The sequence below is a fragment of the Polypterus senegalus genome, chromosome 1 (assembly GCF_016835505.1).
Source record: "Polypterus senegalus isolate Bchr_013 chromosome 1, ASM1683550v1, whole genome shotgun sequence".
NCBI lineage: Eukaryota > Metazoa > Chordata > Cladistia > Polypteriformes > Polypteridae > Polypterus > Polypterus senegalus.
Window position 1 is genome coordinate 335,526,972 of NC_053154.1, and position 144,179 is coordinate 335,671,150.

Sequence of the window (144,179 nt, forward strand, 5' to 3'; positions counted from 1 at the left end):
TTGCTGGGAGGTGTGGAGGAGAAAATTATATTCATTGTTATTGGTTTCTTTATGTATGGTGGCTGGGGTGCTTAAAATGCCCTTTGAAGAAAGAAGAATAATTCAAAGATCATCTTATTGCTTTTACCCTGTGTCTGCGTATCTGTCTGGTGGGTTCACGGGGCAACAGCGCCCTCTAGCGTTCTTACAATATCTGTCTGTCTGACTGTCTGCTTTTCACAAGAGAACTACTTCACGGATTTAGATCAAGTTTTTTTCCTATAATTTGCTGAACATTCCGGTTGATTTTGCAACTCCTCTCAGAGTTCGCTTGTGGCAACGATTTATTTGCGCAAATCCGAGAGACACGCAGCGAGCTGAGGGGAGGATGGCCCTCTGCACTCACGCACCAGCCTCAGGGTGTGTACCTTACCTCTCCTTGGCTAGCGAAGACGAGAACTACTTAACGGATTTAGATTTGATTTTTTTCTAGAATTTTTATTGAACATTCCAGTTTATTTTGCAACTCCTCTCAGAGTTCGCTTGCGGCAACGATTTATTTGCGCGAATCCGAGAGACACGCAGCGAGCCGAGGACTCACGTGTACCTTACCTTTTCTTGGCTAGCGAAGACGAGAACTACTTAACGGATTTAGATTTGATTTTTTTCTAGGATTTGCTTGAACATTCCGGTTGATTTTGCGACTTCTGTCATCGCACTGAGTGTCACAGTTCAGTTATAGGAGTGATAAATATTCTCGTTAATCTGAGACAGAGGCTGCGGTGCTTAGCTAGCAATACCTGTTTCTTTATTGATTTTTAAAGTGTGCCATGTTTGACTGCCACGTGGGACGACTAGCACTAAATAAGGGATAAAATCAAGCTGTCTCTTAGCGACTCTTCTGACGTTACCACTTGTGAAAATAAAGTCGATAGCCTACTTGATGTAATGCAGGGAATGAATGGTACGATGACCTGTGTGGAGTTGGGAAACATGGAACTTGAAACTCTTTAGCCAAGGTGGACGGAACATTTTTGACCTCAGCTGTGGATGTGCACACTCGCGGAACCATATTTTCTTAAAATTGAGATAACGTTTTCAAAGCCACCCAATATAACTCAAGATCACAGCAGGCCTGAACCAACCTCAATGGGACACCAAATCTATTATAGTATCTGCACTTCTGTTCACTCATCCCGGACCAATCAAGCCAAGCTGTGCATATTTGGGACGTCCGAAAACTCCAATGGAAAAAGATCCGAACCCAAGTGGCGACTCCAGTTATTTTAAAACTCTTCTTTCGGCTGCTCCTATTGAGGGGACACCAAATTGATTCATCCGTCTCCATCTGCCTCCTCTCTCTGGTCCCTCTCATTTCTGCTATAATTCACTTTTCTCTCACTACAGGTACTGTTCCTTCATCTATTAAAACTGCTGCAATAACCCCAATTCTGAAAAACCTTGTGCCGATCCAACTAACTTCAGTAATTTTCGCCCTATTTCTAATTTGCCGTTTATCTCTAAAATTCTTGAAAAAATAGTAGCTATCCAACTTCACTCCCACTTATCTCATAATAATCTATATGAAAAGTTCCAGTCTGGTTTTTGCCCCCTTCGCAGTATAGAAACGGCACTTGTTAAAATTACCAACGACCTTCTTATGGCTGCTGACTCCGGTTTAATTACTATTCTCGTCCACCTTGCTCGGAGTGCTGCCTTTGATACTATTTCTCATACCACTCTTCTTAATAGGTTATCTTTGATTGGAATTACCCACACTCCACTTGATTGGTTCAGATCCTACCTCTCAGGCCGCACTCAGTTCATTCAGCTTAAACCTTTCACATCCCAACCCACCGCTGTTACTTCAGGTGGGGCCTCTTCTTTTTATTATTTACCTTCTTCCCCTTGGTAATATCTTTCGTAAATATAACATTAATTTTCACTGTTATGCTGATGACACCCAGATCTAACTTGCTAGTAAACCCACCTCTTCTTTTCCACCATCTTCGCTTATTGACTACATTGCTGAAATTAAATCCTGGTTTTCTTCAAATTTCCTTAAATTAAACAATGACCAAACTGAGGTTCACCTCATTGGCTCTAAATCATCCTTATCCAAAGCCGATAATCTTTCACTTGCTATTGATAACTCCTTTGTTTCCCCGTCACCTCAGAAGAGTCTGGGTATCCTCCTTGACAGTACTCTTTCTTTCCTATCTCATATTAATAACATTACCCGGTCTGTTTACTTCCACCTACGTAATATTAATCGCATCCGCCCCTCCCTCACTCCCCATACCACTGCCATCCTTGTTCATAGTTTTGTTACTTCTCGTCTCTGGACTATTGCAGTTCACTTCTCTTTGGTCTCACTAATAAATCTCTCCATAAGCTTCAGCTAATCCAGAATTCTGCTGCTCGCATCAATACTTGAACCTCATCTATTCACCATACTACTCCGGTCTTGCAGCAGCTTCATTGGCTCCTGATTAAGTTTCGAATTGATTTTGAAATCCTGCTGTTAACATTTAAAAGGCCATTCATAACCTCACCCCTCCATATCTGTCCAACCTTCATGTTGCCATTTCCTCTCGTATCCTTCGATCCTCTTCCTCCATCCATCTGACCATCCACCATGGGGAGCAGAGTATTCATCCGTTCTGTTCCCAAGCTCTGGAACTCATTAGATAGATAGATAGATAGATAGATAGATAGATAGATAGATAGATAGATAGATAGATAGATAGATAGATAGATAGATAGATGAAAGGCACTATATAATAGATAGATAGATAGATGGATGAAAGGCACTATATAATAGATAGATAGATAGATAGATAGATAGATAGATAGATAGATAGATAGATAGATAGATAGATAGATGAAAGGCACTATATGATAGATAGATAGATAGATAGATAGATAGATAGATAGATAGATAGATAGATGGATAGATAGATAGATAGATAGATGAAAGGCACTATATGATAGATAGATAGATAGATAGATAGATAGATAGATAGATAGATAGATAGATAGATAGATAGATATGAAAGGCACTGTATGATAGATAGATAGATAGATAGATAGATAGATAGATAGATAGATAGATAGATAGATAGATAAAGGCACTATATGATAGATAGATAGATAGATAGATAGATAGATAGATAGACAGATAGATAGATAGATAGATAGATGAAAGGCACTATATAATAGATAGATAGATAGATAGATAGATAGATAGATGAAAGTCACTATATGATAGATAGATAGATAGATAGATAGATAGATAGATAGATAGATAGATAGATAGATAGATATGAAAGGCACTATATGATAGATAGATAGATAGACAGATAGATGAAAGTCACTATATGATAGATAGATAGATAGATAGATAGATACTTTATTAATCCCAAGGGGTCCAGCAGCAGTAATAAAAATGCATGTAAAAACATTAGTCAAAATTATCTACTGAACCTAGAAATATCAAATCATTTTCAACCTTTAAATGTAAACTTAAATCACTTACAGTGGCTTTATTTGGTTTTAATTTTTATATCCTCTGTTTTTTTTCTGATGTTTTAAGTTGTTTATAATGTGTCTTTTTATTTATTTATTTATTGTTTGTTCGGTGTCCTTGAGTTCTCAGAAAGGCGCCTTGTATAAATAAAATGCATTATTATTATTATTATTATTATTATTATTATTATTATTATTATTATTTATCCCAGTCGTTATCATCATTTTCTTCCTTCATGTCCACCCTCAAAACATCATCCATAAACCTCCTCTCTGGCCTTCCTCTTTTCCTATCACCATTCCATCCTCAGCATTCTTTTTCTGATGTTCTCCTCATCTCTCCTTTCCACGTGCCCAGACCTCTCTAACGTGGTCACCAAACCGCCATACTTGTTCATTATTCATTCCTAATCCTGTCTAACCTTAGTATCTTAGTTCTTGCCAGTGCCATTGTCTCCAGTCCACACCACATAGCTGGTCTCATGACTGTTTCATAGACCTTCCCTTTCACTCTCACAAGTACTCTTCTCCACATTACCTGCAGTCTCTCCTTCACCTCTTTGCCACACTCACTGTTGCTTTGGACTGCTGAACCCAAGTCCTTGTCCTCCTTCACCACTTCTGCTCCTTGCAGTCGTACCTTCCACCATCTTCCCTCTCATTCATGCACGTGGAACTCCATCTCACTCCTACCGAATCTCATTTCCCCATCTCTCCAGTGTGTACCTCCTCCTCTCCAGGTTCACCTCAACCTGTCGTCTACTCTCCATACAGATCACAATATCATCCTCCACAATAACAGTCCATGGAGACTCCTGTCTGATCTGCTATGTCAACCCTTCCATCACCATTGCAAACAGGAAAGGGTTTCAGAGCCGATCCTTGATATAATCCCACTCTCACCTTGAACCAGGCGGTCATTCCTACCACACTCGTCACCACAGTTCTGCTGTCCATTGTGGAACATGACCCGGACACAGACAGGCAGACACGTTGTAATCACCCCACACACATTTATTGAGGGTTTCCATATTTCACAACTCAGCTCGCAGACCCCAATACCCCACAGTCCAGGCCAACACCACAATGCCTTCTCTCTCTCTCTCTTCAGGCCGCCTCCTTCTCTCCTCCAGAGACCTCGTCCTTCTTCCACCCGACTCAAGTCATCCTCTGCAGGGAGGCGGCCCCTTTAAATAAGCACCCAGATGTGCTCCAGGTGTGTTCCCGACAATCTCCCACCGACATGCCCCAGTGTGGCGGAAGTGCCAGCTGTATCCCTGGAAGAAATCCGGGTGTACCCCTCTCTTCTTCCCCCAAGCACTTCCGGGTGTGGCAGAAGTGCTGAGGTCCAGGGTCCTCCAGGTATTGGGGTGCCCCCTGGCGGTAACCACACGCCCCTACAGGGTCGACCTTCCCAGCTCTGTACCCGTGGCCCCCAGGGCAGTCGCCCCCTCGAGGTCTGGAGGCGGCACAAGCCCTCCTCCAGTCATCTTGGGCATCCCAGCTGGGTACCACACCACATATGCAATATGTGCCACCCTCGCATACTCTCCTGCTATTCCCGACTTCCTCACACAGTGCCACAAATCCTCTCTGGTCACCCTGTCATACACTTTCTCTACCTTGAATGGTGCAGTGGCATGAAAAGACTGATGGGCAGTGCCCCCTGAATGACTGTGATGCTCTTTACCATGAAAGTCACAATAGAAATCAGTGAATGTGAGGCTGGGTACAAATAATCCAGTATTTTGTGCTCTGCATAATTAAAGTCCGCCTGATTGTTGTGTAAACAGATCATGGGCTCATTATGCCCGTGTGCCGCCTGCACATTTCTTTCCACCACCTACACAAATCGATTTGCGAATCAGCAAGCAATAAGCAGAGTGTGCAGCAACACATGAGTGGAATGGGAAGCTTCAGATAGCACTTGACAGTCTGCCAGATTTGACGGGGTGGATCTGCTGGCACACGTCCCAGTGACTCACAGTCACCTGCGCAACAACGCCCTAGGACAGGGAGCTCATTTTGAAATGAGTTGGCAAACAAACACAACAGCACAACAACTGTTTATTCTGCCGAGGCTTGTCATCTGCCCGTCTTTATGTCACACTCGGATTACAAACCTATTAAACTGTCCAGTGGACACCATAATGCCAAAGAAGGAATTATGGCATATTTTAGTTTGGTTCACATCTAGGTGCTTTTTCAAACATGTGGGTGAAGGCCTTGAGAGGTGTGTGCCCCTTATTTGCCTGCCCGTTGTTTGACATGACTTTCTGAATATTTCCAGATAAACGATATTTTGGGAGGCACGACTCCCCGCGCTTGCATTTCTATTGATTGACATGCGAATTTAAACTGTGACAGAGGAGCAATGCCCCGAAGAGGGGCAGGACCCTCATTTGGATTAAGAAAACAAGCAGGCTCAGTTATGGGACACCCTGTGGACTTTCACGTTATCTATCTATCTATCATATAGTGCCTTTTGCTTCTATTATATAGTGAACATCTATCTACCTATTTATTATATAGTGCCTTTCACTTCTATCTATCTATCTATCTATCTACCTATCTATTATATAGTGCCTTTCATTGATCTATCTATTATATAGTGCCTTTCACTATCTATCTATCTATTATATAGTGCCTTTCATATCTATCTATGTATCTATCTATGTATCTATTTATCTATCTATCTATTATATAGCGCCTTTCATATCTATCTATCTATTATATAGTTGGTTTCATATCTATCTATCTAGCTATCTATTATATAGTGCCTTTCACATCTATCTATCTATTATTTAGTTCCTTTCATATTTATCTATCCATCTATTATATAGTGCCTTTTATCTATCTATCTATCTATCTATCATATAGTGCCTTTAACTTCTATTATATAGTGAACATCTATCTATCTATTTATTATATAGTGCCTTTCACGTTATCTATCTATCTATCTATCTATCTATCTATCTATCTATCTATCTATCTATCATATAGTGCTTTTCATATCTATCTATCTGTCTATCTATCATATAGTGCCTTTCACGTTATCTATCTATTATATAGTGCCTTTTGACTCCGTCGTACCGGCAGCAGTACACCATTTAGGACCTCACTGTGACTGCTCTCTCATCTTTAGCCAGATCAGAAGTTGTTTTTTATGCTTTTGTGTTTAATTAAGCAGATACAAATAGCAGGTTCTCATATTAATGCATAGCCAGGATGGTCTCGTGAGGGTCTCCCTCATTACCTTTGACACTGATTGATGTATTTTGCTGTTATATAAAGGTGGGACCCCGGGTTTGGGATGCAGCTCTTTCATACATTGAGACCGATTGACGTGTTTCCATTTTTCTTTTCAGACGATTACAGGAAGCCTGAGCCAAACCTTTGTTATGTGCGCTGCCTAAACAGGAACAAAACACAGGCGTGTCTCGGTGTTACCGAAAACAGTGTGCACATGTTACACTTGTGGCTTTAGGCTTCACTCTCTACACGCAAGGCCACCAAGCTGCACGTCACAGTGCGGGACATGACTAGAAACTGTCACACTGTTAAAGAATTCCTAATTTTTAGGGACCATTGTGTGGATTAAGGGAAGGTGGAATGGATTGTGTCAGAGGAAAATGTCCTGGTGTGTTCGCTACACTCACCGGCCACTTTATTAGGTACGCCTGTTCAACTGCTTGTTAACACAAATCTCTAATCAGCCAATCACAGGGCAGCAGCTCAATCCATTTGTGAAGACCACCTGCTGAAGTTCAAACTGAGCATCAGAATGAAGAAGAAAGGGGGATTGAAGTGACTTTGAACGTGGCATGGTGGTTGGCACCCGACGGGTTGGTCTGAGTATTTCAGAAACTGCTGATCTGCTGGATTATCATGCACAGCCATCGCTAGGATTTACAGAGAATATCAACGAGCGGCAGTCCTGGGCATACAGAGTATCTGGAAAGTATTTCCAGCTCATCACTTTTTCCATATTTTGTTATGTTACAGCCTTATTCCAAAATGGATTCAATTCATTTTTTTACACACAACACCCCATAATGACAACGTGAAAAAAGTTTACTTGAGGTTTTTGCAAATTTATTAAAAATAAAGAAATTGAGAACTCCCATGTCCTTAAGTATTCCCAGCCTTTGCTCAATACTTTGTCGATGCACCTTTGGCAGCAATTCCAGCCTCAAGTCTTTTTGAATATGATGCCACAAGCTTGGCACACCTATCCTTGGCCAGTTTCGCCCATTCCTCTTTAAAGCACCTCTCAAGCTCCATCAGGCTGGATGAGAAGCGTCGGTGCACAGCCATTTTAAGATCTCTCCAGAGATGTTCAATCGGATTCAAGCCTGGGCCACTCAAGGACATTCCCAGAGTTGTCCTGAAGCCACTCCTTTGATATCTTGGCTGTGTCCTTAGGGTCGTTGTCCTGCTGAAAGATGAACCGTCGCCCCAGTCTGAGGTCAAGAGCGCTCTGGAGCAGGTTTTCATCCAGGATGTCTCCAGTCATCTTTCCCTTTATCCGGACTAGTCTCCCAGTTCCATCCCCACAGCATGATGCTGCCACCACCATGCTTCACTGTAGGGATGGTACTGGCCTGGTGATGAGCGGTGCCTGGTTTCCTCCAAACGTGATGCCTGGCATTCACACCAAAGAGTTCAATCTTTGTCTCATCAGACCAGAGAATTTTGTTTCTCATGGTCTGAGAGTCCTTCAGGTGCCTTTTGTCAAACTCCAGGCGGGCTGCCATGTGCCTTTTACTAAGGAGTGGCTTCTGTCTGGCCACTGTACCATACAGGCCTGATTGGTGGATTGCTGCAGAGATGGTTGTCCTTCTGGAGGGTTCTCCTCTCTCCACAGAGGACCTCTGGAGCTCTGACAGAGTGACCATCAGGTTCTTGGTCACCTCCTGACTAGGGCCCTTCTCCCCCGATCGCTCAGTTTAGATGGCCGGCCAGCTCTAGGAAGAGTCCTGGTGGTTTTGAACTTCTTCCACTTACGGATAATGGAGGCCACTGTGCTCATTGGGACCTTCAAAGCAGCAGAAATGTTTCTGTGACCTTCTCCAGATTTGTGCCTTGAGACAATCCTGTCTCGGAGGTCTACAGACAATTCCTTTGACTTCATGCTTGGTTTGTGCTCTGACATGAACTGTCAACTGTGGGACCTTCTATAGACAGGTGTGTGTCTTTTCAAATCATGTCCAGTCAACTGAATTGACCACAGGTGGACTCCAATGAAGCTGCAGAAACATCTCAAGGATGATCAGGGGAAACAGGATGTACCTGAGCTCAATTTGGAGCTTCATGTCAAAGGCTGGGAATACTTATGTACATGGGATTTCTCAATTTTTTTATTTTTAATAAATTTGCAAAAACCTGTAAAAAAAAAAAAAAGTAAACTTTTATCACGTCATTATGGGGTGTTGTTTGTGTAGAATTCTGAGGAAAAAAATGAATTTAATCCATTTTGGAATAAGGCTGAAGCATAACAAAATGTGGAAAAAGTGCTGAAGCGCTGTGAATACTTTCAGGATGCACTGTATGCCGCTCCTGTATTTTTTATAAATACCTCTGACCACTCATGACTGGACACTCCTGTCTATGAAGTTCAAGGCTTGACGAGCTCATCCAGCCAAGTAATCAGCATTGAGCAGTGACAGGCATTCAAATCAGCAAAATGACAAGGGGACCCACATTTGTGCACAGCCAGTTTTTCACATTTGATTTAATTTCATACAACTAAATACTGCGTCACTAAAAATCTTTGTTCAAAAAACACTGCAGTGCTCAAATGTTCCTAGGAAATGAAAGACACACCACTGTTATCTTTACTGTTGAAAGGAGAGTCGATTATTATGAAGACTGAGAGGGGGTCCCAAACTTTTTCATATGACTGTATATTTCACATGATAATTCGTATTCCCTTGTCCTGCTTAGATACACAAATCTATCTATTTGTCTATCTATCTATCTATTATATAGTGCCTTTCACATCTATCTATCTATCTATCTATCTATCTATCTATCTATCTATCTATTTTTCTATCTATTTATCTACAAAGTGTAATAACACATTTAAGGTCAATCAGTCAGCCATTTTTAACCCACTAAGTCCCAAACAGGGTCATGGGGGTCTGCTTTGGCCTATCCCAGCTAGCGTAAGGCGCAAGGCAACAACCAGTTCTAGCAAGGTGTACCTAATAAAGTGGCCGGTGAGTGTATAGTGCCTTAACGTTGTAGAGTAAGTGGGGTGGAAAACATCATCAGAAAGCTGACCAAGAGCAAAGGGACAAGACTAAAAAATGGGAAAAAAAACAAATGACACTAAGGAAGACAATCAAAGCCCCTCTTCAAAGGGGCACAAAGCTGCCTTGTCTGACTGGTGGAAAACACAGAAGCGAACATGTGAGTCGGGCTGGTGGCTCCAGTGGCCAATTGTGTGCGTTTTTTTCAAACGTTTCTTTCTTCGAGTGAAAAATGACATGTGAGCTCAAGCAGCCCGAAAACGAGACTTTCATGGCCGGATTGTGCTGTAACACGTCCCGGGGACTGGAATGTTATAATGATGCCAAATAATTTCACTTTGTAATCCTGGCAGGCTGCGGGGAATGAAATCTGCTAAGTGACTTGACTGCGAGTTACCCTTTCATTGATAAAAGTAGGCCAGAAATGAACATGAAGTCATTACGCAGCTAAATGATCACTTGAATAAGCTTTCTGTTCTCGACACGTTTCAGTCGAGTTTTTAGAACAAATCACAGAACGGAAACTGCGCTCGTTAAAGAAGTCAATGACTTGCAGGTGAATGCGAATGGATACCAGGGGCCAAACAGGCCATAAATCAGATATTTTTGTACAAAAGTATTGGTTTACGTGTGATCAATACTGCTTTTAATTCATATGAACTATATTGGTTTGGTTACCCAACCCACTACATCCTAACTACAGGGTCACAGGGGTCTGCTGGAGCCAATCCAGTCAACACAGGGCGCAAGGCAGGAAACAAACCCTGGGCAGGACGCCAGCCCACCGCAGGGCACACACATACACACCAAGCACACAGTAGGGACAATTTAGGACCACCAATGCACCTAACCTGCATGTCTTTGGACATTGATAGATAGATAGATAGATAGATGTAAAAGGCACTATATAATTGATAGATAGATAGATGGATGTGAAAGGCACTATATAATAGACAGATAGATAGATAGATAGATATGAAAGGCACTATATAATAGATAGATAGATAGATAGATAGATAGATAGATAGATATGAAAGGCACTATATAATAGATAGATAGATAGATAGATAGATAGATAGATAGATAGATAGATAGATAGATAGATATGAAAGGCACTATATAATAGATAGATAGATTGATAGATAGATAGATAGATAGATAGATAGATAGATGTAAAAGGCACTATATAATTCATAGATAGATAGATGGATGTGAAAGGCACTATATAATAGATAGATAGATAGATAGATGGATGTGAAAGGCACTATATAATGATAGATATTTATTTTTAAAATGACCTTTATTATGAACAATAACAAAATATACACAGTCATAAGACAAACAATCCCAATATTCAAGATAAACAAAAGGTATGTATCAGACAACCACCACTGCCCCCCCCCTTTACACTCCTCCTACTCCGCACATTAATAAGAACATATTGTTGATGCCCACCAATACTTTTCATTCCCAGTTGATCACCAGTTCGCCCCCCTCCACAGCACACAGTACCTGTCGTGTCCCCCACATGTCGCCGAACGTTTCTAAATTGTTTGTTAGTTTCTGTTACATGAATTCGAGTTTCAGTCGACTTTTAATTAACACTTTGAAGAGCAGCAGAGCGTCAGTCCCCATGATGTTTCTCTCTTTATTCCTCCTTGTTTTTAGGATTGCCAACTTGGCCTGTCCTAAGAGGAAATTCCCAATAACAGATTTATTCCGATTATATGATTATAATTAATACCAAATACAAAACAAATTTTTGAAAGCTTAAACCCAAAACCACTAAGAATACAATCTAGGAACATGAATAAAGGCCTCAGCCGTTCACAGTGTATGAACCGATGAAAGATGGTCTCCCTCGTGTCACAGAACAGGCACTGGTCAGTCTCTGAAGCTGTAATCGTATAAAGAAATGAGTTTGTGGCTAAGGCCGAGTGTGTTATCTTCCACTGCAGATCCCCAAGTCTTTTCTGCAATGGGAGTTTATAAAAAGCTCTCCATGAAGGTGTGATGTTCTCTCAGACCTGCAGCTCTTTCCTCCACTGTGTATCTGGTGACTCTTTCAGTTGGTTATAAAATGTCACTTTGACACACAGTTTATAAAGTTCTTTTTTGTTAAAGAGTTCAAAGTCTTTCTCGACCAGAGTCCCAAATCTGAGAAGGTGTCCAGGTCTGTCAGTGTGGTCAGTGACGTGTGGTCTTACAATGATGGTGGGTGATGTCATCTCTGCCTCAGGTGTCCCCTCACCTGTGAAGTACTCGTCACACAGTGAACTCGCTCCTGACCTCCGCAGTGCTGTTTTTACCTGACTGTGAAAAATGTCAACCAGGCGTACTGATCTGATCCCCAGGACTGTCGCTAGGTGGGCAGGGGTGTGCCAGCACCTCATGTTGGTATCAATTTAATGTCTTATTTTCAAAATTCTTTTGTTTAACAGAATTGATACGAATGAGTCAGAAAATAATAACGGACAGTCTAAAACAGGATTCCAGACTAAAAGATCTTCCAAGAACCAAAAAATACTTTCCAGATTTAGCCTGGTCCTCCTGAACTTTCCGTGTCAAACCTGAAGTGCAGATTTATAAAATTCCGGCAGGTCAGACCCAACAACGTTGGCAGAGTGTAATAAAAAATAATGTTCAGCAAAATTTAAGTTCCTTACCCCACGAAATAAGGTAAAGGCCAGCTGTCTCCATGGCGGGTGCTCAGGGCCGTATAAGAGCCGATGTAACGCCTGCAACCTAAAGGCCTCCATCTTGCTCACCAAGTCAATGAGTCCCTGACCGCCCTCCTCTACAGGCAGATACAGGACACTGCGCTTCACCCAATGTAGGCCATCCCAAAAGAAATCTAAAAGTATTGCCTGGATGGTCTTGATGACAGATATTGGGGGGTCTATACACTGTAACTTATGCCAGAACATGGAGGCTATCAAGTTGTTAATAATGAGGACCCTGCCTTGACAGGAGATCTCCTTTTGAAGGTATTTCCACTTCTTCAGTCTGGCTTGAACTTTTTCCGCCCAGTCTGCCCAGTTTTCCTCAGCTACTCCTCCTTGTCCTAAAAACACCCCCAGGTATCTGAAGACTCTCCTGTTCCACTTAAGACCACCAGGTAGGCCCGGTGGGTCTCCATCCCTCCCAGTTGCCAATTAAAAATGCGGTACTTTTGTCCCAGTTAATTTTTGCCGATGACAGTTTTTCAAATTCACCCAGGCAATGCTTCAGCTCCGTGATGTCTCCATGATGACAGATGAACACGGTCAAATCATCCGCATACGCGACCACCTTGAGCTGTAAATTCGGGCACTGAGGGATGTTCAGACCTTGAAGGCGGATGTGAAGTTGTTGTAGTAGCGGCTCGATGGAGAGCGAGAAGAGCATCCTGGACAGAGAGCAGCCCTGACGTATCCCTCTGGTAACCTTGAAGGGGGCTGTTAGTGTGCCATTAAGTTTCACGTGAACTGACTGTGAACGCAGTACGCAGAGAAGAAGCGAGAGCTCCAAAGAGCGCTGAACAAAAAACGCTTTACACAATTGAGACGGCAGCAACAGAATATGAAGCGAGTGACGCATACACGCATATTCATAAGTGCAGCTACCGCGGAAACAAAGCACACGGTGGAAAAAGTCAAAGTCCAGCTAAAGGAAGACCGTGTAAGAAATGTGGTAAATTGCACCACTTCGCTAAAGTTTGCAGGACTGGGAAAGGTAAACCTGTGCATGAAGTGTGTGACGTCTCAGATAAAGAGGAAGACGAGCTGCTTATTGACGCAGTAAGAAAGGAACAACCCTCTGACGCTGAACAAGCCTTTGTAGACATATCAATAGAAAAGCAAGGTGTAAAGCTTAAGTTTAAATTACGTTCATAGACACGCTGCCGCTAAATATTCGCAAGCAAATCCACAACTTAATACTGGGAATGCCTGTTAAACATCTTAGATTTACGAGTAGCGATTCGGGTAGTGAACACTTCGATGAATGAAACCTGCTATCTTTACAACGGTAGATAAACATGGAATGTAACTTCAACACAACACGTCCTCCAAATATGAACCTGATTGAAAGAAATAATGAGAATCAAACCCTTGATGACAGCAACACTCAGTAACACTCACAAAACAATGACATTGACAATCACGTTACGTTATTTTTAAAATGTTTCCTTTTCTTTTTCATAACTTCTTTAACACACGACTTCTTCGCTGCGAAGTGCGGGTACTCTGCTAGTTACAATAATAAGTACAATAACCACAGTTCTCAGTTCTCTCCTTCACACCTTCCATCAAGCTCTGTCATCAACCTCCCAACTCCGGCTTGCTTGCTGGGTTCTCGACAGTCCTTTATAGAGTCCTTGACCCGGAAGTGCTCCTGTTCTTCTTCCAACGTGACTTCCCAGCACTTCCGGGTCAAATGGAGGGCTTGAGTTTTCTTCAGCCCGGAAGTACTTCGTGGCTTCCGTCCCCGTGACTTGGAATTACTTCTGGGCTATGCGGAAAGTAAAAATTCCCTGGTCTTCCTGCAGCGTCTCCTGGCGGCACCCATGGTACCCAGCAGGGCTGTGAAGCCGAACTCCAGACCCAGTGGTGCCTTGCAGGAATCCGGGTCGCCGCTTATGCTGCAGGGAAATCGCCATCTGGCATCCTGGGGGAGGCCGTGTCCTAAAGTTGCTGCCTTCTCTCATCCTTCCATTCTTTGGACGTCCCGGCCGACCATCACAAATGACAAGGGGTATAAACCAGATTGCGATGCATTGTGACCGTGGCCTGGCACAAAAGATGCCATGGCAGCCAGCCTGCTGTGCATTCCTGGTGATCTGACAGCCACAGCTTGCAATAGCAGACATTTTATGTTCATTTTTCTGGGTGAAGCCATTGCTTTTTGTGCTTTTCAGGAAATTGTGTTGCTTGGAAAAAATATTCAGCCCTCAAAGAGTTAAATGGGTTTGCGTCTTACTTATCAGGTCAAAAATTCTTTGTTGGTTGTGGTAATTATATATCAAAGACACACGATATTCTATATGGTGGTCCACAAGGGTCTATCCAGGGTCCACTGCTCTTTTCGATTTCCATGCTTCCATCAGGTCAGATTATCTCGGGGCGTCACGTGAGCTACCACAGCTATGCTGACGACACACAACTGTATTTATCGATAGCGCCTGATGACCCCGACTCTCTTGGCTCACTGACTCCCAAAGTCTTACTTGTGTTTCTTAGTGGATGAGTAGTCATTTTTTCAAACTAAATAAGGAGAAAACAGAAATTAGTGATTGGCAAAAATGGGTATAATGAGGGTATTAGAAATAAACATTAGGCTTAAACGTCAAGACAGAGGTAAAGAATTTAGGGTAACTATTGACTCTGACCTGAATTTTAAATCACACCGTGTGGAATATGGTCGGCAGCTCCTCCTGGCCAATACCCCCAAGCCGCCAGACGGAGCCCTCCCCGCGACACAGAGGTGACCCAAATTCCAGCAGGGCATCATGGACATTGGAGTCTTTCTTCACAGCCCTGCTGGATAACGTGGGGTCCACCAGGGGATGCTGCAGGGAGGCCCAGGGACTTATAGCCCGGAAGTACTTGCCAGTCGAGAGGACAGAGGAAATGACGTACTTCTGGGCTGAAGAAAAGGAGTTTTTCCCGACCCGGAAGCGTTATATAGTCACATGGACTGGGAGGATCAGAAGCACTTGCGGGTCAGGGAATATAAAAGGACTGTGGGAGATCCCAGCAGTGGGCCGAGTTGGGAGGAAGGGTGACTGAGCTGCTGGGAGGTGTGGAGGACTCGAGTATTGTATTGATTATTACTGTGTTTATTGAGAATAGTGGAGGTCGAGGTGCTTTGTGCACTTTATTGTATAAATAAAATAATTTCTTGGACTTCTGGTGTCTGGCGTCTGGTCCGAGGGTTCGAGGGGACGACAGCGCCCCCTATCTGTCACAACAGATTGCTAGAACAGCATTTTTTTCACTTAAGAAACACAGCAAAAGTTAAACCCCTTATAACATTCAACCCCTTCAACGCCATCCAACCTCTGCTAATTAGGGACAAGCTGACAGAGATGGGAGTAGATTCATACCTGGTGGCATGGATCATGGACTATCTTAGAGACAGACCTCAGTATGTGCGTCTCAGGAACTGCAGGTCTGACATTGTGGTCAGCAGCACAGGAGCACCGCAGGGGACTGTACTTTCTCTGGTCCTGTTCAGCCAACATACATCAGACTTCCAATACAACTCGGAGTCCTGCCACGTGTAAAAGTTCACTGACGACACTGCTATGGTGGGCTGCATCAGGAGTGGGCAGGAGGAGGAGTACAGGAACCTAATCAAGGACTTTGTTAAATGGTGAGACTCAGACAACTTATACCTGAACACCAGCAAAACCAAGGAGCTGGTGGTGGATTTTAGGAGGACCAGGCCCCTCATGGACCCCGTGATCATCAGAGGTGACTGTGCAGAGGGTACAGACCTATAAATACCTGGGAGTGCAGCTGGATGACAAATTGAACTGGACTGCCAATACTGATGCTCTGTGTAAGAGAGGACAGAGCCGACTATACTTACTTAGAAGGCTGGCATCCTTCAACATCTCCAATAAGATGCTCCAGATGTTCTACCAGACGGTTGTGGTGAGCGCCCTCTTCTACGCGGTGGTGTGCTGGGGAGGCAGCATAAAGAAGAGGGACACCTCACACCTGGACAAACTGGTGAGGAAGGCAGGCTCTATTGTAGGCACAGAGCTGGACAGTTTGACATCCATGGCAGAGCGATGGGCGCTGAGCAGACTCCTGTCAGTCATGGAGAATCCACTGCATCCACTGAACAGGATCATCTCCAGACAGAGGAGCAGCTTCAGAGACAGACTGCTGTCACCATCCTGCTCCACTGACAGACTGAGGAGACCCCACACTATACGACTAGGGGGGTAAACGTTAACATTACACAAAGTTATTGTCTGTTATACCTGCATTGTTATCACTCTTTAATTTAATATTGTTATTATCAGTATGCTGCTGCTGGAGTGTGGGAATTTCCCCTTGGGATTAATAAAGTATCTATCTATCTATTATATAGTGCCTTTACATCTATCTATCTATCTATCTATCTATCTATCTATCATTGCAAGATGCTGAGAAATTAATTCATGCTTTTGTTTTTAGTCGACTAGATTACTGTAACGCACTCCTCTCAGGACCACCCAAAAATAAGACATCAATTGATTACGAAAGCAGAGGCCAAAATCTAAACTGGGAAAAGAAAATCTGAGCACATCACCCCAGTCCTAGCTTCATGACACTGGTTACCTGTGCCATTTAGATTTGACTTTAAAATGCTGCTTATGGTTTACAAAGCCTTCAATAATATAATCTGCTCCATCTTATATCTCAGAGTGTCTGACACCTTACACTCCAAATCGTAACCTTAGATCTTCAAATGAAGGTAAGCAAAAGAAGATTCGTAGAAGACCTGATTGAAGTGTTTGAAATGATGAAGGGAATTAGTCCAGTGGATCGAGATGGTGACTTTAAAATGAGTTCATCAAGAACACGGGGACACAGCTGGAAACTTGTGAAGGGTAAATTTGGTACAAACATCAGGAAGTTTTTCTTTACACAAAGAACGATAGACACTTGGAATAAGCGACCAGGTAGTGTGGTAGACAGTAAGACGTTAGGGACTTTCAAAACTCGACTTGATGTTTTCTTGGAGGAAATAAGTGGACAGGACTGACGAGCTTTGTTGGGCTGAACGGCCTGTTCTCGTCCAGAGTGTCCTAATGTTCTAATGGTCATGGGTCTGCTTAGAATTCCAAGAGCTAAACGTAAATGAAGTGGTGAGGCAGGCGGCCTTCTGCTGTTATGCACCTCAAATCTGGAATAGATAGATAGATAGATAGATAGATAGATAGATAGATAGATAGATAGATAGATAGATAGATAGATAGATAGATACTTTATTAATCCCAAGGGGAAATTCTCATAATCCAGCAGCAGTATACTGATACAAAGAAACAATATTAAATTAAATAGTAATAAAAATGAAAAGAATTAAAATAAAATTAATGTTCGCATTTACTCCCCCGGGTGGAATTGAAGAGTCGCATAGTGTGGGGGAGGAACGATCTCCTCAGTCTGTCAGTGAGCAGGACGGTGACAAAAGTCTGTCACTGAAGCTACTCCTCTGTCTGGAGATGATCCTGTTCAGTGGATGCAGTGGATTCTTCATGATTGACAGGAGTTTGCTTAGTGCCCGTCGCTCTGCCACAGATGTCAAACTGTCCAACTTTAATCCTACAATAGAGCCTGCCTTCTTAACAAGTTTGTCCAGGCGTCATCTTTATGCTGCCTCCCCAGCACATCACCGTGTAGAAGAGGGCGCTCGTCACAACCGTCTGGTAGAACATCTGCAGCATCTTATTACAGATGTTGAAGGATGCCAACCTTCTAATGAAGTACAGTCAGCTCTGACCTTTCTTACACAGAGCATCAGTATTGGCAGTCCAGTCCAGTTTATCATCCAGCTGCACTCCCAGGTATTTATAGGTCTGCACCCTCTGCACAGTCACCACTGATGATCACGGGGTCCATGAGGGGTCTGAGACTCCTAAAATCCAACACCAGCTCCTTGGTTTTGCTGGTGTTCAGTTGTAAGTGGTTTGAGTCGCACCATTTAACAAAGTCCTTGATTAGGTTCCTATACTCCTCCTCCTGCCCACTCCTGATGCAGCCCACCATAGCAGTGTCATCAGCGAACTTTTGCACGCGGCAGGACTCCGAGTCATAGCTGACCGACAGAAATTCGCCTGGCTAATATGGCGGAGCATTTTATAAAAACTGCTAAAATCTCATAATTGTAACACGTCTCTCTCATAGCTTCATTTTAGTTTCACCCTAATATTCTGTATATGCATTGAATTATTATTTTTTATCATATCTCCACAATCCATACTAACCCCTGCCTTCTCTACTCTTCTTTTTCTGGTTTTCTGTGGTGATGATCTGCACCACCACCACCACCATCTGATCAGGGCACCATGCAGTCCCTACATTGATGGATTGAAGGCCAGAGGTCCACATGACCATCCATCCATCCATCCATTATCCAACCCGCTAGGATAATAGGTCTGCTGGAGCCAATCCCAGCCAGCACAGGGTGCAAGACAGGAAACAAACCCCGGGCAGGGCGCCAACTCACCTAAGGGCACACACACACCAAACACACACTAGGGACAATTTCACGAGAAAATAAATGAAAGGTGTATGAAAATGGCATAACGTTCAGGCTATTCACTTTCGGCAGACTTACCGTCTTGTCGATTTCAGTTGAAAAGGGCAAATTTGCCATTTGTGCTCCTCAATCTACACCTGTAATGGCAACGTGAACACATGTTAATGGAAGAAAAGAAGGAAGGAAGGAAGGAAGGAGCCTGCCTTCCGGATCCATCCATTATCCAACCCCTATCTACAGGGTCATGGGGGTCTGCTGGAGCCAATCCCAGCCAACATGGGGCACAAGACAGGAAACAAACCTCGGGCAGGGTGCCAGCCCACCGCAGGATCGCCAATGTACCTAACCTGCATGTCTTTGGACTGTGGGAGGAAACCCATGCAGACACTGGGAGGACATGCAAACTCCACGCAGGGAGGACCTGGGAAGTGAACCTAACTGCGAGGCAGCAGCACTGACCACTGCGCCACCATGCCACCTTATAGCACAGTACGAAGTTCTATTGTATTCACAGTCTAACGGAAGCCTTGATGAGTCATATTGTATTTATTGTAAAATTTTAGGTAGATAGATAGATAGATAGATAGATGTGAAAGGCACTATATAATAGATAGATAGATAGATAGATAGATAGATAGATAGATAGATAGATAGATAGATAGATAGATAGATAGATAGATAGATAGATAGATAGATACTTTATTAATCCCAAGGGGAAATTCACATAATCCAGCAGCAGTATACTGATAATAACAATATTAAATTAAATAGTAATAAAAATGAAAAAAATTAAAATAAAATTAATGCTAGCATTTACTCCCCCGGGTGGAATTGAAGAGTCGCATAGTGTGGGGTCTCCTCAGTCTGTCGCTGAAGCTGCTCCTCTGTCTGGAGATGATCCTGTTCAGTGGATTCTCCATGATTGACAGGAGTCTGCTCAGTGCCCGTCACTCTGCCACGGATGTCAAACTGTCCAACTTTAATCCTACAATAGAGTTTATTTGTATGGCACTACAAAGGCATGAGCACTTGTGTTACAAAATTAATAAGCCATTCATCCATCCATTCTGCTATATCCCAACTACAGGGTCATGGGGGTCTGCTGGAGCCAATCCCAGCCCACATGGGGCACAAGACAGGAAACAAACCCCTGGCAGAGTGCCAGCCCACCGCAGGATCACCAATGTACCTAACCTGCATGTCTTTGGACTGTGGGAGGAAACCCACGCAGACACGGGAAGAACCCGGGAAGCGAACACTCAGGTCTCCTAACTGCGAGGCAGCAGCGCTAACCACTGCGCCACCTGACCGTCATCATCTATTTCTTCCAATGTGAAGCTTGAAAACCATGAGGACTGATTGAGATCATTTCTGTTAGATTGAAAGCCCAGTGGTGGCTCACCAGGTGGTCTTGTGGCCTCAGAACCCCTGCAGATTTTGTTTTTTTCCCTCTGGAATTTATTTTGTTTTTTTTGTTTTTTTTCTGTCCTCCTGGCCATCGGACTTTACTTTATTCTTTGTTACTTAGTATCACCTAATCTTATTTTTATATTTTTTCTTTCTTCATCTTGTAAAGCACTTTGAGTTCCATCACTTGTATGAAGATGTGCTCAAGAAATCAATGTTGCTGTTATTGTTGAAAATTAACCCCGAGGTTAAACAGAAAGGAGCGGCTCAGAGGGCAGATGAAAGTGAAATGTCCGGCTTTACTTTTTCTGAAGGTCACATTGAAGGTCACATTTTTCTTGCCAATTAGAGGCCTTGTGAAGCCGAGAGCTCTGAGGAAAGTCAGCTAATTAAACAGACACCTCGAGGCCAGCTTTTTGGGATTACCAACCGAACTACAACAGCCGCGGGTCTGGCCATCATGGGAGTGTGCGAAAGAGCATTCACGAGAAAATAAATGAAAGGTGTGTGAAAATGGCGCGACGTTCAGGCTATTCAGACCCCTTCACTTTCAGCAGACTTGCCGTCTTGTCGATTTCAGTTGAAAAGGGCAAATTTGCCATTTGTGCTCCTCAATCTACACCTGTAATGGCAACGTGAACACATGTTAATGGAAGAAAAGAAGGAAGGAGCCTGCCTCCCGGAGCCTTGTGCTCCTTCAGTTCCAACAGGTGGGTCTCCCATATACACTCCCCCATTGCTTCATGGGAATTGGAGTTCCAATAGGCATCCCTGCTGAGACTCGTGGGAGCCACCAGAGGGAGGTGTGGGGAGGAGGTTTCCTCCTTTTAGGGAGGTTCAGCCTGACCTGGAAGGGCTTCGTGGATGGAAGTGGTGGCACCGGAAATACTCCCAGGGCCGGTGTGAAGGAATCCACTCCTCCTCCTCCTCCTCCTCATCCACATTTCAGGTGGATGAAGATGAAGTTTACTGAGGAGGAGTGGAAGACAGTGAGAGAAGGAAGAAGAGTTTCTGTAACTGTAATTGTGCAACATTCAGAGAAGCCGATGAGAGAGGTACCTGAACACAACAAATCATTTGGTTGTACCCGAGATTTGTGTACTGCACAATAGGACAAAAATTAAACCTTGAAATCCAAGGGACTCTCTTGTAGACATCCATGATCAGATTGTGGGGAGGTAGAGATTGGGATAAGGTGATGAAGCCACTTCTAAAGCTTTGAGTGTTTCTGGGAGAATTGTGAAATGGAAGACGTTTGGAACCACCAGGACTCTCTCTTCCTAGGCTTAGTCTTCTGGCCAAACTGAGTAACTTGGCGCAAAGGGTCTTGGCTATGGAGGATAACAAGAACCTAGTGGTCGCCCTAACAGAGCTTCAGAAGCTTGGCTTGCGTGTTCGCCTCGTTTTTTGACTTTCTTGCAATGCCCATTATCTACGATGTTTGGTTGCACACACTGAGCTTGTTTTTCTTGATTCTTGACCTTCCAGTTTTGATCTGGTTTAGTTTACACATTTGTTTCCCACCATCTGATTCCAATCTTTGCTCAAAGTGCCACTGGCAACTGCAATCATTAATGGCACTGTGCCAATAAAGTGACGGGTGTCAGAGACGTTTCTGAGATATTATGATCTACAGATAATGAAGCCCTGTGCTTATTTTTAGTGCAATGGAATTCCTAAATGCAGGCTTGTTCACTGCAGGCATAACGTGTCACTACGCCATGGGGAAGGAGATCAGTGCCTTCTTCATGTATTTTTACATAAGTTGTGTTGCAAGCATGTTTTACATGTATGGTCTCGACCACCACATCACTTACCCAGTCAGATTTCGAGGTACAGGACAAGTGAGTGGCTGTGATGGAAGTTCACTCTACAGGTAGGCATTGCACACAACTGTCAAGAGCATCAGTCGATTGAGTAAAACACAAAAGTATCCAAGTAAAGCAACTTTCCTCCAGGGTAATTGACAACAGAACACTAATCTGTAACTGAATATGCAAAGTATCTCTGTTTTCCGACAGACGAGATTGAAAATGTCACTTACCTACTGCGATTTCAAGGGGCAGGAGAAGTGAGTGGCTAATGATGGAGGTTCACTCGGAGAAGTGAGTCGATGATAATGGAGGTTCACTCAGAGACTTGAGTGGCTGAACATGGGGGTTCATTAGGGAAGTGAATGGTTGATAATGGAGATTCACTGAGAGAAGTGGCTGATAATGGAGGTTCACTTAGAGAAGTGACCGATAATGGAGTTTCACTCAGTGGTTATTTTTAGTGCAATGAAATTCCTAAATGCAGGCTTGTTCACTGCAGGCATAACGTGTCACTACGCCATGGGGAAGGAGATCAGTGCCTTTTTCATGTATTTTTACATAAGTTGTGTTGCAAGCATGTTTTACATGTATGGTCTCGACCACCACATCACTTACCCAGTCAGATTTCGAGGTACAGGACAAGTGAGTGGCTGTGATGGAAGTTCACTCTACAGGTAGGCATTGCACACAACTCTGTTGGCGTTTCACTGTTCAGCTGTCAAGAGCATCAGTCGATTGAGTAAAACACAAAAGTATCCAAGTAAAGCAACTTTCCTCCAGGGTAATTGACAACAGAACACTAATCTGTAACTGAATATGCAAAGTATCTCTGTTTTCAGACAGACGAGATTGAAAATGTCACTTACCTACTGTGATTTCAAGGGGCAGGAGAAGTGAGTGGCTAATGATGGAGGTTCACTCAGAGAAGTGAGTCGATGATAATGGAGGTTCACTCAGAGAAGTGGCTGATAATGGAGGTTCATTAGAGAAGTGAATGGTTGATAAGGGAGGTTTACTAAGAGACGTGAGTTGCTGTGATGGAGGTTCACTCAGAGAAGTGAGTCGATGATAATGGAGGTTCACTCAGAGACTTGAGTGGCTGAACATGGGGGTTCATTAGGGAAGTGAATGGTTGATAATGGAGATTCACTGGGAGAAGTGAGTTGCTGTGATGGAGGTTCACTCAGAGACTTGAGTGGCTAATGATGGAGGTTCACTCAGAAGTGAATGGTTGATAATGGAGTTTCACTCAGAGACTTGAGTGGCTGTGATGGAGGTTCACTCAGAGAAGTGAGTGGCTAATGCTGGAGGGTCATCGGAGAAAGGAATGGTTGATAATGGAGTGGATCCTCCTGCTCATTACAATGGCTTGTTCCATGAAAAACAAATAAAAAAATAAAAATATTTTCCAACAAAGTGGGCATAAAAGAGTTGTTTTCTATGGCGCTTGTTGTGCTGCTAACCTGTACGTCTCTATGTTTCGTTTTGTGTCCACCAGACGCTGTTCACTGGAAAACCTGAGTGGGCGAGGAGGATCAGAGAACATCACTGGTGTCTCCATAAACTCAGGTGCTGACCCACTAAATGCTCTGTAAGCAAACATCTGGGATTTGAACTTCGTGTGTGTTCTGCTACAGGGAGCCTGAACAACAGCAACATCGTCATCATTTATTTGTAGAGCACATTTTCATACAAATTCTTCTTCTTCTTTCTGGCTGCCCCCGTTAAGGGTTGCCGCAGCGGATCATCTTCTTTCATATCTTCCTGTCCTCGTCATCTTGTTCTGCCACACTCATCACCTGCATGTCCTCTCTCACCCCATCCATAAACCTTCTCTTAGGCCTTCCTCTTCTCCTCTTACCTGGCAGCTCTATCCTTAGCATCCTTCTCCCAATATACCCAGCATCTCTCCAAACCAACGCCATCTCGCCTCTCTGACTTTGTCTCCCAACCTTCCCACCTGAGCTGACCCTCTAATGTCCTCATTTCTAATCCTCTCCATTCTCGACACACCCAATGCAAATCTTAGCATCTTTAACTCTGCCACCTCCAGCTCTGTCTCCTGTGCCACCGTCTCCAGCCCATATAACATAGCTGGTCTCACTACCGTCCTGTAGACCTTCCCTTTCACTCTTGCTGATACCCGTCTCTCACAAATCACTCCTGACACTCTTCTCCACCAACTCCACCCTGCCGGCACTCTCTTCTTCACTTCTCTTCCACAATCCCCATTACTCTGTACTGTTGAGTATTTCAACTCATCCACCTTCACCAACTCTACTCCCCTCATCCTCACCATTCCACTGACCTTCCTGTCATTCACACACATGTATTCTGTCTTGGTGGTCCTACAGACCTTCATTCCTCTCCTTTCCAGAGCAGATCTCCACCTCTCCACGGCCTCCTCAACCTGCAGATCACAATGTCATCAGCAGACATCACAGTCCACGGGGACTCCTGTCTAATCTCGTCTGTCAGCCTGTCCATCACCACAGCCAATAAGAAAGGGCTCAGAGTCGATCCCGGATGTAATCCCACCTCCATGTTGAATCATTTTCATACAAATGGTGGAGCTCAAAGTGCTTTACAGGATGAAGAAAGAAAAAGTATAATAATAAAATTAGGCAATAAGTAATCAAGTAAGGTCCAATGGCCAGGGTGGAGGGAAAAAACAAAAAAATAATAAAACTTCAGAAAAATCTGCAGGGGTTCCAAGGCCACGAGACCACCCAGCCTCCCTAACATTAATGATCTCAATCAGTCGTCATGGTCTTCAGGCTTCACGTGAAAGAATTAGATGATGATGATGATGACAGTTCTGTGGACCTCAATCCATTAATGTAGGGACATCACAGTGCTTTGATCAGGTGGTGGGGGCACAGAGCGTCCACCACAGAAAACCAGAAAAAGAACAGCAGAGAAAGTAGTGGTTGTTACGGAGTGCAGAGAAATGATGAAAATAATAATTCAATGAATATACAGAATATCAGGGTGACACTAAAATGAGAACGCCATGTTACAGTAGCGGGTTTTTAGCAATTTTCTAAAGTGCTCCACCGTATCAGCCTGGTGAATTTCTATCGGTCAGCTATTCCAGATTTTAGGTGCCTAACAGCAGAAGGCCGCCAGCCTCACCACTTCTTTTAAGTTTAGCTCTTGGAATTCTAAGCAGACCCTCATTTGAAGTTCTAAGGTTACGATTTGGAGTGTAAGGTGACGAGAACAGGCCATTCAGCCCAACAAAGCTCGCCAGTCCTATCCACTTGTTTCCTCCAAGAAAACATCAAGTCGAGTTTTGAAAGTCCCTGAAGTCTTACTATCACATTACTTGGTCTCTTATTCCAAGTGTCTATCGTTCTTTGTGTAAAGAAAAACTTCCTAATGTTTGTGCGAAATTTACCCTTCACAAGTTTCCAACTGTGTCCCCGTGTTCTTGATGAACTCATTTTAAAGTCACCGTCTCGATCCACTTGACTAATCCCCTTCAGAATTTCAAACACTTCAATCAGGTCACCTACGAATCTTCTTTTGCTTACACTCATTTGAAGATCTAAGGTTACGATTTGGAGTGTAAGGTGACAGGCGTTCCACAATATACGATGGAGCAGATTATTGAAGGCTTTGTAAACCATCAACAGGATTTTAAAGTCAATTCTAAATGGCACAGGTAACCAGTGTAGTGACGCTCAGACTGGGGTGATGTGCTCAGATTTTCTTTTCCTAGTTCAGATACTGGCCTCTGCATTCTGTACTTGTTGCAGCCGATTGATGTCCTTCTTGCCACCCAAGACAAGCCCCTCATTTGCCAAAATGGTAGAACTGGCAACATCTACAGCCACTGCACCCCTCTGGGACATCGTTGCTCTGTCGTGTCTCTCAGGCACTGCGTCACAACCCAAAAAGTGGTCTTCCACCAGTGTGTTAGGAGTTGCTATTGTGCTCGATCCAACCCCAACCTCGCGACAGGGGGTCCCCAAAGATCATGAAGACTCAAAGAAAAGAAAAAGTGGGTCACGACCCCAAAACTTCAGATCTGCTGAGGAGACCCCATGGGCACCATGGGATAAGTTTTGATATTTTTCAAGTCAGTTATTTCTTCACCATCACGGCATACTGTACGCGTTCTAAAGTGAAGCTTATTTTTTTGTATTTTTATATATATATATTTTTTTAAATGCCCTCCCTGTCTGCTCTTGCAGCTAACAACGTGGCAAAACGATACCAGGGGTCCAAACATGAATAAGAGCCGTAAACCTACCAAATACGTCCATTTTTGAAAGCAAGAATGTTCTCCGATATTGATCCGCATCTTGAGATGGCACAGATTTTGTAAAAACAGCGCATCCTTGTCGGTTTGGCGTTAAGTTAACCCCTTCGAAAATCAACTCAAAATGTGACAAACGCCCAACAGAGACATTTAGAGATCAAAACATCAGTGTGGTCTCGGAAAGGGAGGCACGTCGAGTGTCCCCTGCTGCACCGATGCAGATTTCGTACACGGCCTTCGTGTGTCAAGTCTTTTGAAACGGTCACCAATGGCCACTGGCAATGCTCCAGCAGACGTTGAGGGGTTTTATTTGCATGATTTCTTCTGCTTTTTGGGCACAAGAGGGTAGAATATCAGCGCCTGACCCTCACGATTGACATGCCACTTGTGTTATTGTAGGCCCCCTGAACATTAACAGTTACTGCATTGTCAGCAGAGCTCAGGGGGCGGACGTCTTTCCTGTCCTCCAGTTGACCACATTCACTTTGCCTTTTTGCAACATGCGCTGCTTCTTGATGTGTTCACACATACCAGGCGTATCACGGCGGTTCGGCCATTCGTTGCTATAATCGTCAGTTGTTCTTTGAAGTAAAATCTCAAGCGGTTCTGCTGAGGTACAGAACCCACCCATCGTTATAATCAAAGGGTCCGCTAGTGACAGCATAGGTGATGCAGTGACTGTACCTGCCATCCCACTCGGTTCCTCTACTAGTGTGGAGAATTGAGTTCCAGATGTCCTCAGAGTTTGTGCGTCGCACAGCATGTAGAACTGAACTGTACACCCAGTTGGATGTGATGTGCTGCCCTTCCCTTGTAACCCTTCAGCCTTTCATCGATACTCACGTCACAATCGAGAACATCCACCTTCTGCACATTTCTAATGATCGCCTGATACACATCCCACAGTTTCGGAGCGTGATGATTGGCTTCATCGTCATCGTTATTTGCGAAACGCAGGAATTTGAGAACGAGTAGACGACGACACACACTCATGATTTCACCGAAAATGGGCGTCTGCAACGAGTAATTTGTGGACCAGCATCGTCACTGCGCTGGTGTACCCACAATGCCCTGCAGTATCAGGAAATTGAGAAACACCCACATTGTCATCCGCCAGCAACTCTGACAAGCCAACGGTTTGCTGCTGCGACTTTCCCTACACAGCTCAGAGTAACGGATCGTTGCAACAAATAACACTCTGAGGGGTACTTGCATTTTTTTTTTCCTTTTTTACCCAAAACTGAATATTTTTGCCGAAAAATATTTATTTATGACAAATGTCACTGTGTTTTATGTAGTAGTATGTAAATTACATATATACGTATTCCAGAGCAAAGTCTTGTATGGTAACACTTGAGGCAGCCAAATACGGGTTTTGTCAGATTTGTACCCAGGCAACCGTTGTCATCCACTCATCAGCTACACGAACATCTTCATCACTATGATCAGCCGGGACCTGATCAGCTCGTGCACTTTTCACGTTTTCGATTTCAACCTCACTTGTATCAAAATCAGAGTCTGATAAGTCAAGAGTCCAATTCAGCAATAATATGCAAAACGCCATCAGCAGAGTATTTTGCTAGCCGTATTTGCTTTGCTCTCTCGCCACATGCTGATCCCATTTTAGATGTCATTTACTCTACGCAACTCACTCGAAGACGAACCAACAAAGCTAACCACCCACAAGCAAAAAAAGGTCGATCTATAACGTAGCATCAGATTTCATTGACGCGCACAAATGATGGGTGCCCTGTACCGGTAACTCAACATCCGCCTTCACCTGGGGATTTCGACAAAAGTCGACTCCCGTAACAAACCCTATACAGTCCTGATGATTGTGATCAACAACAGACATCTTTAGATTGGGGTTACCTGTAAATGGGCAATGATGAGGTGCAGAATTGTCAGCAGTAGTATGAAGTCGACACTAAACACGATCATCACTGCAACTTGGCAGGTTGGAATCTACCGAACAGATCTCCGTTTTACTGTCCGCATCAACGTCGGATAACCGGTTATCACGATCGCTCAAATTCAAGCAATGGTTCAGTTTCAGTTTGTTCTAAATAAGTCTTTATGTCTTTACATCTGCCATTTCGGTTTTGGTTGAAGGCTCCACTCCATTCATGAATATTGATGAGTTACCATAAAGTGTCGGTACACGTAGAAATAGTCTTTTTTTTTTTTTTTGCAGGATCCTGCGGTTTCATCCACTAGATAGCATCAGAATACTGTCCTGAAACTTAGTCAGGCTGTAAAGCGGATCATTACACGTCATCTCGAGTCCGACTCAGGCTTCACCGTATTTACATAGAATTCCGAGACCGAGTCAGACTTAGGGCTAACAACCAGAAAGTTAAAAAATTAAGTAAAGTATTATTGAGATTCAGACATTTTAGGAGAAAATCTGGTCTGCACATCATCTTGGCAAATTTCTCTCGTTCTGCGATGACCTTACACCCCCAGCAGCATTAGGTCTTTTGGCTCATTTTATAAATGCCAGACACTCCTTTTTTTTTTTTTTTGAGAACCTACCAATTTTAAATACTGTATTTCCTCACGCTTAAATTCTCCCGCAGATAAGTTGGGGCTTAATTTTGCCATATAATTTCTCGTTTTTAACAATGCCAGTCGTATAAGTCGAATGTGGAAAACTCAAGCTATTGGTCCAAGAGATTACGATACACTAACTCCCACCTGAGAGAGGAACCACGGAGCACACTGCCTTTTTTATTCTATGTATTGTGCCTACATGACCACACGGTAATACCCGAGCTATTCCGAAGTGACGTTTGCACTGTTTTGTGTTTTTCGGATCTCACACACCTTTATCGTAAGAGTATCCCTTATCTACGATGGAGCGTTCGATCAGAAGAAAATATGAAGCTGGTTTTAAATTAAAAGTCGTTCAAGTGGCGATAGAAATTGGTAAATGCGCTGCTGCAGCAAAATTCAATGTGTCTGAGAAACTGGGGCGAGACTGGAGGAGGCAAGAAGATGTAAAAAATAACTAAAAATAACTGGCGTATTTTTGAACGGGCGCATAAGTCGTCTGATTTTACGAGGCGGAATGGTGGCTCCGAGGCTAGGGATCTGCACTGGCAATCGGAAGGTTGCCAGTTCGAATCCCGTAAATGCCAATAGGGACTCTGTGCTGTTGGACCCTTAACCTGCAATTGCTGAGCATTTTGAGTTGTGAGAAAAGCGCAATATAAATGCAAAGAATTATTATTTATTATTACGATCGATTTTTCTGGTTTCAAGACCTGACGTATACGCGAGTATATACGGTATTTATTTCAAGAGTTTCTATAAAGTTAAAATTTCCCTCAGGGGACAAGTAAACAGAGAACAGACAACATATTTTAAGAATTTATAAATAAAATGTCAATTCATATACAGTGTGATTGTGAAGAAATAACTTCAACTTGGAAAATAAACTTAACCTCTAACTGCCAAGGCCAAATCCAATACATGGCAATGCACATGTGGAGATTCTGCAATAAGATTATTATTAAAATTAGATTAACTGTCTTCTGAGTTTTCATTCCCAAGTCTTATGCCAGGACGAGGAACAGCTGATGCCATCTTTGCACTGACCAGCTCATAAAGAATCATTGAGAAGAAGAGGTCTGCATGAGGCATGCATGGATTTGGAGAAGGAGTATGATGGAGGTCTGGAAGTGCAAGAGAGTGAAAGGAGGAGAAGAGACATAGGAGAGGATTGTCCAGGATATGAATGTAGGACCTGAGGTTGGGGTAACAGACAAGACCGTCCAGTCAGAAGAGGTCTGCACCAGGGGTCTTCTTCAAGTCTGTACCTCTTTGGTCTGGTTGTACATGAGTTGACTTGTGGGATTAAAGGCCAATGTCCTTGCTGCAGGCTTTGTAAGGAACGACATTCTGTTGTGTAGCACCAGAAAAGAGGAAGGGGAAAGGAAGCTGGAATAATGGAAAAGGGTTTTGGAAGACTGAGGATTGAAGATAAAAAGGGAAAAGACGACAGAAAATATGAGGTGTAATGATGACCAGGATTCAGAAGTTAACTTGCAGGGGGGAGCTTTCGAAGAGAGTGGATACATTTCAAGATCTAGGATCAGTGTTAGCCAGACATGGAGAATTAGATGCAAAGAGTGCAGTGTGGATAAAACAAAGGGAAGAAGGTATCAGGAGTGTCTTGTGATTTAAGAATTAAGGTGAAGATTAAAGGTGAGGTTTTCAAGACGGTTGTATGATCAGCAAAGATGTATGGAGCCGAGACCATGGCTTCGTAAAGGGAGCGCAGGAGACAAAGTTGGATGTGTCAGAAATGAGAATGTTGAGATGAATGTGTGGAGTTACCAAAAAAAGGGCAGAATAAGAAACGAGACAATCAGAGGTACAACAGAAGTGGGAGAGATCACTAAAAAAAAGTCAGGAAAGTTGACTTAAGTGGTATGTGCATGTGGTGAGGAGAGAATGTGGGGGCAAAAGAGTGATGGGAATGGAAGTCAGGGGAAGAGAAGACGAGAAATGCCAACAAAGAGATAGATGGATAAAGTAGATGATGTGAAGGACCAAGCTAAATGGAGAAGGCTGGGGTCAGGCACATTGACCACACACACAAATGGGAAAAGATGAAGAGGAAGAAGACTGCAACACATATAACACACACACGGAATAATAAGTAGACAGTGGGATTTTAGGGATTTGCAAAAATCAACCTGATGTTATTTTAGAAGAATCAAGTGAAGAAGACTGGTGGGCTTCATTGGGCTGAATGGCCTGTTCTCGTCCAGGGTGTTCTAATGTTATGAGATCTGGCAAACCTGCTTTAGGTTTGTGAGGCATACTGAAGGTGATGACTTGAATGAGGGGTGGCACTGAATCGCAAGCTTCAAATTCTGGCCCAGTCACAGATTGTGTGATGTCTGCTAGGCATTCTTTCCACAAAATGTTTCACATTGTACAATTTGGGCTTTATGATAGCAGCAGTTAATGACAGCACTAACATTAATGGAGGGGTAGTGTAGATGGAAGATGGGACAGCCAGCAATGACAAAAAGGTCAACATTTATATATATATATAAAAAAAAAAAACACGTATTTTCTTACATTAAACCAATTATAAAAATATACCCAGGCAATGGAGGCTACTTCAGATAATACAAATTATAAATGTATTTTTCTTTTTGTTGAGGTCTTAAAAAGCATCAATTTAATTTTTAAAAATTGCACAGCAACCCTAATTATACTGTTAGGTTCTTACAAACGTATTCCGACGGGATGCACATCGAGGAGTGCAAGCAAATAAGAATTTCTGCATACGCGTGTCGACGTAACAGCGAGGACGCTCTAAACCCATAAAAAACATCGTAGAAACTAAATTAGGGGTGTGGGAGGTAAAAAAAAAATAAAAAAGAGAGAGAGAGAGACATGGTGTTCTTGCAAAGAAAGTTTTTATCTCCTTCAAGTATTCAAAACTGTTAAATAAGTACAAGGTGTTCACATGATTTACAAGGTGGGCAACACTGGCATTGCCTGTACTTTTTTTTTTTTTTTGTCTTTATTCTGTATACGGCTACCCTTTCACACATAATGCTCTAAAAATGTCAGCAAACTATTCACAAATATATATATATTTATATATATATTTTTTTAAATAATTCAATTGGAATCCCAACCAATAGCTGGCTACTAACAAAGACCACAAACAGTACATTTGAGACAGCATACAGTGTCAAGTGGACAGACTCAAGGGGCAAAACATTTAGCCAAGTAGCTGAAAGCGGAGCTGCAGTCTGTTGCTGGTGATATGAGCACGTGTTAAAAAATAAAAAAATTAAATAAAACAAAAGAATAAGTAAACTGCACTTGCCGCTGTAACAAGAAACTGAGGCCTTGTGGTCAGTTCTCATGTTCTGGGGTCACAACATCCTTGGGTCTCCACTGTTTTAACTAGAAATGGATTACTGGATATTTCTGTTTTAGCCTTTATTCTACAACAGAGCCAGGGCTCCCGAAAGAATTGAGAATTGCACATAATAAGGCTATTAAAAAGTACAATAAAAATCTGCACAGATCAGACATAGGAAGAGTTAATATACTGTACACTTTCTACAATATTTATGTTGATAATGAATAAACAAGTGCCATCACTAAAATTTACAGGAAAGTCTTTTTGTTGATTTTCTTTTCAATTCTTATCAACAAACAGCTGATTGGAGAATTCTCTTTTATGTACACAAATTATAAAGAGCGTTAGGTCTTAAGCATTTAGTCTCAAAGACTGATCTTCTCTCCGTCGAGAGGAAATGTCAATATCTATAGAATCTTTCCCAACAATGAGTCTCAGACGTTTTGCTGGAGGAAGGGGAATGAAGTCATCGTCAAATTCCTCATCTTCGTCCTCGTCCTCTGCTGAGGAAAAATTGTCCCCTGCATTTGCCTCTCCATGGCCTGCATGGTCAAACTTTTCCCCTCGCTTGTCCAAGGACACGCCGATTTCGGCAACCTCCTCAGCATGGAGCTGAGAGCCTCGTCTCTCGTCCTCCTCTCGTTTTAAATGGATTTTAAATTTGGTCGGGTTGCTGCTGGCTCCAGTGTTAAAACCATTGTTAATTTTTGCTACATATGAACTGCTTTTGTCTTTTTCATGATCCTTACTAAATTTGATGCTAATTTTTGAAGATTTGACCACGTCGGCTTCTGGGTCGTTGGTTTTGCTGCTGCTACTATCGCGGCGCCTTCGTAAAGTCAGCTTAGGAATACCAGAGCTGTTTTCAAGAATTAACTGTGCATCGTAGCGTGTGATTCTTCGTTTCTTCTTCCCTTTGCCAATTGTCCGGTATCCCTCCTTATTTTTGTCAACAGTGATTATTGTTCCACCATTGGGGGCCCCATTACAATCCTGATGCCTACTGGGCAGATTCAACAGCATTTTCCCACAGCTGTTGATGTCACTTGCACATGGTGGGCTAATTAAGTCAGGCACTGTCTCCGGAATACACTTCTCGGGACAAGTACCCTTATCCTGTTGAACAGATCTTTCAGTTTTTATCCGTTGCAGTCTCCTCCTCCGTAAACAGACTCCATTTCCCTGGCAGTTCTCCAGCTGAGGCAAAGAGTTATGCAGGTTCATTTCTTGCACCCTGCACATGTGCTCTTCAAAGTTCAAAGGTTCCTCATTCTTGACTATCAAATCATGGTCATTAAGACGGTCTAAGTTATTTGGCTCAAGCTTTGTGTGGGAGGTCCTGGGAGTAACTCTAGTTCTTGAAGACCTCCTAGTACTGTAAGTGCAAGATAAAGTTCCATCATACACAGTAGCACCTTTCACAGAGTTGGGTTTATTTTCTTTTGCAGCATGCCTCGTCAAGCACCCGCTTGAACTTTCCATCCTGCCTGGTCCCGATCCCTCTCTGTCTTTTTTGACTTTGAAAAGAACAACTTTAGGCTCCTTAAGAACCAAACTCTCCACATCAAGTTTTCTGGAAGATGTTTTCGGCTCTGGTCTGCGACTTTGACTTCTTAACCGAAGTTTTGACAGCAAAGGCTTTGTAGGCTTGGATTTTAATCTCTTTGGTACCCTGGAATTATTTATATGACTTTGTTTAGAAGATGAGGTAGAACTGGAGGTCCTTGATATAGACTGCCTCGTTCTGCTTTTGCTGAACTTCTTCATGCTCACTAAAGACTTCTTTTTTGCAGCTGGAAAAATAAGGAAAAAAAAAAAAACACAACTTTTACTTATTTATACCAATTGTAACATTAATCTCAGAACAGCAATACATATGACTGGCTACAGAGTAGCTTTATGATCTGTGAATACAAAATGTCAGTGTATTTGGTTGTGCAAATCCTAATTTACACTATTAAGGTAAAAGGCTGAGTTTGTTTTTTTTTTGGGCTATACTGTTGGTTCTTCTAAGGCAGTGTATGTTAATAATATGAAGGCGCCGTTTGTCAGTGATATTCTGTGCTGGCTTTACTGCTTTCTGCAGTGTCCTGCAACTCTGGGCTGAGCAGGAGCTGCACCAGGATGCTATGGAGTCAGTAGATGGTGTTCATCAGTAAAAGCTGATGAGTATAGGTGGAGATATCCAGACTTTACCCCAATGAGGGACAAAGAAAAACTTTAAATGAGACTTCTTGATGATATCCAAGATGTTGTATGCCGACTTAATACCAACTCTTGGATGCTTTGAGAATTCAGAATAGAGTACTTTGGATTCAAGACCATAACTAGCTAGCATCTAACAAATACATGAAACTAATGCTGATTATCTCCACCAAGCACACACTCTCAGGAAACAAACAACTTTGGTCATTTATAGTACTTGAGACTGCCACAGGCTAATGACTAGTGCCTTGTAAACAATCCTTGGTTTGGTTGTGGCTGGTTGGCAATTTAGCCTCTGACTGCCCAGAAATATTTGCAATATGCCCTCAGACTGACAAAAATTGTAATCAGCCTACAAACAGAGATGTGACACAATCTTTTGACCAAGAACTAGGATAGGCAACCAAAAGACACAGATTTTAGGGGGAAGCCAATAGCACCTGGAGGAATAACATACACATTTAGAAAGTCCCAATTCCCTAAGATCAAGACTTCAATCGATACATAAAAGCTAACAGATCTTTAATGAATTTCACTTAAGTTGAATCACAAACTTTAATGGCACCACTATAATCAAGCTCCTCGGGTTAAACAGCAGGCTGAATGATGGATGCTAAATGTCAAATTGCAATCTACAAGTAGGAGATATAGCAGCTGGCAAACGTAAAAAAGTGGTATTGGCAGTGTGCAGCAACTGAGCTCTCTGGAAATTAGCAAACCGGAATGGCACACTAACTCAGTTTTTCTTTTTATAACATATAAACTTTATTGATACTAACAATATCACTGCTTTTCTTTTAAGTTGTCAAAAATGGTTGTGCCACAAAGATATCACTGTTGTAACTGGGTTTGTGCTGTTCAGCACTTTACTCATCCTGTGTGTGCATTAAGGCTGTAAAGCTCACTTTGAGAAAGGCACAGACAGAAGCAGAGTCCAGCCACTTCCAATTGTCCCAACTGTACAAGACAGCCAGATGCCATTTATTTGAAGCTTTGCTTTTCTCCTACAAAGTCACTCAACCAACAGTGTTACTTGGTCATTTTGCACAGTGGTTTGTGTTGCTTCTGTTTTTTATTAGCATTTGCTCTCATGCAATTTTCTAAAGTTTAGTTTGCTCTGTAGAATCTAGATTATTGAAGATATCTGCTTGCATCTTTCCATATGGGAAACAAAGAAAACCATCATTAAGATTCAGTCACTTTATATATATTTTTTAATACATTTCAGTGTATTTTCTGAACCTTTCTATGTTTGGAGGTTAAGGGAATTATCTTCCCAATGCTTCAATTGTAGTGTACTTCCTCAATGCCGTTTTGATTGGCCATTGCCACGATGTGAGGTTGGAAATGCTAATGAGTGTCCAAGGAAAGTCGCATTATTTTATGCCATGCACCACAACTGTATGTAAACCCATGTTGCGCTCTATTTAAATATAGGCAGAAACTCGGGATACTTAAAACACCAGTGCTTGCATTTATTATGTTTTCTTTGACATTGTGAATCTGTCACTCCCTCTGAATTTTAATTTTTGTTATTTCCCCAAACTGGCATTTGATGGTGTTGATTTTCTGGTTCCAAGCCTTTGCTTTGGCTTATTACTTACAATTAATTTCTCAGTCCTACTCTTCTTTTTTGTCTTTACCTCTTGAATTGTGTCAGAAAAACGATAGGAAATTTCTCTGTAAAAGTGTTGTTTTTTCTTTAGGCTAATTATAAGGCCTTAAAAGTACTGTTGCATCACACACAGTTTCCATTTCATTTATACAATTGTAAGACAAAATATCAGAAATTTCTGCATTTCACCTACCTACAAATGAATTAGTCACAGGGAAGCAGAGATAGGTATACATGTTTTGTTAAGCTAAGCCATACTAAAAAGATAAACATCTTCACACAAAGGAATGCGCAAAATGGGGGAAAATGGGGATAACTTGACGGGTTTCTTTTTTTTTTTTTTTACACTTTTATTAAACAATGAGTCTGACCGATACCATAGATTCTGCTACATCATTCCAGGAGAGATGTTTGTTCTTTTTATGTTGTTACGATTATATTACCCTTTAAACCCTTAAACTGCCACATACTTGGGGGTTAATGCACCCCTGGACACCAAATGCTTTTTTGCTGCACTTTTTAAGTAAACGTCACAATTCACAAAGAAAATGTGACATTTGAATGTGTAAAGAGCATCACAATTACTGCATCACTGATCATTTTACACATTGCCAATAAAAAACTATTAAAAAAAAAAAAAACACTACTGCTACAATCTATTATTATATGTACAAGGTGCAACTGACGGCATTTATGAAATTCAGTAAATCACTGAGCCAACTGCGCTTGAACTGGCCGCACGCAAGCACACAGAGGTAAGTGCTGATGCTTGCAGGCCAGTCTAGCACAGCAGATGAATCCCAAGGACAGTGATGCTGCAGTTCTGCCGGGGCCGGCAGCGGTCATGAGCTGGCGGCTCAATGAATATATGGCACTGACTGATCAGCTCCAGCGTGCTGGTAAATTGTTTTGGAAAACGACTATAGCCGGTTGTGGAGGTCAATAAATGTCCGTTGCTGAATATACTCGGCCCCTGCGTGCTGGCAAATTGAACTGAGACACGACTATAGCCGGTTGCAGCATTCAATGAATTTACGTCGCCGAATATACTCGGCTCCGGCATGCTTCCGAATTGCACTGGAAACTGACTTTAGCCAGTTCCCGCGGTTTAAGGGTTAAAACTGTTGTACTAGAACTAGAAATACACTGCTGGCATAAAACAACTTTTTACTTACTGTTTTAAAACAACAATGTCAGGTACATGAAACTAATTTGGTAAAGACGACACAAAAAACAGTAATCCAAAGACTGGATATAACATTTACATTCATCAAATTGGCACAGGACTCTTAAGGGCTAGACGTTAAGTTCGTGACTCTCACATCTTGTGGTCAAGTATTGTTACGAAACCTGGCAGTACTGCTGCGGATTGAACTAAATGAATGGTGTACAAAATGGCAAAAGGGTGAACAGATAATTACATAGGCACGGTGGGAAGGCAACAACAAATCATTTTAGAAGCAGTGCAAATTACTGTCTTCAGCTGCTTCCCTTCAGAGATGTTAACGGAGATGTCCTCCTTATTATCATATTTTGAAGGAGGAGGTCAAAATACTTTCAACAGTGAATCAATAGAAACTGGCTGTCCCCTATGACACTCTGAACTCCACCTCTCTTGTGAGTTCACTTGACCATAACAGATGTGTAAACCTCCCATGTTGGACGAGAGTTTCAATAATGGTGTCACCCAGGAAGTTAAAACTTTTTCTATATGTACAGTCCCTGACAAAAGTCTTGTCGCGTCTCTATTTTGTAGAAACTCCTGCTATTAACCTGACTTTTAATTAATCAACTGGTGTTAGAAATAGCTCAAATGAAAAGCTAAAGCCCTCCCAAATGATGTTAAATGCACTGAAATAAATTAGTTTCTCTGAAAAAAGATTTCTTTTTTTAATCAATTAATCAAGACAGAAAGGTCAAATTTGGGCAAGACAAAAGTTTTGGTCGCCTATACAGAAAATGAACAACTTTACTTCAAATCCAAAAATATGTCAGCAAATTAAGTAGTGGTGCTGTGAGATCCAAATTTAATATCTTGTATGACTTCCATGAGCTTGAAGGACAGCATCCATGCGATTTGGCAAGGATTCATACAATTTATTGATGAAGTCATCAGGAATAGCAAAGAAAACAGTATTGCATGCCTCCCAGAGTTCATCAATATTCTTTGGTTTAGTCTTCCATGCTTCCTCTTTCATCCTACCCTACATATGCTCAATGATGTTCATGTCTGGTGACTGGGCTGGCCAATCCTGGAGCATCTTGATCTTCTTGTTTTAAGGAACTTTGATGTGGAGATGGAAGTATGCGATCGAGCACCATCCTGCTGCAGAATTTGGCCTTTTTTATGGTTGGGAATATAAGAGGTAGCTAAGATTTCTTGGTATTTTAGACTATTGATGTTGCCTTCCACCCTGCAGATCCCTCGCATACCCCCATACTGGATGTAACCCCAGACTTTGCCTCCACCAAACTTCACTGTTTTCTGGGTAAATCTTGGCTCCATGCGGGTTCCAGTAGGTCTCCTGCAATATTTGCGGTGACTGTGGTGTAATTCAACAAAGGATTCATCTGAAAAATCCACCTTCTGCCACTTTCCCAGCGGTCCATCCTTTTAGCAGGCTGTGGGCCTTGGCAAATGCCACACGGTTTTTCAATTGTCTTTTGTTTAGTGCTGGCTTATGGGCACTGATTCGACCATGGAGGCCATTTCGAGACAGAATCCGACAAACTATTCTGGTTGACACAGGGACTTCAGGTGACCGGGTCTCATGGAGCTCTGCTACAGTGGAAAATGGGATGGCCTTGGATTTTCGAGCCAACAAACGGTCCTCTCGGGCAGTTGTCTTGCGGGGGTCTTCCTGACCTGGGCTTGTCAAAAACGTCACCAGTCTCTTCAAATCTTTTTTTTATCCTCTAAACTTGACGCTGAGACACATTGAAGGTGTTTGCTACATCAGCAGTGGATTTGGTCTTCAGCCTCTTGATAATCAACACTTTAGTCTCAGGGTGAATCTTAGGCATGTTTGCAGAGGTCTAGCTGCAGTTGATGTGAAGGTCTAGTGTACTGGGCTTCTTTTTATACACACCTGAGACCTAATTGATCCATTATTAGTCACAGGTGAAGCTTATGACAAGGCGACAACACTTACGTCTTGCCAAAAATTGACTCAATGGGCTTTACCAAGCTGTGAATATTAGAATACTTTTTGTCAGTTTCGTTTTTGCACTGAAACATTATTACAAAAGCTGATGGGATTAAAATGACCCATTTCTTGTAACAAAATTTTGATTAGAAATATATTTTAGCGGCACTTCAGGTCAATTTGTACACAAGCGACAAGACTTTTGTCAGGGACTGTAAATCTGGTCTACAAACATACTGTATAAATAATAATTCATTTTAACATATAAAGGTAAGAATGATCCCTTGCTCTCACTATAATTGAACAACCAATTCTTTTACTTTCTTCATATTTAATAACAGATTATTTGAGCTCTGCCATCTGGACAGTTCTACAACTTCATTCCTGTACTCGCCCTCATCATCACCATTATCAGCCAATTTGACTATTCTTACAGAACATTTTATGTAAAAGCAGTCATTTGAATACAAAGAGCAAAAGAAAAAGACACTATACAGAGGGAGAGCGATTCAGAGGTGGTGTCCTTCAGCTTCACTGCCTATTTCATCTCAGAAATAAGACCTGATAGCACAAGAACAGTTCGATATCCATGACTATCATCTTGAGAAAAAGCTGGAGAGGAACGACTGTGTTATAGGCCAACAAATGTGCCACTCATTGATTTATTTATCCATTAGCAAACGGAGTGCTAGTTCGACAAGAAGTCAGCTACGATTCTAACTTTATGACAGAAAGCTATGCAGGAGACCATGTAAGCAGAATAAAGTGGATGTCTTTGCACTGTATGACAAGGTTATATGAAACACCATATATCCATATTTCCTGTTTTCTGGGAAGTAAAAAGATTTATGCTGCCAATACATATTCATTTCTCTTTTCTGTATTAATAAATAATACATTATACTTATAAAGCATGTTTTCCATGCTCAAGGCGCTTCTTAAAGTTTCATCTTTCTAGCAGGGCTATAATGCGTGATACATAATTCAAATATATGATAAATCATAGGGGCAAATACCCCTAAAAAAATCAATAAAATAAGAAATTAATTGAATGCACCAACAGTAGACTGACAGAATTAGTTTCCAGAAAGCACTGTAGATTCAGCTCGAGTATGTTAGTTACAGAAAAGAAAATCTGCTAATTAACTTGGATGTCATGCCAAATAAGTTGACTGATACTTTTGTGCCACTTCTATTTCTTTTTGGACAAGCCCTGGCACACCTATTTAAATACTTACATGAATGTGCATTGGATTTTTCCTGAGTGTTATCTGCATCAGTGTGGGATGTGACTGACTGGTTGTCCGAGTTCTTACTGCTTTCTCCCAGCTTCTTAAGTCTGTTCAAGCGTTTGTCTGTTTCTCTCAGACCGTATTTGCTATTTATTAAGGGAGCAGGTACTGGGAGTCCAGCTTTAGATTTAAAAGCACCTGTGCCACGTCTGGTGGGTTGGGGAAAGAAAAAAAAAAAAGTTGAAATGAATATGACAGAAAAATAAGCTCATTACACAATGCATGTTTAATATCAATATTCAAAAACATTCCATATATCTCTAAGTGCAACTTTTCTGGAGCCAATGAAGAAAAAAAAAACAAAAACTTGTTGTTTTTGCACCGAACATTTGTAACACACATTTCTTTCCTACTATTACGCAAAACAAACTGACAAATGTTTTTAAGAAATGTATTATAAATTACACATGCCCTGTATGATGTACAAAGTCTACCAAAAAACAAACAATAACCACACACATCCTCTTGCAAAGGCAGTAAAGGGCTGGTTGATGCCCCAGAAATGTGTCATTTTTGACATTCACTGTGCACTGATGCAGTTAATTTACCGATCACCGATTGAGTGGTTTTTTTTTTTTTTGTGAAAAATCAGCCAATTTAGATCAGCAGCTGATCCATCAAAGCCTCCCTAGTATGGGGGTTACCTTACTGCACTGAATTGCTTTTAATTACAGCACATCCACCAAATATTCAGACTCCTTTTTTCACATTTTGTTATTTTGCAGCATTGCGCTAAAATTGTTTATTCGTTTTTTCCTCTCAGCAAGTAATACTTAAAACCCTAGAATGTCAAAGTAAAATCAAGATTTTAGAAAGTTATGCAAAGCTAGCAAAAAAAAAAAAAGACATACGACATTGACACAAGCATTTAGACCCTTTGTTCAGCCTCAGGTGCATCCCATTCTATTTATGTTCATTGATTTATCTGGGGTCAACCTGTGATCAATTCAATTGATTGGCCACGATTAGGATAGGCACACACCTATCAATAGAAGGTCCCGCAGGTGAACAAAATGTGTATTTATGTGTACGCTAGTCGAGGTATGTGTAGGCTAATCGAGGATTGTTTAAAATGGGGAATGGGGGGGCAGGGAGTTTAGGACAGGCCAGATTTAGATCTATACATGGAACAAACAATGGTGTAGAAATAAAAATGCATAGTAATGTAAATTCTAAGCAAACACGTAAATGTAGAAGGAGTAACACATTAAAAATAGCTTGCCTTAATGCTAGAATTATCAAAAATAAGGTAAGTGAGTTGGAGTTGTATGTAGCAGAGCATAATTATGATATTATAGCAATAACATAAAGCTGGCTAAATAACAAAGATGGGGATGAGTGTAACATAGAGGGATACACATTTTTTAGGAATGATAGACAGAACAGAAAAGGAGGTGGGGTTGCTGTTTATGCCAAACAGGATTTAAATGTAAGTCATCTTCAGATGGATGATAAGCCCCATCTTAGTGAGGACGTGTGGCTTCACCTGGAAAATATTCGGAAAAGAGGTCTTATTTTAGGAGTGTGTTATAGACCACCCAATTCAGACAGTAATTTCAACACACATCTTTTTAGTAATATCAAAAAGGCAAGTTTACAGGGGGATATTATAGTCATGGGGGACTTTAATTATCCAAATATTAACTGGGATAACCTTGGAGATAGAGAAACACAAGAGCAGGAGTTTTTAGAAGTAGTCGGTGACTGTTTTTTAACACAGCATGTTAAAGCACCAACACGGGGTGAAGCCTGACTGGATTTAGTATTCTGTAATAATCAGCATAGAATTGAGGGTGTTGAGGTGATTGGACCACTAGGGTCACGCGACCAAAATGTAATACAATTCTCAGTATTTTGTAAGAGTACAGATGCAAAGACTAAAATTGTTAAGCTGAACTTTGGTAGGGCTAATTTTGAGCAGATGCGACAAAGTCTAAGGAGGATATACTGGGATAAGCTTTTAAATGTGGAGACAGTCAAGGAGCAGTGTAATAGGTTTAAAAATGTTTTACATGTAATGCAGGACAGATACAGACCTACATTTGGAATTAATAGGAAACTAAAAAAAACTCCACGGTGGATTAATAAAGATTTAAAAAAGAAGTTGCAAAGGAAAAAATTGCTGTATAAGGCATACTGTATAAGACTAATGACTGCAAAGTGAATCGCAGAGCGTATCAGAACATGACACCATTAAGAAGGATATCAGAGAGGCTAAAAGACAGTTGGGAGAGGAATAGAGCAGATAAGGCGAAAGAAGACCCTAAGAGATTCTTTCAGTATTTTAGTAGTAAAAGAACAGTTAAGGAGGAGGTCAAGTTCATCAGGAATAGTAAAGGGGAATTAAAAGATACAGACAACGAAACAGTGGATGCCCTAAACTTACATTTTTCTGAGGTGTTTACAAGTTAGCAAGTGGATAACCTCCCAGAGGTAAACGCGACTACTAAGAAGGTACTGAGGGATTTGGAAATTGTAGAGTGAGAAGTGCTGCTCAGATTAAATAAGATGAAATCAAACAAAATCACCAGGACCAGGTAATATTTATCCTCGTGTTCTTAACGCTAGAATTACCAGAGCCTACGAAAAAACCTCATAAATCCGTCCCACCTTAAATCGCTTATTAAATCCCTTCACACCCCTCAGCCAGCGTCTTTTGTCCTCTAAATGTGCTGATAAACTCAGGCTGCAAGCAGCCGGCTATTCCATCCCCCCACCGACTTAGAACGTGCACAAACTTCTTCCCAGCTCATGCCTTGATTGATTTTCTGGGAGTGAAGTGGCGTTTTAGAGTGGAAATAATAGCTCGTTGTTTGGAACACTCGCATTTCATGTCTGTTTCCGTTTCTACAGTAATCTGTGTAAACACATTGTTAAAACAAACGTTTTTTATATTCTAGTAGTAGATGACAAAATGTAGGCATAAACTATATAATGTATGAAGCCTGAAGTCCAAATATCAAAGAAATACTTTCACAAAAGGTACAAATATAACACAACAATTGCACTTTTATTCAAAAATATAACTGCAGAAACAAAAAGCGGCCTTAACATGCGACATTGACACCCGTTTATTACGACTGCCTCTGTGGCGCAATAGAATCAGCTACCGACTGGGAATCAAAAGGTCGTGAGTTCGATCCTGCACCACTCCGATTTAAGAAGTAAAATGCTCTTTGTTTTTATTCTAAAATAGTAAGACTAACATTTCATTTGAGTCTGTAACAGCCGGTGTAATTTATGATACTTGTAAAGGTTAGCTTTGTGTTTTTTTTTTTTTTGTCAGTTTTATTATCTGAGCCGCGTTCAGCGTATGTATGTGAAATCATATAGTATGCAGGCTCATACAACATGCAAGACAGTAACATTTGTCAAAAGTAAATATTTTTTGCTGATTTGATATGTTAAACAATTGCTTTGTGTTCTTTTTTTTTTTTAAAAAAGTTCGTTTTTGGAAAAATATTCAGCCCTGGGGAGAAAAGAAACAAAAAAAAAATTAGCCCTAAAACAGTTAAACCTAAATCTAATTGCAGCACCCAAGGGTGTTTGTTTTCATAAAAACAAAACAAAAAATAAAGTATATCCATGTCCACTAATACACAAAGGTAGAACTTATTGCAGTATCAGACATTGATTGCTGAACACAAAAATACCATCAGGACACATCAGGCCAGTGCTTGAACCCAATCGAAGATCTCTAGGGAGACCTGAAAATTGTTGTTCACCATTGTTTTCCATTCAACCTGACTGAGCTTGAGAGGATCAACAAGGAAAAATGGAAGAAGACCCTCAGATTCAGGTGTGCAAATCCTGTTGCATCAGCCCAAAGACGACACCAGGCTGGAATTACTGCCAAAAGGTGCTTCAACTAAGTACTAAGTAAGTTGCCAGAATACCTGCATTAATGTGAAATTTCAGTTTTTTATTCTTAATAAATTTGCAGAAAATTTCTAAAATCCTGTTTGTCTGCTGTATCGAGCATTGCTTGATGTGGTGAAATTTTCTCACAAGGCTGCAACATGAATGGTTCTGAATACTTACTAAATGCACTGTAACAATACTTGGAGTACTGAATTAACCTCTTTTCTCTCATTTATAATGAAATTCAGAGTTTAAAAAAAAACGTCTGCAACCCCTTTCAACCGTGGTTTGTGAAAAGGTGAGTTGTGTGATGGATGGCCGGGGCCCATGCCCAGCTGGGAAGCCCCTTCTGTGTATGTGCCAGGGGAGCAAGCATGGGCTGCACAGTACCTGCCCTGGGCCACTTGGTGACAGCCCCCCTGGGTGACTGTGGTGCCTCAGATACCCACAGGGCTCCAAGGGAGATGGTGTTCTCCACAGCCCTGTTGGGATCCGGGGTGGCCACCAGGAAGCGCTGCAGGGGTTCCTGGGCCCATCTGGGCTGTAGATCAGCCACACCCAAAGGTGCAATCGGAGGCAGGTGGTCAATCACCTGAAGCACTTCCGGGTGAACTATAAAAGGGGCCAGCAGCCTGAGTCGGGAGGAGGAGGACAACGCTTGCCGGGAGGAGTGGTGGTACGAAGAGTAGTGTGTGTTTTGATTTTGGTTGGTGCTTTTGGGACTGTGTACTGCCTGTGGGGCACGGAGAAGAAAACATACTTTTATACGTGCCTCCAGTGTCAGTCTGTGTCGGGTCGGCACATATATAGCGCCTTTGTTACACTTGTTTAACCTAGACAGTAATCATGCCAGAGAAGATTAAAACATGTGCACCAAACAGCACTTCACAATTTATTCATTTAGATAATTGTTTTTTATCCAAAGCTACTTCAAATCACAAAGTTATACTGATTAACTGACAAGTTAAGTGAATTGCTCTGGGTTGCTGTAGTCACTGGTGAGAAATGGACAAGATTCTTGCACATTATGACTGAATGCTTACAGGGATATCAGTTAAACAAACCGTCAAACATGTCTTACCTTTCACAAGTGTAGCACTCACAGAATTCATTGTTCTCCCCAAAGAAGCCATCCCCATAGTAACATGAAATTTCTTCCCCAGGTTCAATATCCCTTAGAACCTTCACACAGGCGGTGTCTCGACCAGTGGAAACAAACTAATAAAAAAAAAAAGAAAAGAAAAAGTAGGCTGCAGTCTATTAGGCAACATATAGCATACCGACAAAAGATAAGAAATATAAATTTACCTTACAGTTTGGCCTGCAGTCTGAAAAAAGAGACAAAAAAAAAAGTCTTAGCCAAAAACCTTTTGTAGAAATATTTACATTACATAAATAAGAACACAATTCAGATTGTTTTTTGTAGGTCAAGTCATTTGCATAATTACATACACCACATTTGCACACAACTGGTTTTCAACACCTGGAGAGAAACGGAAATGCTGGGCCAGCATGAAGAAGTGAATGACATCATGCTGACATCAATAGTATGGCTGCGATATTTTGGAAGCAAGAGAGGGCATTTTTTGCCTGCAAAAGAAACTTTTACTACTGAATCATGCATCTAAGCATTGTGGGCACAAAACGATCCAATGTCAAATTGAAGTTCAGCAGGATATATCATCAGTATCTTAACATTCATTGTTTGCATTAAGCTTAAGCATAATTTAATGATGCTCTTCAAAGTCTCTCACATGTAAAATCAATCCAAAAACTCCCATGTCCAAGCCCATGTCACATTCTTTTACTCTTGTTTGAGTTGCCTTTTTTGTGGAGAAAAATGAAATCTGTTCTGTACCTTAAAAAAATAAAATTGTGGTAACTGAAACTTGTAGTATTAACATTAGAATAATCTTGATGGAAATGGGTTATTCAGCCCAACGTTGTCAGTCATTCAACAACATTAAGCTGAAATTTGAAGATCCCTAAAAGTTCAACTCTCTATTATGCTACTTAGTCATTTATTTCATGTCTCTATTTTCTTTGCACCTTTTATATACCCTTTACTACTGCAAGTTCTCAATTCTACTCTCAGCACTGGACTTCATTTTAACATTAATAATTGGTCAAATGGATTCAAAAGGATAAATGACCCCTTACTTCCAATTCTAGAACCACAAAATACGGTTCTTTGCCTTCTAGTTTCTTGCACTTTGTGGATCCCTGACAAGGTGGAGTGAGACTTGGAGTTTGAAGCTGGGAATTTTCACCTGGTACCTGTTTGGGGATGTTAGAACTGATTACTTGTTAGGATTTGTGTCATTTTTGTTTTTCTCAATGCTAATTTTTTTGGCTTTTTTTGGTCTTTCAAGTGTTGTTTTTTTTTCTTCGAGTCCTAAATCTATTTCTCATATTAGTTTTAATGAACTCAGCCATTTTAGAGGCCTAAAAAATATTTTGCCTCTTCAGTGATGCCATTTAGCTTTTCCACAGGACTTTTATAGTGTGCGAGTTTGTTGTATAAAGATATAACAGACACTTGTGGATGATTCAATAATGTCACAAGTTTGTGGATAATTCCTAAAAAGAAATTAAATGTATCAGCAAGTGTGGCTGTGTGTACTAAACATTTCCCACCATGTTTCTGCATTTGTCACTTGCTTATTTTGTGTTAACATTTTTGACTACTAGCTATGTATGCAATTCCTCTTCTATTCTGGTTCCTTTCATCAAGCTCCTCCGGCATGCTGTTTTCATTCTGAGCACAAGACCCCCTTATATTCTTCTCTTGCTCTCAACTTCCTTTCTTCTTTCTCTTAAATCAGGTTTCATTGCATGGTCTCCTCGTACTACTCATACATAACACACTTTTCTGTTGTAAATATTTTGTTATTTTTACTACACTTGCATAAAATTTCTTAGCCATTTTAAATGACTTTGTGAAGTGCTAAATAAAATAAATAATGATTGCTCTTTAATTTTCATTTTTCATTTTTTTAAACTGTCAAGTATCTTTTACTTGATATAATGCAAGTACTTCAAACAGATGAAGGATTTGTTTAAGAATTTCTAAACTTGGTGTATATCCACAATAGTTCATTAAGCAGACATGTTTAATAATATGACCAGCATACACTGTGTGCACAATTAGGCAAGTTGTATTTTTGGGATTAATTTTAATATGAAACAAATACAGTGCCATCGGTCAATCCAAAATATTAAATAAACCTGAAACCTGAATGTTATGCAAAGGAAATGTGAGTGTGAACATTATCAGGGGAATACACGTGTGTGCACAATTATTAGGCAACTATTAGTGTGCAGAATTATTATGCAACTAAATCAAAAACTTACATTTTCCCCGAACTCCCTCGTTTATTTTCATCTGTTAAAGTGAGAATAATAAACAAACAACACATAACTTCCAAATCAACATTTCTGACATGGGAGAAAAAAAATAAATAAATAAAAATCAGTGTCCAATATAGCCACCCTTCTTTTGAACAACAGCAATAAACCTTCCATTCATGGAGTCTGTCAGTTTCTTGATCTGTTGACAACTTTTTTGTGTACCTTCAACCACAGCCTCCCAGACACTATTCACAGAGGTGTACGGTTTTCCTTCCCTGTAAATCTCCCGTTTAAGAAGGGCCCACAAGTTCTAAATAGGGTTTAGGTCAGATGAGGAAGGGGGCCATGTCATTATTCTGTCATCTTTAAGGCCATTACTGGCTAGCCACACAGTGGAGTACTTTGATGCATGTGATGGAGCACTGTCCTGCATAAAAATCATGGTCCTCTTGAAAGATGCTGACTTTTTCCCTCTACCATTGCTTGAAGTGTCTAAAAACTGGCAGTAAGTTTGGGAGTTGAACTTGAGTCCATCCTTAACCCGAAAAGGTCCAACTAGCTCATCTTTAATAATACCAGCCCATACCAGTACCCCACCTCCACCTTGCTGCCGTCTGAGTCGAAGTGGAGCTCTGTGCCTGTTACTGATCCAGCCACAGGCCCATCCATCTGGTCCATCAAGTGTCACTCTCATCTCATCAGTCCATAAAACCTTTGAAAAATAGGTCTTCAAATACTCCTTGGCCCAGTCTTGACATTTCAGTTTATGTATCTTGTTCAGTGGTGGTCGGGTTTCAGCTTTCCTCACCTTGGCCATGTCTCTAAGCACTGAACACCTTGTACTTCTAGGCACTACAGGTAGGTTGCAGTTCTGGAATATGGCAGCACTAGAGGATAACAGGTTCCTGGTTGCTTCACGTTTGATTCTTCTCAAATCTGTGGCAGTTAATTTGCGTTTCTTGTGACCCTGTTGACTATTTGCAACAAAACGCTTGATGGTTCTATGATCACGCCACAATATCTTAGCAGTTAGGAGAGTGCTACATCCCTCTGAAAGACTTTTTACAATTTTTGACTTTTCAGAGTCAGTTAAATCTCTTTTTTGGCCCATTTTGCCTAGAGAAAAGAAACTAATAATTATGCACACCTTGATATAGGGTGTTGGTCTCCTTAGGCCGCACCCTCCCTCATTACACAAATACACATCACCTGATATGCTTAAATCAAATAAGCATTCAAGTTTATACAGCTTGGAGATGGAATATATGCATGAAAATTATGATATGGTCAAAATACTCACCTAATAATTGTGCACACAGTGTATGTCTTAATGGGTTATTGAGGTGAAACTGAATAAAATTATCCAAATTTTAAACAGAATTACTGTAAATTAGTTGTATTTTATCCAGCGCTATACAAAGTAAACATATATAAAACAAACTGCTATAAAAATAATTAAACTAACAACTCATTATGCAGCATCCCAATCTTGGGAAATGTTAAAGGATCTGCCAGCCATGTACAATTTCTGATTAACTATACCTCACATAATGTGCTAAATTACAATCTACCCTGACTTCATTTCCTCTCCTTTTATGTCGTGAAGACTGTCTGGGTTATGAGAACACAAATATTTCAAGTTCCTCTTTTAAGCTATTAAATAACATTTCAGCTTTGAATGTATACCATTCAGCCTTTCATTTCAGATATCATTTCCATGAGACAGCTACTTCATAGAAAAACTCAACAAATATTTAAGTGACTTTAAGAACCCAATATACCCGCACTTTCTATAAAATCATACGCTGAAGTCCGAAGTTTACTTACACTTCAAGAGAATTCTTTCAAAACACACTTTATAACCCCTCCACAGATTTGATACCAACATACTATAAACTAGCATATTGTTTAAGACGTCTACTTTGTGCAACGCAAAAGTAATTTTTTCCAACTATGTTCACAGACCTCAAGAGTATTTCACTTTTTACTGACTATATCAATATTCCAGTGGATCACAAGTTTACATACACTTTTTAAATATTTGGCAGCACTGCCTTTAAATTGTTTAACTTGAGCCAAACATTTTGGATAGCCTTCCACGAACATCTTAAAAAACAAGTTGCTGGAATTTTGGTTTGTACGTCTCATTGCTCAAGCATGTTGTTTTAGTTATGCCCACCAATTTGCAATCGGATTGAGGTCAGGGCTTTGTGTTGGCCACTCCGGTACCTTAACCTTGTTGTCCTTAAGCCACTTTGTGACAGCTTTGAAGGGATGTTTGGGGGTCATTGTCCATTTAGAACACCCATATGCGACTGAGATTCAGCTTTCTTGCTGAACTCTTGAGATCTTGCTGCAGTAGGTCTAAATAATTTTCCTTCCTCATGATGCTCTTTTGTGAAGTGCACCAGTCCCTCCTACAGTAAAGTAACCACCAACCCAAAAACCACATGACGCTCCCACCCTCATGCTGGACTACTGAGATGGTGTTCTTTGGCTTACAAGCCTCTCCCTTTTTCCTCCAAACAGAACGATGTCCATAATGGTCAAACAGTTCGATCTTGGATTCATCAGACCAGAGGACATTTCATTTTTGTCCTCCCATGTTCCACTGCAAACTGCAGTCTGGCTTTTTGATGGTGGCTTTGGAGCAGTGGCTTCTTCCTTGCTGAGCAGCTTTCAGGTTATGTCAATGTCAGACTCTTTTGACTAAGGATATCGATACTTGCCTACCTGTGTCCTCCAGCATCTTCACAAGGTCCCTTGCTGTTGTTCTGGGATTGATTTGCATTTTTCGTGCCAAACTACTTTCTTCTCTAGGAGACACAATGCATCTCCTTCCTGAGCAGTATGATGGCTAGGCAGTCCCACGGTGTTTATACTTGCTTATTACTGTTTGTACAGAACCTTCAGGCGTTTAGAAATAGTTACCAAGTTTAAACCAGATTTGTGGTCCACAAATTTTTTTCAGAGGTTTTGGCTGATTTCTTTAGATTTTCCGATTATGTCAAGCATAGAGGCGGCAAGTTTGATGGTAGGCCTTGACATTCATCCACATGTTGACTCCAATTAATCAAACTGGCAATAAGAAGCAAATTGTCTAATTGCCTAAAGGCTTGACATCATTTACTGGAATTTCACAAGCGGTTTAAAGGTAAAGTTAAAAAAGTGTATGTAAATGTGAGACCCACTGGAATTGTGATATAGCCGGTAAAAAGTGAAATCATTTGTCTGTGAACATTGTTGGAAAAACTTACTTTTGCCCTGTACAAAGCAGATGTCTTAAACAATATGCCGGAATTATAGTTTGTTAGTATAAAATCTGTAGAGGGGTTATAAAGTGAATTTTAAAGAATTCACCCTAAGTGTATGTAAACTTCTGAGTTCATCTGACTTGTCTTCATTTCTTCAACACATATTTCGAATTTGTAAACCTGTGAGTAACTGGAACTACCCATCTTCTGGTCTGGTGATTACACCCATGTAAAGTACTTAGGTTCTTTTCTATTCTTTCTTTTACATTTGCTGAATTAACTAGTATTGTTTCTCTTACATGTCCAGATAAACAGATTTTGCATGGTGAAAATGTTACATCGGCATTATATATTCTAAGTCATTTAGCGGGTGAATCTGCAAGTGCACATACAGCTGGGAAAGCTGGCAACCACCTTCTGAATGTTCACCATGTATAACTACCCCTTTTCACTGCAATATTATACACTCTGGAAATTATTCTCTGAACCCTACCTGACTAATAATCAGACATGATTGCTCCTCTGAGACTACTGTGCAGGGTTTCAAGTCATGTCAAGGACAAAGGACAAACTGCTGGAGGTTCTGCTCTTCCAGAACAGCGTTAACACTTTACGACCATCAGTTAATCAACTGTCCTTGATTTTCAGCACCTGGTTTCATAAACCTTCACCATATAGCCAAACGTGTGGACACCTGACCATCACACCTATATGACAGCTTGTTAGATATCCCATTCCAAAATCTTGGCCACTAATATGGAGTCCATCTCCCACTCCAACCCCAACTTTGCAGCTATAATAGCCTCCACTCTTCTGTAAAGGCTTTTCACAAGAATTTGGAGTGTGTCTGTGGGAAATGTGTGCCCAGTAAACCAAAAGAAAATTTTGGCAGCCAGGTATGGATATTGGACAAGAAAAAGCGACTTGCAATCAGTGCTCCATATCATCCAAAAGGTTTTAATTAGGATTAAAGTCTGGACTCTTGAGTTCCTCTACACCAAACTTGTGAACCCTTGGCTTTATGGACCTGGCTTTGTGCACAGGGGCATTGTAATATTGGAACAAAAAAAGGGTCTTCCCAAAGCTGTTGCTACTAAACTAGATGTGCACAATTGTCTAAAATGTCTTTGCACACTTTAGAATTAACTGTACCCTTAACTGGAACCAATAGGCCTATCCCAAACCCATAAAAACAGCCCAAGACCATTATCCCTCCTCCTTCAAACTTTACAATAAGCACTATGCTCTCTGGAAAGTAGAGTTTACATGGCATCCACCAAACCCAAGATTCGTTGTCATCAGGGTGCCAGATAGAGAAGCATGATTCATCACTGCAGAGAACATGTTTCCACTGCTCCAGAGTCTAATGGTGACGTGCTTTACACCACTCCAGGTGATGCTTGGCAGTGAGAATATAGTAATTTTAGGCTTGTGTGCAGCTGTTCACCCACTGAAGACCATTTCATGAAGCTCCCAGCGCACAGTTTTGGTGCTGATGTTGCTTCCAGGCAGTTTGGAACTCTGTTGTGAGTGCTGAAACAGAAGAGAGGCCATTTTTATGTGCTATGTGATTTAGTATTCTGCAGGGCCCGCTCTATGTATTTGTATGGTCTACTACTTTGTGGATGATCTGCCGTTGCCCCTTGACGCTAAACTTGACAAACAGAGCATACACTAGAGCAGAACAGATTTAGCAGAGCAGAAATGTCAAGTACTGACTTGTGGCAAAAGTGTCACCCTATAACAGTGTCACGTTAAAAGCCACTGAGCTCTTCATTATGACCCACCCATTATACTGCCAATGTCTGTCAATGGAGATTGCAAGGCTACAGTCTTGCTTTTATGCCCCTGTTAACAATAGGTGAGGATGAAACACCTGAACTTTACGACTTAGAGGGGTATCCACATACTTTTGGAAATATAGTGTATGTAACTGATACAGATCAGTACAAGGTGTACTTACTTTTCCCACACATGGCTTTTGATTGTAAATTCGGATTAAATAAATAATGATACATTAAATCTAACCCTAGGCAATAAACAACTCACAATGGTTTTTAGATTTATTCACACGCGAATAACTGACAAGTTATTGGGAAGCCAAGAATCAGTGAATGCTATCCCATCTGGTACGAACCAACAAGTAGGGTTACTGAGGCAAAGATATTTTTGATGGTTATAAGAATAATGTGTCAGGGCACACGGTGCATGAAACCCTGCTGCATATGGGACTGCATAGCTACAACCCGCAGCTCCATGCTAAACCCTGTCCACCATCAAAAGTTCCTACAAGCGTCAGAACCTGAACTTGGATCGAGAGAAGAATTTTGATGAATCCCATTTTCTGTTGCATCACATGGATGGCCGGGTACATGTATATCATTTACAAAAGAGAGAGAAAGCAAAAGCATGTACTGTGGGAAGACAATACACTGGTGGAAGGAGTGTGATGCTTTGGGCAATGTTCTGCTGAGAAAACCTGGATACAGGCATTCATGTGGATCTTAATTTGATGCATATCATGTACCTAAACTTTGCTGCAGACTAGGCACAATCTTCATGGCAACAGCGTTTCCCCAGTGGAAGTGGCATCTGTCAGCAAGATAATGAGCCCTGTCACAAAGCACAAACCATTTCGTAATAGTTTGAAGAACATGATGAAGAGCTCAAGGTGTTGCCCTGGCCTCTAAATTCCCTAGATCTCAATCCAATCAAGCATCTGCGAGATGTGTTGGAACAATTCAGATTTATGGCGGCTCCACCTCATAACAGCATATTAAGCAGGTAGGTCAAAATGTTTTGGCTTGTGATTGTGTGTATGTGTACATATATTATATATATTTATACATTGACATCTCTTCCAGTCAATACCTGATGATGCCACTCCCGGTCACGAGCCCAATGATGTCACTTCTGGTTCCAGTCATAATTACCTCACTTCAAAAACCCACCAATTCAACCTCACCAGTTAGTTCCGTTTTCAACTCCAACCTGTACATACTTGTACACAAAACTAAAATCATTTGCAGCCAGGATCAATTATATGGGAGGCTGCCCTAAACCTTTTTGGTCTCTCTTGTCTCATCTTTGACTATATATACACAGTGGGTATAGAAAAAAATCACCCCCTTCAAAATATTCCCTTTTTTTTACCTTAACAACCTTAAATGAAAACACAGAAACCAATTTTTTCCAGGTTTACTTACTCAATGCAATCTATAACATCCAAGTGAAAATATCACAGCTATAGTTCAGAAGGACTTTAAAAAAAGACTACAAAATATACTATATATATATATATTAGTCAAAAATGAGACAAGGTAGATATACATGAGGCAACTGTTTTTACCCAAAGTCTGTACGTCTCAGTGAAATCCAGTGTATGACTCAAGTCACAATGGTGGTATAAAGATTCCAGGGCTTCAATAAATTTCCAAACACAAGCATAACTCATTGATGTAACTTTGACCCTCAAATTGGCCAATGTTAAGGCCAAATCACTCCTTATTTTTCAGACCTTCCTTCCTGCTCCCGAAGTACAAGTACATTAACATAGATTACGTTTGGGTTAAAAGCAATGAAGTAGGGGTCTTTTCAATTTTGAGTCAGAGAAAATGGATTTTCATACCATGGTTAATGAATGCAGCAGGTCCAAGCCACAGCTGAGCACAGTTCTTCCTTGTGGAATACATCACACTGAAATCATTTTCACCATGCCGAAGTAGCATGTTTTCTTCACTTTCGGAAAGCTCTGCGATACAGCCCACCAAAAACTCAATCTTGTCATTCCTCTTCCTGCAAGTAAACACATGATGGCATTTCAAACCAGCAAACAATTTCCAAAAGAAGGAAAAAAAAGCACTTATTCCTCTAGGAAATCTGTCAACCCCTACCCAATGACAGCACAGTAGCCATGAACAATCTATACTAACTTTTTTTATTGGCAACTCAGTCAAACAAATACACAATTTTTTTTGTGATCTGGCACAAGAATACATGCACCCCCAACCCCCAGTCACATGAGCTCAGGTCAGGTCAGGTTGCTACACCCACCACATGACGAAACAGCCCGGGATCCGGGTTGGCAGCACAAAGGAGACATGTGGTCCAGTTCCACCATGGACTGGAAATGACCATCTATCTGCGGCAGCCAGGTGTTATGTGCTGTCTCCTTAGTCTGGTCCAACAGCTTGGGTCCTCAACAATGAGAATCCCATGACATGGCCGTAGTGCCAAAACCGGCACTCCCACAAAATGCATTTAATGTGCCTCATTCGGGACTCCAGAAGCAACTGCTCATTTGACACAAAGTCAAACCAGCAGTTCCCAAAGATACTCCAAAAAGAGACACAGTACTGAAGGACTCCAGACTTTGTCTCAGGTCAGAGTACAGCATCCTTGTCTCGCTACCATATAGCAAGACAGGAAGCACCAGGAGTCCAAAGACTTGGACCTTCATCCTTTTGCAAAGATATCGGGAAAGCCACACGCCCCCTTCCAGAGACCTTATGACCCCCCCATGCTCTCCCAGTCTGTCTACTGACTTCATAGGAGGAGTCACCAGAGGCATGAATGTCACTGCAGAGGTAGGTAAACCTCTCGACAAGGTTGACACGCTCACCAAAGATAGACACACTGCTGATGGCCGTGCCCAAAAGGTCATCAAAGGCCTGGATCTTTGGTTTTTATTAGGACTCTCACAAGCCTAGACACTCCGACTCCTCCCTCAGTCTCTCGACAGCCACAATCAGAGCCTCCATTGACTACGTGAAGATCACAGCATCGTCAGCAAAGTCAAGATCAGTGAATCTTTCTTCAACAACAGATGCCCAACAACTGTTGGAGCTTACGACCCTGTCCTAGGTAGGATATTAAACTACAGCTGGTCCTGAAAGCGGTCCTCCTCCAACTAGCAGGGAAATCATGGGGGTTGGTGGCACTGTTAAAAAAAAACCCTTCACGCAACTCTGAGACAACAGACAGGACTTCTTTCTATACTCCGCAGGAGTCACTCTGCTGCAGCCGCTCATAGGAAGGCTGCTCACATTATAAAAGGGATGTGGGAAAGCCCTCGGGAGCCTCATCCCTGGAAGAGTCAAAACCATTGGAGAGCCAATGGGGTCAGGCCTGCTGGAGATCAGAACTGGTGTGGTGCGGAGGTATTGCCCATTCCAAAGATAAAAAAAACAAAACAAAAATGAAATTGTACAATTGTTAAGTACATAATAAGATCGATGTCATTCCTGGACAATTAGTAGAACTTTTCACAAACACCTCATATGCCAGGAAGCCAATCAGGCCTTTTCCTTGATGTGGTCCTATTAGAATTCCTGGGCATTAACAGCTTGGTGAACAAAAAGTGAAAAATACTCTGATAAAAGTCATAAAACATAATGGTGTCCTTGTCTAAATTTGCTGACACTTTTGTTAACGTCACCATTGTTGTCAGACTTTTCTGAAATCAATGACCTAACCCTAGTAGATGAAATCAGGGAGTTACTCTACATGCAATTCAAGGCCAACACCGGATAGTTAACCCAGATCTTTAAAGTTTCTTTGAACAGGGACAACGAAAAAAACGATGTATAGACATACTTTTTTAACAGGGGCAAAAAAAAAAAAAATAAATAAATCTGAGCACTCGGCGGTCCTAGACTTTTTCTTTTGCCTTAAAGCTTTTCATTGTCGTCCTTGACAGGTATTAGCAGTGTGAACAATACTGGGCATGAAAACTGATGGAATTGCCCAGTCATAGAAGAATGAAAAAAATCCCAGTAAATTCTTTGATTTCAGTTTTACTTTGGGAATTTCCAAGTCATGTGTAAGAGACACGTGTATTGAACTTGAAGGTTGTCGAATTTTAAAGTAAAATAAAACAAAATACCCATGGTCTGACAGTATTCTTTTGAATGTCAGAAACCTTAAATGGGTTTCTAAGTAAACCTACTTATTTCAGACTTCCAAGTAAGAGAAAACTGCCTCTATCCCAGCATATAAGGCCCAAACAAAAAAAAAAATAAAAATAAAAAGATATATTCACAAATTTAATAACATTGTTAAAAAGCCTATATCCCTATCCATTATTCTCATTTTCATCCTTATTTACACCGTTATTCAGTCTGCTCCATTATACCTGGTTGATTCCAGGAGCCTCTCGAACCATCAATAACATGCCCAAGGATGAGCAGGGAAAATAAGAATACAAAACAGGCAGAAAGGGGTTGGTGAAAAGTGCTGGGTGCTTTTACTTAAAACAATAAAGGCGCAAAAAAAAAAAAATCTTCAAGAAATAATCTATAAAATCAAAGTGGCGTGTGGAGATTAAAATTCAATACATTATCAAACAAAAAAAAAATTCATTAAAATGAGCGTAAAATCCCAGACCGTTTCTTCTTCTAAAACAGAAGACATGAGCACCATTTCCTCTTTCTAAAACCTGCTGTCTCCTCAGCTTATTCCAATCAGGACTTTACAGCATAAAACGAAACCCGGCAACACATGCAGTCATCCAATTAACCTCATGCGCGGGTTTCTACGGCAAGTCCCTTGGCGTCCATAGAACTCCCCGCTACCCCACTCCTTCAGTCAGTTGTTGGAGTCAAAAGGGAGATGCGGTACAATGGGGCCGCTCCTACTCATCTGAGTTGTTCAAAGGCACAGGTGTCGAACTCCAGGCCTGGTGGGCCGCAGCGGCTACAGGTTTTCATTCTAACCCTTTTCCTAATCAGTGACCTGTTTTCACTCCTAATTCACATTTTAACAGCCCTGTTAGAAGGATTCAATCCTCTGAATTGATTTGTTTCCTCGTTAAAATGCAGCCAAACAGAAATGAGACGTGAAACGAGCCAACAGATGACAAGCTAAACTGGGGCTTCAAACTCCAACCAGTTTCTTAATGAGAAGCCAATTCTTGCTGTTAATTAAATTCGTTATTTAATTCGCAGCTTGTTGTTGCTCTTGTTCTGCCACAGTTGACATTTCCAAAACTGTTGATTTTCTGTTTTTCATAAGAACATCGTCAAAGTGTTTTGCTGAGTTGAGAGATCAACCTTACCGAGACCTTCACCTTTCTTTATTTTCAGATATTGTGCGATGTGGCGGCTTGTTTTGTGTCTCATTATTGTTTGGCTGCTAACTAAGGGAAAAGAAACAAGAGCCGGAGTCAAATTAATTAAAAAGTAATTAGCAGCAAAAACTGGTCACTAATTAAGAAGATGGTTAGAATGAAAACCTGCAGTCACTACGGCCCTCCAGGACTGGAGTTTGACACCCCTGTTCTAAGGAAGGCCTCTTCTCCAGCCCACACACTAAAGTGCCGGCCTTTAGTTCACTTCCTTGGAGCGTATTCCTGATCACCTGCCTTCTTTCCTCATGACATGGGCTCCTCACCATCCTGCCTCCTTCTCAAACCATTAACCTCCATTCCTTCTCTCTTTTGATCTGATCTCCTCCTCTCTGCTGCGCAGGATCCCTATATTGCCCTGATTGCGTGCAGGTGCCATCCTCCAAATACTCCACGAGAACAAATCGCCTCACTGACTTGTTTGCATTTGCACATGAATGCATGATCAGCAAAGCACCCCAATCAACCTCGGAGTGGCGCACTCGCTTTGAGCCTGCATGCAATTATTTATTTTCTTATTTACACAGAAAACCACAAACCTCTTTCTTCACACACTAGCAATACTGGTTTTGTTACATGTGTATTCTATATACCCCTTCTCATTTTTTTTTTAAATTTTACTTGCTATTGCATGGATACGTTTTACCAGAGAAGTGTGCTCTGGTAAAGAGTGCACACAAAAAGTACAACCCCCATTTCCAAAAAAGTTGGGACACTTTAAAAAAAATGCAATAAAAACAAAAATCTGTTATTTGGTAATTCACTTGAACCTTTATTTAATAAGCAAAAGGACAAAGAACCCTAGACCTAAATTCTTTGCTATTCTACACTAAGAAATATTGTTTTAAAATTGACAGTTAATTATCTCACTGGTGAGCCATGACCCATCTTTGCTTGCAAAGATCAAGCCTTTGGTGGATGCTCCTTTTATTCCCAATCTTGATACCCACCTACACCTGTTACTAGTAAACCTGCCTATTGAGGAACCTTACAGAATGTTACTTGTATAACCTTTATAATCTTACTCTGCATCTGGCCCAACTTCTTTGGAGTGTGTAGCAGGCATTAATTTCTAAATTTGCTTAACAAACAGAATTAAGCTTGTTGGTAAAAGCAATGAAAATCTTTTCTGTGGCCTTCTGCCTGTTAAATAAAGATTCAAGTGCATTACAAAATTACAGATCTTAGTTTTTATTGCATTTTTAGAAAGTGCCCCAACTTTTTTGGAAATGGGGTTTGTAAATGAACCGGAAATAAAATTTACCCACTAACGCTCAACACAAACCTGCTTTTGTTATCTACCGTATATACTCATGTTTAAGTCAGGGCTTGATTTCACCGTATAAATTTCAGTATTTTATAATGTCGGCCATATAAGTCGAATGCAGAAAGCTCACGCTATTGGTCCAAGAGATTATGATATGCTAACGCCCACCTGAGAGAGCAACCACAGAACACATTGCCTTTTTTTATGTATTGTGCCTATATGACCACACAATACCCAAACTATTACGAAGCAATGTTTGCACCGTTTTGTGTTTTTTTTTTGTATCTCACCCCCTCATACACCTTTATCGTAAAAGCATCCCATATCTATGATGGAGCGTTTGATCAGAAGAAAATATGAAGCTGGTTTTAAATGAAAAGCCATTGAAGTGGCAAAAGAAATTGGTAACTGCACTGCTGTAACAAAATTCAATGTGTCTGAGAAACTGGTGCAAGATTGGAGGCAAGAAGATGTAAAAACAAAAAATGTAAGTAACATTTTTGAATGGGCATACAAGTTGGGGTCTGATTTCATGATCTATTTTTCTCCTTGATCAGAGTGCGGCCTTTGATACTATTTATCATACCGCTCTCCTTAATAGATTTTTGATTGGAATTACTCACACTCCATTTGGTTCAGATCCTACCGCTCAGGCCGCACTCAGTGCATTCAGCTTAAAACTTTCACATCGCAACCCACCGCTGTTACTTCAGGTGTGCCCCAGGGCTCTACCTTGCTAGTAAACCCACCTCTTCTTTTCCACCATCTTCACTTATTGACTACATTGCTGAAATTAAATCCGGGTTTTCTTCAAATTTTCTTAAATTAAACAGTGACAAAACTGAGGTTCTCCTCATTGGTACAAAATCATCCTTATCCAAAACCGATAATCTTTCACTTGCTATTGATAACTCTTTTGTTTACCCTTCGTCTCAGGTCAAGAGTCTGGGTGTCATCCTTGACAGTACTTTTTCTTTCCAATCTCACATTAATAATATCACCCGGTCTGCTTACTTCCACCTATGTAATATTAATCGCATCTGCCCCTCTCTCACTCCCCATACCACTACCATTCTTGTTCACAGTCTTGTTACTTCTCGTCTGGACTATTGCAATTCACTCCTCTTTGGTCTCACTAATAAATCTCTCCATAAACTTCAGCTAGAGCAGAATTCTGCTGCTCGCATCATTACTCGAACCCCGTCTATTTACCATATTACTCCGGTCATTGGCTCCCGATTAAGTTTCGTATCGATTTTAAAATTCTGCTGTTAACATTTAAGACCATTCATAACCTCGCCCCTCCAGATCTGTCCAACCTTCTTTATGTTGCTGTTCCCTCCCGTACCCTTAGATCCTCTTCCTCTATCCATCTCACCCATCTAACCAACATGGGGATTCAGCCGTTCTGCTCCCAAGCTCTGGAACTCACTACCTACTGAGCTTAGAAATATCAAATTATTTTCAACCTTCAAATGTAAATTTAAAACCCATCTGTTTAAAAAGGCTTTTTCTCTTAGACCACAGTGGCTTTGTTTGGTTTTAATTTTTATATTTTCTGTATTTTCTGATGTTTTAAGCTTTGTTTATAATTTTTTTTTATATATATTGTTTGTTTGGTGTCCTTAAGTGCTTAGAAAAGTGCCTTGTATAAATAAAATGTATTAACAACAATGTTGTGAAAAACAGGTTTGTCTTTATGGAAGGAATTTTCTACAAAAAAAGTCTATGCGCAAGAATGAGAATGCTCCAGAAATTGCAAATGATGGTGTTTCATTTTATTTTTAATTTCACTTTCAAAGACTATGCGCAAGAATGCTGCAAAAAATAAAAATAAAATGAAACAACATCATATGCAATTTCATTTTCAGTCTGAACAGCAATGAAGCTGCAAAAATGAAAAGTAAAATGCAAAAGAGCACTGGCGCCACCTGCTGCTCATTAAATTTTCATTTTCGACTTTGCAAGTACATTTTCAGGTTCTCAACAGGCAAATAGCATGGGTTAATGGCTGGGGTTTTGCACCTTGATTTCCCAGAATTCTTTCTGCTACGTTCAACAGAATACCTCTCGCTTTGACTGTGTTTAATTCGCATGATTTTGATCTTTTCACCTCCATACTGCTAGTGTTATTTCATTTAATTCTTAATTTTTGCAGAATTTTGCAAAAATTTCCAAAAATAAGTCACTTACTGGACCAAGCTAGTCAGAAGATGCAGAGAGCAAGAGGATTTCAACTAATACTTACTAAATCTACAATCCCTTCACCTATCAAACAGCTAAATCTGTTAGACGGCTATCCATTAGCACCCATATATTCGCATAAATTATTTTTTCATATTCTGTATTGTTTGGTGCATTGCATATAAAAACAACCCATTTACTCTCTTTATTTCCTTTTAATTTTTTTTTAATTATATTTAAGTCAAAACTTATGACCAAGAATTCCAGTGTACTGGTAACATATGGTAAACCAAACATAAACCCAAATTCCTTAGAAAACAAAACCAACAAGCTATCGGGGATTTCTGCCTCTTTAAAGTACCAAAAAGCCATCTGTTAAAAGAATCCATTTCTTTTTTTTTTTACAGCAAGAATTTTTTTTTCTTTAAAAGCACCTCATAGCCTTGCGCATTACAGTGTCAGAAATGTGCGCTTGGGAGGCAGGCTAAGGGCTTAACCGAGGGCAGGGATTGATGAAGTGCTCCAACCTTTCTTCTCCCTCTTCTGCAGATTGCCTGAACAGAAGACCGCTTAAAACTTCACCACTTCCTGAACTCCCTTCCAATCCACACTCTTTTGACCTCACTTCTGGCTTGAACCTTCACAGACCCTACTATAAAATCTATAAAGCTCTAAAAGCCAAGCACCTTCCCTTCCTACCCTGTCCCTATTTGGACGTTGACCCAGACAGTAGTCCGGAGTCATTTTTCCTTGCAGTTGTGTACAATATATGGAATCGATCACAAACTCTTCTGCCTTCACTCTCTTGTTTTTACAACAGTAACTAAGAACAAAGCATCGTCTGAAAGTAATAGAAAACATCATGCAACTTGCATCATGGGAAATAATGATCAAAACACCAAAAGAAAAAAAAAAAACAAGCGAACTGTACAAAAAGGAAGAAACCTTTCAAATACATTTTTAAATATGTCAAATGCATTTTAATATGTTGTATATATTTTAAATGCAATTCTCTTAAAATAGCCAAGGATCAGGCACTGCTTAAAATATGTGTAAGAGGAATTCAGTTACCAAGGGTGCAAGTACCAACTTTGAGAAAGACAATGGCTTAGTCAGGCTGCACAAGCCTGGTGTTCCTCCAGCTGCTTTCACAGTACTATTTATACTTCACTAAATTCACTAAAATTTAAATATAAGATTTCCTTTAGCACTTCTTAACATAAACTTAAGAAAAAAAGAGCACAAGAGGAATTTAATTTCTAGTTCTACCAATTTAGCAGACTTAAAATGGCAGACAGTGCTGAAACAAAGTAAAAGAGCAAATGAGTATGCTGCTAAGGCAGGGTTTGTAAATTGACTGAAATTTCATCCTTATTAACTGACCTTGAAACACAAGGATTGCTTAGAAGAATACTGCAACCCACCCCAGGCTGGCAAAAGTTGAAATTTTAAACTACCACAAGGGTAACTTGATTTCTCACCATTCTTTTGTTGCAACAATTTTTGCTCCATTGCTTTCTGATGAATATCGATTGCAGGGCAGAATTTCAAATCCACTGTCAGTGGCAAACATTCGTAAATAAATGAACACCTGAAATAAAATTTTTAAAAGTTTAAGTGGATAATGAAAATTACTCGTTAAATTTCAAATACAGTAGTAGTACAGTAGTAGTTCATGTATGTCTCCATGTGGAATGAATTTAACAAATATCCCAACTGTCTGCAAAGCAAAGGACCTGCCCACCCCTCCTTCTTCAACAAGTCAACACAATTTCTTCACATAAACTCCAACAAACAACCACCACCACAACACATCCAGTTACAGACATGAGCAGCACTGCAGTTTTCTCTCAATCAGTTGTGTTTGGAAAGCCAGATTAACAACGCAACAATCAACCCACACAGGCTTGCTTTTTCACTCAGAAATGTTACCAATCTGAAAACATTCCCGGAGCTCTCACTATGAGAAGCTCTTCAAAGTAAAAACACGTACATGCTCTTTGAACAGTTTTTCCTGGATCTTGGTTTTATTGAGGAAATAGTGTCGAGCCCAGTCTCCAGACGTTAGTGCATCAAAAGCTTTCTCTAAGCTGTCATGCTTCTTAAAATATTCTATGACTTCCTTCAGTTCTTCTTGTCTTCCTTTAATGGGACGAAACCTTCAAAACAAAAAAAAAAAAAAACAAACCAAAAGGAGTAATTGAAGATTTTATATGCAGTCTCAAAGTCAATACAATTAACAGAGCTAAAGAAAAAAAGGATTTTAATGCCAAATGCAATTATGAATATTACAAATTTACTCTGTTATTGCTCCTTTTAAATGGCTTTTATTGCAGAAACAAGAATAAAGCATGGTGATACTTACAGACGAGCAGGTGCATTCACCAATAAAACTAACTGGTTTCTTATTCATTTTTACTCTTTAGAACACTCTAGATGAGAACACGCCATTCAGCCCAACAAAACTCGCCAGTCCTATCCACTTATTTCTTCCAAAAAAAACATTTGGAGTCAAGCTTTAAAAGTCCCTAACGTCTTACTGTCTACCACACTACTTGGTAGCTTATTCCAAGTGTCTATCATTCTTTGTGTAAAGAAAAACTTCTTAATGTTTGTGCAAAATTTACCCTTAAGTTTCCAACTGTGTCCCCGTGTTCTTGAACAACTCGTTTTAAAATAACAGTCTCGATCCACTGGACTAATTCCCTTCATAATTTTAAGCACTTCAGTCAGGTTTCATCTTAATCTTCTTTTGCTTAAACTGTAAAGGCTCAGCTCTTTTAATTTTTCCTCATAATTCATCCCCTGTAGCCCTGGAATCAGCCTAGTCGCTCTTCTCTGGACCTTTTCTAGAGCTGCTATGTCCTTTTTTGTAGCCTGGAGACCCAAACTGTACACAGGACTCCAGATGAGGCCTTACCAGTGTGTTATAAAGGTTGAGCAGAAAAAGAAAAACAAACCATTTATGATTTTTGCTGAGAAAACATGAATTGGAACTGTAATCATGTGTCATCAAGTTTATACTACAAGAAATGCTGACTGGAATTCAAGCTAGAAATAAGTTACTAAACACTTGTGCAACGGATTCAACTGTCATTTGTTGCAGAAATCAGATGTGCTATTAAGTGTTAATCTGCCTCAGGTTATAATAAAAATGGCTTCTTAAAACAATACACTGTCAGAACAAAACAAATAATCCTTTAAGAAATGACTTGCGCTATTTTGCTTTCCAGGAATGCTTTAAAAAAATAAAACAACATGCAACACTGTCTACACCTGTAAAACGGTCAGGTCATTTTCAAGACAGAAAAGAAAACAAAAAAAATTAGGTTATAGTGAAAACTCAACTTTACAGCTTCACAGCATCTGACTAGAATCCAGACAAACGTACATATTGATCCTCCATTTTTTACATTTTAAAGATATGCACATAGGAAGTGATGTACTGATTAATCCATTACACCAGATTAACTTGGATTAAAAAAAAATTTTACCAGTATGCTAAAATAAGTGGATAACTTGTACTTTTAAATGTAAAAATATAAAACGATGTATAATTACTGCACACAAAAACAAATGGCGTATCTTAAAGGTAAAGTCTTTGTTTATTGACTTATATGTGAAATGTGTAGAATAAGCATGGAACCCTTTAAGAATATTGCCCAGATTGCTGTGCTGTTCAACCTGACTGGTGAGTTGACATAAACAGCAAGCAGGGCTGTGGAGTCGGTAGATAAATGCTCCGAATCCTCAGTTTCGAAATCTTCTGACTCCGACTCCTCTGTATGTATATACTATGCTAATGTATTTTCTACATCCATTGAAGGAAAGGAAGGCAACATACATGTCATTTCACCACAGAACTACTGGCTAGGAAGCCAACACTCTACTATAATGCCAGATTAAAGACAAACACAATTGATTGGCGGCTGCAGATTGCGGGTGTCCACATGGACGGGCAGATCCAGCTTGCCGAAAATCTCGACCACCGCCCCCATCCAAAGTAATGTAATGCCTCTGTCTGCTGCAGTGGCCGTCTCCTCTGTCAGCCAGCCGAAAGTTTAGTGCATTGTGTCACTCGCCGGCCAGCTGATCAGCAGAACGAGCCTCTGCTGGAGACAGGTAGGGAGATCTGTGTTCTCGGCTCCTTGGCCCCTTCACTGGCGCGCAGCGAAGGGGAGCCGGCGGAGCTGAGAACACACCACATGATTTTTCAGGCGTTTGACACGTAATGACTCGTTGAACGGCCAAAAAATCGGCAGTGCATCTGTAAATGTATGGGGGGCTTTAGGCTAGATTCACAGTTCCCTGTAACAGTGGAACACGACACAATGGAAAGCGGTGCCGCACCTTACCTGTGCATTACATCCCATATAGTGACGCATACAGTCAATGAAAAGCATGCTTCATGGTTACTTGACATGTTCGTTTTATGGTAAAATTATGCACTGCATGCATTGGGCTTTATTTTTACAGCAGAGAAGTAGTTCATTATGACGGTTTGTGAATTGGGACATTTCAACTTACTTTTTTAATTCCCATTTAAATTTAGTAGGAGTCGGAGTCGGTTAACTTTTTGCCGACTCCGACTCGAAATATAAATTGTCTCCGACTCCGACTCCACAGCCCTGACAGCAAGTGAAGAAAGAAAAAAAGCTGCATCTTGCGCTGTGGTTGACTGGTGGTGACATAAGTGAGTGAGAAAGAAGCTGTACTTTTTTTTGAGTTGGTTCAATAGAGGTGAATACCTGCTATTGAATTTATCAGAACAACAGAGTGTTAAGCGTACAGACGAACAGAGTTATGCCTGAGTGCATAACTAATCATTGATACTTTTGTTATACAGTCTTGAACTATATACAATTATAAATATATTTACCAAAATGTCAATTTATAATTATACTGCGATATGGATTTTTGGCTTCATTGAAAACACCGGTCCCAAGCCCGGATAAAGGAGGAGGGTTGGGCGCCAAGCTAGCAACCCGGCCCCATAAAAATTATTGCTACGGAAACAACAAGCAGAAACCAAAGAAATCAAGAATCTCAGCTGGGAGGCTCCAATTCTGCATGAATGATGACGATGGAGAAAAGCCGGCAGGCTGTCCAGAGTTCGATGACAAAATTCACAACATGGAATGTTCGGACATTGTACCAATGCGGCAAATTGGGACAACTGCTTCGCGAGTTCGACAACTATGGGCTGGACATTTTGGGCATAAGCGAGATGCGATGGACAGGAAGTGGACGATTGGCCAGCGAGGTGAAAACACCATCCTATACTCCGGCCATATTGAGCAGCATGCAGCTGGCGTTGGGCTCGTCCTTAACCAGTTGGCTGCACAAGCCATGCTGGAATGGAAGGCAGTTAATGAACGAATCATCACCGCCTGGTTCCAATCGCGGCACTTGAAGACAACCATGGTCCAAGTATATGCACCAATCGAGGATGCGAGCAACGACGAGAAGGATGCTTCTACGAACAACTGCACGACACACTCAATGGCATTCTGGAGCACAACGTCCTTATTCTGATGGGAGACCTCAACGCCCAGATCAACGATGACCGGCGAGGATGGGAACATGAGGTCGGTCTGCATGGATCAGTGGTGTACACCAACGACAGCGGAGATTGCCTGTTGTCCCTTTGCAGCCTCCTCGATATCACCGTCGGGAACACGTATTTTGCCCATAAGACCATTCACAAGAAGACTTAGCGCTCACCTGATGGAAACAGCAGCAACAAAATCGATTACCGTATATCTTCCAATAAATGCAGAGTCTCTTATTTTTACCGGTCTCTAATAATCGGCGGGCTTCAGAGGGACGCGGCCAAATAGTAGCCGGTCTCCAACAGTAGCCAAGTCTTTGATGTTTGCCGACTAGCGTATATTGTAAGCATCATTATCTTTATAGACGTGTGCAATACATGTGCATGTCAGCACGTTGCATAAATAGGAAATACGGATATACCGGTTTCTAAAACTGCTTCATTTTTGTGCTGGGTTGACCAAAATATGGTCGTTATACTGTAATACCATATGGTAGTGATAAACAGAGAGTGGTACAAATATGTTTTGCTATGAAGAGTCTCCGCGAAGATTTATCACTTTTAACCAGCTGCACATTCCTCATCGTTTTAGCTGTCAACGGGATTAGCCTAGGTCGTCGGACCCGGGACGCATTTACTTATTTTGGACCTGCGAGGCCCTGGATTAAGAAATTTACCCTTTGGGCAGAAAGGGGAGTAACAAAGGCCGACCTACCGTCTTTGTATCCGCTAAAATGGAATTTTCTTGTCATTGCGGATTTGGACGACAAATAGCAGCGACAGGTACAGAAAGACATTGCTATTTATCTTTAACAGTCTTATGCAGCATGTGAAATTCATATAAAGTAGCTGTTGATAATATTAGCCGATATTTTTATGTACCTACCTGTACCGACAAGCGCGAAAAAATATTGCGTTCTGTAGGTTTTTGTTAATAATGGCCGGTCTCTAATAGCAGCTGGTCTCTATTAAGCCCCAGGAGTTGAGGCTAGTTTTGCAAATAAACGCAGAGGGCCACTTTTGGAACATATACAGTATATCTGCACTGGGAAAAGGTGGAGATCATCACTCCGGGACAGGAGGGTCTATCGTGGCGCCGATATTGGATCGGACCACCATCTCCTAGTGGCCGCGGTTCGGCTTAAACTAAAGACGACATCGGCACAGAAACCCACCTGACCGTTCACCATTGAGAAGTTCAAAGATCAAACTTCTAGCGACCTCTTCCAATTGGAATTGAGGAACAGATTCCAGTTGCTGCAAGACGATTTAGGCACCGAGATCGAGGGCCAATGGACGCATATTAGGGACGTTGTAATTGAAACTGCCGAGGATGTCATCGGACGCAACGAGAACGCTGGATCCAGGACCACACGTGGACGTTGATCGACGAGAGAAGACAGACGAAGCACCACCGCAACCAAGCGAAGACCGCCAGTGAGAAAGCGACTGCCGTCAGATATCAAGACCTCGATCGTGAAGTCAAGCGGGCCTGTCGAGCAGACAAGAAGGCGTGGATGGAGAAGAAGGGCGCCGAAGCCCAGGAGGCCGCCGATAGAAATGACGCAAAGACGCTCTACCGCACTGTACGAGAATTGTCTGGCGCCAACAGCAATGCCAACATGCCTATCAAGAGCAAGAACGGCGATATCCTCCTCAGCAAGGAAGATCAGAACGCCCGTCAGATACAGCATTTCCGCGAGACCCTCAACCAGCCAGCTCTGGACTCAACCCACGATTTCCATACAATCGTTCCTTCTGAACCTCTGGAGGCGAATGTGGACGGAATCACAATGGCAAAAGTCAAGAAGGTGATTCAAAGTCTCAAGAACAATAAGGCCCCGGGGTTAGATCGGATCTCAGCAGAAATGCTGAAGCATAGTAGAGATGAGATGATCCGACTATTGACCCCGATTACTAGATAGTGTCTGGCAGGAAGAATGGGTCTGCCGAAAAAAGGGGCCCTCTCTGACTGCAACAACTGGAGAGGAATCACACTATTATCGGTGCCTGGAAAAGTTCTTGGCATCGTTCTGCTAAACCGACTCCGTCGCGCTATAGACCAAATGCTGTGAGAAGAACAAGCAGGGTTCAGGCAAGGACGATCATGTAATGAGCAGATATTTTCGCTCAGGAACATTATCGAGCAATGCGCCAAATATCCAAAAACCACTCCTGATAAATTTCATTGACTTCAAAAAAGCCTTTGACAGTATCCACCATAAATCGTTGTGGTGCATAGCCACACTTTATGGCATATCCCAGCTATTCATCACAATCTTCAAGAATCTGTGTCAAGGCTCAAGCTGTTGTGTGAAGACCCAAGAGGGCCATAACGGATTTCTTCGATATCGAAACGGGCGTTTGCCAAGGTTGCATCCTATTGCCTTTTCTCTTCCTCCTTGTGATCGATTTTGTTACCAAACGCGTGATAGACAACGCTGGTTTTGGCATCAGCTGGAAAGACCAAGCTTGCCTCACCAACCTGGATTTGGACGATGTAGTGCTACTAGCCTCGACCAAACCCTCCCTTCAACGAATAAACATCTCACTGAGTGAAGAGGCTTCGAAGGTGGGTCTTCTCTTCAGCACTGAAAAGTCGAAGATCGTGACCATCAACTGAAAGACCAGCGCAGGAATCAAGATCAAGAATAAGCTGGTAGATGAGGTTGACCAGTTTACATACCTTGGGAGCATCATGGCCAAGGACGGCGGTACGGACATGGACGTCAGCTACAGAATTGGCAAGGCCTCAGCAGTCTTCCAACGCCTCTGCCAAATTTGGGCATCGGCATCGGTCAGCACGCCCATCAAGATACGTCTCCTCAACACCATTGTTATTCCGATGGCCATCTATGCTAGCGAGACGTGGAAACATACGAAGCAGGTCGCTAGAAAGCTGAATACATTCCAACAACGCTGCCTGAGAAAAATTCTTCGAATCTCCTATCGCGACAACATCACAAACGATGAAGTTCTAAGAAGAACAAACACTCGCCGACTGGAAGCGATTGTTGCTGAGCGCCGAATGCGCCTTGTAGGGCATGTTCTCTGCCTACCAGAAAATCGAATTGGTTAAAAAGAGAGCAAATAACTCAGTAATTGTAAGACAACAGTATGATGTGTTTAAGCTGCGTTTCACAATAATCATCTAACAACAAAGACTCACAGACAGTAATAGCCAACAAGTTTAATACATTAAACATATAAAATACAAACCTGGTGTTCATTTTATGGGTCTGAAAACCTAAATAAGGATCAAGAATCAAACTGGTTGCCAGATCATCATTTTCACAGAGCTCTTTGGCAGTCATTCCAGAAGAAGGTACATATCGCCTTTCTGCTTCAAGGCCTGTACTGCCAAAACCTGTCAATGTAAAAAAAGAACAACTTAAAGAATCTTATAGAGAACTTCAATGGGTTCAGAACGCTTCCCCATTGTGAAGGTGGATATGTCTCAATGCTTTTTAAATGCAGATACTGTAAGTTTTCACTGCTTATAATTGCTGCATCTTCTGGACAGAGGAGGATTGCTCCAAGTTTGAAATACCAATACAATGAGACCACAGTTAGAGCCACCTTTGTCTGACTTATCGAAACAGCACTATTTTAAAAAGAATCAGGTTAGGTCAGGTTGGGGAGCATGCACTGGTACAGCATGTTGCCACACCTACCACGCAATGAAACAGCTCAGGATCCTGGTTGGCAACCCCCTGGAAGACACATGGTCAAGTCCCACCCTGCTATTCCAAATATTTTGTAACTAACCTGTTGCAAGCCTTTAAGGGAACTGCATATTTTATCAGGACTTTGTAGGCACTCACAGTTACAAAAATACCACAGCTTGCTACTAATGTTCCCTGTACCTATTTAGTTTATACTAATAATTCTTTAAATTTACATTTTTCTTAAAAGCTAGCAATTAAAGAGCAGATACGAGTGCACATGGCCAATTTACACACCACTCAATATTGTTTTGTTTATTGAGATGATCAGCAAGAAACTGTTATAAGTTTTACCTTGAAACATAATAAAAAAACAGAAGAAACAAAATAAAACTGAACGTCTCTCTTCAAACATAAATAACAGAGCATAATCAAAATGCCTTATTCAAACACAGCAATAACACAGAAACACATAAACAACAATTGGTAGATCTGCTCAAGGCAAGAACAGACATTTCCATTCAAGCACCTATTAGTTAACCTGTATTAAACAACGTCAAAGAATTTAGGCAAAATCCTGAACATCTCTGTGTTAAGTAAAGCCGATGTCGCATCACACAACTTCTAGTCTTTATGTATGTCAGACTTGGCAACTGCAGCTCCTCATCAGGTCGCATGTGAAGTTTACCAACTGCATGCTGACCTTCGGGACAGTCGTGTTTGCCCCATTTTGTGGTGGACAATAGTGTGCTGCCTGACAAAACAGGTGCTGTATGCATTAACATTTGGCAAGTTCAGTGGTAATTTCTTCCACTTCCCCGACAAATTCTGTTGTGTAATGCAAAACACGACACATCAGACAGACGCGCTTCTCTTCAGTTTGTGAGGTCCAAAATGCTTGTGTTCCTTATTCCTAGGTAGTTAATAACAGTTTATGTATTCTACTTCCAGATGAGCATTCATTGGTTGTCAGATCTCACGTATACAGATTATATCACTATGACCAAAGAATAAAATCAAACCTTATTTTTCTCTAGGGACGTGTAGTGGCTCTGAGGCTAGGGATACGCACTGGAATCGGAAGGTTGCTGGTTCAAATCCCGTAAAACGCCAAAAGTGACTACTTCGTTGGGCCCTTGAGCAAGGTCCTTAACCTGCAATTGCTCCGTCCTGGGTATGACATTAATCAGCATCCAGCCCTGCAGGGAAAAACCTGGGGGGTTGGTGGCAGAACTGGCACTCCAGGTATTATAAAAAAAAAAAAAACAAACACCTCTTACTTTCCACCTGAACTAGTGTGATGCTGAGGTGTCATCCATCACATGGCTTCACTCGGGTCTTAATCTGGGATCCTGAGTTGATTTGTCATGTGGTGGGTGCGGCAATGCGCTGTATCAGGGTCTGCTCCAAACCTCTCTCTCCTTTACATTCCTAGCCACAATCTAAGCATAGTTTTGGGGGATTTCTAGATCAAGGATTCTAAATATTGCATCAGTATATATAGTAACGCTTCATTTGATAGCTGATCATTTTTGTTTACCTCATCATCACCTTGTATCCCAACGCTCACTGCAATTTTTTGTTGCTCCCATCCACTGTATCCATGGGAGCAATCCCAGCAATCTGCAGAAGACACAGCGCTGACAACATCCACATTGACAATGGGTTTAAAGGTTGTCCAAAACAATGCCGTGGCATCAGACTTTAGGATCTCCAAAACGCTTTCTGTGTTTGGTTTCCGATTCTGATCTTGTGCTCTGTACTTTTTACAATTTGGTTGGCTCAATTTCCCAGTTTCTGACTATGCATTTCTTACGGTCATTTTCCTTTTCTGTGCCCTCACTGACTTTATAATTATATTTTGTCAGTATGAATAGCGGACTAGTTGGAGTCACTGGGTATGTCAGACTAGACAACTGACCTTTATAGGAGAGCGCCTCAGATTGGCTCAGATAATGTAAATAAAGGCCACAAAAGAAAATTGCTGGAAAGGTCATTTAATGTGTCAGCTTTAACTCTACTACACTTGGCAGAGATTAATGATGATTAACACAAAAATATGATAGTTGTACAATTAAGCAAATCCCTTTAACACCAGGTAAGGAAAAGTGTTTTTGATTTCACAGATTCATTACTCTCTGAAGATTGTTATATGCAGTGCTCTGACACTCTTCCTAGTTTAAAGTTCTGTTCAAATTCTCTGACTGCCAGCAAAGCTGAACATTGCTGCCTGCAGTTTAAGGACTTGGATGCCGGTTCTGTTGTTACCACTGTGAATCAAGTCACTTAACTTACAGATGTTCATGTGGAACACTAACGTCACAACTATAAGCACAGCCCTGTAATTTGGTTGTGGCCATATCATTTTTACTTTCATATTTATTGTGATCTTTCCTCGAGTGCTTAATATGGCCACCAGGAGGCAGTATGAGCTTCAATCGACATGCATCTAATTCTCCAAAAAACTGCACCTCAAAATATAAAAACAAGAATGCTCATCTTTATTACATTTATTTCCAGATGTACAGTGGATTGAATTCAGATTTGGAAAGTTTCAACTGTAAATGAATGACATGGAAAGGGAGGCTTTGCTGCTGAAACCTTGATGCCAATTGGACAACTCATGGTTTGTTCAAGTTGAACTCATGGAGTCTCACAGTATGCAGTGCTTTATGAGAGGACCACTTAAAAAGCAGCATATTACCTGTGTAGCTATACTATAAAAAAAATCTGTTTTCCTTTCTATTATTAAAACTATGATGGGCCCATGGCATATCCCACAAGCATCACATGGTAGTTAGGAACCAACCATTAAGAAAAAAAAAAATAAAAACACGTGTGTTAATGGATCACTCCAAATTAGCCCCAACATATACATTTGGGATGGTGGAGGAAACTGGGCTACATGGAGAAAAGTCTCCAGACAGACATATGGAGAACTTGGGGGCTTCTCTCACCCACCCACGGGTTTGGTTATCCGGATATACAATTTAAAGTGATTGCTATTTTCATGGCAACTGTTACCTACTCTTTCGAGTCTATGTTGCATCGCTTCACCGCAATCATAAAATATAAACCTGACCGAACTGTGGTTTCTTCAAGATTAAACTTGTTGGAGCTTTAATTGTTGTGGGACCACAGATTCTCATAGTTTATGGTCCATTATTGTGTAAATCTGATGTGATTGCAAAAAGTTTATTGTACACTCGGATATTTTGTCTGTAGTGTTTGTGGATTTCACTTTCACCAAACAACAAATCTTAATTCTCGTGGGAAGGTCTTCATTGGGAGGCAACACAAATTAAGACGATCTACAAGTCTCCATACAATATCTACATACTTCTGGCATATCACCTATGTCCATATATTCAATTTCTTTTTGCTGTTCCGTTACTTCACAGAGTAATAATTTCCATTTGTTTGTGCTAATGAGATCTTTACTTTCTTTTTTTGATAATACTTTCGAATTTTACTACTTTCATTTTCTTTAACTTCCTTTGCATGTGTGTCACGCCAACATTTTTTTTGAGCCTTTCCAATTCCACTGCTTTCATAATCTCTAACCTGCTCTGCATGTGTATTGTGCCAACGTTTTTGAACATCTTTATGAAGTCTTTTATTTCTGACCCCAATTTGACCTACGAGGTTTTCAATTTCACTTGGTCCGGGCAATTTTACTTAGTCGTTGACGTGCCACCTAGAACGTATAAAATTTTCAAGAGCTGGGAGCACATGAAGCGTGTCTGCCAAAAACATTCCGACAACTGAGAGGTTCGATGTCTGTGATCTTGTTTTAAATTGTTTGTTAAGTGGGACGTGACGTGCAAAAGTCACCATCTCACAGGCCTTGCTTCCAAAGATTGTAAAGTCTAGTCTCACGGGACGTCAAAGTGCCTTTCCGAGAAGATGACGTCTCGACCCAAGACTTTTTTATTATAACAGAGAGATGTACGCATTCCACACAGTCAATCACCTGGTTGGCATACAGACCCAGTCTACTGATGTTAGGGATGTAGCAGCACAACCCTCACCTATTGGAATGCATGTCCTATATAATTTAATTTACATTTACCCATTGTAATTTTAATAAACAGTTTTGAGAGGAGAATGTGAAAATTTGGAAATTTTAGATGTCATGTTATGTCACTATCTAACCTACTTAATCCATACCAGTGTCGCGATGGACAGGTGACCTGTCCCAGGTTTGTTCCTGCCTTATGCTAGCTGGGATTGGCTCTAGCACCCCCCACAACGCTGACATGGATTAAGCAGATATGAAAATATGACAAATTGTATTAAATATTTACAATAAATGCTAGATCATTTTTGGAGAAACAAAAAGTTTGCTAGAATTTACAAGCACACAAATTCTTAAACCTACCTAGTCCAAATGAAGGATGCAGGTAATCCAGAGCCTATCAGAGAAACAATGGGCACAAAATGGAGAACAGCCCTGGACAGGGTGACTCACATATACACCCTCACTTACTCATAGTAGGACCAATTTAGATTCACCAATTCACCTAAGCTGCACATCCACAGGGATATGGGAGAAAAAACTGGATTACTTTACCAGGAGGAAATTTCTCAAAGACATGAGGAGAATGTACAGACACAAGACGGACAGCTGCCAAGTGCAAAAAAAAAAAAATCAAAGCCATGTGTAAATAAATGAAGAGGCATTTCTAGGAATATCCCTGCTTATACTTTGTGCCAACAATAACATTATATGCAGAAAAAGAAATCCAAAAAATGAAAATGTCACTTACGTTTACTACATCTCCTGCTGCTTGGAGAATTTTTGCTGTGCTTTACAGGTGTCCTCTGTGAGCCTGTAAACCTTGACTGGTTTTGATTATGCTCACTGGAAAACCTGCTTCCAGGTCTCCTGCCATTTACTACCATGTTCTTGGATTCTCCCAACCACTTCATGCCAACAGTGAGCCTGAGCTTGTTGCATTTAGTCTCCTTCTGGAAGGTGTACAATAGAGTGGGATCAATAAACCCAGGCCCTGTGAGTAAAAACAAAGATAATGGAAAATATTAATACCATATTTACACAAACGCACATAAACTTCTGTCTCTCTCTTTTACTTTACATGATCCTTTCTACTTTTTCTCCGCAGTTATTTGTCTTGCGGTTTATTTTGCATAACATGCTTTTAAATCATTTCTCTGCATTGGCCCACTTTACCTGTCTGTGTTGTACAGAAACTTTTTTTATCTGTCCAAATTTAAATATCATAAGCTACCTTCATATCTACAGATGCACACATCTCTGTTATGTAATATTGCATCTGTTCAGTCCATAATTATGCAACTGTATCCTGCTTTTTTACTCTTTTCATTCACTATAACACTCCTTTTCATAAATTATTTATTAATCTACTGAGACATTTATCAGTCCTCCTCAAAACTTATTTTCTATGTTTACTACTTTACAGAATATACAGCAAAAATACAAAGATTACAGTAATAATAAAAACTTCAGTACGGGCAATTTCACAGGTAACATCATCTAATAAAGGCTGCTGTTTCCATTGAGGTGGTTTGTAAAGTTAAAAAAAAACCCCAACACCCTAAAAAAAAAAAAATAAAAATCAACAAGTGTGAAAGGCACTATATAATTGTGCGTCTAGACATGACAGATGCCATACACCCCTGTCAGACTGGCAACATGCCAACCCATTCATTCACTGCACCCACTTTGGCTCGCAGCTTTAGGACCCACGTGTTCCCTCCATTCCCCACCATTTTTTTCTTAGGCGATCTGTCACTGCCCCGTGTGCCTGATGTGCTCTGCGGTGGGCTGGCCCGCCACTCTCATCTTCAGCCCCTTGCTGCCTGAGTGGACAACAAAAAGATCCGGACTGGGTATGGATGAACATTTGACGAGAGCCGCGCTTGAGACTTTGAGCCCCCAGGTCAGCGTCCAGAAGCTGTGACCTCCATGTTTCTGTCCGTTTCAGCAAAAACCACCGGCCACTCTGGGAAGTCCTGGCGTGCCACCTTTCATTCACGTGATGGACTCCAGTTCAGCAGTTCGGTGTCTGCGGAACGACAAAGGCGAAGCAGCATCAAAGTGAAGGGCCCAAGGGACCAGAGACCAACAAGAGAGCGCTAGGAGGAAACATCAGCCGTGCCACTTGCGACATGTCACATCAAGACCCCCTCTGGCTGCGTTTAGAATGAAAGGCACTATATTAACTCATTACGACAAACAGGTCACGCGACGACACAGACACGGTTGTATGAAAGGCGCTATATAAAGTCAAGCTCCATCACTGAGTGACCCTGAGTGAAGTTGGCCACGTCTGAGCATATTGTGTTCACTGTGAAAGGCGCTATATAAACTCCTAAGGAGACAACTTCAAACGCCATCACGACGTGAGCTCTGCCATTTGACAAGTCACCTTTGGAACATCTAGACACGTTCTTTCTGATTTAAAAGATATAAATGATGTCTATCCACTAGCTTAACTCAAATACATAAAACACAAATAAATAATGGGGGAGAGGTTTAAAATCATACTTAGCAAATGTTCATAAATAAGACTTAAAAGAAAATCCCAAATAACAGAAACCTTCATCTGCACATCATGTAGCTTAAAACCACAAAGTTATGTCAGTTCTCAAAAGGCAGAATACAAAATACATTTTATTACTATTTTTAGCCATTAATATGCAAGAAGTGCTACATGCTTCAGCATTATGGATGGTAAAAAATAAATCTCAATTTCATAACTGTGATTCTACAGTAATGAAGGGCAAAGCTATGGAAATTAACTTTTAAATAAAACATATCAAACAGCATTTAAAATAAAACTATTTTGAGTCATACTCTAAAGTCTCAATTAATTTTGCAAATCAAAATTGGTACAACGACCTCAACACTCTAATCTATGAGGAAGTGTGAAGAGAACATATAAAATGACCGCTTACAGCAATTACACGTATGGGTGACAGGAAAAAAGAGCCAGCAGCTTTCAAATTGTTTTCAATGTGGAGTCCAAATATTACAAGACTTCAAGAAATGAAAAGGAACACGGAAATGTTTCAATTCCTCCATAACTGATGCAATGATTTTGGAAAGTAAAAACTGAACTGAATGTTGAATTCAGTTTCATTTTTATCATAGGTTACAGTGTTTGCGACAAAGACTTCTTTGGTTTGGGACCTTTACAGTTTAAAACTACAAATCAAACAATTCAGATGTGATTAAAGTGCACATAAGGGGATCTGCACACATTTCAGGCACACAACACTTTTTCTACATGTTGCCTCCCCCCATTTCAGGGCATCATAATGTTTGAGATTCCTCGAGTGGGTTTCATTGCTTCATAAGACACTTCGGCTTGCTTCTGTCCTTTGGAGTTTGTAGTTGCCATTCTTCAACAGGAGGACAAGAACTGTACTAATGAAAGTCAAAAAAAGCCATTATGAGGCTAAAAAACAAGAATACAGTAATCCCTCACTATATCGCGCTTCGACTTTCACGGCTTCACTCTATCGCGGATTTTATATATAAACATATTAAATGTATATCGCAGATTTTTCGCTGGTTTCTGCAGACAATGTGTCTTTTTACTTCTGGTACAAGCTTCCTCAGTTGGTTTGCCCAGTTGATTTCACACAAGGGACGCTATTGGCACATGGCTAAGAAGCTACCCAATCAGAGCACGCGGTTAAAGTTCCTGGGTGCTGATTGGCTCAGCGATGGAGCGCAGAATTCAATTTTGTTTTGCGTTAACCAGGAAATATCGTCTTGCTCATTCAGCATCAACGTGTTTCACTGTGTAAAGAGTTAACTTTCGTCAATGAGCTGCTCGATGCCCACTCCGAGACACTGAAGCCGCTTTTCCACTGCATAGTACGGCACAACACGGTTCAGTACAGCTCACTTTTGCGGGGCTTTCCACTGGGAACAGTACCTGGTCCTTTTTTTAGTACCACCTCAGCCGAGGTTCCAAGCGTGCCGAACCGTTACCAAAATGTGACGTGTAAACTCTGCTGGTCACTGATTGGCCGGAGAAAATCGTCATTACTGCGTCACTGGCTATTCTTTTCTTTAAAGGTACAGACACGCGAAGTTTGAAAGTTCTCCAGCCACTGAGTGTTTGTAAAACCGGGAACAATCACATCCCACCACTCTGAAGCATGGTTAAATGTCCAAACAGATGGTCTGTTGCTGACTTTTTGCAAAATGTGGAAGATCTGTAATATACAGAATCAGCATTTTAATGTTACACTGGCAGTTAAGTTCATTTTATGCTTTGCAACAGTGATAAAAGTTAGCTAGTGATGTGCTTTTTTTAGATGCTTAACCTTGCGCGTCATCGAGCTAAAGTGTTGTCGTTGTCTGCGTGTTGTTGTAAAAGTTCCACGGTGTCACTGCAGTAGAGGCGCAACTATAACGACACGTGAATAATCCCGCCCACTCTAAAGCGGTACTAAACTGCAGTCGAAACGCAAACCGAGCTGAACTGAGCCGAACCAAGGTGAGCTGTACTGAGCCGTGTCGTGCCGTACTATGCAGTGGAAAAGCGGCTTTTGTGCCGAAGATTTGGCCGAGATGACCAAGTCCGCAAGCGAGGAAGATAAGGAACAAGAGAACCCAGCACAGGAAGACGACGCCAGCCTAACTCTCCGGTGTCTCATGACCATTCTACGAATGACAGAAGATCAGATATCGGTTGAAGAATGGGACCCGCAAATGATTCGTTCTTTGCAATTTAGAAATGCTCTTGACGACGCCACGGAAGTGTATAAAAACCTCCTTACACAAATGAAAAAGCAGCGCCAGCAACTGCCTATCACAATGTTCCTTACCCGCAAAACACCGCCTAGTACGCCTTCAGTGGAAGAAGAAACTCTAGGCGACAACAGCGGTGCTACACAGTCGCCTGAAGAGGCTCCTTTAGAAAAGCTGTAACGTTCTCCTTTGTTAAAATTAAACTCGTCGTTATCGGACAAGTCGTCGTGTCATTGTTGGTGAGTACACATAACTCATTTTCTACGTACTTAGTACATGTACGTATATTTAGTGTAACTGTACACACATTTTACTGTATACAATTTTTCTTACATTGTACGTATTTACTGCTGGTGGCCTGTCTATTGTAATGGCTGTAATATATCTGACATCGGAGACGCTCGATATCTTATCAATAATATTTAGGTTTTACTGTATTTAAACTGTGTTTACATACATAATTTCAACAAATCTTACCTAATATCTAAGTGAATATAAAGGGTTTATGCTGTATAACTGTGCTGGAAATGTTTATAAGAGTGTGGGAGAGTTTATAAAGGCTTAAAATATATACAAATAACCATATAAACATACAGGTTTTGCTTCACGGGGTGTTCTAGAACACAATCCCCGCAATCGAGGAGGGATCACTGTAAAACTATTTGTGACATTTGTAATAAAACCTTAGGATGACCAAAATCACTGGTCTGAAATATCAAGTCACTGGTGAGCTCAGTAAAGGGTCTGGCAGGCCAAAGAAGACCTCTACTGTGGAGGACAAAAGAATCCTCAATATGGTAAAGGAAAAGCCCCAAACGCCTGCCTGACAGATCAGAAGCAGTCTTCAGGAGGACAATGTGGACGTCAGAGACAACTACAGTATCTGCAGAATAATTCATTAACAGAAATACACTGTCAAAGTGCAAAATGCAGACCACAAAAACAGGGCAGCCAGATTACAGTTTGTTAAAGACTTGAAACAGCATGCAGAATTCTGGGAAAAAAAAAAAAAAAAAAGTGCTGTAGACAGACATGACAAAGATGAAACTGCATTAGAGTGATGACAATAGCAAAGTGTGGAAATGAGATGGGACTGCCCAAGATCCAAAGCAGACCATCTCAACTGTTAAACATGGTGCTGGGGGTGTTATGGCCTGGGCATGTATGGCTGCCACAGGTGCGGATAGGAGAATATTGCGGCACTTCTTGTGCGATTTTGGGCTACACAAAAATACATAGTATTGTATTGACAACGGAACTGCTGACGACTGGGCCTCAAAGAATTCTGAGGTGTATAGAAACATTTGATCTGCTCAAGTTCCAGTGAATGTCACCATACTCAGTGGGCAGCATTTCATCCTATAGCATGGGTGTCGAATTCCAGGCCTGGAGGGCCGTAGCGGCTGCAGGTTTTCATTCTATCCATTTTCTTAATTAGCGACCAATTTTTGCTGCTAATTAACTTCTTTTGCCTTCGTTTTAATTAACTTGACTCCGGCCCCTTAGTTGTTTCTCTTTCCATAATTAGCAACCAAACAATAATGAGACGCAAAACAAGCCACCTCATGACAAGCTCTACTGTGCCCATAACACAAGAGCTGAAAATAAAGAAAGGTGAAATTCTCAGTAAGGTTGATCTCTCAGGTCACCAAACCTTTTTATGGTGTTCATAGAACAAAAACAGAAAATCAACAGATTGGAAATGTCTGCCGTGGCAGAATGAGAGCAGCAACAAGCTGTGGAATTAAATAACAAGTTTAATTAACAGCAAGAATTGGCTTCTCATTAAGAAACTGGTTGGAGTTTGAAGCCCAAACTTAGCTGGTCATCTCTCTGCTCGTTTCACGTCTCATTTCTGCTTGGCTGTCATAATAAAGACAAGAATCAATTCACAGGACTGAATCCTTAAAAACAAGGTTATTAAAATGATGGGAAAAGGAGTTAAATTAGCATTGAAACCTGGTCACTAATAGGAAAAGGGTTAGAATGAAAACCTGCAGCCACTGCAGCCCTCCGGGCCTGGAGTTGGACATCCCTGTCCTACAGTGAGGAAATGATCCAAACATACTGCAGGTATAGACAACACAGAAGTTTGTTAAAGCTAAATAATGGAAAACTGAATGGCCGAGCCAGTCACCCGATTTCAATCCAACTGAGCAGGCCTTCCATATGTTGAAGAGAAAACTTTAGGGGACAATCCCGCAAAACGCTATAGTGGGGATGTTGAGGCTTGGGCATACAGTGCATCTGGAAAGTATTTACAGCGCATCACTTTTTCCACATTTTGTTATGTTACAGCCTTATTCCAAAATGGATTAAATTCATTTTTTTCCTCAGAAATCTACACACAACACCCCATAATGACAACGTGAAAAAACTTTACTTTTTGCAAATTAATGTACATCAAATATGTGGTGCTCAAGTATGTCTGTCTAACACTGCTGCAATCGGGTCCGGCAGAACTCACAAATCCTTTATTTCATTGTTTCCTGAGTTATGGGTCTTCACACATTTTGGGTCCTGGATTGCCAGGTTTTGGTCACACAGAGTAGTAATTCACGATTGTATTCAATGGGAAAAGCTTGTATATGGTTTTCAAGGTGTCTTGCACTGGGTCGCCGCTGGCAGTTTATTGCTCTGATATGACAGTCGGTGGCGATATTCCCAAGGAGGACCAAGGATGACTGTCGATAGTGAATCTCCAACCTCCAAGGGTGAACTGGGATGGTATGTAGGTGGCAGCCCCCAATGAGGATAACTATTAGCAGGAAGTCTGGGTCTTGAAGACATTTAAAAAGAGCAAGAATTTGTCATGAAAAGAAAAAAGGTTTAAGACCAGGTTTATACTTCATGAGACGTGATGCGATGCATGCTCCAGCGGACGGCTCCTGCTATGCAAGCGTTATACTGTTTATACTTGCACTCATACTTTACATAAATCTGGAAGAATCCACCAGGTGGCAGTGCAAGATATCATCACGGTGAGAACAGGATCGGCTTCGCCGACACCCATTCAACTCTGAGGACACCTTACCACAATATCTCTGAAAAGGAGGTTTAATGATTAAACCCATCAATCCAGGGATATGTCCATTCCAGCAAGCATTAGGCATGAGGCAGAAACAATCCCTAGATGGGGCATCAGCTCTTCGCAAGGTGAATACAAGCACTCACATACACCGGCGTCATTTTAGTATCACCAAATCAGCATATCTTTGGAAGGAAACCAGAGCGCACTGTGGAAACCCAGCAGGAAAACATGCAGACTCCAGGCAGGGAATACCAGCAACGCGACTCCCTGTAAGACAGTAGTGCTAGCGCTCCTCCACTGTGTCACCCCCATGTGTGCAATTATTAACAGTATTCATTATTTAAACAAAATTAATGATCTATCTGTAAAATGTAACAAATACTTTAATGCATTTCATCATGAAAGCGATATCAAGTATAAATCTAAGGATTCTAAATGTGCAGAGAGTTGGAATATCATAACATCATGGCAACATCATGGAATATCATGGCATTGGGACTCCTTTTGGAACAGATGTGACCTGTTCCGCCGTGGCGGGTTACATCTGAACCGGAGGGGCACCAATGTATGTGTAGGCTAGTCGAGGACTGTTTAAACTGAGTTTAGGACAGGCCAGGTTTAGATCTATACATGGAACAACAAACAATGGTGTAGAAATAAAAAAGCATAGTAATGTAAATTCTATTCTAAATTGTTAAATGTAGAAGGAGTAACACATTAAAAACAGCTTGCCTTAATGCTAGAAGTATCAAAAGTAAAGTAAGTGAGTCAGAGTTGTATGTAGCAGAGCATAATTATGATATTATAACAATAACGGAAACCTGGCTAAATAACAAAGATGGGGATGAGTGTAACATAGAGGGATACACATTTTTTAGGAAGGCTAGATAGAACAGAAAAGGAGGTGGGGTTGCTGTTTATGCCAAACAGGATTTAAATGTAAGTCATCTTCAGTTGGATGATGAGCCCCATCTTAGTGAGGACGTGTGGCTTCACCTGGAAATTATTAGGGAAAAAGGTCTTATTTTAGGAGTGTGTTATAGACCAACAAATTCAGACAGTAATTTCAACACACATCTTTTAGTAATATCAAAAGGCAAGTTTACAGGGGGATATTATAGTCATGGGGGACTTTAATTATCCAAATATTAACTGGGATAACCTTGCAGATGGAGGAGTACAAGAGCAGGAGTTTTCAGAAGTAATCAGTGACTGTTTTTTAACACAGCAAGTTAAAGCACCAACATGGGGTGAAGCCTGTCTGAATTTAGTATTCTGTAATAATCAGGATAGAATTGAGGGTCTAGAGGTGATTGGACCACTAGGGTCACGTGACCACAATATAATACAATTCTCAGTGCAGATGCAAAGACTAAAATTGTGAAGTTGAACTTTGGTAGGGCTAATTTTGAGCAGATGCGACAAAGTCTAAGTAGGATAGACTGGGATAAGCTTTTAAATGTGGAGACAGTCGAGGAGCAGTGGAACAGGTTTAAAATGTTTTACATGTAATGCAGGACAGATACATACCTAAATTTGGAATTAATAGGAAACTAAAAAACTCCACGATGGATTAATAAAGATTTAAAAAAGAAGTTGCAAAGGAAAAACTGCTGTATAAGGCATATAAGACTAATGACTGCAAAGTGAATCATAGAGCGTATAGAACATGAGGGCAACCATTAAGAAGGATATCAGGGAGGCTAAAAGACAGTTGGAGAGGAATATAGCAGATAAGGCGAAAGAAGACCCCAAGAGATTCTTTCAGTATTTTAGTAGTAAAAGAACAGTTAAGGAGGAGGTCAAGTTCATCAGGAATAGTAAAGGGGAATTAAAAGATACAGACAATGAAATAGCAGATGCCCTAAACTTACATTTTTCTGAGGTGTTTACAAGTGAGCAAGTGGATAACCTCAGAGCAGTAACAGGGACTACTAAGGAGGTACTGAGGGATTTGGAAATTGAAGAGAGAGAAGTGCTGCTCAGATTAAATAAGATGAAATCAAACAAATCACCAGGCCCAGATAATATTTATCCTCGTGTTCTTAAGGAGGCTAGTGAGTACAGATATAAACCCTTGACACATATTTTTAGGAAGTCACTGTGCACTGGAGAGATTCCAAAGGACTGGAAAATGGCAAATATCATCCCATTATATAAAAAAGGTGACAGGGCAGATCCAAGCAACTATAGGCCAGTAAGCTTAACATGCATCACAGGAAAATTAATGGAAGGAATTATTAAGGATAAGATTGAGCAACACATGGCAAGGACAGGAGTTATTCTGAACAGTCAGCATGGGTTCAGAAGAGGGAGGTCGTGTTTTACTAACATGTTGGAATTCTATGAGGAGGCAACAAAAGGATCTGATCAAAGTGGAGCTTATGAGATTATTTATCCTGACTTTCAGAAAGCATTTGATAAGGTGCCACATGAGAGGTTGGGCATCAAGTTAAAAGAAGTGGCAGTTCAGGGTGATGTTTTTAGATGGGTGCAGAATTGGCTCAGACACAGGAAGCAGAGGGTGATGGTGTGAGGAACCTCATCAGAACTGGCCGATGTTAAGAGTGGTGACCAGCAGGGGGCAGTGATACGGCCGCTGCTAATATACAGGTGTATATATCTATATCTATAGATATAGATATAGATATAGAGAGGGAGAGGGAGAGATAAATGAATTAGATAAGAATATAAGTAACAAGCTGGTTAAGTTTGCAGATGATACCAAGATAGGTGGACTAGCAGATAATTTGGAATCCATTTTATCATCACAGAAGGACTTGGGCAGATTTGTGGCAGATGAAATTTAATGTCAGTAAATGTAAAGTATTACACATAGGAAGTAAAAATGTTAGGTTGTTCAGAAGCATTAAGAAGGCTAACAGAATGTCAGGTTATATAGCGCCTTGATGTGTGGAGTACAAGTCACAGGAGGTTCTGCTCAACCTTAATAATGCACTGGTGAGGCCTCATCTTGAGTTCTGTGTGCAGTTTTGGTCTCCAGGCTACAAAAAGGACACAGCAGCACAAGAAAAGGTCCAGAGAAGAGCGACCAGGCTGCTTCAGGGCTACAGGTGAAGAGTTAGGAGGAAAGATTAAAAGAGCTGAGCCTTTACAGTTTAAGCAAAAGAAGATTAAGAGGAGACCTGACTGAAGTGCTTAAAATTATGAAGTGAATTAGTCCAATGGAATGAGACTGTTACTTTAAAACGAGTTCATCAAGAACACGGGGACACAGTTGGAAACTTGTTAAGGGGTAAATTTCGCACAAACATTTGGAAGTTTTTCTTTAAAAAGAATAGACACTTGGAATAAGCTACCAAGTAGTGTGTTAGACAGTACGACGTTAGAGACTTTCAAAACTCGACTTGATGTTGTCTTGGAAGAAATAAGTGGATAGGTCTGGCGAGCTTTGTTGGGCTGAATGGCATGTTCTCGTCTCGTGTGTTCTAATGTTCTAACATTTAATGTGTTCTGTGTGGTGATCTATTGCCATTACTGTCAGGTCAGGAGGAAGCTCCAGAAAAAAAAGACGGCACAGAAGATGGTATGTGAGACTTTTAAAATGTATGATGTCATTACGATTGGGAATATGCAACACTTGAATATAAAAGCACCACGAATGCATCTGTATGTCGGCATTTTGCTTCACCTCATCGAATCGCGCACATCAATCTCGTAGGATCCTCAAAGCAGCTTTCTGTCACATGCAGATCTCGAACATCACATTCCAACTTTATCACACTGCACCCCCTCCACCCACACACCTTTTTGCTGATACTGCAGCTCACAAACGCGTTGCGTTAATTTCTGAGGACCTGTTCCGAGGACACATCAAATGAATGCTGGGATCACATATCTGAGCGTGAAGTATGAACGAACCCTAAGAAACACTGCTTTATTTCATTAAATAATAGCGTCGAAACAGGCTTTATGTGATGACAACACTGCCATGGACACGTATGTCTACAGCACACCTTTTTATTTTTTTTATTTTTCAGATGACACAGGCTACATGCTAAAGTAACACTTAATGTTTTTACCAATGTTGAAGAAAGCTGTATTGAGAGAACATGCAAGTTAACCGCGACATACAGTAATGTGAAAAAGAAAATATACCCTCAATTCTAAGGTTTAAGAAATCAGGACATAATAACAAATCATCTGGACCTCAGCAGGTCTTAAAATTAGATAAATGCAACCTCAGACAAACAACACCACATGACATATTACACTGTGTCATTATTTATTTAACAAAAACTAAGTCAAAGTCCACAAGCAGTGTGTGAAAAAAACTCCACCCTTACTGGTTCCATTGGTGCTGCTAATCAAATGCACTCAAGTAACTGATCATCAGCAAGTGTGATCACCTCAATAAAAGCAGACGCTTTGCAAGTCTGCTGGTCCTGAGCATTCAGGTGTGTGGTAACGCAATGCCAAGGAGGAAAGACATCAGCAATGACCTCAGAGAAGCAACGGTTGCAGCCCATCAATCTGGGAAGGGTTACAAGGTCATTTCCAAACAAACAATCTGAAGTCCATTATTCTACAGTACATTGAGAAAGACAGCTGCCAATCTTCCCAGGAGTGGACATCCCGGCAAATTCACCCCCAGGTCAGACTGTGCAATGCTCAGAAAGACTGCCAAAAAACACCCCAGGAACTCTATCTCAGACTCTACAGGCCTCAGTTAGCGGGTTAAATGTTAAAGTTCATGACAGTACAATTAGAAATAGGCTGAAAAAGTATGACTTGTTTGGAAGGGTTGCCAGGAGAAATGTTCTGAAAAGAATATCAGAATCAAAATCACTTTATTACTAGCTTGTGAAACATACCAGAAATAACTTTGGTTAAGTGCCTAACATGGGATACAAGACATAAGCAACTCACGGCAACACAATTACAACCCACCATTAACCGGACACTGTGCAAACCACTATACAAATCCAACAATTTCTTGAACAAAACATTTACAGACTTCAGCAAATAAATCTATACAAAATAATACAGATTTAAAATAGTACAAGTTGAGCAAGTATGAAGTATTTACCAATAGACAAACAGCACAGCTACCAGTTATATGTTGCAAAGCAGTCCCAAGCACACCAGCAAATCTACAACAGAATGGCGGAAAAAGAAAAGAATCAAGGTGTTGCAATGGCCCATTCCAAGTCCAGACTTCAACCCAAATTAAATGCCGAGGCAGTGCCTACCTTAAGAGAGCTGTGCATAAATGGTCACAAACCTCAATGAACTGAAGCAACGTCGGAAAGAAAAAGAGTAGGCCAGATTTCCTCTACGACGATATGTGAGAGAGACTGATGAAGTCAAACAGAAAACAATGACTTCAAGTTATTCAACCTATTGCATCATGGGGTGTACTTAGTTTTTCACATTCAGCTTCTACATTTTCGCATTATTATATATAAGCCCAGTGCATAGTTGTGTTACTACTAGTGTGAAGTTCAGCTGAGCTGTTATACAACCTGACATTCACACATTGTAATCTGGATTATGGTACATTACAAAACGTGTTTTCATTTTACAGTGATCCCTCGCTATATCACGCTTCGACTTTCGCGGCTTCACTCTATCGCGATTTTTTTCTTATACACGCTTACGTCACTACGCATGCGCGTTCTGAGAATTTTTATCTAAGCCCTACGATGGCTCCTAAATGTGCTGCTTTTTCTAAGCCTTCTGAGAATAAAACTAAGCGCCGGAGGAAGATGCTTACTATCCAGAAGAAGGTGAAACTCTTGTATATGATTAAAGATGGCAATACCCTACAAAAGCCTCCTCACGCATGTGAAAAGACAGCGCCAGCAACTGCCTATCAAGATGTTCTTCAGCCGCGCACCCAGACACCCACTGCCTACTCCTAGTACTTCTTTAGCGGAAGAAGACAACAACGCACCTGCTGAAGATACTGCACCACCTGAAGACTCTCCTACTGAGGTCGTGCCTTCATAGGTTAGTGGTTGTGTGCAATTTTAAATGTACAGTACAATAATTTACTATAGAAAAGCGTTCGGGATTGTCCTTCCGTCCCATGAGTGCAAAGGTATTCCGCTGATTACAGACTTACTGCTTGCAGCTTGAGGTATGAATCGACGCGATGTGAGCAGAGTTCTGGTGCTCTCATCGTTCCCTTGCTTTTGTGCGCGATGCGCTGGAAAAATAGAAAAAATTATGTCTCTGGAAATAATTAATGTTGATGGAGTACAAATGCCTCACCGCGTAGTAAATATCAGGGGAGATGGTGCTTGCTTGTTCTCATCTATAGCTTATTTAGTGCATGAAACTCCGTCTTTAGCCGTACAGATTCGGGCTGACATTGTACGACTTTGGACAGGCACTCGAGGGGATAAAAAAACTTGGGTTTTCGGGAGATGTTATGAATGGGCACTTTAGTGTTCTTATTCCCTACACTTACATGCCTGATGTACACATGGAGCGCACAAAAATTGAGGATAAAAGTCGGTCACCTTAAAAGGCGGGTGAGCCTAGTAATAATATGATATTTGTAACGTCTAATATGTCTTATTTTCTCTTATTTTGTCTAATATATTGGGTATCTGAGTGTAATGGTGACTAAAGGGTGTTATTTCATGTCTTGAGGGCTCTAATAATGTTAGAAAACGTATTTAGAAGGTCGTAAACAAGTTTTCTATACTCTTAACTGCAAAAATATTTGATTTATAAATAAAGAATCCTACTTCGCGAAAATTCATTTATCACAGTAGAGTCTGGAACAGATTAACCGTGATAAACGAGGGTTCACTGTATTTCAGATATAATGTGTTTAACAAGTTCATTGGAGTGTAAACAAGTGTAATGATGTAGGTGGAGGTGTATGCTATGGCCTGATGTGTGTTCACGAGTTCCTTGTATTTTGTTTAAACTGGCCAATACGGTGGAGAGTCCGCTTCCTATCCAGTAGGTCTGTGGTTAAATGACGTGTATGTTGCCTTTCTTTAATCAACCAGGAAAATACATTAGCATATTAAATACAGAGGAGTCGGGGAGTCAGAGTCAGAAGTACCGGAAATGTCACGAGTCGGAGTCGAAGGATTTATCCACGGACTCCACAGCCCTGGTTACCAGGTGGTGTCACTGATTAGGAAGCTGGTTGGAACAAAAACCTGCAACCACAGTGGGTCCCCAGGACCGAGTTTGGGAAACACTGCTATATTAGATGCCCAGCGCAGTTGATGCCCATTTCAAAATGGATACCTGGCACTGACATGGTACTAGTCTTTACTTCCCTGGTTGTCTCTCCACTGTTTTCTGTGTGAAATAAACCCTTATTAGAGCAGCTAGTAGCATGCATGCGTGTGCCGATGGGATACAAATCAGTGTTCCACCCAGCATCACAGAAGGAAATGAGACCCTATATTAATGTATAACCCCTAGTGACGCTATAAAATGAAATAATGCATTGCTGAACATTCAAACGCTTACAAATATTTTTGAAATGGCTTAAAGACTAGAAAGAGATATGTAAATGTAATCACATTATTAACCACTAATGATGCATTAGGATTCTGGCTGAATGCCACTGGGACTGAAAGGGCATCAGGTGTCATTCATTAGTGCATTGCATTTCCCACAAGGAGCTGTAACACTTTTTATAAAGTCCTTTACAATTAAGCCTTCCGTTCTAAACACGCAGATGTTCAAGAGCAGAAGAAAAAAGCAACATTATTCTGCAGGTTATTTGACTGATGAATTGATGAAATTACTGTCAGAAAACCGCCTTAAAAAAATTCATTTTAAAATAAAGAATTTCAACCATGAAAGTAAATTCAACAGTGGAGTCCTTTAGCTTTGGTCTTCTTGTCGACTTTCTCCAGGACGTTGTGATCTCTGATTTAACCCAAAGACAGTAGAAAACAATAATCCAGTGTAGTCACCCCATGCTGGGTCCATCCCACACCAATGACTTCAAGCATATCAGTTAAAACTGCCAACGCTCAAATAATACTTTTAAGGAGAAAACTGAACTAGAACCAAAGAAAGATCATGTGTTTGGCACTGGAAACTGGGCAATAACTAACCTGGACTTTAAAACTAAAGCCATTTGTTTATAAAGGAAAGAAACACTATGTAGCGTTAATTATGATAAATGTTAATATAAAAACAAGTTACAGTGCCCTCTACTCCACTGGTAGATAAAAGCAAATTGGATTGTGAAATGTCTTTGTGCATCTTCTTGATCTTTCACTCAAAATATATTAATAAAAACATCTAACCTTTAATTGAAATAAAATGACTGAAAAGGAAAAAAAAAACAGAACATCCATCCATCCATCTTCTTCCGCTTATCCGAGGTCAGGTCGCGGGGGCAGCAGCTTAAACAGAGAGGCCCAAACTTCCCTCTTCCCGGCCACTTCTTCCAGGAGAATCCCAAGGCGTTCCCAGGCCAGCCGGGAGACATAGTCCCTCCAGCGTGTCCTGGGTCTTCCCCGGGGCCTCTTCCCGGTTGGACGTGCCCAGAACACCTCACCTCAGAAAGCGTCCTGGAGGCATCCTGATCAGATGCCCGAGCCACCTCATCTGACTCCTATCTACTCTGAGCCCCTCCCAGATGACTGAGCTTCTCACCCTATCTTTAAGGGAAAGCCCAGACACCCTGCGGAGGAAACTCATTTCAGACGCTTGTATTCACAATTTCGTTCTTTCGGTCACCACCCATAGCTCATGACCATAGGTGAGGGTAAGAGCGTAGACTGACTGGTAAATTGAGAGCTTTGCCTTACGACTCAGCTCCTCAGCTCCTTTTTCACCACGACAGACCAATGCAGAACCCGTATCACTGTGGACGCTGCTTTGATCCGCCTGTCGATCTCACGCTCCATTCTTCCCTCACTCATGAACAAGACCTCGAGATACATGAACTCCTCCACTTGGGGCAGGATCTCCCCCAACCCTGAGAGGGCACTCCACCCTTTTCCGGCTGAGGACCATGCTCTCGGATTTGGAGGTGCTGATTCTCATCCCAGCCGCGAACCGATCCAGAGAGAGCTGAAGATCACGGCCTGATGAAGCAAACAGGACAACATCATCTGCAAAAAGCAGTGACCCAAACCTGAGTCCACAAACCGGACCCTTTCAACACCCTGGCTGCGCCTAGAAATTCTGTCCATAAAAGTTATGAACAGAATCGGTGACAAAGGGCAGCCCTGGCAGAGTCCAACTCTCACTGGAAACGGGCTCGACTTACTGCCGGCAATGCGGACCAGGCTCTGACACGGTTGTACAGGGACCGAACAGCCTTATCAGGGGTCCGGTACCCCATACTCCCGAGCACCCCCACAGGATTCCCGAGGGACACGGCCGAACGCCTTTTCCAAGTCCACAAAACACATGTAGACTGGTTGGGCAAACTCCCATGCACCCTCCAGGACTCTGCTAAGGGTGAAGAGCTGGTCCACTGTTCCGCGACCAGGATGAAAACCACACTGTTCCTCCTGAATCTGAGGTTCGACTATCCGGCAGACCCTCCTCTCCAGAACCCCCGAATAGACTTTTCCAGGGAGGCTGAGGAGTGTGATCCCTCTGTAGTTGGAACACACCCTCCGGTCCCCCTTTTTAAAGAGGGGGACCACCACCCCGGTCTGCCAATCCAGAGGCACTGTCCCCGATGTCCATGCGATGTTGCAGAGACGTGTCAACCAAGACAGTCCTACAACATCCAGAGCCTTAAGGAACTCCGGGCGTATCTCATCCACCCCTGGGGCCCTGCCACCAAGGAGTTTTTTGACCACCTCGGTGACTTCAGAGATGGGAGAGCCCACCTCAGAGTCCCCATGCTCTGCTTCCTCATTGGAAGGCATGTTAGTGGGATTGAGGAGGTCTTCGAAGTACTCCCCCCACCGACCCACAACGTCCTGAGTCGAGGTCAGCAGAGCACCATCCCTACCATATACGGTGTTGACACTGCACTGCTTCCCCCTCCCGAGACGCCAGACGGTGGACCAGAATCTCCTCGAAGCCGTCCGAAAGTCGTTCTCAATGGCCTCTCCAAACTCCTCCCACGCCCGAGTGTTTGCCTCCGCAACAACCGAAGCCACATTCCGCTTGGCCTGCCGGTACCTATCAGCTGCCTCCAGAGACCCACAGGACAAAAAGGTCCTATAGGATTCCTTCTTCAGCTTGACGGCATCCCTCACCGCTGGTGTCCACCAACAGTTTTGGGAATTGCCGCCACGATAGGCACCGACCACCTTGCGGCCACAGCTCCGGTCAGCCGCCTCAACAATAGAGGCACGGAACATGGCCCATTCGGACTCAATGTCCCCCACCTCCCTCGGGACGTGGTTGAAGTTCTGCCGGAGGTGGGAGTTGAAGCTACTTCTGACAGGGAACTCTGCCAGCCGTTCCCAGCAGACCCTCACAACACGTTTGGGCCTACCAGGTCAAAAAAATAACCTTTCTAAAATTACAAACAACTCTAGAAAGTCAAAAGAGTGATTACAAATCAAACAATTCAGATGCGATTACAGAGCACATTGTAGACTTGCATACATTTCGATCACACCAACTTTTCAAGGCACCATAATGTTTGGGACATTTGGCGCCACAGGTATTTGTGATTCCTCAGGCAGGTTTCACGGCTTCATAAGATATCTCGGCTTGTTTCTACACTTTGGAGTCTGTAGTCGCTATTGTTCAACACGAGGCCAAGAGCAGTACCATTGAAAGTCAAAGAAGCTGTTATGATTAAAACCAATGAAGACATTAGTAAAACCTTAGGATGACCTAAATCAACGGTCTGGAATATCGTTAAGAAGAAGAAACACATTGGTGACCTCAGTAATCGCAAAGGGACTACTGGTAGGCCAAAGGAAGACCTCCACTGCTGATGACACAAGAATCTTCACTATGGTCAAGAAGAAGCCCCAAACACCGGTCTTGACAGATCAGAGACAGTCTTCAGGAGGCTAATACGGATGTAGGTCATGTCATTTTCCAACCCGCTATATCCTAGCACAGGGTCACAGGGGTCTGCTGGAGCTAATCCCAGCCAACACAGGGAACAAGGCAACACAAATCCCAGGCAGAGAGCCAACCCACCGCAGGACACACACATACCAAGCACACACTAGGGGCAATTTAGGATAGCCAATGCACCTAGCCTTCATGTCTTTGGACTGTGGGAGGAAACCGGAGGACCCGGAGGAAACCCACGCAGACACGGGAAGAACATGCAAACTCCACGCAGGAAGGACCCGGGAAGCAAACATATGTATCACATCTGTAAAAGACGTCACGAATGCAAAAACAGCTGCCGCACAGCATGATGAAAACCACTCCTTAGCCACAAAAAAGGATCACAGTTTGTGGAAAAAAAAAATTGAAAAGAGCCTGCAGAATTCTGGAAAAAAAGCTTCTGTGCACAGACAAGATAAAGATGAATCAGTGTCAGAGTGATGGCAACAGCAAAGTGTGGAGATGAAAAGGAACTGCCCAAGACCACCTCATATGTTAAACGAGGTGCTGGGGGGTGTTATGGCTTAGGCATGTACGGCTATCACAGGTCCAAGCACACTTCCCTCTCAATTGATGGAGACGCGGATGGCAGTGACACCCGAGGTGTGTAGAACCATCTGATCTGTCCACATTACAATATATAACGTCAAACTTATTGGATGGCACTTCATCCTACAAGATAATGATCCAAACATACTACTACGGCAGCACAGGAGTTTTTCAAAACTAAAAAAAATGGAAAATACTTGAATGGCCAAGCTAGTCACCCGATTTAAATCTAATTGAGCAGGCCTTCCATATGTTGCATTGAAAGCATAAGGGGACAAGCCCTCGAAACGAGCAGAAGCTTGAAACTTTTATTCAAGTGCACTTTTTATTTCCATCGCCTTTTCCTGTAAGAAGCAATGTACACACTTCATTTCACAAACATTGGTACGAGAATGCAGTCACAAGTACACTGCAGAGCTATAGCGCATCTTTATGTGAAAACAGCCGTGTCAGATGGGGTTGTATGGATTGATTCTGAACGCAACTGAGAGAATGAAAAGTGAATAAAAAAAAAAGCGAACCTTTACAAGGATCATAAATTACATCGGCTGTTACAGACTGAAATCAAATGTATGCTTTTATTCTAAAATAGTAAGACTAAGAGCAGTTTACTTCTCAAAACGGAGAGGTGCAGGTTTGAACTAGCAACCTTTTGATTCCCAGTCGGCAGCTGATTCTATTGCGCCACAGAGGAAATCATAATAAACGGGTGTCAATGTCGCATGTTAAGGTGGCTTTTTGTTTCTGCAGTTATATTTTTGAATAAAAGCGCAATTGTTGTGTTATATTTGTACCTTTTTCGAAAATGTTTCTTTGATATTTGGACTTCGGGCTTCATACATTATATAGTTTATGCCTACATTTTGTCATCTACTACTAGAATATAAAAAACGTTTCTGTTTTAACAATGTGTTTACACAGATTACTGTAGAAACGGAACACACATGAAATGCGTGTGTTCCAAATAACGATTTATTATTTCCACTCTAAAACTCCACTTCACTCCCAGATACTCAATCAAGGCATGAGCTGAGAGAAGTTCGTGCACGTTCTGAGTCGGTGGGGGGATGGAATAGCCGGCTGCTCCTAGCTTCTCTTTATCAGCACATTTAGAGGACAAAGGACGCTGACGGAGAGATGTGAAGGGATTTAAGAAGCGATTTAAGGTGGGACGGATTTACGAGTTTTTTCGTAGGCTCTGGTAATTCTAGTGTTAATGGGGCACTATAAAAGTTAGTCACAGCAATAAAGGAGAATCACAAACAGACTAAACACTGATGGAGGCCTTGAACTACTTTAATTGTTCCCAGGTTACAGAAGAAGTTGGCACGAAAATCTCCAGCCACTGAATGTGCAGGGCTGAATTTCATTGTCGGGAAGTCTGCTCATTCTTCGATTTCTGTGAGTATCGCGGGTGCCCTTAACCATCAGCAATGAGGTGTAAACAGTAATTTATTTTAAGGAAGAAAGTGCTAGACACATGGATGCTCATTAATTCATTTGCTTTGTCACTCTGGCAGCTTTTACGAGTGTATTCAAGGAAAACAAACGCACTGTTCTGTCTCATTTCTGTTTATATACTTTATATGAATGTATGAAGGCAGTGTGGGACTGAAAATAGCAAACCAGATTTCTTACTTCATTTTGTACAAGCGATTGTTTTACAAGTAAACAATCGACCTTTATAAGTGTAATTTCATCTCAGTCAGTTGGCCTTCTTTCAAACTCGAGTACATGGAAAATTACAAAGGACTTGTGCTGCTGCATTCAAGTGCCATCGGACAGGTTGGAAATGCTCAACGATGTGTCAAAAATATCTTGAGCACTCCCACATGAAGCGAATGACATCGACTATCTGGTAACAATGGCACATGTCAAGGTTAAAGATATATTAAGACAGTGAACTGACAATAGGGACTCCTGGTCAACATGTTGAACGCACAAGATACTGACAGGTGTAAAGACCCAAGTGAGTCTGATAAAGGCCAAATCAATATATCCAGACAACTGGGTCAGAGCATTTCTTGAAACGTTAAGTCTTGAGGGGTCCACATCGTCAACAGTAGTGCGTACCTACTGACAGTGGTCTGAGGCGGGAAAAACCACAGACTGCCAGCATGGTGTTGGGTAGCCAAGACTCATTGATATGAGAGATTAACAAAAGGCTATCCTCTCTGGAACAAACTAACAGATGGGCATGCGTAGCAGAAATCACAGATGGTGACGGGAGTAATGTGTGACAACATACATTGCATGGGACTTTGTGCCCATGCCAAACCTTGCCCACCAACTAAAGCACCTACAATGGCCATGCAAGCATCAGAACTGGACTTCAGATCAATGGAAGAAGGTTGTCTGGTTTGATGAATTGAATTTTCTGTGGCATCATATGGACAGCCGGGTACTTGTGCCTTTAAAAGAGGAAGAGACAGCACCAGGATGTACTTTTTGGTTTTCGGGTTAGGGGTTTTATAGACTAGGTGATAGATGGAGTATAGAATAGATCTGGGCATTATTGCAGATCTTAATTTGACATGTAACAACTACCTAAGTGTTCTTACAGACCATGTACACCTCTTCATGGCAACGATATTCCCCACTGGAGGTGGAATCTTTAAGCCGGATAATGCGCCCTACCACACTGCATGAATATGCTTTGAGGAACATGATGAAGAGTTCAAGGCGTTACCCTGGCCTCAAAACTCCTTAGGTCTTAAGTTGTGTGGTGCATTGAAACAGCAAGTCCAATCTGCAAGCAGCTCCACCACACAACTTATAAAAGTTAAGAGGACCTGATGGCAACGTCCTGATGCAACACACCACAGGACACCTTCAGAGGCCTTTTATGGTCCATGCATTGGTGAATGGAAGCCAGGAGAAGTGACAGAATATTAGGCAGGTGGTTATAAAGTGCTGGCTTACCTGTGCAAAGGCATCAGTGTTGGTCAAATTTCACATTAATGCCTTTCAATCCGGTACCTTCCAGTTTGCAAATTCATTGAACTTCATGCTTCTTTGCATTGGGACAAAACGTATAATATTGAACTTCCATTCAAGAATATTAAAAATAAAATCACAATGAGTCCACCTCATTCAAGAATATTAACAATAAATTCACCACACGAGTCAGAAATTGCTTTTCTGTGGTCAAACTGTATTTTCAGTGATGCAAAACACGTGTAATGCTTGGCTTTAAATCTTTTTTTTTTTTTTTGCAGCGCAAGATTCAAATCAACAGCAGCCTCACAGTTTAGACAAAACCCGCCTAACCCAAAATTCACATGAACACAATCAAGTGCAAAGATGTGACAAGTAAAAACTACTAAAAGTAAGCATAACTTTTTATGACCAATATAATGCATTTTAAAAAGGTTGGACATGCATGTTCTTCAATTCACCAAAAGAACATTTGGACCTTGTAATTAAAATGCTGGCCCAAAAACTCAGCGTCCTGGAACTGAGAAATAGATGATAAAAAAAGAGTATGGATGGATATCAGAAGGCCTGGGGCTGTTTTTAGGGTTTGGTCTAAATGCTTTGGCTTCAGGTGAAGGGTGCTGTTAGAACATAAGAAATATGACAAACAAGTGGAGACCATTCAGTCTATCAAGCCCAATATCTCATCCAGTTTCTTTGTAAAGGTTGTGAAGGTTTCTGCCTCAAATTTTAGAAGGAGATTTTTGACAATTGTGAGCTTCAGTTTGAGGAAGATCTTTTTTCTGTGCCATCAAAGCCAGGTCCTTAACAACACTGGGGAACTTGAGTGGCCTGCACAGAATTCAGATCTCCAACTTACTCAACAGCATTGGGATGAGCTGGAACACATAACCTCACAAATGCTTGTGGAAAGCCTTCCTAGTAAAGTGGAGGAGGCTGTTATCGCCGAAAATGGGGGGTGACGTACAAGTGCTGTGGTAGTTCCTTATTAACACCAGTGGTTTGAGAATGGGATCTCTAACAAGCTCATAGAGGTGTGATTATCAGGTGTTCACAAACTTTTGGTCATATAGTGTAGTAGCACAAATTACATTGCCCACACCATCCACATTGCTAGTTTCATTTTAGGGAGAAGTTCCTTTAGATCAGGGGTCTCCAACCTTTTTCCCCCCTGAGAGCTACTTTAACAAAATGAAAATGGCCAAGAGTTACTCATGTTTTCTAATGTTTATTCTCATCGCTTATTTCAACCCAAACAAACTGAATAAGCTTGTTTTGCCTAAACATTTACAAAATGTTGGTATCCACAACTCACATTCTGCATTAAAACATCACACCTGCATTTTGTGCGTCTGTATGCATTTTCTAGTGTATCTCACACTATTGAATTAAAACCTGAATGCTGTCAAAATAAAACAAAATGCAATTCGAAATACGCAGATATGACTTATTAATTTGTCATTTTGTCACATGCTACTGTGTCATATTATTCACATGTGTGATGCGTTTTTTAGTTAGTCAGATGACTGGCACCGAGATGTATGGTGGAGAGCAGCCACTTCAGTTCACTGAAGAAGGGGCCTGAGTTGCCTCGAAAGCTTGCATATTGTAATCTTTTTAGTTAGCCAATGAAAGGGGTCATTTTGCTTGGCTCTTCTCTACATTCATAAAGGCTAACACGATACAACACCCTAGTACAGGAGTCATTTAAAAAAGTTCATCTGTTAATCTTGCTCTGAATTTTGATTTCATGACAGTCATGTCAGACTCACAGAGGTATGGAGACCCAAACAAAGCAGACATTTTCAGAGCTGCTTGGTGAAGATTCTTATAGTTATCTGGCTCTTCCAAGCTCCAGACATGCTGAGAAAGCTGTTGAGACTTTAACTGCAAATTATTTTGAAGGTTTACTAATCTATAATATCCAATGTCTGTCTGTCCGTTTTTCACGAGAGAAATACTTAACGGATTTAAATCGTGTTTTTTCTATAATTTGCTTGAACATTCCAGTTGATTTTGCGACTTCTCTCATTTCGCTATGTATCAGAGTTCGCTTGTTGTGCAGATCCAAGAAACACGCAGTGGGCCGAGTTTCTCCTCACTCACTCACCAGCTTCGGGGTGTGTTCCTTAACTCCGCTTAGCTAGCCAACGATATAACAATTGAATTGAACTTTGTTTGATATTTAAAATAAAGTGTTACTTAGGTCTTGATGAGTTTGAGTCCAGATATTCTCTAAAGTGTCTGCCACAGTGAAAAAAGATTGCAATTCAGATTGTGGATTGTGATTTTGTGTTAAAAGGATCGTGATATGATTTTTTGGAAAGATCGCTCACCCCTAATTTGACAAATCAAGTTTTCAAATTTATGTAGGATTCATTAACCCTTTGGCGAGCTACTTGGAAAGGGGTTGTGAGCTACCGGTAGCCCGCGAGCGACGTGTTGGAGACCCCTGGTTTAGATTATTGATATTCATCTGTTGACTGCTGCAATGCTAAATACCTTGAGGTTACATTAAATCGATTTTGAAACACATTTCACTAGTTTTAACTATGATGGTTGGATTGTGGTAGCTACAGGGGAATAACACTGCTCTCGGTGCCGGGTAAGGTCCTTGCTACGGTTTTCCCCAATAGGATCCGTGATCACTTGCTCACCGACCAGCAAACATAACAGTCTGGTTTTACGCCTAAGAAGTCTACCATTGACGCCATTCTGCCACTGAGGGTTCACATGGAGCGCAAGCGTGAATATTGGCAGAGTTTCTTTGCAGTCTTTTGTCAATTTTCGTAAAGCGTTCGACTCAGTTAATTGAGCTGCCCTGTGGGACATCCTGAGGTTTCAAGGGATCCCTCGAGGTTGCTGGATCATGGCCAGCCTGTACGCTGGTACTGTGAGTGCTGTGCAGAGTGGAGGCAGAACCTCTGTGTTCTTCCCAGTTGATTCTGGGGTTTGTCAGGGTTGTATTCTGCTCCTACCCTGTTCAATGCCTGTATGGACTGGGTGTTGGGCAAGGTCGTGGGGTCCAGCGGCTGTGGGGCATCTGTTGGTGAAGAAAGATTCACGGATCTTGACCTTGCTGACGAGGCTGTGATCTTCGCAGAGTCAATGGAGGCTCTGATCAGGACACTCAAGAGACTGAGTGAGGTGTCGGACTGTCTGGGCTTGTGAGTGTCCTGATAAAAACCAAGACCCAGGCCTTTAATGACCTCTTGAGCTCTGGTGACTCTTCCTATGAAGAGCATGGGGGGGGTCATGAGGTCGCTGGAAAGGGGTGTGTGGCGCTCCTGATATCTATGCAAAAGGACGAAAGTCCAAGTCTTTAGAGTCCTGGTGCTTCCTGTCTTGTATATGTGGTTGCGAGACATGGAAGCTATGCAGTGATCCGAGATGAAGACTGGACTCCTTTGGTACTGTGTCTCTCCGGAAAATCCTTGGGTACCGCTGGTTTGACTTTGTGTTGCTCATCGAGTCCCGAATGAGGCGCATGACCTGCATTGTTAGGGAGCGTCAGTTACGGCACTACGGCCATGTGGCACGATTCCCCGTAGGTGATCCAGCTCGTAAGACCCTCATTGTTGGGGACCTGAGTGGCTGGACCAGGTCGAGGGGTCGCCAATGTAACACCTGGCTGCGGCAGATAGAGGGTCATTTCTGGAGGGTGGGACTGGACCGCGTGTCTGCCTGGGGGGTTGCCAACCGGGATCCTGAGTTGTTTCGTCGTGTGGCGGGTGCAGCAACGCGCTGTACCAGTGCATGCTCCCCAACTTGACTTGTTGATATTATGACACTTAACCAAGATTGGGCTCTATTTTCACTTTAAAAACGTGGGAAGCAGCTATAGGTTCCCTTTTCACCAGCAATCTCTACAAAACTTTATGCAAGCTAATTGATGAAAGGTCCCTTTGAATCGATTTATTCTAATAAAGTTTTCATCTACTTCACAGCTCAACACATTTTGCAAGGGTGGTGCGGTATACTGGTACTAGAAAAGTTCACACCACCACCAGAATTTCACGATTTTTGTTTACCAAACTAAACGTCTGCAAACAACCCCAAACCGCGGACTTGAGCATCTGCCAGGTGACCACCTACCAGCTGACTGTACATCTAAATTAAATTTGGCTTAAATAGTAATTAGAAAATGCAAGAGCTTTTCAGGAACACAACAGAGGTATGTCATGCTTGGGGTTTTCTTTACCTGTACTGTGTGGTCAACACAATTTTGCATTCTCATTGGATTATTTTACTGTGAGGTTTCATTATCTGATGGCCTTAGATTCAGGCAACTGTCGAGTCCAGTTACAATGTAAGTAAGTAAGTAGTATTAACTTAAAAATACAATGTTGGTTGTTCAACCCATTACTAATGTGTAATCCATATTTAATAACAGAAAAACACTTAATGGGTTCTTAATATGAAAGATTAAAATGAAACTCTTACTATTTATTTGAAAATACCACGGGTTGACAGGCGTTAACCACATTAAAATTTTCACACTGTCAAATAATCACTAAATATACAGTTGGTTATCTGCAAATAAATTGTGTTATACAGAGACACAGATAACTTGGAAACACCTCTGTTTTAATCCTTATTGTTTACAGCTTCAAACTATGAAATTAATCTATACTGTTGGAAAAGTTCCAGCGAACGGATTTAATGCTTTTTTAATGTTCTCAAGTGTTATAGTAATCAATAATGATGCCTGTAAGGAGATAAAGTACACCTGTCTCTAAATACAAAAACCATTGAGGCCTGTTTTATAGTCTTCCTCTGCCAAGATTTCCCATGCAGTCATTAAATAGAAAAAGTCAAAGTGACGGCTAAAAACTAAGTCTTTGTTTTAAACTGATTAAACAAAAAGTAATTGACATCAAGCTCTTCACATCCGATATCTCTATAGAGCAATACATAAGTGGGGAAGCTTGCCATCCTTACAGGCACTCTATGCTGTCACTATGAAGTGTGCTTCACTACAAACAGAATTTTGGCACAATGAAGATCAAGCTACCGGTAACGGCACGTGCAGTGAACACACTTGACTTGAGCGTTCCTAGTTTTCAGACTCTTTTCTCTGTACGTTGAGCATTCGTTTGCTCAGAGGTTGATGTGCTTGAGGATTCCTGAGCAGCTCTTCTTTTCTCCACCCTAGCAGCCTGCTTTTTCTCTTCTTTTGTCAACATCTTTTCGATTAAAAAACTGATTAAGTCAGTGTTTGTGTTTCAATTACTTAGTACATTTTCCTTAATTTTTCAATCTGCCTCAAGAATGATTTACCATATAAAGAGGTAAGGGAAATGACGGCAAAGGTGGTACGGATAAGAATGGCAGCCATATGCATGTGCCGCTGCCGAGAGTTGACTCTAGAATAAAGTAAAATAAAAATAAAAAAAAAAAAAGAGGAATAACTTGGAGGTCAATCATCACCCCAAAAACGGATAGCAGACATCACATAGTATATGGTTACCAAATTTCAGGTCAATAGGTCAAACGATTTGCAAGCTACAGGCGATTTAAAATCCTGGACAGACCAATGGACAGACACGGTAGCGTATTATATAAGAAGATTATTACCAGTCAACACTGGGGGGAAAAAAAAAACTAAAGATGCTCCTTTCAATCTAAATTGGCCAATCTTCACAAAGTGACTCATTCGGTAAGCTCAAAAACCACATGCTTTTCTACGTCTTACAGTACTGAAATGACAGTTCTCCTGATATTAGAACAATCTGGACGAGAACAGGCCTTTCAGCCCAACAAAGCTCACCAGTTCTATCCACTTAATTTTTCCAAAATAAAATCAAGTCCAGTTTTGAAGGTCCCTAAAGTCCACCTGTCTACCACACTACTTATTCCAAGTGTCTGTGGTTCTCTATTTGAGGAAAAACTTTCTAATGGTTTTGCAAAAATTACCCTTAACAAGTTTCCAGCTGTGTCCCGCTGTTCTTGCTGAACTCAAAGTCTTGATCCACTGGACTAATTCCCTTCATAATATTGCACATGGTGGCGCAGTGGGTAGTGCTGCTGCCTCGCAGTTAGGAGACCCGGGTTCTCTTCCTGGGTCCTCCCTGCGTGAAGTTTGCATGTTCTCCCCTCTGTCTGCGTAGGTTTCCTCCCACAGTCCAAAGACATGCAGGTTAGGTTCACTGGCGATCCTAAATTGTCCCTAGTGTGTGCGTGTGCCATGCAGTGGGCTGGCGCCCTGCCCGGGGTTTGTTTCCTGCCTTGTGCAGAGGGGACTGGGCGGTCTCATGGTCTGGAATTCCTACAGATTTTATTTTTTCTCCAGCCATCTGGAGTTTTTTTTGTTTTTTCTGTCCCCCCTGGCCATTGAACTTTACTCTTATTCGATGTTAATTAATGTTGATTTATTTTGTTTTCTTACTGAGTCTTTTATTTTTCTATTCTTTATTATGTAAAGCACTTTGAGCTACTGTTTGTATGAAAATGTGGTATAGAAATAAATGTTGTTGTTGTTGTTGTGCCCTGTGTTGGCTCATACTGGTTCCAGCAGACCCCCCGTGACCCTGTAGTTAGGATATAGCGGGCTGGATAATGGATGGATGGATGGATATTGCACACTACAAACATATCTCCTCTTAATCATCTTCTCCTTAACCCATTAAATGCCAATTTTTTTTGCTGGATATTTTTTACCTTATTTCTATCCAGTCAGTCAGTCATCCTCCAACCCACTATATCTTAACACAGGGTCACAGGGGTCTGGAGCCAATCCCAGCCAACACAGGGCGCAAGGCAGGAACAAATCCCTGGGCAGGGCGCACACACACACACACACACACACCAAGCACAATGGACTGGTGCCCCGTTCCAGGTTTATTCCTGCATTGCTCCCTGTGCCAGCCGGGTATAGGCTTCAGTCCCCGGCCCATCGGAACCTGGTCTGGATTAAGTGGCATTTATACAGCGCTGTTCTAACTATTCACAGCACTTTACACAGACAGTGGGGTACCACTTGAGCATTCACCTTGATTAACTGAACTCAAATTTTTGTACCAGTACGTTCACCATACATTAGCCAATACGAGGTAAAGGGATGAGAAAGACATAGCCAATCAAGAGACAGGATAATTAGGGGGGTCAGAATGAGTGAGGCTGTGGTGGACAGTTCAGACAATTAATGATGGCACACCCTACTCATTTTGAAAGATGCCCCAGGGACCTTTTATGACCACAGAACGTCTGGACGAATAGGTTATGTCTCATCCAATAGATCTGCACCACCACCACACACACACAAACAGCGTCTGTCACAGGAGCCCCCACACAAACCACAGTATAAAAACCTCCCGATAGCCTCACCAGCACCTCTCCCGGCAGCAATCCAAGTTTTCTTGGTTGGTTTCCCATCCAGTACTGGCCAGACCCAAACACGCCTAGCCTCAGGTGGATTACCTGTTCTGAAATACAGGTGGGTATGGCTGGCCAAGAAGTCAAAATATAAAAAGGAATAAAGACACACTGTGTAAGAAGTTTGACAAATGGAGATACAATTCACTCCTTCAAGCCATTAGGTAAGTTTAGGTATTAACTGTCTCCAGCTTTTTACTTTTTCAAAAATTGTCAAATTAATAAAGTCACTACACAACAAAAAAATGTACAATTCAGATGAAATCGTATTGTCAGATAAAGTGGACACAAGTCAATCAATGAGGACACCTTTAGCTATTTACTAAGTGTGCAATTTGGGGGTTAAAACTGTTCCTGAACCCCGAGGCAAGTGATGCCATTTGACCACTGTAGCCAATTTACTTTCCAGCTTACACTTCATCAAAAGGCTAAGCCGATGACTTGAACTACAAAACCTAAGTTAGCGCTCAGACAAAATAAAGACTCATTAGTTTTCTAATTTGTAGACATCAGCTGCAGCTCTAAAAACAGACAAGAGATGCAATAGAAATGGTCTCCTTTACCGAAGTGGAAGGGCTCTCGCCACAGAGCATCAGCAGCAGCTGCTGGTGCCAACAAGGCACGCCAGGGGTAGATAAATCACTGCATCAAATTAAATGCTATTTGTCACATACAATCATAGACACAGTACATTATGTAGTGATATGGTTAAGTTGCTAAACTCATTAGAAGACGACTATGAAAGACAAACAATAAAATCAGTTCTGGCGGACAGGTTATTGCTGACTCTGTCATTAAGTCACATCATATCATGCAGTCAAAGCCATGAGGGTGCAATCAGAGAACAGCTGGTGTTGATAAGATGTCTCTTCTTATATCTGTCTGTCTACTATGGACGTTGTTTCAGATATACAGTGGGTATAGAAAAGAATCCCCTCCCCAAAATATTTCCATCTTTTTTTGCTTTACAGCCTTAAATAAAAACAAACACAAAAAATATTTCTTCCCAGTTTTACTTACTCAATGCCACCTATAACATCCAACTGATAGATATCACAGCTAGAGTTGAGAAAAATTATTAAAAAAAAAAAAATCAAAACACAACAAGACCTCCTGAGATTAATAAAGGATCACCAATGTCAATGTCATTTTGTTGAACCACCCTTTTGCTTTAATGACAGCCTTGAGTCTGTGGTGATTCTTCTCTATCAGCTTTGCCCATCTAGATTGAGCCCACTCAATATTTACCCCCCCCCCCCTTCTTCTTTACAGTTTAACTGTTCAAGTTTGGTCAAATTGGATGGTAAGTGTTGATGGTCTGCTATCTTCAGATCTTTCCACAGATTTTCAGTGTGGTTTAGGTCTGGGCTCTGACTGGGCCACATGAGGACATTCAATTTTTTTCTCCATCAGCCACCGTGCTCAGGTTTGCTGTGTGCTTTGGGTCGTCGTTGTGTTGAAAGACGAAGTTTCTGCCCATCTTCAACTTCCTGGCAGCGGGTAGCAGGTTTTTCCTCCAGAATTTGATGGTATTTTGCCCCATCCATTGTTCCTTCTACCCTAATGAGAGCCCCAGGCCCGCCACAACAGGATGCTGCCCCCTCCATGCTTTACTGTAGGTATGGTGTGTTGTAGATGGTGAGCTGCATTAGTGTACCATTTGGTATTGTGGCCAAATAGTTCAATTTTGCTCTCATCTGACCATACGATCTTTTTCCACTTGGCATCAGAATCTTCAAGGTGCATTCTGGCAAAGCTCAACGAGCCTTGTGCGACCCTCCCGAACAAACCACATTGTGGAGCGTTTGTCAAATTGTTGTCACCTGCACACCATTAATGACCAGTCTGTGCCATAAACTCCTGTAAGTCCTTCAAAGTGGCCATTGGCCTCTTGGTCGCCTCTCCTACCAGTTTCCTCCTTCCTCTTCCATCCAGTTTGGAGGATCCAGGGAGGTTCTAGTAGTACCAAACACTTTACTGGGCTCCTTGAGATTGATAAAGCCTTTGAGATGTTTTTGTCTCCATCTCCTGCCTGATGTCTGTCCACAAGTCTCTCCCTGAGATCTTCTAAGAGTGTCTTGCCATCCATAGTCAGTTGTTTGATGTCAGTTGCACTGCCAAGGAAGGGAATAAATGCTCCAGGAACAGCTTCACTAATCACTCTCATTACAATTGAGCACAGGTGGAAGGAAGCCAGTAACCGCAATGGAAATGGGGGGCACTGACACCTGATTGAGTTGGGGGCTGGGGAGAGAATCAGTTATTAATCTCAGGATTTCTTGTTTTTTATTTTTTTTTAATTCTTCTGAGCTGTAGCTGTGATATCTTTCATTTTTATGTTAGAGATTGCATTGAGTAAGTAAAGCTGGAAAAAATATTGGTTTGTGTTTTCATTTAAGGCTGTAAAGCAAAAAAAGGGAATATTTCAGGGGGATTTTTCTTTGCCCACTGTATATGGATTGGGACACTGACAGTAATGAAAAAGCAGTCTAATGCAATCTTCTGCAAGACACTTAAACTACACAACCCATCTAGAACTGTAAGATAAACTACTTCTAATTTTTTTATATATAATAATAATAATAATAATACATTACATTTATATAGCGCTTTTTTATCAGTTACTCAAAGCGCTCAGCAATTGCAGGTTAAGGGCCTTGCTGATATATATATATATTTTAGGGAGATGTCTGGGATTCTTTTCATATTATTATTGCTTAATTGAATGGTGGGAAAATGGACCATCTGCAGCTCTACATCAGTAATACAAAGAAGATAATCAGAGATTTCAGGAGGGTCAAGCCCGTTACTGTAACTCTGCAATTTCCCCTCAGGTTTAATAAAGTTTCTGTGTCTCTTTCTAGGTCAGGATGCTGTTCATTAGCTATAGCTCTACCTTTAACGCTGTTGTGCCCTCCAGCCTGGGCCTGAAGTTCACAGCCATAATAATAGCCTCTCCCCGATTGTTGACTTCACAAAGAGAACAGGCAATCATCCTCTGCTCCACATCAACGACTCTCCCAGTCAGACAGTTAGAAACGTTGGGTTCCTGGGTGGCCAAATCACCAACTGCCTTCCCTGGTCTGTCAACACCACCTGCATCCTCAGAAAGGCTCAAACAAAAAACACTAGTGAACTTCTACCACTGCACCGCTGAAAGAATCTGGACCGGATAAATCATGGTGTAGTTCTATAACCTTAAATGCCAGGATCGCAAACTCTGCCAAACGACTGTCCATACCATCTACTCCATCCAATGTCCAAGAAGAGTTGAATCTCCATCGTCTCTAGTGACGACCACCAAGGTTCAATCCCTGTTTTCACTTCTACCTTCTGGTAAGCACTACCAGAGCCTCACTACTCGCTCCACCTGCTTCATGGACAGCTTCTCCTGACAAGCCATAAGTTCACTGAATGCTCAGCAACCTGTTCTCACTTGCCCTGTACCCACCTTCTGGTTTATATGGTCACGCTGGGGGTCACAATATCTAATTCTACCATCGACAGTTTTCCCTGTCTACTATTTAATACAATCTATATGTCTGTTCACTTCTGTTTTGCACTATGTACATTAGACCATTGTTCTGCTATTTATTTATTTATAAATCATTCTTCTGTCTTATTGCCTGTATATACTCTCCCCCAATCCATCCTTCTGCACACGCTCACAGAGTATGAGACAATGACTGAGTTCACAAACGCACACAAAACTAGGAGAAGGTTAATAAACCCGTTATGGCAGAAATTTGCTTTCCTTAAGCTACCATTCACATGCACAAGTAATCTCCTGCAGCAGGGTTTCTCAAACTATGGGTGACGAGGTGGTATTCTATTTAAGAGTAATGGGTTATGGTGGGTCACCGCAGGTTGACTAAGCAATCAACACTGCTCTGGTGAATATCCTCGATTTCTCCCCCCATGACAATCATCCACGATTCAAGGTGATCCCTAGTTTCCCATTCATAACAATTGGCCACAATTCCACAAAAGGAACTCCGCACGAAAATAATTAAATCACCCCCATGACAATCAGCCACGATTCTGCAAGGGGGACGTTCTTACAAATATCCAGGCATTCAACAAGGAACAATAATAACAACAATAATAATAATAATACATTTAAAATTATATAGTGCCTTTCCCATGCTCAAGGGAAAGTCAGAAAGAACACCAGGGTGTATGTAACACTGGATACAAATACATTCAGCACAGAAGACTACAACAGAAAAATACAGGATATCCAAAGCATTAAATAGGATAAAAGACAACAAACCAGAGTAAGATACCAAATTCAACTGTAAAGGAAAAACCTGAACAAAATCACATCATTTGTAATATAACACACACACACACACACACAAATTACTCTTAGCATCTGGACGGGCAGGGAAATTGAAAGAAGGGGCAGAATATCAGGCAAGTTAAACACCGTCCTGAACAGAGGAATTTTAGGTTGTCTCTCTATTATAAAAAAAAAAAAAATCCAGGAGTGAAACAGTAGGACGACGAGACGTGATCTTCACGTTAAGATCACGGAAGACACTTAAGAGACCCCGAGACTAAAGAGATTGGCCACGGAGCGTCACGCGGGGACCTTAAACAGGAGAATTTGTGCCAAGAGATTGACCCAGGACCGTCTCGCGAGGACGTAGAACATGAGATTCTTGCAAGACACGCCATACTTACAACCAAATAAGAGCACGGGCAGCAACACACTCAGTCGTGTTTTGGCTTTGAGCACACGCAGATCCAGGGTTGTAAGCGCATATAAAGTGTAGAAGGACGTTATAAATGAAACATAGATGACTAAGCGAAGAAGAAAGCAGCGTGGAGAAAAGAGACTCAAAAGCGTTGGAGAGACAAAAAAGAATAACCTAGGTGCAAATTCAGAAAATAAGTAATTATCAGCCTGGAGCAAGTGGAATTGGGAAAGAAAAAAAAAAAGCATGTCCAATCTGGACACTGGCGCTCTACACATGCAGTGTAGGCTAGAGATTATGAAAGCAGTGGAATTTGAAAGGCTCAAAAAAAGGAACGATACACATGTGGAGAAAGTTAAAGAAGATGAAAGTAGGAAAATTAGAAAGTAAAAACTGCAGGAGCGCAAACTAATGGAAATTACTCGAAAAAGGGAAATTAATCACCATGGACCAGGTGTCATTGAAACAAAAGCAGGATAAAGTGAGGTCAGAAATAAAAGACTTTAGAGAGTAGAAAACAAAGTAAAATGTCATGAAGAGTTTAAAAAACAAGGGGGCCAAACACATGCAGGGCAGGTTAGAGAAAATGAAAACTGGAATTCAAGACAAAAGAAAACAAAAAACGTAGGCACGAAACACATGCAGAGCAAGATACAGAATATGAAAGAAACAAAAAAACGACCGTGTCAAAACAAAGAAAGAAAAGATCGCATTAGTGCATAGATAGATAGATAGATAGATAGATAGATAGATAGATAGATAGATAGATAGATAAATTTTCTTAATCCCAAGGGGAAATTCACATAATCCAGCAGCAGTATACTGATACCAAAAAAAAAAAATATTAAATTAAATAGTAATAAAAATGAAAAAAAATAAAAAAAGCAGACAATAACTTTGTATAATGTTAACGTTTACTCCCCCGGGTGGAATTGAAGAGTCGCATAGTGTGGGGCAGGACGGTGACAAAAGTCTGTCACTGAAGCTGCTCCTCTGTCTGGAGATGACACTGTTCAGTGGATGCAGTGGATTCTTCATGATTGACAGGAGTTTGCTTAATGCCCGTCGCTCTGCCACAGATGTTAAACTGTCCAACTTTAATCCTACAATACAGCCTGCCTTCTTAACAAGTTTGTCCAGGCGTGAGGCGTCTTTCATCTTTATGCTGCCACCCCAGCACACCACCGCGTAGAAGAGGGCACTCGCCACAACCGTCTGGTAGAACATCTGCAGCATCTTATTGCAGATGTTGAAGGATGCCAACCTTCTCAGAGAGTATAGTCGGCTCTGACCTTTCTTACATAGAGCATCAGTGTTGGCAGTCCAGTCCAATTTGTCATCCAGCTGCACTCCCAGATATTTAAAGGTCTGCACCCTCTGCAGATTACTCGGAGAAATAACGAAAAGGCGAATAGAGATCGAATATATGGACACAGGTGATATGTCAGAAGTTTGTAAATATTGTAAGGCTTTGAAGTTTAAGTCAAGAGAATTTCAAAAACCGAGTTTACCGCATGTGCATTTATTGGTTACTTTCCAAAAAAAAAAAATGATTAACTGCTGATGATGAAGATCGTTTTGTCTGTGCTGAAATTCCAAACAGAGAAACCTATCCTGAATTATGGTCCAAAGTCATTAAACACACGTCTCACTGACCTCATTAAAAAGATTCAGCACATTGGGATTCGAAAGATTCCAAAAATTTGTTTTTACAGAAGTTCTGAAATAAAAGTGAATCTATTGAAATAGCAAAAATTCAAAAAAAAAAAATCTTAAAAGTGCGTCTTTGGAAAAACAAAGACGTGGGTTGGTGAGCAAAGCGAACAGGGGGTAAGGCCTAGTTTTTTAAAAGATAGAATTGAGTCAGCTGATCTCATTAATTTAAATTGTTCTACCAGACGGTTGTGGTTGTTGTGGCGAGTGCCCTCTTCTACGCGGTGGTGTGCTGGGGAGGCAGCATAAAGATGAGGGAAGCCTCACGTCTGGACAAACTAGTGAGGAAGGGGCACTGAGCAGACTCCTGTCAATCATGGAGAATCCACTGCATCCACTGAACAGGATCATCTCCAGACAGAGGAGCAGCTTCAGAGACAGACTGCTGTCACCGTCCTGCTCCACTGACAGACTGAGGAGACCCCACACTATGCAACTCTTCAATTCCACCTGGGGGGGTAAACGTTAACATTATACAAAGTTATTGTCTGTTAAACCTGCATTGTTATCACTCTTTAATAGTTTTGTATCAGTATACTGCTGCTCGATTATGTGAATTTCCCCTTGGGATTAATAAAGTATCTATCTAATTTCGGGAGGTCATTCCAAAGTCTGGGCGCTATACAGCTGAAGGCCCGGTCGCCTACAGAGTGCATGTTAGTGTGGGATACAACAAGATTGCCAGAATCAGAGGACCTTAGTGGGCATAGAGGAGGCGAGTGATGGAGAAGTTCACTGATGAAGACCGATGCGAGGCCCATTTAAACATTTTGTAGGTTATTAACAGAATTTTGGATTCCCTTCAGCAAGACAAGGAGCCAGTGAAGGCGAAGGAGGATGGGTGTGATAGGCCTGCTGTTGCTGGTTGGTTTAAGGACTCTTGCAGCAGAGTTTTGAATCAACTGGAGCTGCGATAAAAGATCAAAAGCAGCCCCTGCCAGTAGGAAGTTACAATAATTGATGTGGGAGATGATAACATCATGGACATGTTTCTCAGCATTAGAAAAGTAGACGAATGAGCGAACATGGGATATATGACGGAGGGAAAAGAAAGAAAGTTTCTTAACGTGGTTAATGTGGGTGGAATAAGAAAGGGATAAATAAAAAAATGACGCCAAGGTTGCTTGCATTAGAAAAAGGTCTGATGAGACCTCAGGAGCCTCATTTTCTAAAGATGCACTTTAGTGCCAATTTTCAGGAGTTCCGTTTTGTTGCAATTTCATCTTAAGGGCCGCAGTGGCTGCAGGTTTTCATTCTAACCCCTTTCTTAATTAGTGACCTGTTTTTGCTGCTAATTAACTTCTTAAAAAAAAAAAAACAAGTCAATTAAAATGAAGTTAAGATTTGGTTCCCTGAATTTCTTTATTTCTTTCCTTAAACGCCACCCAAAGAGAAATGAAATCAGAAGGCCTCAAACTCCAACCACTTTCGCTCCAAGCAGCTTAATTAGGGGCCGATTCTCGTTAATTAAACTCATTCTTTAACCCAATGGCTTTTTTGCTGCTCTCATTGCCTAACAGCATACATTTCTGAAATTGTTCATTTCCTCTTTTCTAAGAGTACTATTAACATGTTTTGTGGACCCGAGTTGATAAACATTACCGAGACCTTCACCTTTCTTTATTTCCAGGTATTGTATGATGGACACAGTTTGCTGGTCATGTTTTTTGGCTCATTTTGTATCTCGCGATTTGTTTGGCTGCTAATTAAGGAAAAAAACAATTAAGGAGTCCGAATCTTCAAGAGCAAGTCAATTACAATTAAAAGTTAATTTGCAGCAAAAACAGGTCACTAATTAGGAAAAGGATTACAATGAAAACCTGCAGCCACTGGGACCAGGACTGGCGGTTCAGAACCCTGAAAAAGTTGTCATTTTGCTGGACCATAAATTCTTGAAAAGAGCTTGATAAACGGGACACTCTTCGATCCATCGGGCTCAATCGGTTCCATTTTCATCGCAGTTCTTGTAAGCACTAAACCACACCGTGCGCAACAATCCAACTTTTAATTGGTTCAGTTCGATCCCGGTGCGCGTTTACACGGAGCAATCCTGCGCGAGAGGCGCCTGACACCAAGTGGCCCACCGAGGAACTGCAAGTGAGAAACTCCAAAGCCGTAGTGAATGTTTATATTGGTGTGTCAGCGACACCTTGTGGCTACACACTGCCACTTTCAAGATGAGAGGGCTCTCTTAAAATAATAATAAACTATAATAGATTAAAAAAAAAAAAACCTGCACCAACATGGAGACAGAAAAACACAAAAGTCTAGCAAGTCAAAAGGGGCGATTTGGAAATCTGCGGGGCGAAAGGGAAGCGCAGCTCACAGACGAGGGCTGATCCGTCAAGGCTAAGCAAACAGTGGAACAATTTAAATGCCTCGTCTCTTTAAATTACAAAAGAATTGTAGTTTGCGCTGCCCGTCACGTTTAAAACGCTGCTCGGCTAAAACGGGGCTTTCATTACTAGTGGGGTCAAATGCGAACCGCGGCGCCATTTTTACAGGTATTTAAAAGTTAAAGGTGTGTTAAAAGCACGCTCGCACACTGTTGCCACTAAGTGTCAGGCCTTTTTAATACCCATAAACTCATCTCCATGATACACTCGGCTCCATCCACCATCACCAACCACCCTGCCAAAAAAATAAATAAATACCCGGAAAAAAAAAAGTATTAAAATACACGAAGAGGGGGCGTCCGAGGAGGTCGAGCACGTCCAAATACTCACTTTAACCTTTCTCTCGAGGTTCGGATGCTCCGTCCTACTGGCTCGGAACGGCCATGAAATCTCGCCTGAAAAAAAATCGGGAGGAAACAAAAAAATATCCACAAAATTAACATTAAAATTCAAGATGGCGGCCGGCACAGGGAAGGAGAGGAAGGCCGCATCACCTCCGCGGTGCAAATCAAAAAAAAGTAGATCCCGTGGAGGTGCTCACCCAAATAGCGTCCGCAAGCCGGCCACGCATCACCCCGAAAAAGTGCCGGCGGCGGAACCCGCGGGCTCGACGGACACCTGAGAAAGGAGCAAACCTCCGTGCGAGACACGAGCCGGCGCCCTTTGTGCGCGAAGCCGAGCTCGGAGGAGCACAGGAAGTAGTGCGGCCATAACAGACAAACACGTGCGCGCGCACGGGAACGCGAGCCCTTTAAAGCGCTGCGCCCTGGAGACGCCGACACACACGGGGCGTCGCTAGTGTTCGGTGGGGGCGAGAGAGAGGAAAGGGGTGGACATTTCAGTTTTGTAAAAGACCCCCCATGTGTCGTTACCCCAACAGCCTTTAAATAGAGTCTGGGTATTCTGATAAAGCGAGGCGTCATACACGAGGACGGGCGTCCAGCGGCCGATTCAGAGAGGCTGGTTCGGTTACTTCGAAAACAATCAAAGAAATAAAAAGGCGGAAAGTGAGCCAAGGCAAATCGCTATGTGTCGGATTTGTTTGGTCCATGTTATGTTCTACTAGAGCGGAATTTAAATGACGATCGAAGTAAGCTGGTAATAAAGAAAAAAATAATAATGTATATATAGTGCCTTTAGCCCACCTTCTCCAAGCCCGAGTAAATGGGGATGGCGTGAGGAAAGGCATCTGGCGGTAAAAAAAAAAAAATCACCACGAAAACTTATACATCGATCAAACACAGAAGTGGGAAATAGTGAAGAAGGAGAAGATCTATATAGCGCCTTTCCAATGCTTAAAGCACTTAACAGAAATTCAGAAGCCTATATAACACTGGATATAAATAATACCCGTATAAAACACTTAACTACAGGATATGCAAAATATTAAATTAAGAATAAAGGACAAACAAATTGGAATGAAATAATTACATTTGCATAGAACGTTTCTTGTTGCTCAGAAGTGCTTTTAAGAAGCCACTTCAACCACCAATGTGTAGCAGCCATTTTGTACCAGTAAGCCCATTAGCCTTCAGGTGGTGAAGAAGTGTGTGTGTGAGAGAGAGACCCCGTTACTGGCAGGGGATGATTAGGAGGCCAGAATGGATAAGGGCCCGGGATGGGCAATTTAGCCAGAGTTATGATAAACCCTTCTTTTTTCAAGAGATGTCCAGGGATCTTTAATGGCCAGAGAGAGTCAGGACCTCGGTATTATGTCTCATCCGAAGGACTGCACCACTGCACTGGGGATTTGGGGACCCACACACAGATCAGAGGCTAAGTGCCCACTGCTGGCCTCACCACTGCATTGAGGATTTGGGGACCCACACACAGATCAGAGGCTAAGCGCCCACTGCTGGCCTCACCACTGGACTGAGGATTTGGGGACCCACACACAGATCAGAGGCTAAGTGCCCACTGCTGTCCTCACCACTGCATTGAGGATTTGGGGACCCACACACAGATCAGAGGCTAAGCGCCCACTGCTGGCCTCACCACTGGACTGAGGATTTGGGGACCCACACACAGATCAGAGGCTAAGTGCCCACTGCTGGCCTTACCACTGGACTGAGGATTTGGGGACCCACACACAGATCAGAGGCTAAGTGCCCACTGCTGTCCTCACCACTGCATTGAGGATTTGGGGACCCACACACAGATCAGAGGCTAAGCGCCCACTGCTGGCCCCACCAGCACCTCTGAACCAGCAGCAGCCCAAGCTTTTCCTGGTTGGTTTCCCATCCAAGTACTGGCAGGGCCTGAACATGCTTAGCTCCAGGTGGATGACCTATTCTCAAGTGCAGCTGGTATGGCTGAAAACCCTGAACAAATGGCATCATTTGTGATATGAACACAAATCATCCTGAGCACCTGGACAGACATGGTAAAGTGAAACAAGGTAGCCAACATCAGCATGGCGTAACAGTCAGGTGCATACAGCCGCTAAGTTAACTGACATGAAAGTTGGAGCATTTCACCTTCTTAATTACTTTATCTGGGAGCCAGATATTCCATTTTTGTGTATAGTTTTGTAACGGTCATACGAAAAGACAATTTCCCCTCAGGATTAATAAAGTTTATCTCTCTATTATAAAACAAAATCCTGGGAGGGAGACTAGGGAGACAAGACATGATCTTCTCGGAAGACAATTTGACATCACGCGAGACAAGGCAGTGAGACAACATTTAAAATAAGTTCACGGACATCTAACCTAGTAGCTGTTGGAATGCGTTGAGGAGACAGACATCATGTGCTCCTAGCTCTTAAAACAACGACAAGCGACAAGCAGAATACGCAGCAAGCCAGCAGATGATCCGACCGCATCTCCTTAGCATGCCCCTTCACAACACGAGCAGCGTTATAGGTCCTGCGAGAAAGATTTATTGTTTTTACAAAAGTTTTACAGTAAAAGTGAAAATAATGCATATGTAACAATTCCCATGAAAATAACAATCTCTTTAAATTGTATATCCGGTAAACACAGGGCTGGGTGAGCGAAGCAGAACAGGGGGCAGAGCCCCCTAGACAAATAAAAGAAAAAAACCAAAAAGTATTCAGTCTAATTCAAAAGTAATAATGATAATTGAATGCAATACCATGCGTAAGTAGACAACATTAAAATAGACATTTTTTAACAGCAGTTTACAATGGAGTTGAAAACAGAACACAAAGAGGCTTGTGGTGGCTCTCATACAGTATATGGCAGAATGCAATTCAAGTGATGTGAAAATGGCATTGGCTGATATGTGTTAGTGTTGGGGGGGAGTCTGTGACTAATTGTACAATTTCATAATATTACCTAGTTAGAGTAGTAAACAATAATTAGCAATTGAAAAATATTAATTCAAAATGACCAATATTTGCATAAATTCAGCATCAATATTATAATTGAAAGGAGAAAAGCAACTGAAATAAATAAGTTTCCCCATCTGTTAAAACACAGTAATTCAGTAATAGGTAAGGATTTTGAACTGATTTATTGTATAACGGGAATACGATGGATAGGATGATCATAGGCTTGCCACGATTCTTTGTGTATATCTGGGACTGAAAGATCAGGGGTTTAAGGCGCTGCTGTCCCCCAAAAGCACCACTGTCCATTTTTTAACCCATCCCGTGTTGGTGTCAGTTAGGGCAGCTGCGCATTTCCTGTGTTATTAAGGAGTTCAAACACCATTTAGTTGATAATATGGGTTCTTTACACTAATAATCTACAGATAATATTATTCAATCAAATCAGTCGTATACAGTACCCTTCCGAATGTGTAGAACAAAGACCCATTTTCCCTTGATTTGCACCTCTGCTCCACACTTTAAAAGCAGACTTATGATTGACGTGAACATGGCAGACTTTCATTGAAGGGGATTTGCAGACATTTCAGTCACACCAGACTTTTTCTACATTTCAAGGCACCATAATGTTTCACAGAATTGGTGTCATTAGGGCTGCCAGATTAGAAAATTAGAAATATGGGACACTCTTAAAATCTCTCTCTATTACTATATATATATATATATATATATATATATATATATATATATATTGTGGTCCCCGGCCGGGCGACGCCCAGGAGGACGAGAGGAGGGCTTGTGCCTCCTCCAGACCGAGAGGGGGTGTCCGTCCTGGGTATGTTGGGGGCCTCGGGTAGAGAGCTTGGAAGCCCAGCCCTGTAGGGGCCCGTGGCCACCGCCAGGCGGCGCCCCGATGCCGGTTTATCCCGTGTGGTCCTCGGCCGGGACTGGAGCCCGGCCGGGACGCCTTGGAGGACCAGAGGAGGGCGTGTGCCTCCTCCAGACCGAGAGGGGGCGTCCGTCCTGGTTATGCAGGTGGCCCCGGGTAAAGGGCTTGGAAGCCCAGCCCTGTAGGGACCCGTGGCCACCGCCAGGCGGCGCCCCGGTGCCTGAATATCCCGGGAGCCCAGCACTTCCGCCACACCAGGAAGTGCTGGGGGGAAGACGACGACAGGGGACACCCAGACGGCTTCCGGGTGCGCAGCCGGCATTTCTGCCACACTGGGGTGTGGCTAGGACTGATTGCCGGGAAACAGCTGGAGCCCATCCGGGTTCCCATTTAAGGGGCCGCCTCCCTCCAGTCATTGACAAGAGTCGGGTGGAAGAGTGGCAACGTCTGGAGGAGGAAGGAGGCGGTGGGAAGAAAAGAGAAAGAGAAAGAGAGAGAGAGAGAAAAGGAAAAGGAGAAAAGAGAAGGCATTGGATGGGCCTGGACTGAGGAGTATTGGGGTTGGAAAGCGGAATTATGAAAGAGAAAAAGATGAATAAAGATGTGTTTGTGGGTGACATTAACGTGTCTGCCTGTCCGTGTCCGGGGCGAGGTTCACAATATATATATATATATATATATATATAAATTTATACAGTGCATCCCCCCCCTACACACCCAGACCAATACATTATATAAAAGTAGAGACATAAGTTAAAAACATAAAGCAAGGATTTTAATGGGTTATGAGGAAAGCAAAAGTAAAATCATTTGAAAATGATTTAATACAAGCTAAAAAAAAATCTGTAAAAGTGAAATCCATCCATCCATCCATTATCCAACCCGCTATATCTGAATAAAGAGTCACGGGGGTCTGGTGGAGCCAATCCCAGCCAACACAGGGCGCAAGGCAGGAAACAAACCCTGGGCAGGGCGCCAGCTCACCACAGGGCACACACACACCAAGCACAATTTAGGATCGCCAATGCACCTAACCTGCATGTCTTTGGCCTGTGGGAGGAAACCCACGCAGACACAGAGAGAACATGCAAAATCATTTGAAAATATTTATTTAATACAGACAACAGAGAAATATTATTAGTATTTAATACAAACAGTAAGAAAAAAAGTGGGCCATGGCAAGTGGTAACAACCCACTTTGCTGACGCCGTATGTTGCAATGCTGATCCAGAACTGCACAGCAACGCGACCGTAGAGCAAAACGATAAGTCGATAAGCAAACCACAGCAACTGAGCGGGTTACAAACAGGCGGCAAACACCTCGTTACATTTGGGTTATTTTCATCAAGAGAATCTGAGAAAAGAAAGTATAATTACTTCTAAAGTTACAACTAAGTACCGTAACTGTGTCTCTCCGGAGAATCCTTGGGTCCCGCTGGTTTGACTTTGTGTTGCTCACGGAGTCCCGAATGAGGCACATGACCTGCATTGTGAGGGAGCGTCAGTTACGGCACTACGGCCATGTGGCGCGTTTCCCCGAGGGTGATCAGGCTCGTAAGATCCTCATTGTTGGGGACCCGAGTGGCTGGACCAGGCTAAGGGGTCATCCACGTAACTCCAGGCTACGGCAGATAGAGGGTCATTTCCGGAGGGTGGGACTGGACCGCGTGTCTGCCTGGGGGGCAAACCGGGATCCCAAGTTGCTTCATCGTGTAGTGAGTATGGCAACACTCTGTACCAGTGCATGCTCCCCAACTTGACTCGAGTACCGTAAGAAGGTAGTAAAAATAAATTTTTATTACGAAATTTGAAAATGAACTAAATACGGGACATTTGGGTGTCCCTGAAAGGTCAGTACGAGACAGGGGACAAAATGATCAAATATGGGACATGTCCCGTATATAAGGGATGTCTGGCGACCCTAGGTGTCATAGACGTTTTTGATTCCTCTTTTTGGATTTCATGGCTTCATAAAAAACTTTGGCTTGTTTCTACCTTTTGGAGTCTGTGATTTCCAAAGTCAACTTTATTTGTATCGCACATTTAAAACCACATAGGAATGCTGTGGCCAAAGTGCTTTACAATAATAGAATAAAAGAAAACAAACAAATAACAAGAATAGAAATAAAATATATGAACATAAATAAAATAGATAAATAGAAGTGATGTTATATAATCACAATAAGGAAACCATCAGTATTACTGAAGATCACGGAATGCAAGTGACTAGAAATGAGTCTTTAATCTCGTTTTGAATTGTCGACGACTCCTTTATGTGACGAGCTAAAGAGTTCCACAGGCGAGGAGCAGCAGCTGTAAAAGTCCTGTCTGTCCCCCTTAGTTTGTTACTCGGTACGAGGGACAACAAGAGACAACTGACCAGAAGATCTAAGCACTCTGGATGGCTGGTGTAAAGTACACAATTCAGATATATAGGCAGCAGCAAGCCCATGTAATGATTTAAAAACTAGCAACAAGATTTTAAAATCAATTCACAAACTGACGGGCAGTAGACAGTGTAAAGAAGCTAATATTGGAGACACAGAGTCAGACTTTATTGCCCCAACCAGAGAGCGAGCGGCAGCATTCTGGACCAACTGTAACCTGCGTATCAGAGATTTGTTAATCCCAGAATACAGCGTGTTGCAGTAATCCAGGCGAGAGAAGATAAAAGCAGGAGTAGCTTTCTCAAGATCCCCAGAAGATAAAAAAAAAGCTTAATCTTACCTAATAGACCAGGGGTGGGCAAAGTCATTCCTGGAGGGCCGCAGTGGCTGCAGGTTTTTGTTCCAACCCAATTGCTTAATAAGAAGCACTTATTGCTCTAGAAATATTCTGCTTCAATTTAGTTGTCTCCCTCATTAAGATTTTGAACCCTTATTGCTTATTTAAGTCTTAAACAACTGCATTCTCTGTTTTTAATTGCTCCTTAATAGTAATAAGATGCAAATGACAAAAGAAACCAGCAGTTATCCATTTTGTTTGTTACTCTTTACACCTGTGTGTATTTATCATGCACTATTTGGTTTAATTAAATACTTGGAAGGAAAGAGAAGAGAAAAAAAGTGAAGGATTGAGAATTACCATCCGTTTTACACTGCAAAGTATTTGGATGATATCCTTCGAAGGGAAAAAAAATCTAGGATATGAGAATGACTTGACATAGCAGAGTTAAAGCAGTAACAAGCCATGATATGTAATTATTGGCAAAGATTGTTTTCTAATTAAGCAACTGGGTTGGAACAAATACCCGCAGCCACTGCGGCCCTCCAGGAATGACTTTGCCCACCCTTGTAATAGACGAAGCTGGAAAAAACAACTCTTGACTACAGAATTAACTTGTTTCTCAAAAGAGAGGTTACTGTCAAAGATAACACCAAGATGATGGACCTGAGGTTTGCAAAAGACAGAGAAAGAGCCGAGAAGTCCAAGACCAGTTTGGGTTTTAGCTGATGGACCCGCTATAAGCTCCTCCATTTTATTTTGATTCAGATCAAGAAAATTATTAGCCATCCAGGATCTTAGTTCAGACAGACAGTTGAGCAGTTGATTTATTGCAGAGTTGCAGATGGGAATATACAGTGGTGTGAAAAACTATTTGCCCCCTTCCTAATTTCTTATTCTTTTGCATGTTTGTCACACAAAATGTTTCTGATCATCAAACACATTTAACCATTAGTCAAATATAACACAAGTAAACACAAAATGCAGTTTTTAAATGATGGTTTTATTATTTAGGAGAAAAAATCCAAACCTACATGGCCCTGTGTGAAAAAGTAATTGCCCCCTTGTTCAAAAATCACCTAACTGTGGTGTATCACACCTGAGTTCAATTTCCTGATTACTGCCACACCAGTTTCAATCAAGAAATCACTTCAATAGGAGCTGCCTGACACAGAGAAGTAGACCAAAAGCACCTCAAAAGCTAGACATCATGCCAAGATCCAAAGAAATTCAGGAACAAATGAGAACAGAAGTCATTGAGATCTATCAGTCTGGTAAAGGTTATAAAGCCATTTCTAAAGCTTTGGGACTCCAGCGAACCACAGTGAGAGCCATTATCCACAAATGGCAAAAACATGGAACAGTGGTGAACCTTCCCAGGAGTGGCCGGCCGACCAAAATTACCCCAAGAGCGAGAGACGACTCATCCGAGAGGTCACAAAAGACCCCAGGACAACATCTAAAGAACTGCAGGCCTCACTTGCCTCAATTAAGGTCAGTGTTCACGACTCCACCATAAGAAAGAGACTGGGCAAAAACGGCCTGCATGGCGGATTTCCAAGACGCAAACCACTGTTAAGCAAAAAGAACATTAGGGCTCGTCACAATTTTGCTAAGAAACATCTCAATGATTGCCAAGACTTTTAGGAAAATACCTTGTGGACTGATGAGACCAAAGTTGAACATTTTGGAAGGCAAATGTCCCGTTACATCTGGCGTAAAAGGAACACAGCATTTCAGAAAAAGAACATCATACCAACAGTAAAATATGGTGGTGGTAGTGTGATGGTCTGGGGTTGTTTTGCTGCTTCAGGACCTGGAAGGCTTGCTGTGATAGATGGAACCATGAATTCTACTGTCTACCAAAAAATCCTGAAGGAGAATGTCCGGCCATCTGTTCGTCAACTCAAGCTGAAGCGATCTTGGGTGCTGCAACAGGACAATGACCCAAAACACACCAGCAAATCGACCTCTGAATGGCTGAAGAGAAACAAAATGAAGACTTTGGAGTGGCCTAGTCAAAGTCCTGACCTGAATCCAATTGAGATGCTATGGCATGACCTTAAAAAGGCACTTCATGCTAGAAAACCCTCAAATAAAGCTGAATTACAACAATTCTGCAAAGATGAGTGGGCCAAAATTCCTCCAGAGCGCTGTAAGAGACTCATTGCAAGTTATCGCAAACGCTTGATTGCAGTTATTGCTGCTAAGGGTGGCCCAACCAGTTATTAGGTTCAGAGGGCAATTACTTTTCACACAGGGCCATGTAGGTTTGGATTTTTTCTCCCTAAATAATAAAACCATCATTTAAAAACTGCATTTTGTGTTTACTTGTGTTATATTTGACTAATGGTTAAATGTGTTTGATGATCAGAAACATTTTATGTGACAAACATGCAAAAGAATAAGAAATCAGGAAGGGGGCAAATAGTTTTTCACACCACTGTAAACCTGAGTATCATCAGCATAGCAGTGAAAAGAAATGTTAAATTTCCTAAAAAGAGCTCCAATAGGGTGAAGGTATATAGAGAATAAGATAGGACCCAAAATGGATCCCTGAGGAACATCACATTTAAGAGGAGCAGTAGACGAAAAAGAGGAATTTAAAGTCACTGAAAAGTGTCTACCAGTTAGATATGACCTGCACCAGTTAAGAGCAGCCCCTTTAAGCCCAACAAGATGTTCAAGCCACATCAGCAATATCTCATGGTCAGTAGTGTCAAAAGCAGCGGACAGGTCAAGGAGGAGAAGGACAGCAGCGTCACCTGAGTCAGTAATAAGAGAGATGTCATTGAATACTTTAAGTAGGGCCGTCTTAACACCATGATAACGCCTAAAGCCAGATTGGTAGATCTCAAATAAATTATTGGAGTTAAGGTGATCAACCAATTGATTATAAATAATTCATTGTTCAACATGAGGGCAAGAGCTATGCCTATGAAAGTCAAAGAAGGCTAAAAACATGAAAAAAACATCCAAGACCTCTGTTAGAATGACTTAAATCAACTGTCTGGAATATCACAAAGAAGAAACAACGCACTGGTGAGCTCAGTAATCGCAAAGGGCCTGGTAGGTCATGGAAGACCCTGCACTGCTGAGGACAAAAGAGTCCTCACTACGGTAAAGAATAAGCCCCAAACGCCTGTCTGACAGATCAGAAACCATCTTCAGGAGGGCAGATGTGGACATGTCAGAGTCAACTATCACCAGAAGACTTCATGGACAGAAATCCAGAAGCCACACCACAAGATGCAAACTACAAAAACAGGATGACCAGGTTACAGTTTACTTCAAAGAGCCTGCAGAATTCTAGAAAAAGGTTGAGTGGACTGCTGAGACAAAGATAAACCTGATGACAAGAGCAAAGTGTGGAGACGACAAGAAACTGCCCGAGATCCAAAGCCACACCATCTGTTCAACATGGTAGTGCTGGGGGTTTTATGGCTTGGGCCATGTATGGCTGCCACAGGTACTGGCACACTTCTTTTTATTGAAGACTAGCAAAATACCCGCGCTTCGCAGCGGCGAAGTACTGCATTAAAATTTTTATTAAGAAAAAAAGTAAACCTTTTAAAACTGAGGGAAAATATACCAATAATGATTTGTTAAGGATCTCTTTGTATACCACATTGTCAGTTCGGCCCTCTGGTTGTAATCTGACCAAGCTGTGCGCTGAGCTTACTCTTGAGCATGTAACGTACAGTCGGCCATGTGAACAGTAATCTTGTCTCAAATCTCACAGCTTGGATTGCTGCTGTCATAATCGGTTTGAGTTTCATGGTTTGTTTCAATGACGACAGTATTTGTAGGACTTGTGTTGAAGTGACATTCAGTATCTGTCAAGCATTGTAAGCATACAACCGGTTTCATCGATAACTTCACATCCAGCTTTTGAGAGTTTAAACATTCATAAACATCAAAGTGTCCACTACTGAAATCGTCGCCTGTGAATCTAAGATGTTTAAGAGGCATTGGCGGTTGTCCACAGGTGTAAAATATTTGGCCATTTCGGTACACTTGAAAGTGACAACCAAACAATTCAGCGGCAGCCATCAACTCACATGCAGAACCATAGGTGAAGGTCTTAAGCATTTGACTCTTCTAGTGCTCCTGTGTAGTCTAATTATCTCCTGTACGTCATCAGTCCACACCTTGAACCTGTCCAGTCATTCAATACATAAGACACAATGGATATCAAGAGTGAGCCTGATATGGCCGTGCAATACTGTATGTAACACAGAGAATGGAAAAGGCAGGTGCCATCACTGGGCATGGAAACCACTCGGTAAGTGACAGTTCTTTGATCGATGGTGATCACCTCGATAGACATGTTAATGGGGGTTGGAATGATAAAGGAAATGGGTACCTGAGCAATGTAAAGTAAGTCTAAAATACCTACACAATAACTATAATCGTAATAAATGAACAATAAAACAGCGGAGAAGCCGTGGATTAAATAAAAAGGCTGTAGTTATCAGCAGGGAGACGTGAATCACATGGCGAAGCAAGGAAGGGAATGTAGAGACCGGAGCGACGGACGGCCTTATATAGGCAGGCAGCCAACAACGTGGGAGGCGTTGGGATGGGGGACCCAACGCCGTCTCACACGGTGACCGAGCTGCAGGCTATGGACGTATATATGTACGTGAGTAGGATTCAGTTAGCGTTGGGAACCCGCGTACCAAAATTCTTGAAGATGGGCCCATAAGTAACAAAGACTGTTGAAAAGTTCAATATGGCGTCCAACAGTGGCGTCATACCACTGAAATAAGTAAGTACATCGGTTTCGGTTAGCGCAGGGAAGCCGCCTACCAAATTTCGTGAAGATGGGGCCATAAATAAGAAAGTTTAACATGACGGACGTTGTTAACCGTTATGACCATTACGCGTAGAATTTCGAAATAAAACCTGCTTAACTTTTGTAAGTAAGCTGTAAGGAATGAGCCTGCCACATTTCAGCCTTCTACCCAGAAGGCTGGAGAATTAGTGATGAGTCAGTGAGTGAGGGCTTTGCCTTTTATTAGTATAGATGGAACTGCTGACAGCGGTGGCACAATGAATTCTGAGGTGCAGAGAAACGTCTCATCTGCTCAAGTTCCAATGAATGCCACCAAGCTCACTGGGCTGCACTTCATCCTACAAACAAGGAAATGATCCAAACATACTGTGCTCAGTCAACACAGAAGTTTCTTAAAGGTTAAATAATGGAAAATTGAACGGCCAAGCCAGTCCCCCAATTTCAATCCAACTGAGCAGGCCTTCCATATGTTGATGAGAAAACTTAAGGGGACAAGCCCTCAACACACTGTAATGGGGATGTTATGGCTTGGGCATGTATGGCTGCCCCAGGTCCAGGCACACTTCTCTTTATTGATGACGGCAGTGGCACAATCAATTCTGAGGTGTGTAGAAACATCTGATCTGCTCAAGTTCTGGTAAATTCCTCCAAACTCATTGGACGCCGCTTAATCCTATAACAAGATGATGATTCCAACAGACCGCTGAGGAGGCAACACAGGAGTTTATCAAAGCTAAAAGGTGGAAAGTTCTTGAATGGCCAAGCTAGTCACCCGATTTAAATCCAATTGTGCTGAAGAGAAACGCAAGGGGGACAAGCCCCCCAAAACAAGCAGGAGCCGAAGATGGCTGCATGAGAGGCTTAGCAGAGCATCACCAGAGAAGACCCTCAGAACCTGGTGATGTCTATGAATCGCAGACTTCAGGCAGTCATTGCATGTAAGGCATACGAGGTGAACTAAATATGACGGCTGTAATAGACCTGCCATTGCATGATGGCGTCCTGAAATGTCGTGTGACCGAAGTAAATAAAAGTTTGAAATGTGCACTTTAATCACAAGTTTGAATCGTTTGGTTTGTAATTTGAAACCACGGAGCAGAGGGAGAAATCAAGGAAAAAGGTGGCTTTGTCCCAAACATTATGGGGGTACGGTATGTGGGTTGAATAAGGAAGGGGAGACTTAGCGTACAGGACGGGGGTATTAATGGAAGAAATTATTAAAGACAAGCTGAGTAAGCCTGGGGTCCTAGAAACTATTGAAATCATCAGAAAAAAAAAAAAAAATGAAATGCAGAGATGTCAGGTAATTGAAAGGAAAGGAACGACTCTGGGCGTCTCTCTCCTAGGAGGTTTCGTTTTAAAGACGTCCTCGCATCGCTTGTGTGTTGGCGGCGGGAGGAAAAGTAAAAAAGGGATAGCGGTTTGCTGATGTGAGCAGCTAAGCAACTTTGTCTTTCTTCTGAGGTTTCATTTTGCGGACGCGTTTGCATCGCTTGTGTGATTAGCGGCTGAGCGAGTTTTCTGTTTCCTCGGAGGCGGAGCTCTTACCCCGACTCCGCCTCTCACTTCCGGGCCAGACAGACAGACACACAGACACTTTCACTTGTAGACGTTTATATATAAGAAAAGATGGAGCAACACATCGACAGAAATATTAACAGTTTACGTAAAATAATGCATTACTTCACAGTGTTTTGGCCGAGTTCATATTCCAAAGCTCAAAATGGTTCAATTTAATTTTAGTAGGGCAAATTTTGAGCAAATTCAGCAAAGACTAAGTGTGGAGACACTGGAGGAGATGTGCGGCACTTTTAAGGCGGTTTTAAATACTAGGGGGCTCTGCCCCCTGCTTGCCAACCCTCTGGCGGCACTTCATGGCTCTGTCGCTCGTATGTGGGGAAGCTGATGTACAATTTAAACAGATTGTTATTTTCATGGGAATTATTACATATGCGTAATAGACATATTTTACATTACATCGAGTAATTAACCAAAATACAAACCGGATTCCAAAAAAGTTGGGACACTAAACAAATTGTGAATAAAAACTGAATGCAATGATGTGGAGATGGCAAATGTCAATATTTTATTTGTGATAGAACGTAGATGACAGATCAAACGTTTAATCCGAGTAAATGTATCATTTTAAAGGAAAAATATGTTGATTCAAAATTTCACGGTGTCAACAAATCCCAAAAAAGTTGGGACGAGTAGCAATAAGAGGCTGGAAAAAGTAAATTTGAGCATAACGAAGAGCTGGAAGACCAATAAACACTAATTAGGTCAATTGGCAACATGATTGGGTATAAAAAGAGCTTCTCAGAGTGGCAGTGTCTCTCAGAAGCCAAGATGGGTAGAGGATCACCAATTCCCACAATGTTGCGCAGAAAGATAGTGGAGCAATATCAGAAAGGTGTTACCCAGCGAAAAATTGCAAAGACTTTGCATCTATCATCATCAACTGTGCATAACATCATCCGAAGATTCAGAGAATCTGGAACAATCTCTGTGCGTAAGGGTCAAGGCTGTAAAACCATACTGGATGCCCGTGATCTCCGGGCCCTTAAACGACACTGCACCCACAAACAGGAATGCTACTGTAAAGGAAATCACAGAATGGGCTCAGGAATACTTCCAGAAACCATTGTCAGTGAACACAATCCACCGTGCCATCCGCCGTTGCCAGCTGAAACTCTACAGTGCAAAGAAGAAGCCATTTCTAAGCAAGATCCACAAGCTCAGGCGTTGTCACTGGGCCAGGGATCATTTAAAATGGAGTGTGGCAAAATGGAAGACTGTTCTGTGGTCAGACGAGTCACGATTCAAGTTCTTTTGGAAATCTGGGACGCCATGTCATCCGGACCAAAGAGGACAACCCAAGTTGTTATCAACGCTCAGTTCAGAAGCCTGCATCTCTGATGGTATGGGGTTGCATGAGTGCGTGTGGCATGGGCAGCTTGCATGTCTGGAAAGGCACCATCAATGCAGAAAAATATATTCAGGTTCTAGAACAACATATGCTCCCATCCAGACGTCATCTCTTTCAGGGAAGACCCTGCATTTTTCAACAAGATAATGCCAGACCACATTCTGCATCAATCACAACATCATGGCTGCGTAGGAGAAGGATCCGGGTACTGAAATGGCCAGTCTGCAGTCCAGATCTTTCACCTATAGAGAACATTTGGCGCATCATAAAGAGGAAGGTGCGACAAAGAAGGCCCAAGACGATTGAACAGTTAGAGGCCTGTATTAGACAAGAATGGGAGAGCATTCCTATTTCTAAACTGGAGAAACTGGTCTCCTCGGTCCCCAGACGTCTGTTGAGTGTTGTAAGAAGAAGGGGAGATGCCACACAGTGGGGAAAATGGCCTTGTCCCAACTTTTTTGGGATTTGTTGACACCATGAAATTCTGAATCAACATATTTTTTCCCTTAAAATGATACATTTTCTCAGTTTAAACTTTTGTTCCGTGATTTATGTTCTGTTCTGAATAAAATATTAGAGAAGTTGGCACCTCCACATCATTGCATTCAGTTTTTATTCATGATTTGTGTAGTGTCCCAACTTTTTTGGAATCCGGTTTGTAAAAAAATAGTAAAAGTCATTCAGAATTGACTTTAAATTACTGCTTATGCCGCAGCACGGTGGCGCAGTGGGTAGCGCTGCTGCCTCACAATTAGGAGACCTGGGTTTGCTTCCCGTGTCCTCCGTACGGGAAGTGAGCATGTTCTCCCCGTGTCTGCATGGGTGTCCTCCCACAGTCCAAAGACATGCAGGTTTAGGTGCATTGGCAATCCTAAATTGTCCCTAGTGTGTGTGTGCCCTGTGGTGGGCTGGCGCCATTCCTGGGGTTTGTTTCCTGCCTTGCACCCTGTGTTGGCTGGGATTGGCTCCAGCAGACCCCTGTGACCCTGTAGATAGCGGGTTGGATAATAGATGGATGGATACTGCTGATGGTTTACAAAGCCTTCAATAATCTGCTCCATCTTATATCTCAGAATGTCTGACACCTTACACTCCAAATCGTAACCTTAGATCTTCAGATGAGTGTCTGCTTAGAACTCCAAGAGCTAAACTTCAAAGTAGTGGTGAGGCGGGTGGCCTTCTGCTGTTATGCACCTCAAATCTGGAATAGCTGACTGACAGAAATTCACCAGGCTGATACCGTGGAGCACTTTAATAAACTGCGAACAACACATTACTTTAACATGGCTTTCTCATAACTTCATCTTAGTTAAATCCTGATGCTCTGTATATTCAATTAATTATCATGATTATTCATGGTGGCTCCGTAATCCGTACTCACCCCAACTTTCTCGTTTTCTGTGGTGGCGATCTGGACCCCCAAGCACCTGATCAAAGCACCGTGATGTCCCTGCATTGATGGATTAAAGGCCAGAAGTCCACGTGACCGTCATCATCAGATTCTTCCATGAGAACCCAGAATACCGTGAGGTCATTTATGTTAGCTAGAATGCCTAGAGGGGGCTGGGTGGTCTCGTGGCCCCCTGCAGATTTTATTTTTTTCTCCAGCCGTCTGGAGTTTTTTTGTTTTTTCTGTCCTCCCTGGCCATCGGACCTTACTTTTATTTTATGTTAATTAGAACGCTCGCCGATTTTGATTCTTACTTTGTCTTTTTTCTCTTTCTTCATCATGTAAAGCACGTTGTGCTACATTATTTGTATGAAAATGTGCGACAGAAATAAAGGTTGTTGTAGTTGTTGTTGTAATAATTTGAAAGAAAATTGTTTCATGTTGCGTTACAGGTATTTGTTGCGCTACACGTTTTCGGTCTGTTTAGCTTTGAAATTCACACGCAAATTCTTTTAAAAGTGACACTTCTACTGTAAATCTTCAGTAAAAACAATATTTGCAATTAACTTGTCGTCAATATCACACTGAATTTGGACTCCGTGTTTCAACTTACATCGTGACAATGCAATGTATAAGTGCCCGTCAGTGAATTTAGTTTCTTTCTCTCTAATTAATAAACTGACTTTTTCAAATGTTTGTCACTGTGATTTGTTAACTGTCTTTGCAAAAGCTATTCGAACGGGAAGCTGTAAATGTTTTAATACAAATGGCATATCGAGGTCTCCTTTGGTGTCTAATGTTAGCCCAGGGGTGGGCAGATTCAGTCCTGGAGGGCCGCAGTGGCTGCAGGTTTTTGTTACAACCTAATTGCTTAATAATGGCTTCACTTTAGTTGTCTCGCTCGTTAAGATTTTGAACCCTTAATGCTTATTTTAAACAGCTGTAGTCTTGGTCTTTAATTGCTCCTCATCTATACTAATAAAAGGCAAAGCCCTCACTGACTGACTGACTGACTGACTGACTGACTGACTCACTGACTGACTGACTGACTGACTGACTCCCTGACTGACTGACTCCCTGACTGACTGACTGACTGACTGACTCATCACTAATTCTCCAACTTCCCGTGTAGGTAGAAGGCTGAAATTTGGCAGGCGCATTCCTTACAGCTTACTTATAAAAGTTAAGCAGGTTTCATTTCAAAAATCTACGCGTAACGGTCATAACGGTCAACAACGTCCGCCATGTTAAACTTCCTTATTTATGGCCCCATCTTCACGAAATTTGGTAGGCAAGGACTTCCATGCGCTAACCGAAACCGATGTACGTACTTATTTCCGTGGTATGACGCCACTGTCAGCTGCCATATTGAACTTTTCAACGGTCTTTGTTACTTATGGGCCCATCTTCAAGAAATTTGGTACGCGGGTTCCCAACGCTAACTGAATCCTACTTACGTACATATTTACGTCCATAGCCACGTGTGAGGCGGCGTTGGGTCTCCCACCTCAACACCTCCCACGTTGTTGGCTGCCTGCCTACACTCACCTAAAGGATTATTAGGAACACCTGTTCAATTTTTCATTAATGCAATTATCTAATCAACCAATCACATGGCAGTTGCTTCAATGCATTTAGGGTTGTGGTCCTGGTCAAGACAATATCCTGAACTCCAAACTGAATGTCAGAATGGCAAAGAAAGGTGATTTAAGCAAGTTTGAGCGTGGCATGGTTGTTGGTGCCAGACGGGCCGGTCTGAGTATTTCACAATCTGCTCAGTTACTGGGATTTTCACGCACAACCATTTCTAGGGTTTACAAAGAATGGTGTGAAAAGGGAAAAACATCCAGTATGCGGCAGTCCTGTGGGCGAAAATGCCTTGTTGATGCTAGAGGTCAGAGGAGAATGAATGGGCCGACTGATTCAAGCTGATAGAAGAGCAACTTTGACTGAAATAACCACTCGTTACAACCGAGGTATGCAGCAAAGCATTTGTGAAGCCACAACACGCACAACCTTGAGGCGGATGGGCTACAACAGCAGAAGACCCCACCGGGTACCACTCATCTCCACTACAAATAGGAAAAAAAAGGCTACAATTTGCACGAGCTCACCAAAATTGGACAGTTGAAGACTAGAAAAATGTCGCCTGGTCTGATGAGTCTCGATTTCTGTTGAGACATTCAAATGGTGGAGTCAGAATTTGGCGTAAACAGAATGAGAACATGGATCCATCATGCCTTGTTACCACTGTGCAGGCTGGTGGTGGTGGTGTAATGGTGTGGGGGATGTTTTCTTGGCACACTTTAGGCCCCTAAGTGCCAATTGGGCATCGCTTAAATGCCACGGGCTACCTGAGCATTGTTTCTGACCATGTCCATCCCTTCATGACCACCATGTACCCATCCTCTGATGGCTCCTTCCAGCAGGATAACATGCTGTGTCACAAAGCTCAAATCATTTCAAATTGGTTTCTTGAACATGACAATGAGTTCACTGTACTAAAACGGCCCCCACAGTCACCAGATCTCAACCCAATAGAGCATCTTTGGGATGTGGTGGAACGGGAGCTTCGTGCCCTGGATGTGCATCCCACAAATCTCCATCAACTGCAAGATGCTATCCTATCAATATGGGCCAACATTTCTAAAGAATGCTTTCAGCACCTTGTTGAATCAATGCCACGTAGAATTAAGGCAGTTCTGAAGGTCAAACACCAGATTAGTATGGTGGTCCTAATAATCCTTTAGGTGAGTGTGTATATACAGTTTAGGGGGTACACCCATTTTCCCCTCCCTTGGGTGTTGCAATAGGACCTGACTACCTAAATTTTGTAAGTACACTGCAAGGAATGAGCTCGCGAAATTTCAGCTTCCCACCTTTATGGAAAGTGAAAGAATTAGTGAGGAGTCAGTGAGGGCTTTGCCTTTTCTATGTAGAGATGTTGTCCAAAAATCAAGGAACTAGGAATCAATGGTGTCTTTCGTGTATGCTCAGTCATAAACCAAGAATCAGAGTCAAAAATACAGAAAAAAAATATTTGTTAAACCAAACAAAAGGAAGTGCTATCTCACACTTTGGATGTTTAATGGATGCGGGCATGGACCTTTACATGGCTGCTCTGGTGACGTCACATGCTTTACGCACCCCTTGATGCCATCAGGGTGCCGTTCCCATCAAAGCTACAATGCTGATCTGATATGCAAAACAAAATGGTGGTGACCATGATAAAAACAAAATGGTGGCACGTAATAACAATAAAAATAATTATATAACTTTATTTAGGATTTTTTTTTTCCTCAAATAAACTCCTGTTTTTTTGGATTTCATGTACTTTACTAAGCCCCGAGGTAAAATTGCCTTTTCCTATGACCTTTGGGGGTCAGAGCGCAGGGTCAGCCATTGACCCTAATTTTCAGATTAAGGGCCGTACTCAAAAGGCCCAACAGAGTAGGATCCCTTGTGCAATAAGGGCCACCAAATGGCAGCAAAAAAAATGAAAATGGCAATACATGATGGGCAAGGTCCCTCAGTATGTGCGTCTTGAGAACTGCAGGTCTGACATTGTGGTCAGCAGCACAGGAGCGTCACAGGGGACTGGACTTTCTCCGGTCCTGTTCAGCCAACATACGTTGGACTTCCAATACATTCAAGTTCGCTGTTGACACTGCTATGGTGGGCTGCATCAGGAGTGGGCAGGAGGAGGAGTATAGGAACCTAATGAAGGACTTTGTTAAATGGTGCGACTCAAACCACCTACAACTGAACACCAGCAAAACCAAGGAGCTGGTGGTGAATTTTAGGAGGACCTCATGAACCCTGTGATCATCAGAGGTGACTGTGCAGACCTATAAATACCTGGGAGTGCAGCTGGATGATAAATTGGACTGGACTGCCAATACTGATGCTCTCTGTAAGAGAGGACAGAGCCGACTATACTTCATTAGAAGGCTGGTGTCCTTCAACATCTGCAATAAGATGCTGCAGATGTTCTGTCAGACAGTTGTGGTGAGCGCCCTCTTCTACGCGGTGGTGGGCTGGGGAGGCAGCATAAAGAAGAGGGACGCCTCACACCTGGACAAACTGGTGAGAAAGGCAGGCTCTATTGTAGGCACGGAGCTGGACAGTTTGACATCCGTGGCAGAGCGATGGGTGCTGAGCTGGCACCCATGACAGAGCAATTGCAAGGTTAAGGGTGTTGCTCAAGGGCCCAACGGAGTGGAGTCACTTCTAGTGTTCGTGGGACCTTCTGATTTCTAGTCTCAGAGCCACCACTCCATCCTCGCGAGCAATGAATCTTTTACTGCATTTACTCTGATTTTCCACCAATGAGGCATGCAGGGCAGAGCAGTTTCCTCAGCATCCTCCTCCTCCTCTTCTCAGACACATCCACCAGGATCTCAAGTTCAACTCCCAGAACTCAGCCAGCCCTCTTCATCAGTCAAATGGATCAGCTGCCTTCACCCTGGTGCCCCAGCACACCACTGCATAGTTTCTCAACCACCGGGTCGCGTGCTGGCACTGGTGGGTTGCATGTTGCAGTTGTTTATAATGGTAGTGGGTTGCCACTCCGATAATTGCGCTTGTCCCCAACCTCCCTGCTCTGACGTTTGCACTCGAATAAACCCCTCTGTCCTTCCTCTAACGCAGCAGTTCTCAAACTGTGGGTAACGAAAAAGGGGGCATGAATGTTGCCATACGTGGCGTAATTTCGCTCTTCGTAGGGAAAATTTAAACTAGTAGCGGTGTATCGGCAGCAAAAAATGTAGGAATACGTTTTATTAAGGTTTCAAAAAAACGTTAGGGGGGCGCGATTAAAACGGCTATGAAAACTCGGGTCGCAAATACTTAAAGGTTGAGAAACGCTGCTCTAATGATCACACTCGATTTACCAAAGGGGGGGGGGACCCCTCATTAAGACAAAAATGAGTCGCAACACCAGAAAGGTTGAGAAAAACTGGCATAGAGGACAACACTCGCCACCATAAGAGTGACAGAAAATGTACAACATGGTCCTGTAAAGGTTGAAGGACCTGAGTAGTCTCACCAGTAGAGGACCACATCTGTGTTCCTGGACTGATCAAGACTATTGTTAATGTACACCTCCAGGTACTCCTAGTCCACCATCACCCCCCTTCGTCAACTCCACTGATGGTGACCTGGTCCTCCTCTTCCTATAATCCACAACAGTTCCTCAGTCTCCGTGATGCTGAGCAGTAAAGTCATGGCCAAAAGTTTTGAGAATGACACAAATATGAATTTTCACAAAGTTTGCTGCCTCAGTTGTCATGATGCCAATTGGCATCGACTCCAGAATGTTCTGACAAGTGATCAGATGAATAGCAATGAATTGCAAAATCCCTCTTTGTGATGAAAATGAACTTCATCCCAAAACAACCACTGCGTGTCAGCCCTGCCACCCAAAGAACCTGCTGACGTCACTTCAGTGATGTTGAGAGTGTCCATGAGGACAGGGCTGGAGGTCACTCTGTACCACTGACTGAGTTACAATAGAGTGGTCAAGAAGGTGTCAGAGCGCCTATGATAGTCCAGCCAGCACCAGGAGAGTCTCCTAAAATGGACTCAGCTGTGGGCACCACCAGGGCAGAGCTTGCTCAGGAATGGCAGCAGGCAGGTGGGAGATAGGCAAAGACTTTGGGAGGATGGCCTGGTGGGTGTCAAGAAGGGCAGCAAAGAAGCCATCAGGGACAGACTGATATTCTGGGATTGGACTGCTGAGGACTGCTGTGGTCAAGTCATTGTCTCTGGTGAATCACTTTTCCAATTGTTTGGGGCATCCAGAGAAAAGAAAAGGTGAGCGGTGCTACCATCAGTACTGTGTCGTGCCAACAGTAAAGCATCCTGAGACCATTCATGTCAGCCAAGGCAGTGGGCTCTCTCATAATGTGGCTTCAGAACACAGAGATGAAATAAGAATGGGACCAAAACATCCTGCAAGAGCAACTACTCTCAAGCATCCAAGAACAGTTTGGTGACCAACATGATGGAGCACCGGGCCATAAGGCAAAATGAGAAGTAAGTGGCTCAGGGAACAAAACATCGGCATTTGGGGTCCATGGCCAGGAAACTTCCAAAGACCTTCAATCCCATTGAGAACTTGTGGTCAAGAGGCGGGTGGACAATCAAAACCCACCAATTCGGATTCTGCGAGAATTGGCTGCCATCAGTCAGGATTGGGCCCAGGGTCAATAAACGCCTTTGAAACTTCTGAACTTCTTGTAATTCTCCTTTAGTACACCATAGAAACATCTGACAGAAAACACTGAAGCAGCAAACTTGGTCCTTCTCAAAACTGTTGGCCATGACTGTACACGTAAAAAGAGATTTGGAATGTGCCTACTCATCACGCACACAAAAGTGTATAAAAGTAAACGTGACAGAGGAACCTGTAAATATTTATGAAAACTCCCACCCATGTGTGTGCAACATTGTGGAAAAGCTGGGAAATGGCGACACCCTTTGATCAAATAGGGAAATGCAGCCTACCCAGCTAAATGACGATTCACGTTTAGAATAATTCATCATCACCGCACCGTTATTATAATGCGATGTGACAAACATAAGACACCTCAGAAGTGACGAGTGTGATGTCCAGACTGTATTTAAGCTTCCCTTTAAGAGGGCCAATGCTGCGTATTTGCACTGAAGAACTTTCTTGGTTGTTCATCGGTTTATTTTGCCCACCTGTTGTCAATTCTCAGGGAACTGGCCAGACACAGGTCAGGAATATCTCAGCCAAACTTCACCCCATCATGTCCGCTGTGCTGGAAGCCATTAACTGACCAGTAAGGCATTACATCCAGTTTTTGTATGGTGTGAGTGCACAAACATAAAACAGAACATAAAAAAGAAAGAAGGGCCAACACTGCAAATATGGACATAAACTTCATGTCATTGTCAATGAAAGCCTTTGAAACTGCTTGTAATTCTACTTCAGTATACCATCTGACAAAAAGATCTAAAAACACTGAAGCAGTAAACTTGGTGAAACCCAACACTTGGGTCCTTCTCAAAACTTTTGGTCACGACTGTTAGATGGTTAAACTCACACCACCACACCAAGCTGTCCACCGCCCTACTGTACTCATCCGCCTATCCCCTGGTGACAGAGCCCACAATAGAAGACACCTCTGAAAATTTCTGCAGATGGCATGACCCTGTACCCGCGGTCCAATAAACATAGAAGCACCCGTATTCCCACTCCGAGGAGCAGGACCAACTTTGCCTGAGATCTTTGAGCCAGTTAGGGTTGTTTTCCTGCTCAGAGAACATTTGATGAATGTGGGCACTGACCACCTTTTATTTATGACCAATTAAACCACAAAAGCAAGTCATTCCAGACACTTCACATACTTTTTCTTGCCACTGCAGCAGAAAACGGGTGGCACGGTGGCACTCCTGCCTCGCAGCATGGAGACCAGGGTTTGTGTCCCGGGCCCTCCCTGTGTGGAGTTTGCATGTTCTCCTCATGTCTGTGTGGGTTTCCTCCCACAGTCCAAAGGTGGATTGCCGATAGTAAACTGGGCCTGGTGTGTGGGTTTGGGGTGTGTGTGTGTGTGTGTGTATGTTTGCCCTGTCCAGGGTTTGTTCCTGCCTGCCTGGCGCCCTATGCTGGTGGGATAGCCTCCAGCAGACCCCTGTGACCCTGTTCAGGACTAAGCAGGTTGGGAAATGACTGACCGACTGATCGACTGTAACAGAAAACCTTACATTATGCACATAAGAACAACGGAGGACATTGCTAACAAGGAAAAAGCCTAAAACTGGTGACACATAAAAGAAACCAAATAGTGACAAAAATTATTGAAGGACTGAAAATGTGAAGCAAGAGGAGAAGCCATTTGTGCACAAACGTAAATCCTAAAATTCATAGCAGTGACAAAGACACACACACACACACACACCCCAGGTATCGGGACCTGTCATGCAGTTATCACAGTTTATAAATCTCCGCTACAGGATTGTGGGCATACCTTGAAAAAGATAACAGACGTGCCAGTCCATCAGGGGGCGCTCAATCACTCCTGGCCAATTTAAAGCCACCAGTCGCCAAGCACATCTTTGGGTTTTGGTAAAAGTCGTGCAGGCTGTGGGTGAAACATAAAGAGTGACCAGGCCTGGATTTGAACCCAGGACTTTGGAGATGGCAGAGTTGCCTTCAGCTTCTTAAGAGTTTTGCAGTTTGGTGCCTTCTGGTCGGGGTCGAGGTGTGCCCGTCACAACATACACACACCTTACTGACTCGTCCATCGGATGGACAGAATGTCGACATGGTAAGGTCAGCATTGGCGTTTAGCACATCACAGTACTTACAAGAAGATTTCTCTTCGCAAGCTTTGGGAAAGGGTGGGCAATTCTTTGCCACACAGCGCCACTGCCATTTTCACAATGTGTGGCTTTGAGATAATGAAGGATACGCTGCCCAAATGCTTTGTTTCACCCATAATAACACCAACACCAGGAAAAGCAGCCAATCCCAGTAGCTTTGGGCATAAAGGCAGGAACAAAACTGGCCAGACATGCCAATCAAGTGCCACTCACTTCCCAATCGCCACACAACTCCAGCCAATCAAATGCTTCCAAGTCTTTCAAAATACAGTAACAAACCTCATCACACCAAATCAGTCCAAGTGCCAAACAGATAAGGGCGGGCAGTGACAAAGCCTGGCATGTGTCGAGTTCCATGGGCGATGTGGGCTCCTCTGTCCCACTCAAGACTTCAAGTTTCCATTGTTGTCACTTGGAGGTCCAAGTCCCCAAAGGGACCTGCACTCTACTGCCACCCCCTCAAAAAAGGCGGTGCTTCTGATTAAAGAGGTGCAGGTGAGTGCCAATCCCATAATTCCAGTGCACTTTATGCAAATGACTTCTTCATTTATATTCAAAGAGAGCAGCGGCCCTTTGGGATTGGTTAATGTGTTAAAATATTCAGACTCTAAATGGCACGCCATTGGCTGGGTGTCTTCACGCAAAGGATTGTGGGTAACTGGAGGACTCTTCCCACACGTGTGATGGCAACTGACTGTGATGGCGAATGTGCAGGAAATGTGGAGACGACTGAATGAAGCTACCAAACGATAAAAGGGAAACATAAAGTAGAAGAAGTTCAAAAATAAATGAACTTGAAAAGATGGAAGGCTTAACAAGGGATGAGACCAACAAGTGGCTTTATAGAGAATCTCATTACGAGGTCTGTGCTGCCATCTCCTCCGAGCTCCGAGTGCCCATGTCTGCCCAGTCACGCTCTGGGTGCAGTCTGCATGCTCTGCTTGTGCCTTTGTGTCTTCTTTCTTCATATTAAAGTGCACTGGTGGACCTTCATGGGGGTCCTATGTGGTGACACAGTAGTTAGACTCTCTCCTTCACAGCTCCAGAGATCCTGGTTTGATTTCCAACTGTCTGGCTCCGTTTCTGTTCGCCACAAAGATGTTCAGGTTTGGTTCACTGGCATCCTAAATCAGTGTAACTGAAGTGAGTGGCTGTGGACTGGCATCCCATCGATGGTATTAGCAGTAGGGGGCGCCGTTCAGTTCCCCAGTCCCAGACACACAATGTGACCGATGTACAGGTTGCAATGCTCACATTCTGTCTTTTCTCTCTCCTTTCTCTCCTCCAGTGAGTTTTGCCCGCGGCCTCCCGCCTCTGACTTGACCTCAGTGCAGCAGTGGGCTGTCGTTTAAAGTTCCAGCTTCCTGTCTCAGTCCTCTGAAGCACAAACCAGGGCAGTGCACCCCTGACAGTGCTCTCGGGCGGCTCCCAAAGACCCCGTCAGCCGGACTCCAACTCCCATGCCACCCTGCCGGTGTCCTAAAGTGATCCAGCCCTGAGGAACACTGCCACCTGTTGTATGGGGGAATGAGCTGCTCCTGGTGGCCTTGTATGCCTGCTTCATCCATTATGGCCTCCTGGCCGGGTATGAATCTTTTATTTATTCCTGTCCATCCTTCGTGGCACGTACCGTACGTTAATTCTTTTCTTAGTTAAATATGTTAATTAGTTAAATTAACATTAATTAACAGGCGGCACGGTGGCGCAGTGGTAGCGCTGCTGCCTCGCAGTTAGGAGACCCGGGTTCGCTTCCCGGGTCCTCCCTCGTGGACTTTGCATGTTCTCCCCGTGTCTGCGTGGGTTTCCTCCCACAATCCAAAGACATGAAGGTTAGGTGGATTGGCGATTCTAAATTGGCCCTAGTGTGTGCTTGGTGTGTGGGTGTGTTTGTGTGTGTCCTGCGGTGGGTTGGCACCCTGCCCAGGATTGTGCCCTGTGTTGGCTGGGATTGGCTTCAGCAGACCCCCGTGACCCTGTGTTTGGATTCAGCGGGTTAGAAAATGGATGGATGGACATTAATTAACATACATCCATCCATTATCCAACCCTCTATATACTAACTACAGGGTCACGGGGGTCGGCTGGAGTCAATCCCAGCCAACACAGGGCGCAAGGCAGGAAACAAACCCCGGGCAGGGCGCTAGCCCACCGCCGGGCACACACACACACACACCCACACAAACAAAAATGTCATTAGGCAGGTTGCCCGCACCAGGCAAGCAGATAAAATGATTGTGTGAAGAGTGCAGGAGGGTCCCTGGAGGTCTGGCACTTGCACCTTTGAGTTGGTTTGAGTTTACATTACATTTTAACATCCATCAGTCCAGCCAGCCATTATCCCATCTCGCTATATCCTAACACAGGAGCCAATCCAACACAGGGGACAAATCCCATGCATGGCACCAACCCACCGCAGGGCACACACTAGGGACAATTTAGGACCACCAACGCACCTAACCTGCATGTCTTTGGACTGTGGGAGGAAACCCACGCAGACACGGGGAGGACATGCAAACTCCACGCAGGGAGGGAGGACCCAGGAAGCGAACACCCAGGTCTCCTTACTGCGAGGCAGCAGCGCTACCCACTGCGCCACCGTGCCACCCTTATTCATTAACGGAATTAGTTAAATTAATACTTTAATTAGTTAAATATATATATGAGTTGTTTTCTCAGTTCTTGGTTAGTCCTACAAAAGTTCTTTTCTTTTTCTAGATATTTACTTGGATATACAAATATGAGATTGGCTCAGGTCCATCCGACGCCTCAGCCTGTCCAGGAGCTCAGTGATGCCCTGGTCCAGATCTGGCAGGAGATCCCCCAGGACATCATCCGCCGTCTCATTAGGACGTTGTCAGGCATACAAACTACTGAGGACGATTTGGAGTTGCTCCAATGGTCCAAATGGACTCGCCTGCCACCTCCTTTTTCCCCTTTGATTTTCGGGGCGTCCCTCTGTCGGTTCGTCATTTTCATTTCCATCCTTTCGTTCCTCACAAGGTCAGTAGAGAGAGCCAGCATTGAGATCTGATGTGTTTTTAAAGTGTTCCTTTCATTTTTTTGAGCTGATTATTTTGCAATAATTGCATCATACGGACGTTCTGGACACCATGAAACGCTTCAAAATGGCCATACAGTCGCCCCCCCCACCCGACCCTTAAGATAAGCCCCCTGCTATCTTTTGTCAGAGGTCCATACTTATTTCATTGGTGTTTTGGCCTGATGAAAGCAGAATGTTAGTGTGAGGCCTTTAAGTACCACCAGCCATTTATTAGGCAGATTGAGCCAATCACGTCACAGGTGAGGTTTTGACGTCAGGACATTTCACTTTACTACGAAGCCTCCTGGCAGCATCTCTTGGGGCTAATCATTTTGACCACCCCTCAATTTTCAATAAAGTTGTCATACAGAAATATCGAATTTGCTTTTCAAATAAAAATGAATCTTCCAGTGAGAGGTTTTTACAGCGTAACGTTTGAAAAGTGATGTTAAAATGTGTGGCATGGTGGCACAGTGGGGTCGCAGTAAGGAGACCTGGGTGTTCGCTTCCCGGGTCCTCCTTGCGTGGAGTTTGCATGTTCTCTCCGGGTTTCCTCCCACAGCCCAAAGACATGCAGGTTAGGTGCGTTGGCGATCCTAAATTGTCCCCAGTGTGTGTGTGTGTGTGTTCGTCCTGCCTGGGGTTTGTTTCCTGCCTTGCGCCCTGTGTTGGCTGGGGTTGGCTCCAGCAGACCCCCGTGACCCTGTAGTTAGGGTTGGATAATAGCGTGTTGGATAATTTAGTACAAGGGTGTGTGATGGGCAGCGGGTATCCTGGTCAGGATCGGTTCTGATCTCTTACCCAGCCAGGAGGCCTCTAGGATGGAAGGACAGAGGGTGACCAGCTGGTGAGGCTACTTGCTAGATGGCAGCCTCCTTGGCGATGCTATTAGTGCAGATGCCTGCATGGCATGTTGGGAAGTGGAGTCCGATAGAGCAGCCTTGTCGGGTTCCACCAGGGGATGCTGCGGGGATACTTTTTGGAACTTCCATTTGACCTGGAAGTTCTTCCTATGGGCTGTGCAATGGCACCGGCCTAAGATAAAAGAGGCCACTCAACCTCATCCGGGCAAGTTGGAGTTGGGTGTGGAGGACGGACAAAGCTCATCTGGAAGGAATGGAGGAGAAACAAGAGAGGAAGAAAGAGAAAAAAAATGGATTTGTGTTGCTGTTTATTAAAAGAAGCCTTTTTAAGGTCATTTCTAATAATAAAACCTACATTTACACCTGGGCGGCACAGTGGGTAGCGCTGTGGGAAACATTTTAAAAACAACGTAACGTGATTGTCAATGTAATTGTCGTAGGCTTATTTTAGTATTGAGAGTGAAGCTGAATTTATGATTGTAAATGCTGTGTAGGGCGGCGCGGTGGTGCAGTGGGTAGCGCTGCTGCCTCGCAGTTAGGAGACCCATCTGGGTTCGCTTCCCGGGTCCTCCCTGCGTGGAGTTTGCATGTTCTCCCCGTGTCTGCGTGGGTTTCCTCCCACAGTCCAAAGACATGCAGGTTAGGTGCGTTGGCGGTCCTAATTTGTGCTTGGTGTGTGTGTGTGTGCCCTGCCCGGGATTTGTCCCCGGTGTTGGATTGGCACCTGTGTTAGGATATAGCGAGATGGGATAATGGATGGATGTTAAAATGTAAACTCAAACCAACTCAAAGGTGCAAGTGCCAGACCTCCAGGGACCCTCCTGCACTCTTCACACAATCATTTTATCAATAGCACCTGATGACCCCGACTCTCTTGATTCACTAACACAATGTCTGACTTGTATCTCAGAATGGATGAATAGTAACTTTCTCAAGTTAAATAAAGAGAAAACTGAAATCTTAGTGATTGGCAATAATGGATACAATGAGGCTATTAGAAATAAACTGGAGACATTAGGATTAAAAGTCAAGACGGAGGTAAAAAGCTTAGGGGTGACTGTTGACTGTAATCTGAATTTTAAATCGCATATTCATCAGACCACTAGGACAGCATTTTTTCACTTAAGAAACATAAGTAAAGTTAGACCTCTGATATCACTGAAAGATGCTGAGAAATTAGTTCACGCGTTTGTTTTCAGTCAACTAGATTACTGTAACGCACTCCTCTCAGGACCACCAAAAAAAGACATAAATCAGTGACAACGAGTGCAGAATGGAGCTGCTAGAATCCTAACTAGGAAAAGAAAATCCGAACACATCTCTCCAGTTTTGATGTCACTACACTGGTTACCTGTGTCATTCAGGATTGACTTTAAAATTCTGCTTATGGTTTATAAAGCCTTAAATAATCTGCTCCATCTTATATATCAGAATGTCTGACACCTTATATTCCAAATCGTAACCTCAGATCCTCAAATGAGTGTCTCCTTAGAATTCCAAGAGCTAAACTTAAAAGAAGTGGTGAGGCGGGCAGGCGGCCTTCTGCTGTTATGCACCTCAAATCTGGAATAGCCTGCCAATAGGAATTCACCAGGCTGATACAGTAGAGCACTTTACAACACGGCTGAAAACACATTACTTTAACATGGCCTTCTATAACTTCACTTTAACTTCATCCTGATACTCTGTACGTTCAATTCATCATAATAACTATTCATGGTGGCTCTAAAATCCATACTGACCCCTACTCTCTCTTCTGTTTCTTTTTCCAGTTTCTTTGTGGTGGCGGCCTGCGCCACCACCACCTACTCAAAGCATCATGATGCTCCAACAATGATGGACTGAAAGCTAGAAGTCTACGTGACCATCATCATCAAGTCCTTCCGTGAGAACCCTAAATACAAAGAGGACTGTTTGATTTATGTTAGGTAGAATGCCCCGAGGGAACTGAGAGGTCTCATTTTGTTTTTTCTGTCCCCCCTGGCCATTGCACCTTACTCTTATTCAATGTTAATTAATGTTGTCTTATTTTATTTTCTTATTGTGTCTTTCATTTTTCTATTCTTTAATATGTAAAGCACTTTGAGCTACTGTTTGTATGAAAATGTGGTATAGAAATAAATGTTGTTGTTGTTATTTTCTCTGCATGCCTGGTGCGGGCAACCTGCCTAATGACATTTTTGTTCCCCGATGACGTCTCTGGGTGTCGTCTCCCCTCTGGGATTGGACACCTATCTGCGGTGCAGAACTCACTTGACAGATTAGCCTCACTATGTCAGTCGCCCTAAGCGCACCTCCCAGTTACCCTATAAATAGTGGCAGAGAACGCTGAGGTTAAGAAACGTCAAGACAATGAGATTATCGTGTACTCCTGGTGACAAGGCCAGCTCAGCTAAAGGTGACAGTGACATCAATCACTCTGTTTTAGTGAGGAGCTTCGGTTACTGGAGAAAGACTTTAATCAGAGGCGATGGCCGCACTTCAGGGCCAAGGCTGTGTGATGTTATAAGTCGCTCCAAAGGTATGCAGGGTGGCGCCAAGGCACTGGAATTCAAGCTAAAA

The 144,179-nt window shown here is 42.2% G+C and overlaps 1 protein-coding gene across 1 annotated transcript; it reads right to left on the bottom strand.

Annotated features, from left to right (window-relative positions):
* Positions 1–31,907: 31,907 nt before the first annotated feature.
* Positions 31,908–114,025, bottom strand: kmt5b (lysine methyltransferase 5B). Its single transcript, XM_039738926.1, has 11 exons — positions 113,885–114,025; positions 113,674–113,738; positions 75,666–75,908; positions 70,451–70,598; positions 63,674–63,839; positions 63,162–63,271; positions 54,735–54,901; positions 45,810–45,829; positions 45,583–45,719; positions 40,587–40,789; positions 31,908–34,175 (listed from the first exon to the last, which is right to left on the bottom strand). The coding sequence occupies exons 3-11, from the start codon at positions 75,826–75,828 to the stop codon at positions 32,734–32,736; spliced, it is 2,556 nt and encodes an 851-aa protein (XP_039594860.1). The 5' UTR covers positions 75,829–75,908; positions 113,674–113,738; positions 113,885–114,025; the 3' UTR covers positions 31,908–32,733.
* Positions 114,026–144,179: the final 30,154 nt, after the last annotated feature.

Excerpts from the sequence above, each read along its gene's own strand:
- kmt5b (XM_039738926.1), bottom strand. The coding sequence starts at position 75,828 with ATGAAGTGGTTGGGAGAATCCAAGAACATGGTAGTAAATGGCAGGAGA. Across the intron at positions 63,272-63,673 it reads AAAAACTGTTCAAAGAGCAT|GTGTTCATTTATTTACGAAT; the intron begins GTACGTGTTTTT and ends ATTTTATTTCAG. Across the intron at positions 45,720-45,809 it reads ACTGCAGGCCAAACTGTAAG|TTTGTTTCCACTGGTCGAGA; the intron begins GTAAATTTATAT and ends TTTTTTTATTAG.